Here is a 140,182-nt window from a genome sequence, read left to right as displayed (position 1 = left end):
TTATTGCAAGTATTATTTCTGCTCATTTAAAAAAACAGAAAGCATAACCAGAGTCGGAGCAGTCGGAGCATAACCAGAGTCGGAGCAGTCTTCCACAATAATTGGGTTTGACATATCAGGTTAAATAAAGACTGCTGAGGAGCAAGCATGGCTTGGGCCCATCTCAGAGCTCACCCTTGCAGCAGGATAACCATGAAAGAAATTTTGCACAGTCTAAGGAATAAATTCTCCTTTGTTGATGAAACACTAGGAAACACTGTGAGGAAACCTCCGTTCTTTTCACTGGTAAAAACTTCAGGTGTAGGAAGGGGCCTCTCCAGAGGTACAACCTCCCTGAGCTGTGCTGCTGACCATGCCCATCGTTTTATGACCACAGTATACTCATCTTATAACAGATGTCAATCCAGCAGATTATCTTTGTCATGTGGTGGATCAGGAGATTTGCAACATGGATGCACAGCCGACAAATCTGAAGCAACTGTGTGATGCTATCATGTCAATATGAAACTAAATCTGTGAGGAATGTTTCCAGGTCTTTGTTGAATCTGCGCCACAAAGAATTAAGGCATTTCCGAAGGTGAAAGAAGGTCCAAAACAGTACTGGCAAGGTGTAACTAATGAAGTGGCCAGTGACTGTATTTAGTGTCTAGATGTTTTTTCAGTATTTTATTCACTTAATAGCAGGACAGAATACCACACGACTGTGGCCTTGTGTTATACTCTCTTTGCTACAGTGATGCTGCAGACAAACACAAACATCGTAATCAGACATTTAAGAAGAGCCTCTTGAAGATGAAGGTCTGTGTCTCTTGACCTAAACACATAATCCAGTTAAATCTAATTTATGTTCATCAATGCCCCTCACACTGTAACTTAAAGTAATAAATTGGTTACTGATTAATTACAGAAGTAAATTTGTGAGCATAAAGATGTAAGCCTTGGACCATCGGGATGAAATGTGGTTGGGAAACTTAACAAGCATTGATAAAACTTCATCAGTAGCTCGAGCAACAACTCAAAACCTTCGCTCACCACGGGTGATTAGCAGACTGTGGTTGTACCATGCAGCCTAATAACATGCAGTAAATTGCAGGTTAAAGCAGTCTGCTTACACATTGTTAAACGAGGGAAGGGAACTAATGTGGCTGTCACATTACCCTTTTGTCCCATTTCATCCCAGGACTTGATTAAATGGCTGCTCACTTTCTACAGTACTTAAAACTGATCAGTAGGACCTGAAACTGCAAACATTCAAACATTCAGGCCAAGTAAGAATCAGCTGGTGAACGTATTAATCTTCTACAAGTTTTTGACCAGGAGGTTAAACTCATACAAATTAGCTTCACCCAGGCTCATGAAAACATTTTCCTGCTTACAGATAGCAGATCATTTGTGTCTGTGTTAGGATGGTTTATATTTGAGCTTCTTGTTCACACAGAACATTTTTTCTTACTTGTTTTTAACGATTACCAAAGTCTGTGAATCCCTAAATTGTTCAGTTGTTCTTTTTGCTCCCCCCAAGGTCACTTTCACCATGTGACAAAAACAACACCCCACTGTACACACTCGGGCCACCAGCAACTTTCTAAATCCTCAATAAAAAGCTGACGGGTTGCAATGATGTTCCAAATAACTTATTAAGAAAACAACTAAAGAGACAGAAACTATTATGAAAACTGGTTTGTTTTATATCTCCTAGTTTGAAATGAAGCAATAAAAACATGTATAAAGCATCACAAACTGTAATATTATACAAATAGAATAGAATAGAATAGAATAGAATAGAATTCAACTTTATTGTCATTGCACATGCACAGGTACAGGGCAACGAAATGCAGTTTGCATCCATCCAGAAGTGCTTTAGTGATATAGATATATTACAATATATATTAGTAATAATATAGATATGTAAGTATATTACAGAAATGGGTCTATTATGGTATATTATAATGTACACGGTATGAAGTATGTTGTGAATATTCTATAACTATAAGTCTGTAGTGAGTACAAGCTATGTACAGGCTATGAACAGGATATAAATATGAAAAACTATACAGAATATGACATAAATAACTTTACAGAATCTGGGATATACAGCTATACAGAAATGGGAACTATGCAAGTTGTAAACAGTTGTAGGATTAAAGATTATCGAATGTACAGAATGATTATTTACACAGAGCTATACAGTAGTGCAGTTAAGATAAGTGAGGGTGTAGATAGTTTCTACAGAGGCTATATAAAGTGCTAGTGGTTGTGAGTGGTGGTTCAGTCCATGTTATTATTGTGTTTGAGGGTACAGTTGTCCATTGTGGGTGTGGGTATGTTCAGTCCATGTGTTAACGTGGGTCAGATGTCAGGAGGCAGAGTTCAGGAATCTGACAGCTGTGGGGAAGAAGCTGTTCCGGTACCTGGTGGTCTTAGTCCGGAGGCTCCTGTGGCGCCTCCCAGAGGGCAGGAGGGTGAAGAGTCCATGTGATGGGTGACTGGGGTCTTTGATGATTTTCCCAGCCCTTTTCAGACACCGCTTCCTGTAGATGTCTTTTATTGCAGGAAGTGGTGCTCCGGCGATGCGCTGAGCAGTTTTCACGACCCTCTGCAACGCCTTCCGGTCCGAGGCAGAGCAGTTCCCGTACCAGACTGTTATACAGTTGGTCAGGATGCTCTCGATGGTGCAACGATAGAAGTTCACCAGGATGCCTGAGGACAGGTGGTTCTTCCTCAGAGTCCTCAAGAAGAAGAGGCGCTGGTGAGCCTTCTTGACCAGCTTGGAGCAGTTGGTCGTCCAGGTGAGATCCTTGGAGATGTGGACTCCCAGGAACTTGAAGCTGCTCACACGCTCCACAGCGTCCCCTTAAAGGGCCACAGAACGTGTCATCACTTACCTTGCACCTCTTTGCACTTACCTCTTCAGTGCAGATGTCTTCTCTGCTTCTCTTTGCTGAGGAGGTGAGAACTGAGGTTGAAGGAGAAGCTTCGTGAGAAGAGGGGGAGGATGAGAGAAGGATATACTCACCATGGCCAAAAGAGCTTGCAAAGAAAAGCGTCTGGACTTCTTTAAGTTACTTGAAGACGTTTCACCTCTCATCCGAGAAGCTTCTTCAGTTCTAAGGTCAAATGGTGGAGAGTCCCAGATATAAACCTAGTGGGAGAAACCCCCCACAGAGGGACAAAAGGACCCCCTGATGATCCTCTAATCGCCTGAGCCAAGGTGGGAAACTGGGCGTGGGTCCCAATCAGCCAGAGTTTCGGGTGAGTTCATTGTGAAACCTGGCCCCACCTTATCATGCGAATTCCTGAGGTCAGATGGCCCAGGATGTGAGTGGGCGTTAAGGCGTCTGGGAAGGGATCTCAAAACTGGATTATAGATGGCAGAGAGTTGGTGTCGTAAACCACCGCCTCTGTTCAAAGATGGTCGCTCACAGTGGACATAGATGGCTTCTTTCACTCCTCTTTCAAACCATCTGTCCTCTCTGTCCAAAATGTGAACATTGGCATCCTCGAAAGAGTGTCCTTTATCCTTAAGATGCAGATGGACTGCTGAGTCTTGTCCTGTGGAGGTGGCTCTTCTATGGTGTGCCATGCACTTGTGAAGTGGCTGTTTGGTCTCTCCGATGTCGAGGTCTGAGCATTCCTCGCTGCACTGTACAGCATACACCACATTGTTAAGTTTGTGTCTTGGCATTTTGTCTTTCGGGTGAACCAGTTTCTGTCTGAGCGTGTTGCTGGGTCTGAAATACACCGGGATGTCATGCTTGGAGAAAACTCTCCTGAGTTTCTCTGATACACCGGCTACATAGGGGATGACAATGTTGTTGCGTCTGTCCTTCTTATCCTCCCTCGCTGGTGTCTGATCTTCTTTTCTGTGCCTCTTTGCTGACTTTAAAAACGCCCATTTAGGATAGCTGCAAGTTTTGAGTGCTTCCTTTACATGTGTGTGTTCCTTCTTTTTTCCTTCAGGCTTAGCTTGCCTTCAAGACTTTGAAAAGGTCTTGAAGGCCCCCCAGCGCGCCCCTGGACGCCAAAACAGTGCCAGCAGAGTGAAACTGAAAAATGGTTTGAAACCGAAAAATGGATTGAAACTGGAAAAAAAAGAAATTTGTAAGCGAAAACAAAAAAATTACAGTTTCAATTATTTGTTTTTCACTATCAATTTTTTTCAGTTTCAATACAAGAGTTTTCAGTACATTTATTTCAGTTACAATATTTTTTTTTCGGTTTCATTTCAAGGTGGCATCGTTCTGATCCCATATCTTTGGGCTTACATTGCAGGAGGGAATGTGTAAAAGCACAGAAAAAGTTCTGTACTTTTTATTGTAGATATTAGGAGAAAAACAGGAACGTTTCTGTCATTTTTGTTTCGTTTTTTAAGTTTGAAGATATCATTCTAATACGAGGTGCTTATGTAGTTACTAAATGATTACTGTTTGGTAGTTTTTTATGTTTAATTATGTTAAATGGGAGATTTCCCTAATATCCTTTGCACACAGCTCTGTCTGTGACCACAGAAGCCCCATCGACCTCTTCTGATTGCAAGGGGCAGCCAATCAGAAGAAAGTTGAGCTATAACGGTTTGTTTTAGACAATGGAAGAAATAGAGGGCCACATCAAGGCCAAGAAACATGTAGGGCTTATTTTAAATTACAAATCTTGCAAGGCTATTGCAGTTGAGTTTAATAACACACACCTATATATATATATATATATATATATATATATATATATATATATATATATATATATATATATATATATATATATATATATATATATACAGGGAGTGCAGAATTATTAGGCAAGTTGTATTTTTGAGGAATAATTTTATTATTGAACAACAACCATGTTCTCAATGAACCCAAAAATATCAAAGCTGGATGTTTTTGGAAGTAGTTTTTAGTTTGTTTTTAGTTTTAGCTATTTTAGGGGGATATCTGTGTGTGCAGGTGACTATTACTGTGCATAATTATTAGGCAACTTAACAAAAAACAAATATATACCCATTTCAATTATTTATTTTTACCAGTGACACCAATATAACATCTCCACATTCACAAATATACATTTCTGACATTCAAAAACAAGACAAAAACAAATCAGCGACCAATATAGCCACCTTTCTTTGCAAGGACACTCAAAAGCCTGCCATCCATGGATTCTGTCAGTGTTTTGATCTGTTCACCATCAACATTGCGTGCAGCAGCAACCACAGCCTCCCAGACACTGTTCAGAGAGGTGTACTGTTTTCCCTCCTTGTAAATCTCACATTTGATGATGGACCACAGGTTCTCAATGGGGTCCAGATCAGGTGAACAAGGAGGCCATGTCATTAGTTTTTCTTCTTTTATACCCTTTCTTGCCAGCCACGCTGTGGAGTACTTGGACGCGTGTGATGGAGCATTGTCCTGCATGAAAATCATGTTTTTCTTGAAGGATGCAGACTTCTTCCTGTACCACTGCTTGAAGAAGGTGTCTTCCAGAAACTGGCAGTAGGACTGGGAGTTGAGCTCGACTCCATCCTCAACCCGAAAAGGCCCCACAAGCTCATCTTTGATGATACCAGCCCAAACCAGTACTCCACCTCCACCTTGCTGGCGTCTGAGTCGGACTGGAGCTCTCTGCCCTTTACCAATCCAGCCACGGGCCCGTCCATCTGGCCCATCAAGACTCACTCTCATTTCATCAGTCCATAAAACCTTAGAAAAACCAGTCTTGAGATATTTCTTGGCCCAGTCTTGATGTTTCAGCTTGTGTGTCTTGTTCAGTGGTGGTCGTCTTTCAGCCTTTCTTACCTTGGCCATGTCTCTGAGTATTGCACACCTTGTGCTTTTGGGCACTCCAGTGATGTTGCAGCTCTGAAATATGGCCAAACTGGTGGCAAGTGGCATCTTGGCAGCTGCACGCTTGACTTTTCTCAGTTCATGGGCAGTTATTTTGCGCCTTGGTTTTTCCACACGCTTCTTGCGACCCTGTTGACTATTTTGAATGAAACGCTTGATTGTTCGATGATCACGCTTCAGAAGCTTTGCAATTTTGAGACTTCTGCATCCCTCTGCAAGATATCTCACTATTTTTGACTTTTCTGAGCCTGTCAAGTCCTTCTTTTGACCCATTTTGCCAAAGGAAAGGACGTTGCCTAATAATTATGCACACCTGATATAGGGTGTTGATGTCATTAGACCACACCCCTTCTCATTACAGAAATGCACATCACCTAATATGCTTAATTGGTAGTAGGCTTTCGAGCCTATACAGCTTGGAGTAAGACAACATGCACGAAGAGGATGATGTGGACAAAATACTCATTTGCCTAATAATTCCGCACACACACGTACATAAACAACACATTTTCCAGTTACAATTAGTATTTTATTGGTTCAACAGTGCTGCCAGCGCCTGGCAGATAAATAAACAGTTCTGAGTTGACCTATTTACACCTTGTTCGGAGACAATACAAACAGTCTCTTATAGACATACATAGTGTTCTTTAGTGTATAACATACGTTGGGCTGGTATCTTTGTCCAAGCATACATGTATGGTCCCCCTTGAAAGATGTGGTGAGTGATTCAGTTTGTGTTTGTGGAAAAAAAGCCCTATAAAGTCTTGGTTTGTTTGCTTGTCATGTGTTCTTGTTACATGTGGTAATCATCAGATGGTGCAGCAGTCATATGCAGGGATATAAGCTCTGTGTGTTTTGTGTGTGTCTGCGCAAATACATGATCTGGAATGCACAACCTTTATGTACAGTAGATAATTGAAGCCATCAATATAATAAGAAAAAGTGACATCTGCTGTGTTCAGTAGTCTCAGTTTCACACAAAGCAAAACCGATTTTTATACTTTAAATATAACGTCTGATATTTAATCAAATTAGCCACGTTATGCATACTTGTTTTGCATTGCAGGATTCATTTGCTGGCATATGTCATTTCATTGGCGCTATTATCATGTTTCCATTTTTGTTAAACCTCTCAGTACACTTCTCACTTACAGTACAGCTGCGCACATCTACAGGCATGCTCACATGTATCAGACTCGTCTCATTCACTCTAAGCCACAAACAGAACATCTATACACACACACACACACACGCACACAGTGACCAGTTCATACGTCCATATGTTTACATTATCTCCATCCAGTACTCATATCTGGCGTGATTTTCTTCATTAAAAGTGTTTTAATGTTTCTAAATGCTCTTTCCTCAAGTTCCAAATGTTAAGAGACAAACCTTTCCGAGTTACAAAACAAATCCATTGTTGTGATTTATTTATATACTATTTATAATCATTATTCTTTCATTTCACATTTTCCTGCATCTGCTCTCTATAGCCATGCTGATCTGCATAGGTAGCTCAAACAGGCAAAGTTGATGCTGATGAAAACGGCTTTTTTGTAACGGCTCTAGTTATCCTTGCAAAACACTTGAGGGCAGCAAGGCTGTCACCATTTTCTTTAGTTAACGTTAGCTGAAAAATCTTTTCAAAGCTCCTGTTTTAACAGCACCGACATTTTAAAACACTTTTTAACCACAGTCCATGTTTATCCTGCCTTTCAAGCACATGTCTTTATATGACCTCCACGTCTTCCTTTTCACTTTAGGAGCGATATGTCGTCAGCGAAGTCCCCATGTGGGTGCAGGCAGCGGGCAAAGCGCCACTGGCACACCATGAGACACAGCGGCAGCATGAAGAGAGCGCAGATGCCCGCCATGATGTAGGCGATGGTCATAAGGGTGGACTCGTCCGTCTGGGGGATGTTGTAGCCGCAGTCCTCCAGGTCGACCCCGTGGAACGGACCCTCCACGGAGGCTGTGCGGAACTCATCGTGCACTAAAAAAACAAAAAAAACAAAATAGGATTGTATGTAGTCAAGAAACAGAACAATACTACCTACATTTCTTCTGCCTCCTTCTCTTTTCTCCCATTTTTTCTCTGTCATCCCTCCATCCCCTGCTCCTCACCATGGCAGGTGCTAACAGCAAATCCGATGCGTTTCTTCTCGCGGTCAAACACCACGTAGAAGCCTTCCATGATGACGGCGCCCATCACTGTGCCGGTGCTGGACTGGGACACAGCAAACTTGTAGCAGTCCTCCTGAGCAGAGGCCACGTCTTCCACTGGACGCAAGTATTGCTGCATACAAAAGAAAAGAAAAAAAGTAGAGTCAGACACCCAGCATCAGGCATGCACAGCCCTTGTGTAATCACCATTACTTCATTCTTAAAATACACCATCATGTGAGATTTGCAAATCACTGCATGTTGTTGTTATTTACTCTTTACAAAACATCTCAGCTATTTTGTAACAGCGTTTGAGGACACGGTAAAGAAATTAAAACGATATTGTGCCTTCATGGCTAAAAGCGGGTCACCTGGCTCATTGTTAGGTGGTCGCTAGGCAACATGACGAAGTAATACATCATCCATAATTCAAAATTTTTGGATATAAATTAGATGTCATTGTCATGAAATTAAAACAATGCTATGCTTTTATAAGATGTTAGAGGTGCATAAATATTAAAAATACGGGCAACACCCAGCGCTACCCCTCAGCCTCCCAGTAGATGCACTGATGGTACCAACTACATTCTTGAGTTATCAGATTCAAAAAACATCTTAGTATGTGATATAGATAAAAGCCTTCAGGGGCCTAAGATGTACCTGTCAAGCCTGGTTGCTCAACTCCTGCATGTGTAGGAGGAATTCACAGGCAAAGAGACAGAGAGTTTGTGCATCATGCTCAGATATTGCAATGTCAGAGTGCTAGATGAAGCTGAACGAGAGATAGCAGCGATGTCTCCAGAAATCATGACAATGGTATAAAATGTAGAAAGCATTTTTTTTCTCCTGACATAAACAAAATCAATCTGCAGAAAGAAATGTCCGTGTAGAAAATAGTTCCCAAACCAAAGTGCTCACAACTAGATGGTAGTAACCAGACCGAAAAGCAGCGCACATTTCAGTGCTTTATTTCGGTGCTTTTTTTTCCTGAGATGTCATACACTTCAGATTCTAGCCAATCATTTTACGTTTCCGAGGATAGTAGGCGGGCCCAGGTACGTACGTTCTTTTAGAGCAGAGCTACAGATTAAAAATGCTCAAGGCGAAGCGGTCAAAAGTCTGGCTGTACTTTACAGCAAAAGACACAAACTCAGCAGCCTGCAACAAGTGCTTTAAGGTGATACTGTGATACTGTGCAAAGGAGGTAACACCTCAAATCTGATGAAACACCTGACACATAGAGCTTTTTTTAAAGCCGAGAAATGCACCGTATTTGATAGCTTGCTGCGAGACCTCACATCGAGCACATCTACTGCGGGTGTGGTGCCTGTTATTGGACACGGAGCAACATCCCCCAAGAACCCGAAGAGGAGAGTCCTGGCACCTAGCCCTGCCAGTGTAGCAGAAATGATGATGGATGATGACGGCAGCAGCAGCCGTTCTTCTCTGCGTGAGTAGCTTAATGTTGTCCGTGTGTAATTTACGTTGAGTACGCTAACCATGTTATTACATTAATGCACGTAAGGTGAACTAGCAAACACCGTCGTAGTTACATGCGGCTGTCTTCTTGTTTGATGGCAGATGCTCCCTTCACCCTGGCCAAAAAGGCTAAAATGACCAAAGAAAAAGTGGAAAACAGTTAAACATGAGAGGTTTTTGGACAAAGTTTGTGTTTTCCATTCTTTGAGCACCGGTTCGAGCACCGTTTAAGCACCGTTTAAATCCCTACTTACAACAAGGTTTGTGTTTTGAGTAACTTGGTTACTTTGTTTTATACAGAGACTAGAGAGCTCACTAAAATGCCCGTATCACCCTAATTTCTCATTGCACAGTTTTATTCTTAGAGCCTGTTAGAGTAGCTTTGCATAGTGGGAAATAATCCTTATTTATCTTGTACCGGGCCTTACTGAAGTGCCCTCAGCTGCCTGAAACAAGCTGTTTTAGCTTTATTTAAGTCAACCTCCTTTTCAGTGGCTGCCCCACAAAAGCTGACCGTATGATTTTTTGGCTCATACAGTTTGACTGTACATACACTAACCTCACTAACCGGACTTGTTTAATATGAACATCCTGGCTATAACGCCACACTGGACTAGTAGCAGATATTGTTTGCTGATCAGTACTGAGCTATGACCTAGAATCAATGATGTAATTGCAAAGCTGTCCACTAGAGAGCGATCATATGTTTTCATATTTAAAGGATCTTATTCAGAACAAATAACAATCAGATTACAGAGGCAGATTTTTCCAGCTCAAGTGTTCCTGTATATGCAGTTGTTATAGCAAAGTCATTCACTGTATTATACCTGCTACAGACATTCAAACAGAGGGACACAAAGTAAAATAAATAAGCTTTTAATTTTTCTGACAGTATCAAGGTCACAACCCACTCAGATATTTATTGCAGTGAACTTTTCTTTGACATCTCAAATTCTATTAATCTCGTCACCATCAAGGTCTGTCTGAGCGGCTTCCAATTTATAAAAAAACAACAAAAAAAGGACGTTGAATTACTTTTAAAACCTTTAGAAAATATATTCAAAGGACATTCAAACGTGCTCTTTTCTTTTGTCACGGTTTCTAGTTGTGCTTTCATTCCATGAGGAGTGGTACTGCATATATTGGTGTGTTTGCTCTGACCACAGTTTTTGTACTGTGCAAAGTCCAAATGAAAGTTAAAACTTTTCACTTACTGATGAATACACGGTGTCGAGACCTCATACAGTGTGCGGCATGCTAACTACATTCTTGCATAACTGCGTCTTGCACCAATGACGGAAATGAATAACATTTTTAAATGTAATCTTCTTATCAAAAGATCTTACAAAATAACATTTAATTTCACATCACCTGGAGAGAATTCAAGGTTGAGCAATACAGCTTTATGTCCCTGACCCTTCTAAAACTCCAGCTTTATAAAATTATACTCAGATCCAGAGCGAGACTGCTGTGACTACCTGCGGCAGGATGGAGATTCTGAAGGACTGGTTACGGACTTCGCTCATCAGGTAGAGGGAGATGACGGGGAAGATGTGCCAGGGCGTGGTGCCAGCCTGCCAGCACACCAGCTGCTCCCCGAGCCAGAACCCAGAGGGAAACTGCTCGGTCTGAAAAATCAGGGTCGGAAGGACATTAGTTGGTTCTCATAATCCACTCAGTACAAACCAGACGACCAGGGCGGTGATATAAACGTGATGGTACATTATAGTAGTACTGACTGAGGAGGCAGCTTCAATAGCTTTGACTGCAGCCTGGAACACTTTTCTAGGCAGTCGAAGGTTGGTAGTTCCACTGTCCACAATGCTCTTATCGTAGTTGTACTGTAGAAGACAGTGACACAGTCAGGCATATTTCAAATTTCTTACACATCCTTCATTAGTCTGTTTGTGTTTTTTTTAGCTTTCGTAGGAATCTACTTATCGAGCCTCACCTCTTTACAGTCCATGTTCAGGTCCTGTCCGTTTACCTCAATACGTACGATGATAACCTCATAGTACCACTCCCTGCGGATGGGTGTGTACCAAAGCTCTCCCACATAGAGTGATGGATCCACACCTCCAATGATCTGAAAGCAAGGGGAATAATAGAGTCCAATCCGGCCTAACACATGTGCACTAGTACCTACTCAACCCTGCTTGCCTTTGCTTGGTTTTTAGAGTTGTCCACTTATGCCCTGTCCAATCTGAGTCCATCTGAAAATGTGACGTCAGCAGACTGCATGTCACCAATTGGCTAGTCATTGGCGTCACTCGATGAACCATGAGAGCATCTTCTTCATGAAAATAAACCACCATTTTTGAAACCCGGCAACGAGGGCAATGGTTACATGAAAAACCCCACGTGGTACCTGAATCTGACAAACAGCCATATACTGAGAAGCAGGTATACCATCGCCTCAACGTCCCCCACTGTTGTCTTGTGTTTGTGTTAGATACAAATGAAGTCACAGGAGTTTCGGGCGTGTTGCTATAACGACCCATGAGCATTAGGTGGTGCTCAATTGTAATGGAAAATGACCGAAACCAAGAAGACTCGAGTCGAGTCGAGTCGAGTAGGTACGAGTGGAAAAGAGCTATAAGTGTTTCTCACCATGCTTCCGCCAACTGTAGCGCTGCCCAGGGAGTAGTTTTGTGTGAAGCCTGCACCACACAGCTGGAGAGAGAAGAGGTTGGGGACAGGAGTCTGGCGAACCAAAGAGTCAAAGAAAGGCTCCAATTTCTCATCAGGCTGGAGGGAAACACAGACAAATAAGTCCAGAATAGAACCGGGAATCAGACCATAGCTACAGATTCAATACTATCATGATATAAATGGTATATCTATACAGCAATGATTATAAAGAATAATCATCTACCACACATGACATCATCTGTGTAACCGGACCCTAAAAAAGGAAAGATGCAAAAACTATGTGTTGACTGCACTGTGGTGTTAATGTGTGTGTTCACTGTTTTCTCATTTTAATAGAGTTCAGTATTGTAATTTTTTAGGTAAATGTTTCAATAAAAATGTTAATATTTGGCACCTCTCTGTAAATAATGTTTGGGAGGATGCAATGAAATATATTGCCGGGTCAATATTTTGTCCCGTCCCAACCTGCTTTCAGTTTCTTAAATATCCTCCTCCTGACACATCAGCAGTTCTGCTGTCTAATCACATATTACTTTTCTGCAGATGTCAGTGTGGCAGTTATTATGCCAATAGGTGTAAGTGTGATACAGGATTCAAAGTCCAAGGTCTTTCCTTGGACTTTGAATCCACTTCCATGTTCTGTGGAAATTGTGCATGAAAATATGAACAAGTGAACCTAATTCAGACCACTGTCACAGCCCCAAATAATTACATATTCAAAACCCCCAAACACCTTACTGTCGCGAATAAAATTACTTACTTTTTATTGTATCATAAAGTGGGCATTTATGCCGTATGTAATAAAACTACACTGATCTTTGACATCTGAGTAACAAAATCGAATCACAGGTTTAGGTTTAAATTGAAAGAACCAAACTTTTTTCATCACCAGTTCAATAGTTTCTTGATCTTTTGCTAGATTAGTAGCATCGCTTACCCACATCTGATACTGTGCCGCTTGACAGTTTGGTCACATGCTCTCACTAATTTCCACAAGAGCTAAATATAGATGTATGATGTGATAATAAAATCTATTTTGCATGTCCTCACATTCATTTGTTCTCCTTTATAATTTCATCACATGTCACTTTTAAGTAAGTGTATTAGCAGTCGAGACATAATCTAACTTCTAGCCCTAACTTTAATATGTTAGGCTGCTCTGGATAATGGCATTTGTAAGTGTCTTGTAAAGTTTGAATTGAGATTTTCTTTTCTCATATTTTGGAAAGACAGAGTGATTCTTACCCGGGCTATATCAGCATAGGCAAGCCCCAGGATTCCCTCCCAGTTAGATCCATTGATAAAGAAGCGATCCGACTGTGTGATTGCAGCAATATTGGCGCGCAGCGTGGCGTTGGGTCCATGCGGGACTGAGACTAGGTCGGTGCCCAGCTCTCCTTCCCAGCGTCCCTGTGTGTAGGGAACGTACACACTCCTACCCAGGTCGCGGTACGAGGTGGAGCTGTTAATGAACAATGGGCAGGATTCGTTTTACTCTCCTCCAGCCTTCATAAAATGTTTCCGAACAACTTCTATATCTGACTGAGTCTCTACTCACAGCGATCGATGGTAGTATCTGCGCAGGAAAGGATGAGCAGCCGCCCCGACTGCAAAGTTACTGCTTCCAGTATCCACCAGGATATTCAACTGAATGCAGGAAAGCAGAGAGAGGGATTTATTAAACACATACCACAAGTTTGTAAAACAATATTACGTTTGCTGTCTACAATCGAAAACATCAATATTTTATAGATAGTTTAAGGTCTTACAGGCTGTTTTTGGCAAGTAATTAGCCTCATCTGTAACTGACTTTCATTTTTCACCTCAGGAATTTACTGTACACATCACTGTATTGTTGTAGTGTCCTGTGATGCTTCCTTTTGACCTGAATGTCCTTCTCTGTCCCCTCTCAGTCTCCACTCCAACCCTCCCCTCCTCTCAGGTTGCCCATTCTACTCCCCGTCTCCTCCTCTTCTGTCAGCATCTCTAATGCAAGTATCGTATTTTGCGTAGTCGGTCAAAACAGTTAGTAAAAGTATGAATGGAGCACCGCGGCAGACAGCGAGGAGAAGAGAAATAAGCCACGTCTGCCTCATGTTAATTATGTATAATACTACACGATCATTTACAACTATGCATGACTGTGTACCCCATGTTGCACAGCACCATTTCTGACTGCATTTTATTGATAAATGAGAAATTCAGAGAAAGACCGAGACTTCAGCTGAGAGCAGAGACAGAGTGGCACAGAGAAACCCAAACAGATGAACACACAGGCAGACACTGAACCAACAGCAAGCTGTTCAATAATGGATTGGCTCTTTAAATATCCAGAGAAGTGCTGGAGTCTCAAGGGCCAGCACTGAAAGCCCAGAATAAATCCTGACTGTCTATCTTACCAACACACACACACATATATACACACACAGAGACATACATATGTTCACATCACTGACATCCACCTGTACTTTCCCCAAAAACACGGTCAGCCATATTTCTGTACGCACCCTGTCCTCCTTTCTTGGAAAGAAATTTGCTGACTACACTTTATAGGTCTGAATCTTTCACACACGCATCCTGAGTCACCGAGATGTGCGCGGGGCCACACACACAAGGATCCCAAATGACGAAAGCCACTGCATCCTGACACACTGAGACCTCATGCCTCTCCCTGCACTCTCTCTATCTGTCTTCCTGTCCTCTCTGGCAGAGTGCCTGTCTGTTCCATCCATTATACACCCTTCCCCCTTCACTATGGAGGAGAAATCATTTAGCAGTTACGAGAACAGAATGCAACCTACATTCTGTTTTTGAAAGTTACTGTAAATGGATCAGGGTCATTTCCGCAACATTACTTCTAATAAATAAATGTAAAGTGTCTCCTTCGTGTCTCTATATGTGCTCATTAAAATTCAAGACCATTTGGCCAACGCTGACCAAATGATTCATCTAGTGCTCTGAGTTATAGTGCCACTCTTAATCTCTAACACATACATATCTACATCCAAAGGTTTGTATACTCTATATTTTACTTCTTGAAGTTGGCTCTGAGGATCTCCAGGGGTGTGTGACGGACAGTCAAAACAAAACAAATAAACTTGTTATGAATAATTTTTGTTTTAATAACTACCAAAATGCAATTAAAAATGCATTTTGTAAGCATTATTCACATACACATTATTATTGGCCCGGTAGCAATTCTGACATGACTGTCACCAGGGATGTCACCAGAACACATACCTGTGGTACCTTTCCATACCAAAATTCTGAGAACTTTTTTCAGTACCACAGGTACCGTAGCCAGCATTTGTAATGAATAGGAGAAAAAGTTTTGCTACTTGGATAATTGATACTAAATACTACAATCAGATTAGATACTCATTTGCAACAGTAGCATCTTCCTCTCCTCTAGCTGAGAAACAACTGCAGCTCTGCAGACCAGCACAATGCCCCTCCCCTCACTAGCAGCTGAACGTGTGAACAGCAGCACAACAAACTTTGATGAAGCATCTTAAAGATTATCACCTGTTTTTTTAATGAAGAATTTCAAGACATCAGTAAAGCATATGTTTCTTTAATACTAAAGTACTGAACAATTACCATAAATGTTAACCTGACTGGTGCACGTTAGCCATTTAACTATGAGCCACATAACCCACATTAGTTGTCCAATAACAAGGTTATTATAGTGAACTAAAACTAAACTAGTTAAAAGTAGATCTTAAAACACATTTCAGTCAACTAAAATAAAAATAAAAAGCAAAAAGTAATTTAACTGAAACAATTTTGTGAACTTGTAAAATTAATAAAAATAAAGAATAAAAAATATAGAGGCAGTATCTTAAGTTTTTGTATTTGTTAGTAAAAATGTTCTTACAACTTGCCTGATCAGTCATTGATGGATGAGACTCTGGATGTCTAAAAGACTGAGAAACAACTGCCTTCAAAAGGTTTTGCATTTCTATTGTATACTGTATATACTATATTATAAGACCTACACTGATTTTCCTAAATCTTGCATCTGCCATATGCCCTCCACATTTTAATCATTTTAAAAGATTAAAACTAATTAAACTAGATTAAACATTTTCAAACAATAAAAACTGAAATAAGACAAACCTCTTTGAAAACTGACTGGAAGTAAACAGAATTTTTAAAAAAAATGAGTAAAAATGAAAAAAAAAAAAATCTAATTACTAAATAAAAAATTATAACGATAAAACTCAGCCCTGAAGGTAGGCAGCAAATGTTTTCCCCATCTGTAATACTGTTAATAGACGGTGTTAAGATTACAGGATAACAGCTATTTGTGTTTGAAAGTCTTATGGTTCAAGTCCCTGACTTAAGTTGAGACAAGTCCACTAGCTGCCACAAATATCAGCAATGAAAATATGGTACCAAGTCACCAGAAGGAAATTAACAGGGAATTTTTCCCTTTGTGGCATCCAAAATGATAACACACATATACACTCAACAAAAATATAAACGCAACACCTTTGTTACTGCTCCCATTCTCCATGGGATGGACGTAGAGACCTAAAATTCATTCCAGATACACAATATAACCATCCCTCCCAAACAGTGGTCACAAATCAGTCCAAATGTGTGGTAGTGGGCACATCTGCTATATTGAGATAATCCATCCCACCTCACAGGTGTGCCACATCAGGATGTTGATCTGACATCATGAGTAGTGCACAGGTGTACCTCAGACTGCAAAGCACCTCTTTTTAACTTCAGTGGATATTATACATGGTTATGCTGAGGATATGTCAGCCCATTTCTACTGGAAATGCCTTTTGGTTAAACTTTCAGCAAGGAATTTGCATTTGCACTGTTACATTTTTATAAAGCTTTAATGTACATAAAAACCAGCTTCTTGTTTAAGTGAAAATAAATGGAAGGTTGTCTTTTTGCGCTAGTAATGTTGTGGAGTTGTATTTTGTCTCGCATCAATTATATCGTCGGTTATATCGTTATCGCAAATTTTCAAATATATATCGTGATAAATATTTTTGGCCATATCGCCCTGCTCTAGGCTGTACAGATTAAAAGTTTAAAGTTTTAGCACTGTTTACATTTAGTGCAACCATCTTGGATTGTTGGGGACGTTCCACAAAACATTTACAACTAGGAACGCAAAATCTCTGAATTCCAACCTGTTCGGGATTGCAGCATTAATGATATGTTACTAATGTACCTAAATATGATCTGTGCAGATGTTTCCAAAGAGCTGAAGTTGTGTTTGAGCTAGAGCTGGGCGATATGAGATTTTTACATATCACGATATGTTTTTTTTCATTTCAGGCGATAACGATATCTATCACGATATAAGCCAAATAACTATATTTGTAAGATTTAAATGTGCCGTTGCTCACAAGTAAAATGTGAAATAATCAGCAGCTTGTTTTGATTTAAATATTTATTTCCCATAATAAGTTCAACAGGGTAGATGTACTTAAGGAACATGAGACTTTTTCAGATAAATAAAGGCAAATATTGCAAACTACACAAAAGGCAGCCGCTAAAGCGTTTAAGTTTCAAAATAGAACAAATGAAACAGACTAAATTGTCAATTCCACTTAGAAACAAAATATTAATTCTAAAAATAAATCTTAGTTTGTTTTACAGAAGAACAGACAAAACTGACTAACTTTTGTCAATATCAAATAAACTGAGAACTAAAAGGAAATTCTCAATCTCTCCTTGTTGTATAGCTGAGCTTTTCAAACAGTTTTAACAGTTACTTTAGTCTGACAAAAGCCGAATGATGAATTAGCGCTTCCAGTCAGAGACTGAGGCTACGTCCACACGTACACGGGTATTTTTGAAAACGGAGATTTTCCGTTTTCGTTTTAAAAAATAATCCCGTCCACACATAAAGGCAGAAATGAAGGAAAACGCTGCTATGAACATGCCAAAGCAGCAGGTGGCGCTAGATTCCTAACCATGCAGAAATGTTGGCCAATCAGAAGTCTAGAAGCCTCGGTGGGAAAAAGTAAACAAAGCTGCGGCATAGAAGCAGAACCGAGTCGTATGTGTGGAGGGACAGTAACTGTGTGTATATGTAAGCATTTAAACACTGCAGAGAGTAGAATTAACAGTAACAGTATTGTAGAAATTCATTTCACCGAAACCAGTGTGACGCATGTATTTCCAGACTTGCTTTCGGCACAATTTACAGTGCACGCTACTGTTTTTTGTCAGACTTGAAATAGCCGAAATACCTTCACACTACGGAGCTTCTATGGCTCTTCCGTTCGACAATCTCTCCGGCATTGGAACCATCATCTGTTTTCTCTTCGGTCACGCTCGGTTGATTTTTCTAGTCGGCACACTCATTTCCTCCATTACGCGCTGGCTCCATTACCCGCTGGCTGCTTCCCAAACAAACACACGTGCGGCTTGGCACTTGTGCTGTACGTAACAAGTCACGCGACGTGACGCTGCGGCTGTGATTGGTTCGGCTCTGCGCTGCTTAATTTGGATTGGCTGACCTTTTTTTTAAATTTTTTTTTTTAAGAGGACAAGAGCGGCGAGGTCTATCGCGATAGCTTAATTTCTCTATCGAGTAAAAGTTATATCGCGATACATATCGTTATCGTTCTATCGCCCAGCTCTAGTTTGAGCTTAACAAAGTTCATTCTGTTCTGGATGTAGTTTGTACTTTCCCATCGGACTCATCCATTTGTGCAATAAAAATAATGTTTATATCCAAGCTGCAGACTCCGCCATGATCGTCTGCCAGAGAGTGATTAACTGTATTTGCCAAAAAACAACTGTCGGTATTTAACCGTTAATAGATGACTTATTGGCTTGTAATCTGTTAAACATATGTCAAACATATCTCTTGTGAGTGATGTCTCAATATTCCAAGTATCAACAAGGATTTTCCCACATTTTAATCAAAGTGTGATGACAGTGTTTAGGTTCTTTCCAAATGTTCCCAGACCTGTATATAAAAGATTAAAGCAGCTACTATGAAGTCACCCACTGAGGCTTCATAGCAAGACTTTTCCGTGTGTTTTTCCATCCCAGTGTTTTTAAACCAGAAGGGAAGAGAAAGTGGCGAAAATGATTGTGAAGCTGAAGACACCACACATCCCTGACATACCTTGATAATTTTGGGGGTTAGGGTTAGGGTGACTGTGACAATGACAATAATTTTACAGAATTAACTTAATATTTTACTCATTAAGACATTACACTAGTGACTGAGCCGATAAACTCATCAATGTTTTCTGATGTTGCAGAGCAAGAGAGACAAGGATCCCCACAGACTACACAGCTGGATGCCAAGTTTGCAACCAGAGGAGTCGCCCCCTGGTGACCTCTAAAAACATTGCAGATTTAAAGTAAGCCTTCCCTGGGTTCACTTTTCAGACTCAGAGCTACGTCCACACCACACAGATGAAAAAATCTTTGAGAATTAGAACCTTTATCTATCTTAAAAATTCCTAAAGTTAGTTAAAACACATTTTTATTTCATACCACAGAGAAATAAAGGCAGGAGAAAGAAAAATGGTGGCTACAGTTTTGACGAGCTTTCAACAAAATTGGATTTTGCCCTTAAGTGAATTCATATTGATTATCCTCAGGTCAGGGGCCATCGAGCTGGTAGTTACCAGGGTGACAGTGATTTTTTTTGGCATGATCAGGCTCAAAAGTAAAAAGACACCCTTTTGACTCATAAAGAATTTATGATAGATAACAAACTAGAAGACTGGCTTTTTAGTTAAAGTTATTTATATTACAGAAATGAAAGTAAATAAAAGTGTTCTGTGGGTGGTTACCTCACTGAGCTTCTAACACCTCTAAATTTTGGATGCTCTTTCTTACTTCCACGGCTACATATCAAAGGTCACTGTTTTTGTTTTCTTTCTATTTTTTAGAAGGTTATGTCTGCAACACAAAGATTCAGAAAATGCCAACAAACAGTCTCTGACGCATTCCTCAAATTACAATCAATATATTTTTTTGAAGACAGATTTCCTGCACGGCTTCCTATATTTCACTTAACGTCAGACTTTGGCTTCCTGCGCTGAAAGATTAGAATAATGAATAAATAACAATCACTCCAGCCACCAACACACAGTGTTGCCTGTCAGTGCTGACTGGCCTCTGCTGCCGGGGACTGATCTGCAGCAGACAGATCTCCTTCTCACCCTCTGTCTCTCTCACTGACACAGGAAGAATCAGTGGCAAAGTGACACCTCCGCTTAGCACCTTCGGCCTTCCATCTCCCACACCATCTCATTGCTTTTGTTTCCTGAAAGCTGCCTGTCTGACTTCCACGTCCTCCCTCTGTAACACACACACACTTGTTTCTCCTTCCTCTTCTTCCACTCTCAAACTCCCACTTTCTTCTCTTTGACCCTTGTCCCTCTGTTTATGTTCTTCTGTCCCTGTCACCCCACTCCATCTTTTCCTTTTTCCTCCTTCTCTTTTGGCAGATCCTCTCATTCCATCTCTCCCTCCGTGCTCGCCCTTTGTGTGCCAGCCTGTACACCGCAGCTGCACCCAGCTGGCAGTCCTCACTCTGCAGAATTAATGGTTCCATTATCTGCCCGTATCATTCAGTCCTTTCTCACACTTTCACAGGGATTCACACACGTACTCTAACAAAGACTATATATATGAGCATGTATGCTGACACACTGATGCAACACTAAGGTGACTGTGTAATACAGATAACATCACAGGGTATGTCTTGTGCTAATTGATAACCCTGGATCCAATGATAATTTCAAGCTGGTTTTGCCTGATAGGTCTGAGTACTCTTAAAGAAGGATGTTTTAAGGATAAGATATTGATTTTTTGGGTGTGCCTGGTGTTAATTACATTGATTTTCTTACAGTGGGTGTGTGTTCATTGGTTAAAAAGGTGATGAGATACACACTGAGGAGTCAGGGGACATCAAATCAATTACTCTTTGTGAATGAAACCTCTACCTTTTGCGGAGGAGAACCCACGGCCATCTCCACGTAGTATCCCTGGCCAGACTTCCCACGCAGGTTATCAATCATGTCCACGAAGCTGATACCGCCCGCTGGCGCTCCTCTCCGCCTGCGCGCAGGGCTCCTGCTCGCGGAGGCGGCAGGTGGCAGCGGCGGTGGTTGTTCGCCGCGAGCACCTTGCCGCAGTGGCACGCGGATGGCTAGAGACAGGCCCGAGGAGTTGGGGGCGGTTTGACCGCTGCTGAGCAGACATAAAGTCGTCCATATAAATATACCCGTTAACCAGCGAGGCTGTAACATGTCCATGGTGAAACCGGGTAAAAGTTTTGATTTTGTCGTGTTCAAGCCTGACTTAACGACACTCGCTTCAGTTTGACATCCAGTCCGCAGCAACCCAGGGGGAGAGCTCAGGTGGTGAGGATGCTAAGATGACGGCTAAAAGCATGATGGCAGTTAAACCACAAACACGAAGAGACGAGGTCACTCTGCGTTCACTCCTGTTTTCTTCATGTTAAATGACACGTCGAGGGGGGGATACTCATGCTACAACAACTAGCATGAGTAATAAATCAAATAGCATAAAATAAAAAATAATAATAAATCGCCCTCACAGCTGATCCAGGCAATCCTTGGTGTCACCGACGCGTAAATTACAGTCTGTGCCTCCGTGAGCCAACAAACTGCAGGCCTGCGTAGTTCCGTCCGCGCATCTTCGTGTCAAACGACATTCACCGCTGACAGGCAGGACGGTCGGCAGGCTGCCATAATCCGCATCCTTCCCCCTGCCCGACACGTTCTCTCTGTTCTCCGCCTTCAAGTCTTTCACCTCCTCCTCCTCCTCCATCTACCCCTCTGCATCCATCAGAGCTGCAAGAGCGCGAGCATCACCTCCGTCAAGTTAGCTTACATAGCCACACAATTTCCTCTAATACTTTTCAAAATAAAACAATTTACACCGATTACGCCTGCATAAGCAAAAAAGCATGAAAGGCCCACATTTTTACCCCAATGGGTTCTAAAATTAGACGGCACTGATTATTTGCAGCTCTACACATTGACGGTAACACATCACGTGTCAAACCACTGCAGAAGGCTTGGAGTATACGCCTTTCTTAAAGAGGATTTAACTTAAAACAAGGTTGTTTAAAAGGAACTGCCTGGTTTACAGTACTTTCTTTATAATTCCTTAGTTTTCAGTTTTACAACAGAAAAGGTTACACTTGGTTCCATTTAAATTAAATCGCTCTTGTTTCCTCGACATTTCTTTCTGTATAGCCTGTAATGCTTTCATATCGTCTTTTATTCTGAAGCCGCGGTATTGTAGGTCTCGCAGGTTGTTTGGAAACTGTCCCTAAGAAACATTGCATCCTGGGGAATGTAGTTTTCACCAGTACTCCCTTGCAAATCACGAGTCATCAGTTCCAATATCAGAAACACACCAAACATTCATACAAAACTTCAGGGTGCTGTTTTATTATCTCAGACAACAAACAGATGCATTACAAACGTTGCACACGATTTTATAAATATTGCTATGGAGACGAACTATAACTGCATAGATAACATAACACTATAACTGTATAACTGCGGCGTTAACACTAGACCCTACTATGTCCTTGAAGTGCTTGAATGGTATTATTCACAGTGTTTGTCATAATTCATGTAGACATTGGATTTTATGTTACACTTAATAATAATTACAATTAATGATTATAAGTATCCATTAGGCATTATTTTGTAAAATAGTTACTAAAAATGACAATGAACACAGTGTGAAGTTATCACATAATATTATATAACAGGAGGGTCCTTTTTCATTTAAAACACTTCTTTTGAACCTTGACAGATTGGTGGTCTCATGATGACCCTGCACGGTCCCAGAAGGAGGGGAGATGGAGGCAGGAGGCAGGTGCTAAAAAACTGCTCCCACCTTTCCTCTCCGTGCCTCCCATGGAGTCTTTACTGTGATGAAACAGTTCACACTGCTCCATCATCAGCGGGTCCAGGCCCTCCTGCCCTGAAGATGGAGAAGAAAAATCTTTAGAAAGGTACTGAAGAACATTTAGACCAAATCTGCTGTCTAATAAATATAAATCATTTGCCAAAAGCTTATTTAAATAATGTGGTTGTTCTTATCCAGTTTTAAAACACTGCAGGACTGGTGGGCAAATAAAGCCCCAAACAGGCTGCGTTTTTACAGTCTTTTCCTTAAATAATCCTTCTCCGTACAGTTTCATTAAGTAGGTTGAATTCAAACAGGTATCTACTAGTTAAAATTTCTTTATTCCATGAGCTAAAAAGACTTTAACCACATATAACACTGTTTTAAAAAAATGCAAAAGATACTGACTGGTTGAGGTCTTTGAGTCACAGTTTATTTGTTCTCCAGATTTGTCGATTTGAGATTCTGCTCTGCCCTCTGCTGGACACCACACTGCTAGAGGACTGGGATTACCCGCCCTACATACAAACACACACAAGAAACCATAGTGAGAAAGAGGAGAGGTAAGTGTTCACCTTAACCTCACACACAAATTAAATACATGGCAGGCAAAGGTGTTCATCCCGGACATGTATAACCTGTCATCTATGAACGTCAGTTCTTTGTATACAAAGGTCCGAGATTAGCTATCATCAAGACTTTCGCCTTATCACTATTTAACGGGTGATAAAAGTGATAAAGAAACAGTGTCATCATGTCGTGATTTCTTCTGGTCTATGGTCTAGGGACAGATATGTTTATTAAATTAGGTGAAGTGCAGGGAAAGTGTGACACTCACCAAGCCTGGGGGTCTGTAGTCCTGAAGCCCTTAGCAAATGGGTTGCTTGCAATTTTTAACTGAGTGATCTAAGAGGAGAGGTTAAAATAAATGGCATGAAAAGCAAAGAATCGCTTAATGCACACAAAAAAAATAATCAAAAATCAAACAGATAAAAACATTGTAATGTCATAATTTTTTTTTAGCTTGCATCTTGGTTCACTCAGTTCCGTACCCTGTGGTTTTGATAAGCAGTTACAGCCATGAAGCGTGTCTCAGGGAACGAGAAAGAGCAGAAGTTCTTGTATGCATTCAAGTGGCTGTTCGGCGTTGGATCTACATACACCACATGGAAGCGCGGTTGATAGCGATGCATGGAGTTCAGTATCATCTGGAAGTGGGGGGACATGAGAAAACACAAATAGCTTAGTACTTATTGTTGCACACTGCTATGATCTCTTTTTCTGGCCTTCAAAGTCTGCTCCATTGGAATCTTTTAGCGAAGCTTTGCATGATTCACAATTCAAAATAATCCTTACTACAGCTCCTCAGTTAATGTTCTGTGCGAAAAAGCCCGTTTAGCATCATAGCCCCTCATTTAAGACATTCACTAACATGTCCGTTGTCATCCAGCAGGTTGTTGGTGAGCTTTAGGCTGTCAAAGGACACAGTCTGCTTCATCCACTGGGCTCCACGGGCAGGTGAGTCTGGGTGGAAATGCATCCTGCTTGGGGCTGCGACATCTGCTCTTCCCGCCACTAACCAGGATGAGCTGTGGAATGCATATCTGACACACACACACACACACACACACACACACACACACACACACACACACACACACACAAAAGTGTAAAATGTTCAAAGCAGGACTTACAGAGCATCGATGCTTGCAGAATTGTATTCGTACAAATAACACAACTGTTAAACATCACAAATACACTAAACACAGTTATGCAGGTTGTGTTTCTGACCTGTATCTTTTGCTGTCGACAGGGATAAAATCCATGAGAAGAACATATTCGGCAGAGGGATCCATCCCAGAGATCCGTACCTGGAATGTCGGAAACATCCGCCTGCAAGTTAACAAACAGATTCTAGTGAGAGGTAGTGCAGGAAGACAAATAGGAAACATACAAGATATGATGTTTAGTAGGAGTATGCATAAATGTGAGGATTCTCATCACCTTCCTGCTTTGGTAACAATCATCTCTGTGCCCAGCTGGTCAAACTGCTGCCAAAGTGCCTGCATCTCCAGCTGAACTCTGACCCCACTGATCTGGGGGCACTTTGTGTTCGACAGTGACCCTTCGTCTGCGCAGCAGGGTAGAGACAGATCGCAGCTCTGAGACAGCTGAAGACCTGAGGAGAAGAGAGAATACAATTCTGTTCATATTTGTTGGAACAGATTCTGCCCATGAGCTTTGATGCGATAACTTGGAGTGCGAAACACTTACCATTCATAATTTCAACACCTCTTACTGATAACATAGATGGAGGTGCTATTTTGTTTTTTCCAGTCTTTTCATCCAGATCTAGTCAACACATTCACCCACAGTTTTGCAAAGCAACATGGGACTGAAAAGAACAATTTGTATTCCAGTTTTCAGGTGCTGCAGTAGATGTACATCCAGGTCTGTGGAGTGTCTGGTTGCAGTGAGAAACAAGCTGGTTTTATACACCATGAGGCTCTCACTGGGGACTTCCATGGTGGACTCATCCATTACAATATTCACGGTGCCATTGACACACACTAATCACAGATGCACTCACTTGCCGCCCTGAGAACAGTTAAGGCAAAAATGTGCGCGTGCACACACACATGTAGAACTCTCTGCTCTATTACCTATTGTTTCTTATGGCCTGGAGCAATAAGTGAAGCTCGTCCTAACCAACCTTTAGCACATTAATAACACCCTAATCGGTCCAGTGTTACAGGGTGCAGACAGATGAGGACATCATCGAGCTGCTTTTTATTATTCAGAGTATTTTCTGGGAGCAGATTTTCAACACCTTACTAATTAACGAACCGGTTACTCCTTAACACTGACCAAGGTATACATTTCTGAGGCTGGTTAGAAGCAAGACTCTGGCATGTTTAAACATCATCTCTTGTCAAGGATCCACTGATGAATGTTGTTGTTGTTTTTTTTAGATTTTGGAGAAAGTTCATCTCACAGTGTTGTTGTGCAAATCATCTTGGGTTGCATGATGACCAGACTATAAGAACTCTATGCGTGTGTGTGTGTGTGTGTGTGTGTGTGTGTGTGTGTGTGTGTGTGTGTGTGTGTGTGTGTGTGTGTGTGTGTGTAGCTCAATGGGACAGTGTTGAAGGGATCCAGCCTGGAGGGTAGCAGCACACAGCAGAAAGAATGCTTTTCTCCAATAAAGCACAAGACATAAGTTGTCAATAGACCGGTCACTGTGTGATCAAGTCATTAATCACGGCTTTTGGTGTTCACAAACAGAAATGTCTCATGTGCTATCGTACACCATTCCTAAGTACAACTGATTGTATTAATATTCTTCTCTAGCAGACCTTTCTGATCAATGATGACCTCTTAAAATGCTGTGTGTGTCTGTGTGACATAACCTTAGGGGTTCACTGAGGTCTTAAACACTCTAATGAATCTGAATATGAGCATTGATAACCCTAAAAAAGGCGTAGATGTTCAATGCTACTGTTGGGGAATTCTAGGATGAGGAAAAGTTTTACATATCATATAGGAGAGAAAAATCATTTCAGAGTAGTATAAACAGTCAGATGTTTATTGAGCTGTAATTCATCAAGGCACACTTTTCGTCAGACAAGCGTCATTACACAGGAGTTTGAGCACGTGCAATAATTCACATATGATTGCTACACAAAAAGTTGGGCACAGAATGTGAAGAATAGAGCAATTATGTGCTGAGTATCTACACGTCTGTGTGTTTGGGAGCTTGTGCTTGATCATGTATGCATGAAGTAAGCTGGGGAAGAGAGAGTCCTGCCGTTTAATTCATCAGCAAGGCTAAATTTTAGGGAAGTGGTCTGTTTGTGAAGAAAGAAGGAATCGAGAGAAATTTGGAATGGATCTAGACATGATAGGAAAGGGAGGTTAGTTATAGGAACAGGGTAGGGAGGATTTAGCTCTTGAAGGTTTCGGAAACGATTGCAAAGATTTGCTGGAGCTTTGCCTTGATGTCTTCGGTCAGAGGATGAATCTTCTCCTTCAGGGCAGTAAGGTCTTCAGTTTTGACGTTTTGTGCATGGTCGTAGGCCTGCCTCAGCTGCTCCTTGTATTCTTCAACATAGGGAGCCAACTTTTCCCTTGCTTGTTCCACGTGTGTAGCAACCCTGGCACGAATACTCTCTACAATGGGTGTCAACGCAGCCTTGGTCTCTTCCACATTGGTGCGAATCTTCTCACGCATCTCAGTCATAACGGGCTCCAGCTTTGTCTTCAGTTCTTCCATTTCAGCATTGTGCTTGGCATGGTACTCTCTGACGATGGGCTCGAGCTGGCTGCGGTATTCCGCCATGTGTCTCTCAATGACTTCCCTCAGTTGAGCACGTTTGGGTTCCAGCTCGACTCTCAGGGCCTCAATATCAGTCACAATGCTGTTACGTAAGTCAGCAGTGGCTTCAGAGACTGTGGTAAAGACGCTGTCGGTCACAGGAGAAACGGAAGCCTGCAGAGTCTTGATCTGAGTGTGCAGGCCCTCCAGGCGCTGAGCCAGGGTGGTCCTGAGAGAGAACAGAGATAGGAAAGCAAAGCCATTTTAGTTAAGCTAAGTGTACACACCAAATGTCGACTGCAAAGTGTAAAAACTGACTAAGGCAGGAAGTTAAACGAACCCCTGGCAATGCATGGACCAATTACAAAAAAGTGCGGCTGATGGACAAGAATGAGAATCTTTACTTGAGCTCTTGGTATGGAGTGTCATCAAGCTGGTCCAGGGCTTTGATGGCACCGTCCTTCGCCTGAGTCAGGTAGACATCCACAGCGGACCGGATTTGGTCCAGCTGGGAAGGTGCATCAGCCTGCAGGGAGGCAGCCTGAGAGCCTTTGGCAAGCGAAGAGGGAAAAACTTTTAAAGGGTAAAGTGGACCTGCTAAAGTTCCACCTGCATTTTAAATGATTTCCCTCAGGTTGGAAAGGGTGCGTTCAGTACTCACCGACAGCCAGGAGAAGAGTGAGAGCTAGAGCCACAAATTTCATGGTGATGGTCTAGAGCAGAAAAGCAGTTAATGATTAGGAAAGGAACATCCAACTGAATAGTGGGAATTCATTAATCCAACAGAGCTTGAATCCTGTGCCTAAAGCAGACTCAGTAGTCTTAGAAGTAAGAATGTCTTAACAGCCCAGCACATTGCTGAATTAGCCTGAATGAGTTTGCACTAAATGTATAGCAAGCTATTAAAGGAACTTGTAATCTGAGTAGATTACAGAGGATGATTAAGGAGATCAGACCTAAGCTGCTACATAATCCTGTTTCAGCTTTTGCTGTAAAACACGGTCATAGAATTAGCAGGAGACGCTCTTGGTGGAGAAGCACTGCTGCAAAATTACCTCAGGCTAAAGAGAACAACCCCAAAGTTATATCTAATAAAATAAAAAATACAAAAAGTCAGAATTAAGAATTTTACTTCCAGCAATTTCTTTTTTTTCCCCTTTGTTTATCAACTTAGTTCTAACAAAAAGTTCCCCTACACTTAGTCCTCTCCGGCTTCCAATTCTGTTCTGCGAGTACCGCAAAGTTGCTTCTCTTACCTGGTGGAGTTCTGGACGAGACTGAACAACTTCAGCGGGGGCAGACTTTTTATAGTCCCTTGGTGGGGGACGAGTCCATGTGGAGAAGGGGGAGGGTGGAGGTGTGAGGTCTGTGTGTCTCCGTGGAGGTGGACCTCAGCCCCCTGTTATCTCCATCAGCAGGAGGACTGGGGTGACAGTTCAATGGTCATCTAGTGGGAGGAGATCAGTCTGCACACACGCATCGACGCACACCATTAACACACAAATATACATTATCAGTATCATATGCGTATCGGTGAATCAGTCCTCCCCGTTTACCAGTTTTTTCTTTCTCTCTTTAAAAAAAAAAAAAAAACTCCGTCTGCTTCTTCTGGGACATCTGTCAGCACCTTTTTCTGCTTCACGAGGACTTTTTCTCATTTGTCTTGTGACCAAATTGTTGCAGAAAAACATGAAAGGCTGACAAGAACAAAGTAAAAATGCCAGTTCAGTGTGAAGACTGAGCCAGGAAGATTGTGAAATTAGAAAGGAAGTGCGAATATTATTATGGGTGTAAAGGGTGACACGAGAGGAGAGCTTGATTGGGCTGGTGGGAAGGTGGGAGGGGGGTGAAAATGAGGACAAGGGTTGAAAATATTACCTGGGTAAACACATTTCCCAGCAGTCTCTTGTATTTTTCTACATTTTTCACATTCAGTTCACACCAGGTTCTGTAATGGGGAAAGCCACATCCTTCACAGTCCAACTCCTTTCTAAAAAAGCTGCCAGGGTAAACAGACACGAGTAAACAGAAGACAGTGACTTGATGCAATCAGCTCAGAAATGCAGTCATATTAAATCTAAAGTCATTAAATCACAGGCGGCAACTATACACACGCGTTCACGCACAAGCAATGCCACATAACATGCAACCTAAAAAAATGTAGACTCATTTTAGATAACAAATTCTCTCACTGGTGTGTTTGCGATGATGACTAATGAGGTCAAAGAGTGATGTTTGCTATGCTGTTGTTTGTTGTCCTATCCCCGGTGGACTTTGTCACTGTAGCTTCATGTGATTTTGGGAATAGGAATGAACATAGTGCAAAGATTTGTCTCTAAGTCTGTGCATGAATATGTCTACTGGGAGTACTTTCATATCTTTCGTTTTTATTTGAAAAGAAGTTGCTGTCAAAAGAGATGGGAGCATAATTTTTATATTTCAGTTGTATTTTAGTAGCCCCTCATCGCTCATGTGCTGAAATCTGAATATTGAGATGGTTTCTGTACCTGAGGAAAGTCATAGAGAGACATGTAGAGTCAATTTGAAGAATTTCATTCAAGCACTAGTGAACATCAATAATGCCCTTTTTATGGCCTTTACATCTTAAAAACCTCATAGTACAATATCATCCTAATAGAGCTCTCTGCTCTCAGACTGCAGGTTTACTTGGTCCTAGCATATTTAAAAGTAGAATGGGAGGCAGAGTCTTCAGCTTTCAGGCCTCTCTTCTGTGGAACCAGCTCCCAGTTTGCGTTCAGGAGACAGACACCATCTCTACTTTTAAGATTAGGCTTAAAACATTCATCTTTGATGAAGCATATACTTAGGGCTGGATCAGGTGACTCTGAATCCTCCCTTAGTTACATTATGATAAGCCTAGGCTGCTCGGGGCTTTCATGGATGTACTGAGCGTTTCTTCTTCACTCCCCTTTTCTTCGCTCTTTATGTGTTTATACATGACTACTGCATTCATTCATAGTGATTCATTTCAATTTTAATATCTGGCTCAGTGTGTGTTTTGTCCTATTTTCCTCCCCTAATCCCCAACCAGCAGATGGCTGCACCTTCCTGAGCCTCGTCCTGCTTGAGGTTTCTTCCTGTTAAAAGGGAGTTTTTCCCTCCCACTGTCACCAAGTGTTTGCTCATGAGGCATACGACACACCAATAGGTCACTATTGCTGTGATGTGGCACTATATATAAAAAAGGAATACAATTTAACTGAATTATACTCTGGGCCATATCTGCAGATTTAAAACTTGTGTATTGCTGGGTTGTTAGGTGCAGTGTTGCACAATAAAAGTTCCAGAAGCCTATGTAATCAATGAACGTTTCTTTGAATGCAATCTCTGTGTGATTGCAACATAAGAGCAAGCAACATGTTGCAGGATACTACCCAAAGAATTTACCTAATGGAAGAGTATTATAAAGTCTGCAAAATGAAGACAGTAGAAGGCTTTGACTCTAGACTTTCATGTCAGAATCATTCCTTGTTTCATAAAGTCTTAAAAAATATTAAGGATTTAAAATGATTTTTAAAAACTGGAAACATCGACTTTTCCTCCACAGCTCTGCACACACGTAGAGGTAGAAATATAGAGGATTCAAGTAATCAAATGTTGACTTGATATGTACAGTAGTAGAAAAAAGTGTTTGCACATGGCCTGATGTGAAGCTCAGTGTAGTTTGTGACATTGTGTTTGAGTTTTCTGCCTGAACAAAATTCCAGATTAGTTTTGGTGTATTTTCACAATTAGCAGCAGTTCTATTCATTTAAAAGTCTAAATGTTTTTTCTCCCCACTTTCATTTGTCTTTGCTGTTCATTCTTTGACACCTTGGTGTCTTTTTTCTACCCCCGTGTCTTGAAGTATGCAAGGAGTCAAGCTGAGCCTGGTGACTCGGTGAGGAGTCACCCACGTCTACCACGTTCACAGCTTCTTCTTTTTTAATCACCACCTGCCATTTGTCTGACACCAATTAACAAATGCCAGCAGTCAAGGTGAAACACAAATCACTGGTAAACATCTTGATGGAAGCCTGGAATGCATTAATTATAAAAACACTGCACCAGTGCCAGATTACATCGGTAAGTTGTTTTCCATTTATAAAGCCAAGTATTTTATGCCACTGCAATGTCACAAATTACTGCTTTACTCAGGCTATAGAATAGAATAGAATAGAATAGAATAGAATAGAATAGCCCTTTATTGTCATTGCATATATCCTACATATTTGGAATATATGCAATCTGGCGATGCTGCCTTGAGCTCTGAAGCTGTGAGATGGACTTTCAATGACTTTCTGACAAAAAAAGTCCTCAGTGAAAATAATCGTTTGGTGCAGGCTCCCACTTGATACACCAGCCACATTAAAAGGCAGAACTGGTTGCCACGTTAGGTCACTGGGTTGATTTGGTGACCATATGCTGTCAGACTAATGAAAATGTTTGGGTTCAAACCTGCCCTTTTACTCTTTTTCTTCCCCTCCTCCTGGCTTTCCTGTCTTATCTCTATGCCCTTAATTATTTTAACGCCTGCTAAATTTTAAGTTTGCTCATTTACAATGAAGTGAACAAACTTTTTTTTTTAGTAAGTTTTATTGTAATGTTTGTTAGTGATCTGGCTGTTGGAACCACAGTCACCAAGAATACCATTTTTAATACACTACGCTGTGATGAACTGAAATCTTACAGCACCCACATTGTTTACCCCACTCAAGAAAACACATGTAGATGTCTGTCTTAAGTTTGCCAGTGAACATCTAAATGATTCAGAGAAGGCCTTGGAGAAAGTGCTGTGGTCAGATGAAACCAAGATCAAGTTGTGTGGCATCACTTCTGTGTTTGGAGGGAGAGAAATGCTGAGTATGATGCAGAGAACACCATTCTCTGCATCATTCCCACAGTCAAGCACGGCAGTGGAAACATTATGTGTTTTTCTGCTAAGAGTGTAGGATGACTTTACCTCACTGGGGGGTCATTGACCATTAAAATCTTAGATGACTTTAATCAGCCAGAACACTGAAGATGGGTAATGGATGACCGAAACGTACCACCAAGACAACAAAGGAGTGACTAAAGAAGAAGCATATTAAAGTCACGGAGTGGCTTAGCCAGTCTCTAGACTTCAGTCCTATAGAAAATCTATGGTGGGAGCTGAAGTTTTGAATTACTAAGCAGCAGCTAAGAAACATAAAGGATTTAGAGAGTTTCTGTAAAGAGAAATGGACCAAAATCTGTCTTGAGACGTGTGCAAGGGTTTTTCTGCCAATTACTGAGCCATGCTTTACGTGGAGATCAATTACTTATTTAATTTCAGAGGCATATACATGTATAACTTTTTACGTAAAGTGTTCTTTCTAGATTTTTGGCTGATATTCTGTCTCTCGCAATTAAAATAATTCTACCATAAAAACTGGATAAATATAGTACTTGGACTGTCTTGTCACTTTGCAGTGATCTTGTGGGCTTTTGCCCTGAACCATAAGATTAGAATGTTCTGGATATCAGCTGCTCAGAGCTGCTGAGCAGGAATCTCATCAGAGGAATGACTCTTATCTGGAAGAATAACCTTTGAGACTGCTTGCGTCGCACGACGTTGATTCAGCATCTACACCGAGCAGTCCGTCTACATTACTGCTGTCATAACTGATATCAATAGGACCTCAGGACTCCTCGCTGGTGACTCAGCTGCTGAGGTTGCAGATTGTGTAGCAACACTGAACTCTTCTGATGGAGTAAGAATAATGTTAAAACCAAGCTCAAATGAGCTCATTATAGCTTATTAAAAGCACTGTCAGACAATATACATGCTTAATAAACATAATTTGAACATTCATTATCTGCATATGAGTTCCAAAACAAGCTGATTTTCAATCCTCTGCTGAGATTTCCACGAACGAGGCATATATAAGTGAACTCTTATGCAAACAGAAAGTTCTGATATTATGCTCCTGTCTTTGTCGTCATCATCATTTTGACAAGCGTTTGAGGGGATATAGTAGGTGAGTTATTCTGATTTCCCTATGAGACGTAGATATTTGGGGCAAAAAAAAGAAGAAGTTAGTTTTCAAGTCAGTTTTAATGTATGCCTCATTTCTTCAGAGGACGTTGATAAATATTTCATCATTCAAACCCACCGTCTGATCAGGCACTGGCTGAGGTTCAAAGGTCACGTCACTGTTCCAGCTGCCTCCATGATGGAGCACTGCTCTCTGATCAGCAGGGGAGGTTATCTCAGCTGTAAGCAACAGTGCGGCGCACTCACTGGCTTTGTCAAACACATACACGCCGCTTCAGGTCGGCCATACGCACGTCTGCTTAATTGTCCGTAGGTAGTTTTGCAATGTCACAGCTGCTGAGGCCCCTTTGGTTTTAATACAGATATTTGGCCCAGAGCCCTGCATGGAGAGTGTCACTGTAGGTTGCATCGCCCTGTGGGCTGTACAGCTTGACAGGGCGATGCTGTACAGCAGAAAATCTGCCGTGAACTCGAATAACCTGAGAAGTGCAGCCATGGTGATATACAGTTGAGAACTCTGATTCAACTGTAAGTCTCTACACACACAGACTCTTTCGCTTGACAAATGCTCATGTAATCAGAGAATAACGAGGACACACCAGGGCATCTCCCATGCCAGCCGTTCTGATAGGGAACATTATCTCCCCTGTTTATGAGGCGCTGCAGTTATTTGCTGCTCATAGATAATTAGTACACAATTAGGACCTTTCAGCAGAAAAGGAACATGTGGCTCTTTAAATTCATGGAAAAGTGAAAGCAAAGAGTTTGGTGATGATCTGGACGTCTCGACTTTTACTGGCTCCGCTTACCTGGTGTACATGCACTCGACTGTCATTGCTTTTTTATTTTTTATTTTTCAATACCTACATGGCATTGCAGCCTCACATAAGAAGTGCACATGTGCGTGGGTGTTGAGGTGATCATCGAAGTTTCAAGGCCAGTTTGTGGTCCTCTAGCTGCCATTGCCCAAGATATGGAGGTTATTCACCCTGACGCTAGAACCAAACCACCCACACCAAAGACAAAGCAAACAAACGCTGGAGAAGAAAAGCCATTTCCCCTGAACCCGGGCATTTTTTCTCAATACTCTGGGAGTTTGTTGCGTAATATGTATTGCTGAACACATGTCATTAGAGAGGTGACCGTGTTTTTCTTACTAATGCGATGGGTGGCTTAAGAGCAGGATGACTGAAGCCATAAACTCAAAAGAGCGAAGAAGAATAGGGAGTATTTGGAAACTTGAGAGATAATTGGCACTGTGTTGAGCCAAAGATTTAGAATAATTTAGTCCTTTCAGTGTATTAATACAGCTGCTGTTTATCAGAAAGGGGTCTGGACATTGCTGTGTGCTCTCCCTCCTCTGCCCTCTTGTGGTTAAGACTCTAGGTTATTACGCTAGGATATTTCTGAAGCTTACAATCCTATAATCCTCTGTGCAAATGTTACTTGGTAACAGTGTAAAAAATAAATAAATACTGCGGGAGCTACTTTATTGTAAACAGCAGTCAACAAAGGGCTGAATGGGATAGGTGTCAAGCATCTGATATCACATCCTGGCTCTGGATCTGTAAAAAAGCTTCATTTGGCAACGCCTCTTTGATGGAGTGAGAAGCTCAGAGGACAAAAAGTGCCATTTGACACAGCCACAGGATCCTCACACTTAACTCCCCCTACAATAACGCCTGCAAGCCACATGCCTTGCCCTGCTGTAAAAATAAACTGGCTCCCATTAAAGCAGTTTTAGCACATGTTTGACAATGAGCAGCTCTTTGAATCAGTTGTCACAATGACGTGCTAAAAGGTCGGGAGTTTCTTTCTTGCCACCTGATTTCTTTTTTGGGGGGATTGTCTTTGTTTTGTGACATTAATGTTAACGAACGTCATTCATTAGCAGGGGGAGAGTAGTTTTGTTATTTCCATGTGATTTCCAAAACAGAGAAAGGGTTTCACATCCAGTGTGTGAGAGCCAACAACAGATCCAACTGCTGCCTTGTGACCTTCGACCTAAAAAGGGACATGTTAAAAAAGGGAACTGGGGGATTTAGAATAGATTTTTAAACTTCACCACAGATATGGTAGAAAATTCCATATTACATAAAGATATTTCTCTTCAAAGGTAATATCACATAACTGTATAACATAGCTATTTCAGTCCTAGTTTACTCCTACAATACACAAGAGGAATGAGCGAGAGGAGGATGGATGTGGTAGTCATCCCGGTGTAAGAATTACTAATAAAATGTAGAGCTAGGAAGTTTCAGCTTGGAGCCCCTTTAAAGGTTTGTTCCCTCCAACACACACCTACACCCCAAACCCTTGGAAAATAAAGTAAGGGCAGGTTGAAGCTGTAGAACTATTGGTGCTTTCAGGTGCACTGCAAAATATTGCACATACATAGTACAGAATCTGCTTCTTCGTCTTCTTCTCCTTCTTTTGGCTGGTCCCTTTAGTGGTCACCACAGTGGTTCATCTGCCTCTTTCTCACTCTATCCCTCCATTCTTCCTTTTTGTATCAATCCTCTCGCTGTGTCCTCTTTGTCTACACCCGTCAATCATCTCTGTGGCCTTCCTCTTTTTCCTCTGCCTGAAAACTCTAATAAATCTGTTGGTCTTCCATGGTCTCTTGTGTTCTGGGGGCCTCTGGATGTCTGGAGTTTTGATCTCCTCCATACCTGCTTCACACCCTGGAGGACGGGGCTGTGGCCCCCCCACACTCCCTAGCAGATCGTTACATGGAGAAACCTTTGGAATACAAGCGCGCTGATCCACACAGGTATGCACACGGGTGTTCACTGCTCGTAGACCCAAATTACACCTTTCTTGGCTGCTACTTCGAAGCACATCTGTCCTGCGTGCTGCACAACAACATTGAATATTTAGTATTTACTGCTGTTTACACTTAGCTAGATTAATGCGATGGTGTTGTGTTTAGTATGTTGCTTTGTTTTGTTTTTTTGTCTTTTTTGCTTGTTTTCTATTCTTCTCTCAACAGGTGATCCAGGAGATTTTTATTTTTTTTCTCCCCCCCTTTCTCACTGTCCCTCTCCCCTTCTGTTTTTCCTTTCCTTCCTCTTTCTTTCTCCCTTTCCTATCCCTCACTCATGTCTGTCCCGTCTGTAACATCTGAAAATAAAATATAATAAATAATAAAAACAAAGATCGACCAAATGGACCAATACGGCAATGCCACGATGATCCATTTGGCAAAGTAAATCCATTGGGTATCCTTGTTGGTCTTCAGACAACAATTCTGATGGCAAAAGAACCAAATGGGACAGGCAGAAAAAAAAAAAAAAGAAAACTCTAATAAATCCACTGTCATTCCTCTGCACATATCAAAACCTTCATAGCTTTGGTTCTGTAACTATTTTTCCAAAATGCTCAACCTGAGTCGTCCCTCTGACATACTCATTTCGGATCTGATCCATTATGGTCACTGAGTATCCTCAACTCTATCACCTATAGCTTGGCCTCCTGTGTTTTTGCCAGTACCAGTCTCCAAGAGATACATCATAGCAAGTCTCAAAACCATTTTGCAAACCATACCTTTCATATTAACGTTGTCGTATCATATGAACAGATTTTATTCATATATTTCAGACATTTTATTTTTATTTTGAGTCTATATGCGTAAACTAAAATAAATGACAGTATGCTCACCGTTAACACCTCTGTTAAAGTCTAATTTCACCATGTACTGTAATACACATAAACTGGATATACTGACAATTGCTGAGTTTCCGAGTACATGTGAACGCCTCGAGTGGCTCAGCCAGTCAGATTCAAACGTCTCCAACAGGAAACGAAGGAAGCGTCCTTGGAGATGTTGTTAGGAGTGTAACTTTCGCATCTTTCCCCTGTCTTTGTGCACAATGCCGCCGTCAAAGAACTGACTGCTAAGCGTTGCTTCCACAGAGGTTAATTTAAAGTTGGGAAGGTAAACGGCTCGGCTCTAATCTGCTTTCCAACTACTTAGCTTCCTGAGCTAACGTTACGCTAACGTGGAAATTAGCTGAGATGCTAACGTTAGATTAATTAGATTTATTTCGCTCCTTTTACTCCCCGACCCTAATTGCTGTCCTCAGCAAGGATTATATGTTGATTGTATGCTGACTGTGGCTTTAGCCCAGAAGCCCTTTTCCCCATGCTAAACATTGTTAGTCAGTATACAACAAATATGCGACAAAAGTTAGCTAATGTGTAAATTTTACCCCTTTAGCTAAACGACAACGCAAAACCTGCCGTTTTCAAAAGAGATGTTGATGCAAACGGCGTCGCCATTGTTTTATAATATGTGCGTGAATTATGTTTTGTCTCTGCAGTAACCATGACTGCAGCTGCTCTCGTAGGAGACCAGCTGATCCTCGAAGAGGAATACGATGAGAATTATATACCCTCTGAACAAGGTACCCCAGCATCATTGAACAGCACAGTTGATGAGATTTAAACTGCACTGTGGCTTACTTGTGTTTATTCACACCTAAACGCTGAACTAATATTAGTCCGGAACATGTTGCATTCAGGTTCCATAAACAGAGCTCATGCAGAACTGCAGTGCTTTATGGCTTAAATTCTGGAGATTTCCAAAACTATGCTACATGATGGTGTATACTTTGCATTCAGCTCTTCTTCTTTTCTTCTGATCAGAGATCCAAGAGTATGCAAGAGAGATTGGCATTGACCCCGACAATGAGCCCGAGCTTCTGTGGCTGGCGAGGGAGGGCATCGTCGCCCCTTTGCCTCCTGAGTGGAAGCCTTGGTAAGTAATGGGAAAGCACCCAGGGAGTGGACCTCAAGCACCAGAGATATAAGTCCAGTGGCGGGGGGCGGCTTACTGGGCTTAAGCCCGGGTTGTTTTGTCAGAAGTCTTTTGGGGTGTAATTTTTTCATAGTTAGATGCCTGGCTGACAACTGTATAAAACAAAAACTACACACAATATTCGAAGCACATAGTGCACACTGTGGGAATTTACGACTGTGCGTAAATCCCCCCTAATATTGGTATGATCCGAGCTCAGACACTAAAACGGAGCCAGGCAGACAGAGGAGAACTGAAGTTCGATCAGGTACCAAAGCAAATCATTCGTACTGTACAAATAATGTAAATATGACGGTGTATCACGAAAGATTGATATCAAACTGATCACTTGGCCCATATTACGTTACTTGCTCTTCGAGTGAATCAACAAATGGTGAAATGAAAAGCCGAACAACAACAATGCTGTTTCTTTAGAGACTCTTAGCTTACATGTATGTTTATTTCATATTTTCAGTTGTTACCCTCCACGGCTAAATAAATCGGTTTCAGTAATGCACTGATATACAAGAATGGACATAAGGGGCTTCTTTCAAAGAAAAAACTCTGGTAGTATTTTATATATTATGCTTTGTATGTTGTTCAGTATATTTCTATGCAAAACAAGAGGAACTTCAATACACAGCAGTATATTCACAGTTGAAACCAGATATTTACATACACTTTATGGAAAACACAAGAACATTGTTTTACTGTACAACATCAATTTAGAGTAAACTTGTTTTGTTTTGGATAAATAAATATTGAAATATCTTTTGAATTAGTTAAATGTCAGAATAAAGAGAGACAGAGTTAGCTGTCTATTTTTTATCACTTTCATCAAATTTAGGAGTACATATACACTAAGTTTATTGTTAATTAATAAGAAACTCCAGATGATTCCATTCTGAGCTGAAGAAGCTTCTGATAGGTTAGTAGAGTCCATGTGAGTAAATTGGTGGCACAGCTGTGGATGCATATAAGGCAAAACACAGAGCCTGTTTCTTTAAAATGGGAAAATCAAGAGATGTCAACCAAAACACCAGGAAAAGAACTGTGGAGCTCCATAAGTGTGGCTCAGTTTTGAATACAATTTGGTGCCATTTGCAATTAAGAAATACAGATAGTTTCTCTCTTTACTCTTAAAGTTAACAAATATGTTTTTTATATTTAGCAATCTAAAAAAATAAACATTTAGTCTGATTTGATGTTACAATTAAAGTGTTTTGATCTGAAGAGTATGTAAATATCTGGTTTCAACTGTATATTTGATGATTGTCAGCACAAAGAGGGAGAGAGAGGAACAGAGAGGGAGAGAGAGAATGAGGACAGAACAGAGGTGGAACAAGAGCAGGTGAGACACACATGTTAGTCAAATGGTTGTTTACCAAAAGTATCACCGTATCATAGGTACTCATGTATCTCGTACCTAGTGTTTCTTTTTAGGTTTGTTATTTTTCAAATTCTATATTTATTACGTTATGCAGACTTGTTTGCACAACAAGGCTAAATTATTATATAAACTTTTCTGAATCTAAATAGTGTGCTTTGGTAGAATTAAAAAATAATCGTAGTGCAGGTCTATGATGATTTTTAGTGCTACTATCATCTAGTTCTGATTGTGGTTCTGTCTTGGTTAAGTCCTCAGTAGTCCTGATTTTGAACTGTTGTAGTCCTGTTTTAATTCCGGATCAGTTCTGGGTCTGGTTGAATTGGGGTTTAGTCCTCATGTCTTGATACAGCCCCGACTTTGTTCTGCCTTGCTGCTTAATTAAAAACCTAGTTCAAGGTGTCCTGCATATGTGATATATATTTTTCCCTATATGAAGTCATTCTTTTTTGAACAAAACTCAAAACAGAGCCTATTAATCTTTCAGTCATTTCTAACCCCCCCCCCCCCCCCCCCCCCCCCCACACACACACACACACACACACACAAAAATATATATCCCACATGCATACTACCCTTTTGGGCTAAGCCCCGGGTGTTTCAAATGTCTGGCTCCGCCTCTGTATAAGTCCCCTTTCACGTATGCTCTGGCAAATTCAGGTGTTTTACAAAGTGTTTTCAAGGTGTGGATTACAGTGTAATTTCCAGCTAATTACAAGTGAGGGTCTGTTGTTGACAACTGAATGCCAAAGTGTGTAGCAACCATCTCTTATCAAATTCTCCAGGGAGACGTCAGAGCTATTGACAAAATAATGCCTCTAACCCAGCAACACATGGCTTACAAAGCAGTTATTATTACTTGTAGATAGATGATAGATTAACGTAATAGATTAACATAGCCATCCTTCTAATTCTTGGCTCATGTGTTTTATATAATTTAGCTTCATTATGATGTCCTCAAAGAGTGGTGTTAACTGTAAGAATGGATTCTATGGTTTTTAACTGAATGTATTAACTAAACCTAAATAATTATTAAGACAGTTATAGCATAATAATCATTTGTAATGCTTAATGGACATAAAAATGTAGGAGGTGGGGTTATATGATCCATCCAGCACCACCAGCTTGTCCTCCTACAACAGGTTTGCTTTAGTTGTCCACACTGGTTCATCCCTTCAGTTTGGTAAGTGTTAATGGTGTTGTTGCACAAGGCCATTTTAAATAATTTCAAGAATGTCTGATACCTTCAAAGTAAAATTATAAAGAAATGTGGGGTGACTCAAGACTGAATAGAACAGTGAATGACTCCCGTTTCCTTTCTCCTTACCCACAGCCAGGACGTGACAGGGGACATCTACTACTTCAACTTCTCCACGGGTCAGTCCACCTGGGATCACCCCTGTGACGAGCACTACCGACGCCTGGTGGCCCAGGAGCGTGAGCGAGCTCAGCTCACAGCCACAGCTGGGGGCGCAGGAGCCAAGAAAGACAAGAAAAAGAAGAAAGAAAAGAAGGAGAAGAAAGAGAAGAAGAAGAAGGAACCACTCAAAACTCATGGGGTGAGTGGTTTTATTGATTTATTTTCTTCCTTCTTGTTTTAGACAAAAATTTTATGTTTACTTATCGAGCAACATTGCATCAGAGTATAAGTGGACTGCAAATAAGATGTGTATAGATTGATTAAGTGGTTATAGGGACAAACGTGTATGTATATGTGTGTGTTCGTATTTTCACTACTAAAACTGTAGCCGAACAACAAACTACTGTTTGTTACTGGGTTATTAGGAGGTTTTCTGAGCTCATAAGGGTTAGCCTGTTGATTCTTAAAGTTTGAAATTCACAACTCCAACCTCCATCCATCCAGCTTCTTTCACTTAACCATGCTGGAGCCAATCTCTTCTGCTATAGGGCAAGAGGTGGGCTACACCCTGGAAAGGTTGCAAGTTTGTCACAGGGCTGACAAAGAGAGACAGACAACCATTCATGCTCACATTCACACCTGTGGGCAGCTTAGAATCATCAACTAAACTAACCTACAGACAAAGGCCCCGGCCAGATGGTGGATTTGAACCCAACACCTTCTTGCTGTGAGATTAACCACTGCTCCACCGTCGTGTTGTCAGTGTTGTTGTTGTTGTTGTTTTTTTCAATTAGCCCTTAAAATGCTCAGATTTAGCCCGCCAAGGTCCTTTTATGCACACTTTGCAAAATCAGTTTCTAACATTGTGGACACTTTATCAATGTTTTTATATAGTGTTATGCTGCCTCAGTGTCTTCTGCATCTGCTTCTGCATAATCCCCACTGACTCGGTGTTGTAATCGGGGCTCTCTTGGGGTCCGGGCCATCTGCTGCAGAACTCTGTGTTCTCCCTGTGACTGAGAGAGTTCTTTATGTCACAGGCTGGAATTTTGGACTGCTGCAGAAGGAGTTGTGGAAATGTCTAATTAGTGGTATTACGTTATTAAAATATAAACATCTAAAGAGCCCAAATACATTTTCTTTCTACTGCAATATTAAAAGTAGACTTCCATGTCAGAGAACACGATGCATTCCTAAAAAAGGATTTGTTGAAAAGCGAGAGCTCACATCACCGACTGCGTCTCTTCTCCTACAGGCCCTCAGTTCGTCTCTGGGACCTCTGCAATCTTCGCTTACCAGCCTGGCTCCCCTGCGAGGTCTAGATGCCCCCAGCCAAAGCGCTCTCTCTGGATCTGCCACTGCTCTGCGGGGGTCTCTCGGCAGCTCTGGGGGGTTGGAACCCCTCAAGAAACCCCTACAGGTAAAAGAGCCATCATGCTACGTTATGGATGAAATGTTGTGCTTCTCCCTTTTTATCCCATCTGAATCTCTTCCTTCCATTCATTCTTTTTCAGGCTCCTCGAACCAGTGGAGCAACCAGAATACTCGGCATCCGACAGGAAGAGAGAGTGTCATTTACTTTGCCCGATTTTGACAGCGATGATGACAAAATCTCAGAAAACGAGGTTGGTTTAGCTTCCTGTAGCTCCCAGGAAATACACTTCACGTCCTTCTGTAACCAGCGACTGTTCTTTCCAGCCAAGTCCTCATGATTCAGACAGACTATTGAAGAATCTCCACCTGGATCTGGATGCCCTCGGAGGAAGCCTAAAGTATGAGGTAGACAGGATTACTAGCTTTTTACTACTCTGAGTTATAATTTAGGCACAAATAACTGCATTGACCATTATGCACCTTCTCATTTATAGAAAGTATAATTATGTTTCCTAATTAATGGTTTATCAGTGTCAGTGTTAAAGTTTCCTGTGTAAATGTTTACTGCAGGAAAGTGATGCCACTGGCGCAGCACCAGCTGAGGAGAGGACGGAGCCCGAGTTGCAGGATTTGGGCCTGTCTGGTGACCACAGCCCTGAACCGCAGTCACAACAAGTAAAAGCACACAACAGTGTCCACGCATCATTTCTCTCTTTCTCGCTCTCAACAAGTAAAACCTCTCTGCCACTTCTGCCCTCTTCACCTGTGTGTGTGTCTTTGAACGGCTGTGGTGTGTTGTTTAATGTGCGGCACATTCGAGGTATTATAATGATTGTTGTGTTTCTGTTTTTTAAACCAGAGATTTTGTACAAAGATCAGAATATGTTTGTGAAGAATGGGGGTCTCGGGTACCTTTCCTCTGGTAAAACTGCAGAGTGAGAGATTTAGAAAATACACAAACGCTGCTGTATTTTCAGTGCCTGTTTAACTAGAAGTGTTATTAATGGGTATTGGTGCTATATTATTATAAGTGTTTTTATGATTACAAGAAGGGACTTTTCTTGTTGTCTTGTCTAACTGTGGTCTCTAAACCATATGTTTCTGCTTCTCTTGTGTCTCTTTGACCTTTAAACCTTTCACCTTTGCACTGTGACCCATGTGTATCCCTGCAGCTGCTGTGCTGCTGGGATCTGTCCTACGGGCACGGCTGTTACTGTGTCTTCCTCTTTGTCCTTCTGTCCTCCTACTGCCACTGTTACTGCTTTGCTCTCTAAACAGCAAGAGCATGGGCCATCGCCATCAAAACTCATTCATGAATTTATTTATTTAAGTATATCATTCACAGTATAATTCCTTACCATCACCACTGAGCAGTTGTATTTATATCATGTAATTTAATAAGTCATATAAATAGTTTTTTTTCCTGAAATGTATATATAATACAGACACGGCCAGGTTTGTTAATCGGGCCAAATTAAATTTTAAAAAAGTGTTGAGGGATAAAATGCAATTTACTTACTAATGATGCACAAATTTGTGACACACTTTATTTCTATATTGAAAAACACAATCACCAAAAGGAGCACAGATGGCTTTCAAAGTTGAGAACGCGGGCACATCTTTGTTGCTTGAAGTCTGACAGACCTAATATGTGTGTAGTTTTTATGCCCTAAGCAAATGTGGAAGAGTAGACCAAGGAGAGGTTAGAGAAGGGTCCATAAGTTTTTGGACAGTGACAGATACTTTGTAGCCTTTCCCTAAGGATAGTGCAACAGTTTCTTTTTTTATGGCTTTATTGGATAGGTAAAGTGAAGACTGACAGGAGGGCCACGTTTCGGACTTGAACCCAGGCTGTCGGCTCTCAGCCGTACAGCATATGGTCGCCTGCTCATCCAACTGAGCTAAACGAATATTCTGTAAAATGTTCGGCTAGCAAAAGTAGTCTAGTAGAACAGTGATGTGCTCTGTGGTTCTGAAAAAAATACAAAATTTGAGGATTTCATTTAAGATTTGATGCTTATGTGAAAAAACAAGTTTATAAAGCCACGCTTGGCTTCATGAAGTCAGACTCCTTCTAGTTTAGCTGGATGTTTCAGGAGGTTGAGTTTCCTTTCAAATAAAACCAGTTTTTCCTCACATGCCAAATAAATTAACACAAGTTGAGAAAATTGTCTCATTTCTGCTATGTGCTCCGTGCTCTTGTGCAGCATTTCCCTAGCAACAACTATTGTTGCCATGTGAGGTTAAAATGGACCCAGTAATAATTACATAACCCACTGTGTTAGCCAAATGTCCAGCTGTGATGCCTCTGTCTTCATACTGGACTCGAGTTCTGAGTCTGACTGAGAAGCTGAGGGACACTGTGTGCCCATACCCTGCTCTATCGTCTTTCTTGACTCTAATGGGGACAAAGTGAACATTATGTTGGATTGAGTAAGACTAAACTAGTAATTAAGTCTATTAGCTCATTAAGAAAGTGTTTGCAGAAGTCACAGGGAGCTGAAGGGTCATTTTCTCTTAGATGTCTCTATAACTAGATTTCTTTTCATGACTGGAGGAGTCGCCTCCTGCTGATTTATTTATAAGGAATGCCGGTTTAAGGCACCTTTGCTTCTTTTATATGCACCTTAGTGAATTATGCTGCATGACTGATTTAAATGCTGAAGGGATAAATAAGGAGAAAAACTGTAAATGCAGTTGTATCACTAGCTTCTTTACCTGTAGTAAACTTATTTAGACTTTTTTTTTTTCACCAAATCAAGGCTTGCACCCAAAGTCATAAATTTGGTGTGTTTTGGGGGAGAATAACAGAATTCCCTGTTGATTTGTCAGCGTAAAGGTGTACTGATTCAGTGCTGAAACAAGGAAATCACAGTCATAAAACACACCTGCTCGAACTATCCCCCGTGTTTGTGCTTGTGTTTAAATGTGAGTCCCAGAACCACAATGTTTGTGTCTTTTGTTTGTGCAGACATGCATGTTCTTGTTTGGTGGATTTATTTTTATGTGCTGACTGCCTAACAAGGTGTGGGATGGATGGACCATTCTTCCCATTGTCTTCCACCCAGGATTCTCTGAAGGGTCGCCACAGCCACCTCTCTCCACAGACAGGCAGTGGAAATCATGTCAGTGAGGAAGGGGCTGATGCTGTCACTCCTGATCCTGAACACTCTGCTGAGCACTCAGAAGAGGAGGTAGCAGAGGAGTTAAATGAGGCAGAGGAAGAAGAGCAGCAGGGTAGCACATTAGACAAAGATGAAAAAGGAGCAAAAGAGACAAAAGGAGATGTGGAAGGTAGACAGGAAGATGGAAAAAGCCAAGAGGAGGGGAAAGAGATAGAGGATGCTCAAAGGAAAGCGGCTGGAGAGAACAAGAAAGGGGAAGATGAAAATAATGAGCTAGAGGAAGAGTGCTGTGAAGATAAGGATGAGAACGAAGATGAAGACATAGAGAGGAAAGAAGAGCAGCAAAAAATAGAAGAAGAGGAATGTGAGGATAGTAGCAGTGAAGTCGTGAAGAAGTCCTCCAAAAGTGATCAAGGTGGAGAAAGTCGGGAGGAGGACAGAACTGACAAAGAGAGGGATGAGCTTGAGAGAACTGTAAGTGACGGAGGGCACAGTGAGAGAAAGGAAGAGGAGGTCGAGACCAGTAGCAAAGGAGGGCAGGAGGAGGAGAGCGATAAGGTTTTGGAGAGGTGCTCTCTAAGCCGGAGGAAACTGACAGAGAGTGATGAGGTGTTGGAAAGATGTGTACAGAGCGAAGGAGAAGACACAGAGAGGGGGGGAGTGGAGCTAGAGGAGGACTCAGTTGGCCAGAGAGCATTAGACAGCAAGGAGGAGGAGGAGGAGGAGGAGGTTATAGAGAGGTTTAAAGAGGAAGGCGCTTATGACCAACCAGCCAGTAATGATCGGAAGATGAAAAATGTGACAAAAAATTCTTCCCTTCCTGCAGAGGTAGGGTCCAATGTTGTGCCTCTGTGTTGCCTCTCAGTCTTAGTCTTGCTTGATTTTTGCAAGCAGGTGCATGTAGTAGCTCTCAGGCTCCAACTCCACTGCCTTAGGGGCTGCTACTTGCCCTGCGACTTCCTGTCTGGAAGTCTTCATTCACACACTGAATGATAAATCGGGCAAAAGGTCAATCTATCTGAGCCCCTGAGGATTGGATTGGAGCATTTTCCCATTGACAGTGCAGACTTATTAAGCTGACCTGACCTTAAGTTGCTGGTTTGAGTTTTCTGTTCAGACAGAACTGTCATATCCCACAACCTTGCCCTTCACCTGGAGAGTGTGCTTGCTTTAGTTGCACAATGATTTTGCAGTGTGCCTGCCTGCAGTCTGGCCTTGGTTGTGTTTGCATGTAGGCTGTAGCTTGGAATCACCCTTAGTGTCTTTCTGTGGCTTTGGTAGAGACCGCATGCTTGGATGTCCAGTGTTGCTTGTGGGCAGTTCAGTTGTTTAGACATAGGTTATCAGCGAGAACGTTACATGATCACTGTCTGTACTATTGCAGAATTCTGAAGCCAGTAAGAACATTGAGGAGGCGTCGTCCTCCATAGATAACAAGGTATGCACCCTAACTCATTTACCATTCAACCTACTGTGCTCAAAAAGCCAAAACAACCCCCCCCAAAATCCCCCAAGACTCTTTTAAATATGGCATGGTCATGACCTAAAAACCCGACTCATTTCATCTTAAAAGCCTCTTAAAAGCCTTTATGAGGTGTTACATTTTATTTATTTTAATAACAGGCTATGTGGGGACAATGACACTTTTTTTCTTGTGGTGTTCCACTGATAGGCAGGCTTGGACAAGTTATAATGGTCTAAAGGGTTCAGAAAATAAATGTCTTTTTAGAATTTCAAAATCCAAAAAGCTTCCCTTTCATTTAACTGCATAAATCTCTTTTTATTCTTCCAGTGTAAAAAAAAAAAAGAAGCAAAAATTTGCAGCTGCGACACATCTGATAAATGATTTTTAGATTTCAAACTCTGTCTTTCAGCTGTCGCAGAAGGCTCTGGACATCAACGATCTGTCTGATGCTGTCAGTCCACTGGAAAAAACTGACACAGAGGAGAAGGAGGAGGAGAAAGGAGAAAAGGGGGAAAGGAAAGGAGGAGAGGGCAGCAAGAGGTGCCTTTGGTTTACATATTGGTCCTCAAAAATATCTGCTTTGTTGATTTTATGTGACTTTATCCTCTTAAGAAGTTGCACTTAGCACTCGGTCTATTTTGTTTTTTTAGTAAAGAAACATCTACTTTTTACAACATTTACAGTTTATAAAGAAAGCTTTAGACTTATGCCCTTCTTGCCTATTCATAGAATTATGATGAACAAATACAACACCTTTTAACTCTTTTGCTCTCATTCTTTTATTTTAGCCATGTGCTGGCCAAAGACAGAGACACATCCCCAGTGCATAAAGTTGACCGGCTTGTCCTTCACCAGTCCAGCCTTTCACCGTCACCCTCCATCTCCTCGCATTCAGACCAGGCTGTCACCCCCAGGCAAACGGCCCAGGGCCTCGGCGTACCTCTGGGATTTGAGAGGCCTGAAACTTCCAGGGGCCGACAGGCACGGTTTTTGAGCATCCAAGCTGATGGTGTTAAACGCTCCTTAAAAAAACAAGAGAGGGCTTTGGAAGAAGAGCTGGGAGGGAGAAGCCGGAAAGATGGGGAGAAGAAAGAGAGTGAGAAAGAAGAAGAAGAGGAGAGAAAGAGGCTAGAGAGAGAGGAGAGAAGTAAGAAGGAAAGAGAGGAGATGGAGAGGGAAAGGAGGAAAGCTGACCGAGAGATAGAGGAGGAGAAGGAGCGCATAGCTAAGGAAAAAGAAGAGAGGATTCGTCTGCTCCGGGAAGAGCTGAAAAGAGAAGAGGAGGAGGAGGAGGAGAAACTGAGGGGGGAGACTGAGGAAAGACTGAGGTTGGTAGGAGGTCAAACTCAAAGACAGCACCTTTAAATTTGTTTTTGTACTGTGTTGTTTACTTCCTGCTCTTTATTGTTATTATTTCATGAGGTGTGAATCCGCGAATTGATGAAGCTCCTTTGCTTCCAAAGGTTTTTTTTGTTGTAACTACATACACAAATGCTTCTGAATTTACATGCCTCTCCCTCAGGGCTTTACGGCAGCACCTCCTGTCTAGAAGGAGAGAGGAGGAGACCAGGCTGAACGAGGAGTCTGACAGAATGTTGGAGGAGCTCAGAGAGTCTACGAAGAGGGAGAGGGAGCAGCAGCAACACAAACTCAGGTCAACGCTTAAAACACATCAGCACAGTCGCCCCTAAAGAAGTGAAAAAACACAATCCCTGTATTAACATGAACATCTGCGTCATGTGCAGGGAAGAGAGTGAAGTCCTGTTAAAGGAGGTACGTGTCACTCTAGAGGAAGAGCAAACTGCAGCGCGGGAAAGACTGGAGGCCCAGAAGACACGGGACATCGAGCGACTGAAGGCGGAGTTAGAAGAAGAGCTGGAGACAGAGAAGAAGAGGCTCCAGAGAGAGAGGAAGGAGAAACTGGACTCTCTGAAACAGGAGGTAACTGTTGATGCTGCTGATTTTTTTTTATCCTCAGACAGCTTGTCTTTATAGGGATATTTAGGTCAGATAAATCACAGTGTTCACTGGACTAAAGAGGAGGGGGACCATCCAACTTATTACTAGCACTCAGTTCAAAATCCTGCATCTGTGATGGAATGGAATTAGAGCACCACATGCTCCCATCCAGATTCAGGGAAGGCCTTTCATATTTCAGCAAGACAATGCTAAACCGCATACTGCATCTGTTACTGCAGCATGCTTCATGCTGCAGTAACAATGCTAGCCTTTCACCATCCTGAAACATTTGACACATTATGAAGCAAGTAAGAGAAAGAAGACCCTGGACTGCTGAGCAGCAATGCTCGAACTTTTAAAATAAAATGTTAAGTGACATGTAACGCATGAGGTGAGAGTTCTCTTATTGTGGGGGCTATATTTTGATAGCTGCTTTAATAATTATAGAGGCCACATCCTGTATGTAGTTATGAGAAGGTATCCCTTTAATAGAATCCTATTAAACTAACTGTGTGTCATATACCTGTCTGAAATAAAGTACACATTTGCTTTTATATTGTGATTAATCTTGTCTCCATGTGGGAGATAATTTATTATAGGTGAGGGAACTCAAACCCGGGGCTGTTGGTGACAGGTGACAGGGGCGGATCTAGAGGAGTGGTATGGGGTCGCATGTGCCACCCTAAAATGATCTCTTGCCACCTCTAGTGCCACCCTAGTTTTGCATATGACGGTGTTGTTTATTAAGATAAGATAGCATTAACACTTTGAAGGTGGAATGAAGGTGACTGTTCTTAACACTGTGTGTGCTGCACCTCCGAATTGCAGGACCGGCATGTGATTAAGCTGACATAGCAACAAGCTGGAGCCATGCTGAGTCTCTATTTCAGCTTGTGTTGAAAGTTTGGACTTCAAAGTATACATCAGTTTTTAAATTTTAGTGACAGGCCACTAAATCCAGACTTCTGATTAAAAAACTATATTTTTATATGTATTTATTTATTATACAGGCTATACAGTACATAAAGTAAAAATTCACGTGTTATGTAACTGAAAAGTTTAATTATGTGAGCTACAGAAAATAATTAAGTTATAGACTATATTTATATGAAACATGTGTACACTTACTGCATTTAAATCATGCAGTAAGTGTAACACCTGCATATGTGTTTCAAAAAAGGCTTACATTTTGCCATCCCATTTGATTTCCATGCCACCCTGATGCCACCCTACGAAACTTTCTCTAGATCCGCCCCTGATAGGTGAAAGTTTTTTTCCTATCTTGATTTATTAAGATTGTTATTGCGATTTATAGAAAAGTGATCATACACGTTCTGAAGGAAGCAAATGTATTGTAGCTGCTTTCATGGGAGAAATCAAGATTAAAGTTGGGTTCAGTAAATAGTCAAATATTGTCCTTGTTATGAAGCAATCTGGACTGAAAAACAAACCACTGACTCACACTAGATGCTGGTAGGTTAAACCTGGATGTTTGTTGTCTTGTGTAGTGAAAGGACTCCAGAAGTCAGTTTTGTTGTGACCTAGTCCTTGTAACTCCATTTCTAGTTAGACTTGTCACTCAGGGCAAGAATTCTTGATCACAGTGGTACTAACATACCAACATATTTTATGTCCATGACCTAAAGTCCTAAAGTGTCTGCGTCACCATACAGTTGTAGCTTTGTTTTTTTAGTTTTTGTAAAGACAGAAAAGACAGACATTGCCAGGATCTAAATGGTCTCAGTTTAAACTGCCAAATGATCTTTGTGGCCAGTGGTAGTGTGATATACTAATGTAAACATTAAAACCAACCGATCCATGGGTTTGCTTCGATAGTACACGAACACAACAAACACGGATTAATGATCTGTCTGTGTTTGCACTTTTTTGTGTGTATAAAGGTCAGAAGCACAGAGAGGAGGAGGGAGCTGATGATGAGTCCGCGGCCTGAGCTGCAACTGGCCGAGTACCACCGCGAGGTTAGGGGACACATTTTTATACAGCATTGAATCATCATCTCTGTGAATATGAGCTTAAAGGGCGTGAAGCACTAGTAGCATTAGAATGGGTTATAACTTCTTTTTAAAAAAATTTCCTTCCCCCTTTTCTGCACCGCTGCCCAGCTGACCGATGTGCTCCAGGAAGTGCGAGAGGAAGTGCAGCGGGATCACGAGAGGAAGCTGGAGCAGCTGAGGAACGACCACAGGAGAGAGATGAACAGCATAAGAGAGAAATATCTAGACGAGGTCAGGGAGCGTTTCAGATTTAGTTGTACTGTAGATTCTTATAAACATATAGCCAAACTTTCAAGTAAGAAATGATCTTCAGACTAGAGCCTGGCTGATATTTTTAAGACCGATACCGATTAAAAAAACTGTTGTTTCAGCCGATATTCACCAAACATAACCAGATTTCCACATATCGTTATTTATAAGTGCTTAATAAGATACTGAATGATTTGTTTATGCTCGACCCGACTCTGCTCCTAACATCTGTTTCCAACCAAGCTTTTTGCCAAAAGGAAAGTTGCAGAGTGCCCTCTGGTGGACAAAGTATGCAACATCAACATTCATAACATGGTTGAAGGATGTTTCTCCTTCCTTTGTACATAAATGTCATAAATGACATTTTTGATATGTCAGCAAATGGCTAATATCAGTCCGATTGGCATATCAGCATTTCAGACTGCTCTAAAGAGGCAGTTTATTTCTACTCTTGGCTCCAAATGATATTAGTAAGTGCAGATTTCCTTAATCTGGCCAGCTCAGGCATAGAAGACTGACTCACCTGCTGTTTCCATCTTCTGTTTAAGAGGAGTCGGTCAGATTCAGTCAGGTAGAACTTTAAGAGGAGCTAAATAACTTACTCTAGGAGAGGCTGTGAAAAAAACAATCTGGAAATGCGTATAACAGGTCTGAATCTAGGAAAAGAGAGACTGAGCTGTTAAAACAACACCACACATGCTTTGGACTTTAAAGTAAAGAATAGCTTTTCTCACACGGTGTCACGTTTGTGTTTAATTTTAAACAGTGGACTAGTATCACAAGCTTTTGCCTCAAGGCTTTTTTTGTAAACAAGCAGGATACTTACTATCAGTCACGTCATTGTGTCTGTGTCCTAGGAGACGGCTCAGAGGGAGCGCTTGCTGTCCACTCTGCAGGAGGACAGAGAGCGATTGCAGGCCTCACATGCTGTCCAGCTGGAGAAGCTCCGCTTACAGCTGGATGCACAGATACAAAAGACTGAGCTGGCACACTCACGCAAGGTAAGTCAGGACAGACACACGAATGCTAACTCTGAGGTGGGGTTTACATAATATTTGCTAAGCTGTGCCAAGGAAGGGTAAAGGTTAGCCTTTTCTAAAAGGAAGTCATCTTATCTCTTTGTGTAGGAGTCAGAGCTGCAGGATTTGGGGGATCAGCTGGAGCTGAGAGCCAAAGAGCTGAAGAGCCAGGAGGCCATGCTGCAGACCAAGGTCCGTTTTAAACAATATGTGCTCTGTTAAGAGGTATCTGAACCACATGGACTAATCAATTTCTGTCTCCTATCAGGCAGCAGATCTGAAGAGGAGGAGGAAGCTGCTTGGACAAGAGGAGCAGGAAGTGGACCGACAGATAGAGGTGTGAAGCCATGCTCTCTCCTAATGAACAGATTTTATTCACTTGCTTTGCGATCTGCCAACTTTCCTTTTTTCCTCCGTCAGGCCTTACCTCGGCTGATCCAGGAAAGAGACCGGCTGAGAGAGGAACTCGAGAGGATGAGAGAAGAGACAGCCCAAGCCAGAGAACTCATCAACAGAGCCAGGGAGGAGAGGAGTGAGGCCAAGGAGAAGGAGGAGAGGCTTAGGGAGGAGTTGGACCGAGCCAGGGAAGAGAGCAGGAGAGCCAGGGAGGACAAGGAGCACCTGGAGACCAAGGTGGCATTGCTGCAGGAGAGATGTGACCACCTCAGCCACAGAGTCAGGTAGAGGCTTCCTACACTAATAGCTTTCAAAATAAAAGCTCTGATTGGTACTCATAGATTTGCCTCAGTATTAAATGACAGAATGACTGTCGCCTTGCATATGTAGAATTGTCTTGTTTTGTATTTGTTTAGCTTTTTTAATGGCTTTAAATATGATTCCATGTGAAAAGTCTGCTGTCGTTTTCTCAGTGAGCTGGAACGAGGTGAAGGGGCGAGCGCGTCCGCGGAACAAGAGCAGGACAGAAAGAAGGCGGCAGAGAAGACGCCGCCGCCCTCCAGTGACAGAAGAGACACATCACTACATGTAGATGACCTGGAGGAGCCGCCTCTTTCCCCTGTACCTGACAGCAACAGCAGCATGGATGAGTAAGGGGAGCACACACACAGTACCAATCACAGAATAAACAGTTATAAATTTTCAGGATTAGGGGTTTGTTTATGGTTTGGTACTTTCCAGCATTTTGTTCTTATCATTTTGTCAATCTAAAAAAATAGCCGAATCCTAAAAATTGAAAAACCTTTGAGGTAGACTACTCCTAATAAGATGACAGATGCTGTGAAAGCAGAGCTCCTCCCGGATCTGACATTACAGATTTGGGTTTTTTTCATTGTTACCACTCTTATGCACTTGTTGTTTATGTCCTCAGTACTAAATCAGCTAAAACTGACTACCGTAACAACCCCCTCTGCTACTTAACTAACAAGACCAATACCAGAAGTTTAAGTGACTTGATGTTGTACTGATTAAAACTCTTCCTTTCATTGTTTTGAAGCGTGCATGTTTCTAGTTCTAATGTTTGTATGATAGAAATATCAAAACATTTGAGTTTTTGGTGCGTGTCTACCTTCAACACTTCCCATCCCCACACCTCTAACGTGTCCAGATTCCGGCGGTACATCTCCTCACATGGCGCTTCCATCCAGAAGACCAAACTCTTCCTGGAGAGAGAGAGCAGCCGGCTGATGAAGAGGCAGGCGGCCCTGCAGGCCCACCCCGCTCAGGGAAGAGCGACCGAAGAGACGATGATAAACCTTGAGCAGGTAAGGGGGAGCCTTACGTGTTAAACCTCAATCGGATTTTTTTTTTAAACAAGATGGGAATTTCCCCTCCCTTTGTCAGGAGGCCAACAGTGTGGCGGAGCTGGAGCGGACGGTTCAGAGAGGAAACAGTCTCCTGCGGAGGAAAGAGGAGCAGCTTCTGCAGCTAGAGAACTCTATAGCCAAAGAGGTCAGGAGGTCATCAGCATGTATTTGTGCTCTTCTGTGAGCTTGTTTAAAGTCTCACTTGGAATGAGCTTGTGTAATCAGTGTAGAAGGTTATATTGACCAAGTAAAATTGATGAAAAGCTATAAAAATAAGCAGAACATTTAGCAGCATGGTACCTTTCTGCCACTCAACACTTTATATGCAAGGATGAAATGTGTCTCAGTGGATTGGAAATATAACCTGGATTAGATTTAAGGTGTAGCAGAAGGGAATTCACACTTTTAATGGAATGTCGTGATGACTGTAACGCCCTGGTGCTTTTTCCACGTAGCCGCTGTTTGAGGATTTGTCTCGGCTCGCCGGAGGAAGGAAGGTAACCTTTGATGTGAGTGAGTCAGACCTCAGCAGCACCGTGGAACCGCCATATGGGACAGGTAATGCATGCTCGCCAGACAATGAACAGGATTTTCACATTTCAGTCTAAATCCAACAAACAAGCCCTTGCTAAGCAAAAGAAGATGGATGGAAGTAACATGTTCCCCTGTAGCTATGGGCTGAGAGTAAAGCCCCTTTCAAAGTATACTGAATTAGCAGATCTAAGGTAACCTATACCATACTTTGATTTATGATTGGGGACTATAAGTGTCCCTTTGATTTGTGTGTCAGAGCCAATGTTTCTGTATATAAACTTCACAAATCAGCTGTTAATAGACAATCATTTTGGCTCTAGTGCGTCCCCAGAGAGCCGCTCCTACCAGTTTGAAGAACTCACCTGTTGTATTTTCTCTTACCTCTGCAAATCTACACTCTCCTCCTCCCTCTCTCTTCAGGTGATATTCCCACCGTTCCAGCCAAAGTCCAGGAATTAGCAGAGTCACTGCAGCAGATCTCAGGCCAGCTCAACACCGTCCTGGGTGCCTTGGGTTCGCTGACCCAGCAGCAGAGCACCACACCTTACGCAGCTTTCCCTCCACCTCATCCTCACTCCACTCTAGCTCCTACCTCCTCCTCATCAGCTCCTGTCATTGCTCAGATGTACAACCTGGGAACCAGTTCCTTAGCCTCGCCTCCTCCTCTGGAGAGGCCCTCAGAGCCACCGTGGAGCTGGGCGACTCAGAGCGGCCCTGCAGCCCCCCCACTCTTCAGCACGCCCATCAGCAGTGAGCTGAGGGCATCCAGGGACACCCTCAACAGCCGCTGGAGCCAGATATTCCCTGGTATGTTGTTGGATTAGTGGTGCACCAACAACAGCACTCGTTGGGGGGAAAAAAACAAAAAAAACCAAAGTTGTACAAATTGTGTCATTGTTCTCTTGTCCAGGAGCAGCTGTTGCCCCGCTCGGTTCCAGCACAACAAGACCCTCCACGGCTTACTCATCATACACTCCTCTGAAGTACTGCAACCTACAATACACCTTTAATCAAGCCTGTGTAGCAGATTCCACACAAACGCTGTTTTAAGTGTACTTACGGTAACTCCTGTGTGTGTCTCAGTGAACACAGCCGGGCGCTTCACTCCACACCGAGATCAGCTGAGATGGACGGCCAAAGGCTGCAGGGGCTGATAGACGGCAACAAGAGGTGGCTGGAAATGCGCAAGAAAGACACCAGCATGTATCCTTCCATCACTCTAACACACAGTCCATCCTCTAGTTCTCCTTTATTTCATATAACTTCCTTTTTAAAATTTTTACTTTGCAAACATCTCTAGTCTAAGTTCACCTTGGGTTGTACCTGCCATCTTTAACTCCACCGTTCAGACCGCTGTTCACCCGCTATCAGGCTCCCTCCTCAAAGAGCGGGCTGGTCCAGCTGGGCCTGGATGACAACAATCAGATCAGAGTCTATCATTACTGACAACATGATGCACGGCCTCCCTCTACCGAGACCGTTACCGAGGACTTTGTATTACTGACTGTGACACGTCTGCATCGTGATGTTTACATTCCTTCTTCTTCTTTTAAAATTAAATATGTCGGTTCAGAAAATTTTCAGGGATCGTTCAGCCTCCTCTGCTCTTCCCAGAGGAAGAGATCACTCTAGAGGACATGGCTGTTCATTCAGGGAGGTTACATATCTGAGAGGGCTGAGGACTTTTATCCTCCAACACTAGAAACTACTTTTATTTTTTCAGGCAAACAAATTCAGGGTTAGAGGTCCATGCCAGAACTTATCCACTCTGTGTTTTAAAGCTGTAGTTCACTTGTGTCGGGTTGGGTTTTCCTAATAAGTATAAGACAATCACAGAGAAGTGTCCTGTGCGATTTCTCTATTGCTGAAACCTTTCCTTCCACAACACGGCCTGATGGAGGTTAACCGTTTATGTAATGCACTTTTTAACAGAGACTGAATTTCCTGTTGTTTTTGTAAAGACAGTGAAGCCAATCCACTTTGAAAAATGTTTAATGTCCAGTCTCCTGGTGTTTGCATATCAGTAATAGTGAGCTGTCGACTAGTTGTGCCTGTTACATATTTGTGTAAATATTGTATTTTTCTATGAAATATTTTAATAAAACATTTTTAATGTGCGAATGATTTCCAGTGGAAAAACTTGTGGTTAAATTGTGAGCTGCTCTTTTTCCAATGCTCTAAATTGGGCTCAGTAATTAAGCCAGGTTACTTCTGAATGGCTGCCCCTCTCAAACAGAAGATCCAAACAGCAGGTGGGTGGAGCTGTTGTGCCCGAGATGATCTTATCAAAGCCAGGTATTGGAAAAATAGACCACACTTCAGAAAAGACCTTTATTATTGAGTATCCTTTCACTGCAATGCCTGACAATAAAATTCATTTTTTGTAGAGTGCAAAAATACCTTTAAGAGTCACACTTAAGGGCAGTTACAAGTAAATACAATCATGTCTTCATGGATATTCCCTCAAGGAGGAGGACGGCTAGCTTGCAGATCTGACCAATCAGAACACAGTATTGTGACTACTATGATTAGAACATTGAAGGCCACAGACTGGACAGGATTCATCTTCCCACAATTATTTTTGAAAACACGCACGCACGCACACACCTGTACAAACACACACAGCATATAAACAGTAATTAAAATACATTGCTGACTTCCAGGCCAAATGTAATGCAGACAATATAAAATAAGTTAAAGTGGACGAGTTTCGTGTCAAGCGAGAATGCACACCGTTAATCGTCAGCAGTAAACGGTGCTCACAACAGTTACATCGATGATGGCAGCGAGAGGACGAAACACTTCAGCATCGCTCGACGACGTTCCGGCTTCTATTGGCACATTAGTGTCCACGCAGGTAGAGGGAGGGGCCTGTTGCTCCTCCCCGACTCTCCACGAGGCAGAGAGGTGCTCATCGACAGCCCAGAAACAGGCTACTGGCTGTGCTTTTTGAAAAAGATGGAGGGGATGCAAACAGACAGGGTGATAAGGCAGAGAGAAAGAGCAGAGCTCTTCGCAGATCTGGCAAATCTAGAAGACGTAGATTTTGTCTCTCTGGACGGTGTCGAGGTCGTCGTCCATGGTCAGGAGGACCTGAGGGGGAGCAGAGGTAATATTGGATATTAAGGTTTTAACGCCTCATTCTAGACCAACTGCATATCCTGCATGTTTAAACAAACTTAAACATGACTCATAATACCAAGAAGGATCCAAACATAGCGATGGAGGACAGGAAATGCCAAATGTCGTGGTCGTCAAAGAATGATAGCAGGATGCAGTCCCTGTTGTGCTCACGAGACTCAGCTGGAGTTTTCTGTACCAGAGGAGAGAAACAAGTAATCCAAGTGTCTTTTCACATGAGCCCAAATCTCATAGGTTTGTGTGTGTGTGTGTGTGGCTAACCTGCCAGGTGCTGAGACCCTGGAAGAAGAAATACAGCGCAAAGCCCCACACAACCGCCGTGAAGAGAATACACACCAGCGCCAGACACTTGATTCTCTCACCGCTCCGCAGCTGGGCACAAACAGAAAACTGTGAGCTCCAAAGGTCCCAAACATGTCTGCTACTTTCTCCTGGTGCTTCTCACATGCGCAGAGTTACTAAACACACAAACCTTCATGATGATATAAAAGGCAAAGTAGAGCAACAGGTTACAGATGGCGATGGCCAACAGGTACGAGGCAAAGTCGTTGGGTCTCTGTATGAGGCCGTAGGCAGCCCTGCAGAGAGATAGCGAGATACACATCACCTGCCTCCTCCGCACTCTGCTGATTTAAATGAGCTGAAAACATAGTTTGTTTTACTCACAGAGACCAGTTGACTATGTTCCCCATCACAAGCAGAACCATGCGGTCCTGAAAGACATACACCGGCGGAAAAATGATTAAAAAGCAGGTCATCAGGACTCACCGATGCCTTTTATTGCTCTCTGCAACTACCGGTCGTTAAGATAAGATAATAATTGAGTTACCAGGTAAAGGCAGAAGGACCTGCTACCTTATGCAATACACTGATACTGGATTTTCTGGCCGTTACTCACAATGTACATCGGCCCGCTGCACTGCCTGATGCAGTCTGTGTAGATGACGTAAACTATCCTACGCATGATCCCAGCGTCTGATACGTGAACACACAGAGAGGAAGGAGAGAGAACAACAAGGATTATAAGCTGCTTTATTTTATTAGAATATCCCGATAAGTGGATTTAAATGTTAGTTACTCTGATTTGCTAGCTTATGTGAGACACACGCTCACACGACAGCCTTAATATAATCCTGGACTACTTTAGTTGCAGTCAGTTATTAGTCTAACGTGACTCATTTTAAGCCAGTAAAGCCCACTGGACTGAGTTTGCTTTCTTTCTGTGATCTTACTGAGCCTCCATCGACCCATATAGTAGAGCTGTGTGCTGAGCAGCAGCGTGGCCAGAATGTGGATCACAGAGAAAACAATCCAGAAGGCTGTGTTGTCTCTCCCAAATACCTGAGAGGAAAAAAAGCACAGCACAATGATTATTAAGAAATCCGTGTTTTTAGACCATAAAGCATAACTCAGGTTTTGTATTGTGTGTGTGCGTACTTACCACTCCCAGCACAGAAAAGAAGATGACAGCGGCGAGGCAGGCGTAAGCGGTGTAAGCGCTCGCGTTGATGTCCGGGTGTCTCTTCTGATAGAGCTTCAGCATACACAGTCCAGCAATCATGTACATGAAGGAGGTGTCTGCAGGGAGGAGAACAACTCAAATGTACCGCATGCAACTTGAACTTTTTTCAGCCCAGGACTCAAAGTAAACAGACAGAGAGACAAAAAAATAATGCATTCACAAATTTTACAGCCAGCAGAAACTCAAGAAACTGGCTGAAGCAGTAAAAATGTAACCGCACAAAGAACTGATGCAGACTAAAGCCAGGAAACCTCATCTTCCTTTGAAGTGACAGCTGCTTAAAGCCAAAACTCTCTTCAGACTACTGATCCTGACAAAGGTAAAAACAACTGTAACCATGTCGAGTCTGAGTAAGGACACAATCGTTCTTACCAAACTGGAAGTTGGTGTAGTTGGGACAGACGTGGTAGCAGGCACTGAGCAAACCCTCCATCATCAGAGCAGTTCCCATGGCATAGAAGAGGCCAAAGTGCTTTGGGATACCGCACTCCTGAAGGAGGAAGAGACAACCTGATAACTAAACTACCGCTGTCAATCATCATCATCATCATCTAAATCTTTAAAAACACATCTTCATGACAAATGACTACACGTTTGTCAGTGTGCGTGTGCCTCACCAGCGCGTTGACGTCATGCCGCTCCAGAGCACGATTTTGGGCGAGGTCTCTCTTGAGGACGATGAGGAGAAAGAGGAGCCCCAGCATCACGTAACCAAGGTTACTGAGGATGTTGTTGAAAGCGCTGTGTGGAATTAGTTAATCGTTACTTTACGCGGGTTAGCTGATGACGTTGGACATGTTAACACACTGTGCTCGACTGCAAACCTTAGAGCTCCGAGCGGGTGGGCGCACAGGAAGTTGTAGTAGCAGATGTCCTGGTTTCCTGTAACATTGACAACCTGTGGAGAACAGAGATGCACACGTCGTATTAGCGAGCTGACGGCTTATCGGAATCTTTTTTTTAAAAAAAAGTGTCGCCATGCTTTATAAAATCATTGTTACCGTTTGATAGGTGATGACCAGCTGGACGACTGGCAGGGCGTAAAACACAGCAATCGTAGCAATGTTCCTGAAGAGGGTACAATTATTACTTTCAGCCACTCACAACCATCAGATCTGCAGCACTTCATTAATAATCAGTAATTTTTTTAATGTTTCATATAATGTCAAACTATGGCTTGGTTAATTCACTGTGAATTGATTTGGCTTAGATATAAAAGAATATCATGTTTCTTATCATGGGTGCAACAAGAGAACTCACCAGAAGTAGATTTGGTACTTCTTGCTGAGGATCCTCTTGTCTTTGCGGGCCAAGTCCGCCACGTACAGAAATTTCTGTAAGAGGAAGAAGAGAAGACTTTATTACTTTGATTACTTTATTAAAGTCTGGATGAAGAAAGCATTAACCTCGCCTAATTAATGTTCAAACTCTTTACTGCTGACAAGTTTTTTAAATTTGTGACTCTGGTTTAGAGGTTTAATATAACGAAGGAACACATTATTAAATTGTCTCTGTGCACTTGTTTCATTTGAGCTCAGTATGAGAATATCTGCTGCCCTGCTCTTCGTTTTACACTGTGTGTGCGCATGTGTGTGAGCTCAGAGCTGGCTTTTATGGAAGGGAATGCTGCTTGATGGTTTTGCTAAACCAGAAAGACCATGAGAAAATTTTGTCATTGGTCAGTGAGAAAAATACTTATGAGCCCCTGAAACGAGACCCAGGAAGTGGTTACAGGAAGATGTGATAGATTGTCTGAAGCAGTTAGAACAAGACAATGCTAAGTGTCATTTTCTCTTAAACTTCAGAGGGATACCTTCTACGGAATATGGTCTAAATGGACAGACTATGTTAAGCATATGAGGTGTGATTTTGTGTATGATGTTACAACCCTGAGTTCTACGTAAACCTACCTGCCCTGCTGCCTCCTAACCCTAGTTTTGTTTGTTTGTTTGTTTGTTTGTTGTTGTTTTTTTTCTTCTTTTCTTTTCCTGTCTTCTTTATTTTTCAATTATAAGTTAAAATGTGACAGCAAAGAAAATGTAAAAAGGCAAACTACTGTTATGTTCAACAGCTGTCCCAATAAAAGAGATAATAATAATAAAAATTAAAAAAAGAACAAGACAATGCTACTGACCGGACTTCATACCACAGGCTATACCCAGGAGAAGCTACACCAAGTCTGTATGGTTTACTGAAGAGACATAAACAGGAGGTAGCTCTAAGACCAATTGTCTGTATGATCAACTCGGTCACCTATAACATCTCAAAGTTTCTGGCTTCGACCCTCAACCCGCTGAACACCACATCCAGAACAGCTTGGATTTTGTTGAGAAGGTGAGAGATGGCATTATGGAGGCAGATGAAACAAAGGTCTTGTACGATGTTACATCTGTCTTTACTGAAGCAGTGAAGGTCGTTTGTAAGAGATTACAGGATGGTTCAGTACCAAGTCACTGGTTCAAGTACGTGGGTGACATCTGGGTGAAAATCAAATGTCAGTATTCAAGGTTTGACTCTCATCATCCACTGGAGCATAAATTCTGTGTCATCAGGACGCTACAACACAGCGCAAACTCCACCCCCACAGACAGCAGCCAGGGAAGCAAAAGAACATCATACCAAGAAGGCCCTGAGTAAATGTGGTTATCCCAACTGGACATTTGTCAAAGCTGGGAAGGCACCTTTCTGTAGCTTTCAAACCCCAAAACACACTGCGCTAAAAGTTGGTCCACACCAAGGATCGGGTCCCTCGGGACAAACGGAGTAATGTAGCATACGCTGTTAAGTGCCAGGAGGATTGCTGTGATTTATACATCGGGGGGGGGGGGAACCAAACAACCTCTGGCGAAGCAGATGGCGCAACACAGGAGAGCTACCTCCTGGACTCTGTCCACTGGCCTGTAGGTGTGAATAGACTGCACTCTTTCAATGATGAGGACACATCTTGGACAGGGAGGAAGGCTGGTTTTGAGCGCGGAGTCAAAGAGGCCATTTACGTGAAAAAGGAAAGACCATCTCTGAATCGAGGAGGGGGCCTAAGGGTGCATCTTTCACCATCTTACAATGCTGCGATTGCAGCCATTCCCCAACTCTCTGTGAATGGTACTCATGGCAACTGATCAACAGCCACTGATCATAAACCATTGATCAGTGGCTGTTGATTTGTGAATGACAAATTGCATATTAATGATCAAGAAACTGACCTCACAGCACATTGTTCATTCAGTGGGGCTGGTTTCAGTCATTGTGCATAGGTACTGTTTATAAGGTTGGGGAAACCGAAGAAGTCACCTGGATGAGTGACAATACATTTCTCCCCCTGAAAACGCCAGATGATCCAGATGAACAAAACCAAGTTTTTAGGATGCTGCTCGAGTTTTAAAGACCCGGCTGGGGTTTAAACTCTCAGAGATGTAGCGAAACTTGGCAAATACTTGACACAAATGGAAATGAGAATGTTTGTTATCAAAGAAAAAAAAAAGTTATGCCTCCAGTTTCCAGTTTGGCTCACCATCTCCACAGATGAATCCAGCAATCTGTTAGTGACCAAACAGATCAGATGGATGTTTTTGTTCTAGTACCCTGAGGTACTAGAGGTGAGGACTACTTTGCACATTCACAGATCTTTTCATTCTAAATAAGCCAGATGTGCAGAAAGCCACATCTGTGCCATTCTGAGGCAGGAAAAATGATTTTCACGTACCTTTGTGCGAACAATGTTCTTGTCGGAGTGTATGTCATCCAGTGTGTCATAGTCATCCTCCTCAATGGAGCTCAAAGACTCCTGCCTGCTCCGTGCGACACTTTCCAGCGATCGCTCTGATTGGAGGAGGGAAGAGCAAAAGAGAGTCATTCTGTCTAGAGGAGGCACAACGTGAGCAGGCAGACCGACGACTGGATTTAAGGGAGTTGCAGGCTGATGCAAAAAGGTGATCCAACACATCACACCTTTCAAAAATGATCTTCAATTTTCAAAATGATTAAATAGATGACCAGAATGATTTTTTTTTTGGTCAGATGATCTTTGCGCTGATGAGATCACCGTCGCTGTTCATTTGAGTGCCATCAGTGGAGAGAAGTGGCCACTTTCCCGGCCTCTTAACTCCACTGATATTTGATTGACATGGTGGCTGATTGGTTTGGGGTGCTGATTCGGCTAGTTATATGGTAGCGTGTCACCGATGCGGATGGCTATGTAGTGAAGGTGATTGAGGATTGGTCGACGTTTGAAAGGCTCCTGTCCTAATGAACAAAGACACACAGAAAACCAGTGAGGGTGTGGAGCTGCTAAGAATCCATGTTCAAGCCGCTCTGCAGAGTGGGCCAAAAAAACAAGAAAGAGGGAAAAAAGGACGAGTGAGTCTCTGTTTGCTCATACCCATGTATCCATAGTTGTTGTCAGTTGAAGTGGCGCTGTCGGTAATGGCCTCTGAACTCATTGTGCTGCCGTTGTCGGCTGAGGAGGAGATGACTCTTCGTTCATTGGCAATCAAACAATGACATCACAAAGACTAAATGTTTGTTTTTTTAAATACTCACCAAATGAGCCATATTCATTTGGTGAGGCTGGAGTTTTTCCTGTAAAGACACAAACTTTTAAAAATCCAAGAAAGGATACACGCTCCCAAATGCTCACATGCACAAACAAGCGGCACTACGATCAACGTTTAGTTAGTATCCTAACACTGCACAATGATCACTGTGTTAGTCAGGAAAACAGGGAGGTGAGGCGGACGTAAACACGTGAAGGAATCCAGTGAAAAAATGCAATTCCTTAAATTCTTTTCTGGCTGGGGGCAAAAAAAAGTTATTAATCTCCAAAAGTGTGAAAGCTGAGAAATGAGATGCAGTGAAGAGGATTATTTCAAAACTAGTGGTTTAAAATCAAACAGTGGCAGCAACTACTGCAGTGGATAGATACAGATACACACTGGGAGGCAGCCAGCAGCCAAAAAAAGCACATCAGCAGCGCTTGCATTCATCTTAGCGCCTTCATGCTTTTAATGGGAGTGCTGCTGAAAATATGCTCACGTGTTTCTTTAGCTCAAAGCCATGAAGCTGTGAGGACTACAAAAGGATAACACTGTTACAAACACAGGCAAAAGAAGCTAACAAAGACCCATGTGAGTGCATATCTGTATCTCTGTAAAGCCAGAAAAGCCTCAGAACAGAGCCACGTTTATGTCCATGAAGCCCTGCAGCCGAAAACGTCTCTTTCTCTTCTTTGTAGGGTAAAGTATGGAAGCTACTGCATGCAGAGCATCTGCAGACAAGCAACACAGACTGAGAGAGGGCAACGAGTGCACAAGGGGAGTAACTGTGTCTGTATACCGTCGCTGTTCTTCCCGAGCAGAGAGGCTGAATGGCAGGGGGGAGAGAAAGATACACGTTCAGTACACGCTTAAACATTCAGCTCTGAGATAAAAGAGTGGCAAACAGCTGTGGGACTGCATGATCAGTCCAGTTTAGGATCACATTTACTCTGGTATTTAATTAACAGAACAGAACAAGCTTGCTGGTTTGTGGTCAGTGCACACTGCTCCTAATGGGCCGGTCCATCAGAGCTAGTTGCTGGGTTACCTGTCTCAGCAGGTGACATGTCGGCAGGATTCAGAAACACATTTCTCCTCTTGTTCAGTCTGCAGAAATAGAGAGGGGGAAAAATGCAAATGAACACAATTTGTATTCAGTGCAGTGTCATTCCTGCAGTGCAGATCTACTCTGACAATATGACGTCCGACCTCGTGGGTTGAAACGTGGGCTGGAGAGGGACTAATTGATGTACAGGAGGTTGGAAATTAGTTGTTGTTTTTCCAACCAAAGTGCAAAACTTTCTGTCATTTTCAGGCAGCTACAAGTTGCCGTCTGCCTGCGTCTTTTTGTTGCGGTGCAGATTTGCAAAGACGGTTGTTTTGTTGCCACCCTGGCTTTTCTATTCTGTGTTTCGGGTGAAGACTTTGATTAAAAGTTGCATCTTCCTCACAGGGTTTTGCAGATGTGTACAACATAATTCCTGATTCCCTGCTCTGCTTTCACTTCAGTGAAATTCAACAGCCAAAAAAAATAAATGCATGACAGCTAACGGTTAAGCCATTTCTGACGTTTACTGTTCAGCTCTTTTCAATTAATCAGCTATTCCTTCTGCCCACCTGCAGCTTTTTAAAAAGCTCCTGCATATGCTGTTGAGTTTTGAGGTCCGTTTGGAAGGGCACACCCTAAAGCACGTACTTCCTTCTACTCCGAAAACAAGCCAGAAAAAAAGGGAGACACAATAAAAACAGAAAAAAAGATGCAGGCCTGATATTTCCTACAGGTGTGAAATCAGTTTATTTATATATGCATATGCTTTACTTTTTCTGGGTTTTGAGTATAACATAATCAAGCTTCATGCAATAGTGGAAGACAAAGATGCAGAGATGGCTTTTCTAAGTGAAGAACATTCCAACACGACCGCCGCAACTGGAAACTCTTTTGTACAAGTAGCAGATAAACAAAGCAAATGATGACTTTGCTGCAGAGGCAATTTCAAAACCTTACCGTGCACGCTCTAGACAGACACAGAGCAAGGTCAGGAGGTAGAATGAGAAGAAGATCCCCAAACAGAACAGCATTCCCATCACGTACGCCTCCACTGCACGGGAGGACATATTAACTGTAAGCTAATTTGCATAGTAAGACACAACATTCTGTATCTGCTGCCAAAAAAACCAAATCTAAACAACACAAGCAGAGAAATCTCTGCTTCTTTTAGCACATGCTAACCCTCAGCGCTTCACATATGTAGCCATGTGACTTACAGTTGATTGCGGGTGAGACCATCACATCGAGGGCCTTGCTGCGATTGCCGGCGTCAATCAGCTGATCGGGTCTCAGAGGGTAGAAGCGCAGCGGGCCGCCGCATGCCTCGTCCTCAGTTTTTACCACCACCACCACGTAGAAACTGTTGCTGGGGAAATCTTTCCTCTAGATAAAGGCAGAAACACCTACATTCAAATCTACACCAGGATTTATCGCAACCGGTTCCAATAAGCTCTGAATTTCTGCGGGACACTACCTGCACGGTGATGGCACCTTTTTTTGTCATAGTCTGGTACATCCCAATGAAGGCCACGTTGTTGTCAAGGTCATAAATGGGGCACTGAATGGAGACAGTGAGAGAGGGAGAAAAAAAACTGAATTAGATGTGAAAAAAGAAAGATTCAGATGGATTGTTTCAGAAGTAAATAAGAAAACATTTTTGAACAGCAAGAAATCAGCTGTGGTATCCACTGTGATGCCCTCATGTGGTCCCAGAGTGCTACTGCACACTGACCACTGAGGCTGAGGGAGGGGCCTCTTGAGGGCTGCTGCAGCACAGCTGAATGTGTGCTCTGGATAACTGTACCTGGATGTCCTGGATGGACATGACAGAACAGGGGAAAGTCATGTCCGAGTTGACCTTGACGATCACAGTATCCACCCCGTCTTGGAAGACATACTTGAAATACTGAGAGAAAAGGAGAGGGAAAGAAGAGGACAACAGTCAGCGAGGCAGTTTTCAGAAAGATCGACTTGAGGATGGCGTTTTAATTGCTGACAGCACAATAAACCATTAAACCAATACGTCACCCCACGGGCCATTTGCACAATTTGATAAGTGATATGTTACTGAGAGCCTCCCACTCCAGGTTCTCAAAAGGTTTTATCCAGTTCAGTTGTAGCCCTCGACTGCAGAGCACCTCACGCATACAAATGAGCTGACCTGATAGCTTACAAGCACAGACTGGGAGAACGAAGCAAAGCTGATGCAGAAAGCAGACTGTCTTAAAAGAGGTCAGAGACTGACAACGTCTTCATCAAGTGTCAAAAGAAAGTCATGGAGTCATTTGCCACAAGCTGATCTCCGTTTTCAAATAACATACAGTCGTGTGAAAAGTAAGGTTTTCACAGGATTGGCAGTTTTGAGCATAACTCAGTGCACCCATACTGCTGCTATGGGAATGAAGAGTGTAAGGAGGAGCCAGGTGCTGATAATCAAACACACTTGATTGCTCGGTCATCAGCAAGTGTGAGCACCTCTGCAAAAGCAGAAGTTTTGGCAATTTGCTGCTCAGGAGCATTCACAGGTAAGTTAACAATATGTCACCATCTTCTCAGGAGTGGAAATGCCAGAAAATTCACCCCAAGGTCAGACCGTGCAAAGCTTAAAGAAACTGCAAAAAACCCAACAGCGACATCTCAGACGCTACAAGCCGCAGTTAAATGTTAAAGTTCATAACAGGACAATTAGAAAAAACTCAAACTGGAACAATGTCCTTTGAACAGACGAGACTAAAGTGTAGATGCTTATCCATAACGCACAGCAACACGTTTGGCGCTAACCAAGCTTATCAGAACAAACATCTCAGACCAACCCTGAAGCACGGTGGTGGAGGGGTGATGGGTTGGGTTTGTTTTGCAACCACAGAACCTGGGCTCCATGCAGTCATTGAGTTGACCACAAACCCCTCTGTTTACAAAAGTATTCGTGATTCAAATGTCAGGATACCAGCGTGAGAGCTAAAGCTTGGTCCAAACTGGGTCACGCAATAGGACAACAACCCCAATCATAGCAGCAAATCTAGAACAGAATAAACAGCTAAAAAAAAAAAGAAAAGAAACAAGGTGTTGCAATGTCCAGACCTCAACCTGACTGAAAATGTGAAGGAACCTGGAGAGAGCTCTGCATAAATCAGCAACAAACTCACTCCATGACAATACTGATAAAGTCATACAGAAAAGAATTACTTCAAGTTATTGCTTCCAAAAGCCAACTGTAAGCTACTGAATGACAAGTTTTACTTCATTCTTTTACATAGGACTGTATAGATGAGGTGTAGGCAACCTTTCTGATGACGAGTGCCATTTAAAATTTCCTCAGAGGTCAGTGTGCCATTTGATTGCATTAGCAATAAATGTAATAACGCTCTATATTAACAGTTACACAATATATAGAACCACTTTATAGAATTATATCTGTTCGCAGATGTTGGGAGCTATCAGCGAATAGTTATCAGCTATTTTGAAAAAAAAAAAAAAAAAAAAGACTTTTTATCCATAACAAGAACTGTACAACAGAAAATGCAAATGCTATTTATGGTCTCCTCACAACAATGGTAAGAAAAATAAACTAAGCCATTATGGTATGTCTGTTAATACAGAGACACACATGTTGATGTGATCTCTGGTCTCCCACTCAGAGACACAGGTCTCCGAGTGTCCAGCATTCAGACGGCTGCCTGAGGACACTCATGTGAGAGAAGATCTGTTCACACAGATATGTAGAGCCAAATACTGTCAATAAGGCCTCTGCAATGTTCTGAAGACAGTTAAACTTGTCAGGTAGTGATGTCCAGCAGGTGAATATGCAAGCTGCATGAACACGCACAGCTGTGGATTCCAGCTGCTTCGATGTTATATGTATGATTTCTATACATTTTACATCAGATAAAAACCTTTGGTTGTAAGCTTCAGATAATTATTTATTAAAAGATAGACATTTTAAATGAGAATAAGAAAGTATTTCCTTGTGCCCCCCTTTCCCTGTTAATGCCCTACCTGGCCCCCTGGCAAAACTTTGCTAGATCCGCCCCTGCACAGTTACCAGCTGTCAGCGTAAAAAAGGATCCTGGGGTTATTTGTCTCTCAGAAACAGTTCAGAACTTCCCTTCAACTCATTCATGTCACCTAAAAGGTAAACCTGTTTCTCCATCACCTGTTCAGCTCTGATGATTCAATAAGGACATCTCCTGGTTTCATCTTCATGTTTCCCTCTCACCACATATCCAAACCGATATCATGACCAGCAGCTTAACAGCTGTGGCTCCAGCAAACACCAGCTGATACTAGAAATTAATATTAAATAAATTCTAACAACAGCTGATCAAGCTTAAACGTGCTGCTGTTGTTTAGCGCAACATTCGGCGGTTTCCTCTTTCTGGCGCAAAGTGGGCGATAAACAAACAAGAGAGAAAAGCTGATCAGCTGATCATTGATCAGTTTCATGATTGAAGTAGAAACAGGAGAGGGAGGGGGAGAGGATGAGAGAAGAAGAGGCAGCTGTGCAGCAAAGACACAGAATATCTCCAGCTTTGTGTCTTTTCCATTCTAGCTAAAGTCCGGGACAAACTGTTCCTTTTCACCTCAACACGAAACGAGTAATAATTTCTCTGAATGCGGGACGATTCCGTCTTTTTACGGGACGGTTGGCAACTCTACTAACTAACCTTATGAATAAAATAAAGTTCACTATCAGTAACATCAAAGCACCCACCCAGCTGTATATAAACTCCGTCATGCTAGCTAGTACGCAGTACGAATTATTGTAACTGACTGTAAAAAGTCAGCACAACGAAAATAAACTCCACCTAAACTTGGTTTATATCTGACCCAGATAGACTGCAGGTCATAACTTCTTACCTGAAGTTCAGTTCACCTGATGCTCGGACCAGTGGCCACCTCGGCTCTCTCCTCCTCCTGCCTCCCCTTTCTCTCATCCACCTGCTGGCCTCCACCACTTGCTAATGTTACTGAATCTGAGGAAGCACTGCCACAGCCACCACCAAACAACTGAGTTATTTTTACACACCGACCAGCATCTGGCCAATCCACCACCTTTCATTGTTTATACCGTTACAAAGAGAAAAAAAAAAAAAAAGCGAATGCCCAGTATGCCCGATGGCCAGTCCAGCTATGTTCGTGCCATCAGTTAACCCAGTTGGCACACGTGCCTAGGGTTGCAGACCCCTGGTATAGATGATTATAGATCCATACAGCCACAGACAAGGAAAAGAGGGCGAAACAAAGAGGCAAGCAACTACAACAAAATATGTTCATTTTTTTGGTTATTTGGTTGGTTTTCAGAGCTAAATCTCAGTAAAGGAAAGTTTTAATATTAATACAGGGAGTGCAGAATTATTAGGCAAGTTGTATTTTTGAGGAATAATTTTATTATTGAACAACAACCATGTTCTCAATGAACCCAAAAAACTCATTAATATCAAAGCTGAATGTTTTTGGAAGTAGTTTTTAGTTTGTTTTTAGTTTTAGTTATTTTAGGGGGATATCTGTGTGTGCAGGTGACTATTACTGTGCATAATTATTAGGCAACTTAACAAAAAACAAATTTATACCCATTTCAATTACTTATTTTTACCAGTGAAACCAATATAACATCTCCACATTCACAAATATACATTTCTGACATTCAAAAACAAAACAAAAACAAATCAGCGACCAATATAGCCACCTTTCTTTGCAAGGACACTCAAAAGCCTGCCATCCATGGATTCTGTCAGTGTTTTGATCTGTTCACCATCAACATTGCGTGCAGCAGCAACCACAGCCTCCCAGACACTGTTCAGAGAGGTGTACTGTTTTCCCTCCTTGTAAATCTCACATTTGATGATGGACCACAGGTTCTCAATGGGGTTCAGATCAGGTGAACAAGGAGGCCATGTCATTAGTTTTTCTTCTTTTATACCCTTTCTTGCCAGCCACGCTGTGGAGTACTTGGACGCGTGTGATGGAGCATTGTCCTGCATGAAAATCATGTTTTTCTTGAAGGATGCAGCCTTCTTCCTGTACCACTGCTTGAAGAAGGTGTCTTCCAGAAACTGGCAGTAGGACTGGGAGTTGAGCTTGACTCCATCCTCAACCCGAAAAGGCCCCACAAGCTCATCTTTGATGATACCAGCCCAAACCAGTACTCCACCTCCACCTTGCTGGCGTCTGAGTCGGACTGGAGCTCTCTGCCCTTTACCAATCCAGCCACGGGCCCATCCATCTGGCCCATCAAGACTCACTCTCATTTCATCAGTCCATAAAACCTTAGAAAAACCAGTCTTGAGATATTTCTTGGCCCAGTCTTGACGTTTCAGCTTGTGTGTCTTGTTCAGTGGTGGTCGTCTTTCAGCCTTTCTTACCTTGGCCATGTCTCTGAGTATTGCACACCTTGTGCTTTTGGGCACTCCAGTGATGTTGCAGCTCTGAAATATGGCCAAACTGGTGGCAAGTGGCATCTTGGCAGCTGCACGCTTGACTTTTCTCAGTTCATGGGCAGTTATTTTGCGCCTTGGTTTTTCCACACGCTTCTTGCGACCCTGTTGACTATTTTGAATGAAACGCTTGATTGTTCGATGATCACGCTTCAGAAGCTTTGCAATTTTGAGACTGCTGCATCCCCCTGCAAGATATCTCACTGTTTTTGACTTTTCTGAGCCTGTCAAGTCCTTCTTTTGACCCATTTTGCCAAAGGAAAGGACGTTGCCTAATAATTATGCACACCTGATATAGGGTGTTGATGTCATTAGACCACACCCCTTCTCATTACAGAGATGCACATCACCTAATATGCTTAATTGGTAGTAGGCTTTCGAGCCTATACAGCTTGGAGTGAGACAACATGCATGAAGAGGATGATGTGGACAAAATACTCATTTGCCTAATAATTCTGCACTCCCTGTAGAGTCTGGAACCTTTAGAGAAACTGTGAGGTTTATTTGCAGTGGTTATTTTCTTTCTTTGCAGCCACCATCATGCAGGAAGCCTAAGCTGTAGGCCAGAGGTAAACTACATGCTCAGCAACATAGTTTGCTTTTTAGAAACACATGCGCATACAAAATGAAAGCATTATTTAGCTTTAACATAAGTGTGTATTTGGGTTAAATAAACAACCCATGCTCCCAGTAATTGTCACATAAAGGCTTGTGAAACAGGTTGTTCTGTTTGCTGCAGTATAGACTACTCCAGTCAGACTGCATTATTATGCCTGACTAAATAGTATAATATCTGAACATCTTTGTTGTTGACTGTCTGAAGACGTTACGTGGCTCAAACTGGAAATGAGAAGGTTATGTTCTTAAAAGGTGTCCATTAACTACACATGGATGTGAGGTAAAACTGAGTTTAAAGCCCTGCAATCCACACAAATCTACACACCCCGCACATCCAAAACAAAAACCTAACACGATCCAATGAAAGTGTCATCAAAGGCCAAAAAGAAAGCAAAACTTTGTTTAAATGATTGGATGTGCAGAAAACAGAGCTTACTCAAGAAAAAGATTTTTTTAATGTAATATAACTACACAAAATCAGAAATTCCCTGCATTCATAACATCCTCTTTCACATGTATACTTTCAGCTGGCTTCCTGCACATTTCTTGTCATGAGTCCCTCCCCCACCCACAAACTCCCCCATCTGTGGTGCACATTTCTTTGACTCAACACAGTTATGTAAAGAAGGAGCCTACTGTCACACAGAGCTATGGTACCAGGCAGTTTACCTGAGGTTGGGATGGTGATGCAGTGAAGCTGAATTTCTTGTTTGTTCTGTAATCAAGTTAAACAAAACGTGTCATTCAAATAACACAGGCTGATGTACAGTGCAATAAGATGGGAATTCAGGCAGGTACCACGTACTGTGTTTGATTTATTACATAACAGATAACACTCACTGCAGGGTGAAACTTTCAACACGGCTCACTCTGAGCTGGTAGTTTGTACCCTGACTGGACAGGGTAGACACGTCCACAAAGAAGTACTGGGTCTCCGAGGCGGCCCGGGTTGGAGGTTGGCACAGTGTCCTGCCCACATCGTAGTAAGGGTACTTCCTCTGATAGCTGATGAAAAAGGAACAAAGGAAAAAAAAAAAAAAAGGAGGGGACAACAAAGATCAAGTTTCCCATAACCTCTCATACATTCATTCCTTCCTTCTTGTATATTCTCTAATATTATAAGAACGAAGCAAATCAGGTGGGTTTTTTTGTTTGACAGTTACACAATCTGACAAGTTGAAACATAAACGTAATTTTTCCTTTAAAAGTGGTTGAATGCAAACCTCACAATGACATTAGCTCCCCATCTCTGCACTGGTGGTTCACAAAGGAGGAAGTGAGAGTCCAAAGTTCATTAGTGAGCTGCTAAAAACGTGGCCTGACCATGAGACCAACAAAGCAATGACTGACAGCGGGGTGATTCTGGTGTTGCAAAACCTTCCAGTGCAAGAGAGGAACACATCACAAATGGACTGTTGGCCAATGGCAAATAAACTCCAGAACTAGGAACCTTTTATCACGTTGCACACAATGAAGTAAGGTTACAGGAGCCGTTTGACTTGGAGACAATCCCAAGCACATTACAGGCAGTGGTTTTTGCCGTTTCCTCCGTACAAAACTTGTCAAATGACCGTCACACTTCTGAAAAGAATTACTGATTGCAGACTGAACTGCCTCGTCACCTTTCTCCACTACATCTGCTTTTACAGCTAAACCCCGTGACCTGTAGTTATATTCGTTTACTGTCCAAGTAGCCCGACACTCCTTAAAAAGAACCTTGGAACACATGTTCAAATAAAATGTGCCTACGTGGCGTTTAGGAAGAGGACATCCTTATTAGCCTTTGCTTACATTTAATCCATCTGTAATCACAAACAATAGTCTATGTTCACAAACCTGATAAAGCTACCAGCACCAAAACAACAACAGGTTTTTAGGGTGAATGTTGATGTTTGGGGACTAAAAAAAAAATTATTGAATGTCGATATACTGGCTGTTATTGTTTATTTTTAATACTACTTTATGTTATCTTTGTTCTATTGAAAACAGAAAAACTTAGGAAGATACCTCACACTATAATAATCAAAGTTGAGGAAACAGCTTGACCTCACACCATTATCTTCACAGCTGTGATGCTACATGTGGAAAGTGCAGTTTGAGCCTGAGATGACACCGTTCTTAAATTACGCCCAAGTACCTTTTTTCAGGACATCCTGAAATATGGTTATATCTGTGATAGGTCACTACATTAGTGAGGCCCAAGAAAAGCAATGCTGCGATGAGAAGCCGGGAAACATCTTGTATAATTATGTCATATTTAACTACACGCCCTAATGTAAGAAGTCCCAAATGATGTGCTGAGCCCTACTAATGCACCTCTAGGCAAGCCCAAATTTGAAATGTGATATTTTCTTTGGCAGCCCCACATCACTGCTGCAGTGTAAAAATGGCACAAAGAATTGTAACTGAATATATTCGAGCTCTAAGGGCTCTCATTTTCCAAACAGGGGCATTTTCTGAAAACCTCTGCCAAGTCTGCTCACATAGCTGATGGATGGTTGGCAGTTTGGAGCTTGACATAACAAAAGCCCTGAATGTCTGCAAAGAGGATAAGACATGCTGTGTACTTAAAGAAAGGAAAGTGAAAAAAAAAAAACAATTGTTAGTTGCATCTATCATGAAAGCTCCTGGGGTTACGGCTTCAACTGGACTAGGGCTGTCAACATGAACCTGCTGGGAAATGTTTGCCAATGAAAACCTGGTTCCACAAGCTAAATACACTCATTTTATCTCATCTGGGGAGAAACACTGATTTAAGATGATTTGGTAGAAGGTTTTGGATAAGGTGAAGTAACTAATGTAGACATTATTAAGAAAAAAGAAAAGGAAACATTTGCTGGGTCCAGAAAAACACAAAAAAGCTGGCATGTCATACCACACATATTCTGTTTTGTATCTCATCTTTCTTCTATGTCACTTGCACATAAATGAATAGGACTTAAAAATTGCCATGGGCACAGTAAGTTTAACTACTGCTGGCTTTACTGTAGACTAGACAATTGACTCCACACCTCACTAAGCATAATGCATACTGGTGTTTCAATTTCAATTTCAACTCTGTAACACATAGATCTTTTAAAATGCTTTGACGCTAACTTAGAGGATTTAAAATAACAGTGAGTGGCCATCTCTGGTTACATACAAAGAAGGGAAGCTTAATATGCAATTAGACAAAAACGTGAAGTTAAAGGAGTTAAGGGATGGACCAAATTACAGACCACATCAGTTTTTATTTTAAATTACTTGATTTTTGTAAGAAAAAACATTAACATATATACATCACACGTACGTGTGATGTATATATGTTATGTATGTAAACGGTGGGGGGTACTCACAGGCCTCTGAGAATGAGGGGGACTTGAAAAGACAGGACGCCTTGCTTCTGTCGCACTACAAACAAGATTGGGCTCTCCGACTTGTTGGATAACACGTCCACAGACACACGCACTCCCTCAGTCTGAAAGTCAAGAGAGGGAAAAGGAGAAAGGACTGATAATAATCTTTAAGTGGTGAAAAAACGAACCGACAAGTCTGAGGAGGCGAACTCACCTTATTCCGAGAGATGGTGTGATTAAACGCGTAAATGGTCTGGTTTTCACTCGTAACCATGTCATTATAGTTGGCATCAAACTCCGCATCTTTCTGGACGATGGTTTTGATCTCCCCCACCTCAATGCCGCAAGCTAACCGAATCGCACATAACCAGAGCAGGGCAGCCAATCCTGGTCGGATCCAACGGGGAGCAGGTCCACAGCTGTTTTTATGTCGTGATTTCCAGGAGCTTCTTAACACCATTTTGCCTGACACCGTCTTCCTACAACTGGGAAACGATATCTTAAGTTACTCTAGGGTGGAGAGACAACGCTATAAAATAACTCCACCCCATTCAGCAACAATAACAAGGACAGCAGGCAGGCTAGCTCAACTATGCCCCTTCAGACAATAACAGCAGGTGCTAAATGAAAGCTAGTGACACAGTGAAGTGTTTACATTTGCTATAAACTTGCGCGTCGTCCTGTCGGCATCCGTAACGAAGTAGACGCTGTCAGTCATGCGCCCAGTGCCAAGTTTCAACACAACAAAACCAGCGACACTCAATTCTTCTATATGAAACCCTGAAATCTGACAGCTCGCTGACTCGCCGTGTTAGCATTAGCACTGCTGGTTAGGCAGCTTCATGTTTTCATGTCGGACTTCGGTTCTGTCGTCGAAAACAAAAGCCTTCCTGTAAAACTGCGAACGGCTGTCACTATCGGGTTTCGTAGGACCGCTGCATTGTGCAAGAAATTTTGGTCCAGCGGGGGGAAGAGATTCAGTGTGAAAATCTGTGCCGTTAGCGCCCACCCTCCCTGCACGCTTAGACAGTAAACAAACCGACGCACGACGTAATGACGACACTTCCTGGACCCTCAGCAGTCAAATATCTGGGTCTGCATGTTTGCTGTATGTGGGGTTGGCCTTATGTGTGAGTTTCCTATATAGTGACTTGAAACCAGGCATAACGACAACAACAACAACGATAATAATAATAATAATAATACAAAACTGGTAAAGTATTAACCAGGTCAATTTGAAAGAAGCTGGAATACATCAGGAAAATACTAAATCACGAGGTATGAACTACACTCCCTTATTTTTTCATGTAATATGTTTTTATTACAGCTAATCTTGATGAAGAGGACATTTCAAGGTATTTCAGTGGTTACTGTCCCAAGGACTTGGATCTATTTTATGTATATACCAAGGCAAAAATGTGTTACTATGTATGCATATGTTGGATCATAGGATCCTCACGCAAACCAAGCTGTTGGATTCAAATTTTACTCCTTTCCTTGACTTCCATTGTCTTCTGCAGCCAGCAGTCTGTCTAAATAACAGAATGCACACCAAAAAAAAACTGTTGTGTGTAGGCGAAGATGAATAGAACCAGCACATATAAAACTTTTAGTCACACATTATTTTGCTGATAAATTACATTATTGTTGATCAATCAATACATATGGAATTAGACTCACCATGAACTGCTAGATATACACGTCAACAAATGAATAATTATAATATATTATTATCCAAAAACAACAACAGTACTAATAAAAGTAAGAATACCGTCATGTTACATGATCATTGTGAAACATATCATTACACATTAGGACATTTACGTTTGCAGCTATAAATATAGTTGAAAATGCGGCCTGTGCACTGTTAAGCTACTTAAGTAGCTTTTAGTTATAGTTTAAGTAAAACTACAAAATACTGTACCCCAGGCACTTATACAACTCATGGTCATTGGTGCACTGGAGGATAGGAGAAGAAGTGGGGTAGACAGGTCGCCAGTCTATCACAGGGCTGACACAAAAAAGCAATCATTCACACCTCATTTACGCCTACGGTCAATTTAAAATCAACACTTGGGGAGGAGGGGAGGAAGCTGGGCATTGTGACTGCACACAGAAATGCCCCAGCCAGTCAGCGGCTGTGAACTCAGGATAGTGCTAACAACTGCACCACCACACCACCCACATATTCATTAATTCACTCCTCAAGAAACCAGCAAGTGCTCTTTTTGTTACCCAGAGCACTCCCTGGCGCCTTTAACATGCGCCACTTCCTACATTAAAATACAAGTCAGCTGCACATTACAAAACTTTCCTTTAGAAATGCATTACACACGATCATTTAGAAATGCACATGACGAAACTTATTTGCAATGAGTTATCTAATTCCAAACAACAAGTCTGCTTTCTCTCTGCGGTCTGGGAGCCACAGGGCACCTTCCTGTTTTGGACCAGCCTGGATGCAGGAACTCTTTTCCACCATGAAGGGGTGCTGTCTACAGTCTGGTGAGAGAGCCTATGGACCAGAGAATAAAATTAACTGCAACGAGCTTTGAAATGTTTCCTTTCGTTTTACTTAGATTATCCTTATGTTAAATTAGCTCTATGAGTGGATTCAGGTAATGCATCTTTCTATAAATGGTGTGAGTGACCCCGCTTATTTATCTTTTTATTCTTTCGCATACATACATTTAGTTTTGCATAATTATTATTATGTCACTGTGCAGGTATCACTGCACGCTTGTGGTGGGGACACAGTGATTATGTTTTCGTATGAGTGCAGGCTAGTCACCACGGAAGTACAGCTAATCGCTGATTTAATGATTCTGTGTTCATTAAGAGATCTTATCAAAGCCTCCTCAGAAGGTCAGGGCCATTTATCAGCATTATAAAGACACCTACATCTCTGGGGGAAGTTAAAGGTTTGCTTGTTTTTTTGTTGTTTAAGTACACGTTTTTAGTAATTTATCGAAGACAAAAACAAAAAAACAAAAACAAAAAACCCCCAGCCAAAATAGCTAATACAGTGCCTGTGGACGACCGCCATAATGGCTGTAATTTTTCTATTTGGGATCTCTTCATGGCATTCAGCTGTTAGAAACTGTAGTCATATTTTTGTGAAACATACTCATATCAGATGTATATTTGTATTGCAGTGGAATAACAAAGCGACCGTTGTTCTCGTCCGCCATTGTAAGGGTAAAGCGGCGTACACCTTTAAACACTTTAAAAACCGTCTGCTCATACAGAACGCAGCACTTTGCAAGGAATCACTGAATCATGGGAACCGGAGTGATAATGCGCACTTCTTTGTCACCAGGGCAACCACAATACGTTTCTCTGGATGAAGTCATTTGTTACGCCGCTCGTTACTATGGTTACAACCTAGAGAGGGCGCTGCGGAAGAGCTTTCTACGTAAAATGACGCAGGGCGGGGGCGTGCCCGCGATGCGCGCTGCGCACGGCTGCTTGTTGTTCCCGCAGAGAGGCGAGAAGATGGCGGCCGTGTCAAGCGGAGGTGCTGCTGGGTCCGCAGCGGCCGGGATTACGCACTCTGCCCGACCGACCCACGCAGGCATGGGCTCCCAGAACCGAGCCCAGCCATCCTCCGGGATCAGCCACTCCGGTCGTACCAGCACAGCCACTGGGTGCATCACAAATCCTGGCCACACTTCGGTCCCCAGGCCACCCCCAGCCCGAGTGGGCCACTACGAAATCGAGCGGACCATCGGGAAGGGAAATTTCGCGGTTGTTAAACTGGCCACACACATCATTACTAAAGCAAAGGTAAGACAATTGATGTCCGAGTATCAGAGGTGAACAATTATAAGTTGTCATTGATTTATTCTGAGCCTTTTCGGCTGCTTTAGTAGAATGACGGTGGGGCCTTCAGGCTCGGGAGACAGCAGCGGCCAGCCCGCTATGGTGACACCGCTGCTCGGTGTAGCGGAGGTCCGCTCGACACGGGACACCACCGTTAGCTACTGGATCCAGATTTATTTATCACAACGTAAATAATAGCTCGCATCTATCCACTTGTAGTGCTTTTTCTGAAAGCTTAAAAGGCCCGAGGTTAATGTGTAGCAAAGCGCAAAGGACAGAGAGAAGGGTATCGACGAAGATAAAAAAGATGAGTCGATTTTCTAGTAGCTAGCTTAGCTTGATGGCTAATTACCCGGTTAGTACAACTTAGATACCTCTGAGAAAGATGCCAGTCCGTCAAGGATGAAAGAAAAGTTTGGGCAATTGTTTTTGTTAAGTTAACCGTGAACTTCCAAACTTGATAGGTTTGTGTTTGGCCCAAGATTTAATATCCCTCTTAGGAATTCCCCAATAAAGTACCATCGAAACTTTGTCACACTATATTATAGGAAAGCTAAAGACTGTGGGCTTTAAAATAAACTTAACTGTTTAAAGAATTGGGTGAACAAGCTACTTAACATGTACCGTTTCGCGTAAAGATACGTTCGTACACCTTAACCAGTTTGTTGGAACATTTTCAGCTGTACATATCAGATTTTGTAGTACTAGATATCAGGTTTAATAGCTAGATGACAGCGCGTTGAGTCCTCGTGGACAGGAAAATATTGACATTGGCCAAAAAAATGAAAGTGTTTTCAGAATGGTCACTATACAGTTTTAAGTGGAACATAAACGCGTTTGCATGGTGTGTGCGACAGTTTGAAATATACTGAACGATTGGCATAGTTAATGGCAGATGCTACTGTCAGAAAATTAATGAAACACAAAATCATCCTTCATGAGTAGATGCCTTTCAGCCTTACACTGAAGTTGGCCGCAACTCAGTGCTTTAAAAAAATCTTATTGTTTGCGACACGTTTGGGGGCATTACAAAGAAAAGGCAGCACTCACAAATTCTGAGTATTGTTTTGAAGTTTTGCTGACCTATCGCGTGCGGTGCCTGAGTTTTTGTAAGGCTTTATTTGTCTTTGAGCAGTCTGTTGCCACTGGGTTATCAGCTGTGTTGGTAATGTAACCTTAAAAAGTGCCAAACAAATCAGAAGGCCTTTGCTGGCATATTTGACAACAGATGCGTCATTGAGGTCTCTTCTAATACTAACTGTGATTTGCAGCAGATTAGTATAGCAGCGTTAAAAATCCTTCCTTAGGTTATCGGGAGTATTGGGATCAGTAGTGATCGATGTGCAGGTGAACACTCAGGGCTTCGATTACTGAAAGCGGTGCCTGCAATATATGATGAAGAGCCTTTTATTGAGATGATATAAATAGAGGTATGTCAAAGCTGCCAAGTGTGTAGCTTTACCTTGGTGTTTTTGTTGACATACACACAGACGAGTAGACACGGGGCATTTGGATGCTTTGCGTCACATAGAGACTGAACCCTCCATTTAGTTTCATGACAAAATACACAAGGGTCGGTGAGCCGTGGAGATGTTTTTAATCCTGGGGATGTTGCTCGAAAGACTACCTGTGTGTGTGTTTGACTATGATATGTAGAGGCCAGAATTTATGGGAGATGTTGTTAGTTTCCTCCAATAACAATACAATGTCTATTGTTTTCACTTGTATTGATGTGTGTCTGTCTGAGCCTGAGAGATGACAATCACTGAGAGAATGAAATAAGCCCTGTTTTCTGTCTGTTGATGGTTGGTCGCAGTAACCTCATAATTTCCACCAACAATCGCAGGTAGGGCTGGGTATCGTCACTGATTTCTAGAATCGATTCAATTCCGATTCACAAGGTCCCAAATCGATTCGATCCACGATTCGATTTAATTCGATTCGATTTAAATCTGGGAAATTTTGACAGTCAGAAGTATAATTCAGATCAGAACATTTACATATTTTTGTATCTATAAAAAGGAAGCTGACACTCGCAAGACTTTATCCAAGGTGTGAGCATCACAGCAGATGCCTTTGTGTCAAAGTAGCTGAGGATAAAACGCAGAAAAACATGAAGGTTTTCCTGGCCTGGGATTTTATAAAAATATTCTGCAGTACATCAAAAACGAAAGAAAACCATTAATTAATGAACATTACCTCTGACGTTACAGCGGTTTTATTAGACACACGGCTAAGCATTTTGCATTTTGAATAATATTAAAAAGTTTAAATTTGTTCAGTATTGAACAGCAGAAATGAGGTTTTCTTTTCGGAAGAATGTAAAAGGGAAAAAAACAGCGGCCGACAGCACTGTAAACAACAGTAGACTTGTGCGTAACAAGCAAGCGAATAATGAAGAAAGCGAAACTGTTCGAGAGAGAGGGGGGGGGGGGGGGGAGAGGGAGAGAGAGAGAGAGAGAGCTGCGCATCGCAATGGAAGCAAAACAGTAAAAGAGTGAATTCATGACGATGTTTATGTGAAGCGTTTGGATCTTCTTTTGCTGCTGGTTCGATCAATATTGTTTGGAGAGAGATCAAACTAACAGCTTTAGAATCAGCGCATAAAGGGCGTGAACACAAAGCGCGGACCCGGATCAGCGAGCTGTCGGCTTTCAGCCCCGACTGTGAGAAAGGCGACATCTAACTGATTCTGATCCGCGGGTTGCGCTGTGTGTTTAAGTCTATGTGCAGAATCCCTGTACCTGCTCTCATTTACTGTTTGGTGGTTCTTGAAATTTTGTGAGATGTCACCAGAGATTCTGGCATTTCGGACAAAATAAATTTATATTAAAAAATCGATTCAGGATTTTAATGAATCGATTTTACGTTATCCAAGCCAGAATCGATTTTAATCGATGAATCGATTATAAAAACCCACCCCTAATCGCAGGGGTTTCAGCGTCCCCACTTGGCTTACGGATATCAGAAGAGTAGCAGCGTGCTTTAACGTGCCCGTAGTTATCATGAATATGGATATGGTAATCAGCCATCAGATGAAATGCGCACGGGTAGCTTTGTTTCATGGCCCAGGTTCTATAACGATCTGAAGAGAAATGCTGACTAGTCATAAACAGCCTAACAACTCCCCCCGTTCTCAGATGGAGCTGCGTGATATCCTGCAGTGCAGTCACACAGAAGAGGACCTGGATATTTATACTCTGTGGCTCACAAGCACAGAAAGGGATGGTCCCTTTTCGAAGCCTCATTTCCCCCTCTGATGTTTTATAAAATCTGAGCAATTCGATGGGCAATTAGTTCAGAGTTTAATTTCCCAATAGCACTTCAACTTGGGTTTTTGCCGTGCACATTTGTGGAAATCTGGGGCTTTTGGCTTACATGCTTAGTAAAACGGAGGCAGTCACACAGCACAGACCTTGAGAAGCAAACAATTGGTGTGGTGCACCTTGATGTCGTAATAGTGAAAGTTCATTTCACCCAGACAAGATCAGTTTGTGAGGTGGAAGTCAAAACAAGAGAGTTGTTACACTCACGCAGTTTGTGTCACATGTTGCTGCTAGCATTGTGGATAAATGTTGGCTTTACTGCTCAGGGTATCCACAAACATCCTTGCTAGCCGTGGCTCATTAATAAAACCTATTAGTCCTCTCTGATACTGTGACACTGTAAACTACCCATTGTAGACTAAATCTGTTACTCATAGTTCTGTGAATTTTGGGGACTAAGTAAACTGTGACCCATCATTGAGTTTTGCTTTTATTTTTAAATTCTTTTCAACTATAGCAACAATAAGAGCCATTTGATTTTCCCTTATTTACAAAAATATCCAATGTGCCTTCATCTAATAGAAATAATAATAATGAATATGTAAACATTTAAACTAGCAAGCAGGATATACTCATGTAGTTAGGTATAATAGGCATTAACTAATGCCTAATTAACGTGTATTAAGATGTAACTAATTAAAACAATTCTTTGGTCAGTCATTTTATAAAATATAATTAACACTGTACTTGTTTGATTGCTTGGCCTTGAACATTGCTCCTCAAACTTTTCTCAAGCAACGCATGACTCGATAATCGAATAATGTAAAAGCTAATTCATCAATTATTTGAAAGCTTTTACCTCAAATAAATATGAGAAATTTTATTTGAAATGCTACATCTGTTCATTTAATCTTGGTCACTGTTTTCCCACGGACATTTCGGAGAGTGTCAGGCGAATTAAGTTTTAGTGTTTTCGGACTTTATACTGTCTCATATGTAGCACATAGTAGATTTAGTCCACACTAGATGTGCTCTTGCTACAGCGCTGTTTGGTTTAGGTGAGGTTGGTGCCTGATTGGAGCATACATAGGACAGGACCGGGGACACCCACAGGCTTGCTGCGGATACACCTGGTAGCTACCGATGTGTTCTCACTTAGGTTTGATAAGACACAGGAGCTAGCAAGTAAAGCAGGGCGATATGGCCAAAAATATTTATCTCGATATATATTTGAAAATTTGCGATAACGATATAACTGATGATATAATTGATACGAGACAAAATACAACTCCACAACATTACTAGCGCAAAAAGACAACCTTCCATTTATTTTCACTTAAACAAGAAGCTGGTTTTTATGTACATTAAAGCTTTATAAAAATGTAACAGTGCAAATGCAAATTCCTTGCTGAAAGTTTAACCAAAAGGCATTTCCAGTAGAAATGGGCTGACATATCCTGAGCATAACCATGTATAATATCCACTGAAGTTAAAAAGAGGTGCTTTGCAACATTAAACTGCAGTGTGCAGTACGTATTTTTCGGACCATAAGGTGCACGGGATTATAAGGCACATTAAGCGAAACAAAGCAGTCAGATAAATCAAACTTTATTAAACTCATTCTTCTTGCTTCCTCCACTTCTGTACCATTGATTCATTAATGTTGAATTCTCTGGCAGCTGCTCTATTCCCATGTTGTTGCAGTACATTAATGACTAACCTGGTATTGTGGATGGATTATCTCAGTTGTTCTCCTGACTGAAGTTTGGTCCGTTTACAGCATCCTGCCATGCGATTGCATTTGTCTCTAACTATCCGGAACCTTAACGTTAACTTTTATAAGTGGAAACGTGTTAGTGTTCATCCTCCAGCTTCACTGTTTATGTTATGCTAACATAGCTGTGTCGCTAGCGATCACGTAGCACATCATTATATACCAGCTAGCCTAACTTCAGTAACCCTACAAACGTCACTGCTGTTTAGTTTCCTGTCTTCATTTATGTTGGAAGTGATAGCAGAGCTGTACGTTTGAATTTTTTCAGAAATCTCTCAGTCAGAACATGCTATATCATGCTTAGGAAACTAGCGAGCTAACTTCCGCTAGCTTGCTGCTAACTTCTAACTCCGTTAAATGTAATAACTTTTGTTTTCATGGATGCCTGGAAGTTAAACTTCATAGTTACACCTGGTAAAGCAGCAATGCTGATCGTTTTATTAAAGATGAAAGAATTTAGACAGTTTTTAACTCTCAGTGATGCTGCAGTGTTCGTTTGACCTGAAGCATACGGAGTTTAGGACCCAGATTACTCCCAGATTTAAGAGCATCTTAGTCCGACAAATACGACAATAACGACGACCGCTTGCATGTTCTGCAAAAAAATGTGCTTTGTCGTGTATCTGACAGACAAACACCAAACCAGTTCCACATCACTGAAGTTGCACCATTTTTACAAACCAATTCTGGTTCATCTGTTTCACTCAACAATCGGCCATGTGCGTATGAAAACAAAGGCACTGCGCATGCGCGTTTTACTCATATTCTATCGCGATATTTCATTTTCCTATCGTTGCCTAACATTATACCGGTATTACCGTGAACGGTATAATATGGCCCAGCCCTACTAGCAAGTCAAAGAGAGTTTTAGGTTAGACTTTCTGATCTTGTTTATTCTGATACTAAAACAACATTTAATAAGCAGTTAATACGCGTTTATTCTCAAATGAAAGAATGAAGATCCAAACCAGAAGGGGGTCTAACTTTGATATTGGGTCCACATCAAGAGTTTACAACTGGCATATCAAATGATATGAGATAATTCCGTGTTACAGTAAACACAGTACAGGAAACAGCCGGAGCACTGCAGGTTGAGCTGATTTGAAAAGACATTTCCAGTTGCAGAGCTTACAAAGTACTGCAGTGTTGATTCTGTTTTAACAACCCCACACTGTAGGTGATTTAGGTGACGGTGACTGATGTTTTTAAGCTTTTGTTCTCCAATAGAATCCATCCCTATCTCTGCACGGCCATCTTTGTGATGCACTGTTGTCATTATCAGTCGCTCCACACCTAAAGGAGTCACCTTAATGTCATTTGTTCAATTATTTATATTTCTGAAGAATCACTTATTCAGATTCCTCCAAAATTACCACCAGCTTTCCTTCCCATGTTAGCAATACACACTCACTGAAACGCAAAGTGTTTTGAAAGAGCACTTGCTGAAATGTAAAGAATACATAGACACGCACACTCGTTTTAAAGTGTGATCTAAGAAAGTAGTAAGATCACAACTTTAAATTGCTTTCTATTAGAGCAGGGCGATATGACCAAAAATATTTATCACGATATACATTTGAAAATTTGCGATAACGATATAACTGACGATATAATTGACACGAGACAAGATACTTTACAACTCCACAACTTTATTAGTGCAAAAAAAAAAAAAAAAAAAAATCAACGTATTTTCACTTAAACAAGCAGCTGTTTTTTATGTGCATTAAAGTTATATAAAAAGTTAACATTGTAAATGCAAATTCCTTGCTGACAGTTTAACCAAAAGGCATTTCCAGTGGAAATTGGCCAACATATCCTCAGCATAACCATGTATAATATCCACAAAACTTAAAAAGAGGTTATACACACACAATACCGTAATACTATGCTGAAGCACAGTACGTATCACTCCGCGAGGCTCCTGCCTACGGGATTTGTAGCTTAGCAAAGTTGTACTAAAACATTTGAGTGTTTTTCGAGCGTCGTGTACAACATAAAATCGTTTCGAGGTCAGTAAACACAACCAGAATTCATACGTAAGGCACACGGGATTATAAGGGGCACTGTCGATTTTCAGAAAAATCGAATGATTGATTTTAAGTGTGCTGTATTTTCCAAAAAACACAGTAATAACGACGGCCCGCTAGCATGCGCCACCAAAATAGTGCTTTGTTGTGTATCTGACGGACGAAAGCTAAACCAGTTCCACATCACTGAAGTTGCAGCATTTTTACAAACCAATTCTGGTTCATCGGTTTCATTCAACGATCTGCTTTCGCCTTTCTCATTCTCTGTCGCCGGCACCCTTTTTCTGCCATGTGCGTATGAAAACAAAGGCACTGCGCATGCGCGTTTTACCCATATTCTATCGCAATATTTCATTTTCCTATCGTTGCCCAACATTATACCGGTATTACCGTGAACGGTATGATATGGCCCCGCCCTACTTTCTATGTCAAACTGACAAACTAAAACAAATATGTTTAATTTGTAGATATTTGTAAACAAAATGTCATGTCATTAAAATCTTGAATACATTTTATAAAAAAGATTCCAAAGAGTGATTTAGGATTTATATAGACACGATGAAAAACAAATGCATATGTTGCTTGTATATCATAGAGATGGACAATTTTCCTGTTAGCTTAGGACATAAGGGTGCAGGCTTTGAGGTGGTCACCTTGTGTTTACAGTGCAGACCGCTTTAACAGGTGGCAAATTTGCACATCCTTTTTGCATATCCTTTTAACAGTGCCCGTCAGATGTTTTATGGAATTGACTGTTTATGCACATTTAATTAATTAGAATCAGTGAAACGTTTCATCTTTGCTACTACAGTGTCTTTGGTCCTTGCTGGTTTCTAGGTAAGAGGTCATCGCTAATAATTTATTGATGTGCGACCCAAGGACATATGATGAACTCGGAGTGCAGAATGCAGCACCAAATAGTGTCCGTTTTATCTGCATGACAAACCTTTATTTATTTGAATTGTAAACATGGTTATTGCAAATCACCGATCACAACAAAAACCTCCAGTCTTAGTCTGTGTGATGCTTTAACAGGCAGGTTGCTGGTTAAATTTGATTTGAATGTTATATGCGTGTGTGTAGCATCATGATGAAGGAGGTGTGATCAGTGGTCTTGTTTGATCTGGTTAAAAATAAAGTCGAGTTGGGCTTTTTCTGCAGCGGGTTGAGTTGTAGGCACAGGAAGCCGGCAGTTAAAAATCACAACTCTGTGCCGTCATCATCCAAAGTGCTGCTTGTTGTCAGCGGCGACTGTGTGTTGTAGGGCTGCTCAATTAATCGAATTTTAATCACGATTACGATCTGGGCTTTCAACGATCATTAAAAATGACTGAGCCGATTATTAGCCCCTCCCTCATTTATCCGCGACACCTTAAAGGCCGGTCCGTGAAAATATTGTCGGGCATAAACCGGTCCGTGGCGCAAAAAAGGGTGGAGACCGCTGATTAAGAGGACCCGAGGGAAGCTCGGAAAGCTATAGTTATTTGGAGAGGAGAGTGACTGCCGTTGGTTGAAAAGAGTTTAAAAAAAAAAAACTTCAGTGGTGTTGCACACTATTTTATATTATTTTTTTAAAGTCATTGTTAACCCTTTAAAGCCGGTCAGAGCAGCATGCTCCGTTTTGCGTAACTATTTTTAAATCCCTGTAGAACCTGAACCGTGTAAGCTAGCGCAATAATTTGTTTTGCATATGAAACCGGAGGAGTTGTACTTACATCTTATGCCATCAGCTTGTCCTCGGTCACGGTTTCGTTCCACATATAGCTTTGCAAAAATTGCATAAAAAGCGCTTGCAGGAACAAAAACATAATATTCCAGAAACACGCTTTGCCGTTCCTATCAGCTGTTCGTAACACTTCCCACAGTGAAATGATGCACATGCTGTTTTCTTTGCAAATTTGCATCATAGGATTGTTTTTTGTTTTTCCTGCAGTATATAAAAATTGCTGTATCTCCAAAATAAAACTATGAAGACACTCAAAATAAATTTCCTGTGGTGGGAAACTATTTTTTGCAACTTTATTGTATTTAAAGTTTTGAGGGATAAACCTCTTAAACTTCTCCAAGTAGAAATATATGTAAACAAAACAAAAGCGATTTTCAATTTTTTTTGTAGTTTATTGCACTTTTTTGCAATTTATGTAATTACTATGCACTTAATGCATACATATTATTAAAATATGGGCTATAACAGTTGTATTGATGTATAGCAACTTGAAATGCTCCCACAAATGGCACTACAGCATGTAAAAAAATAATATAAGCTCTGGTGGACTTGGTTCTATAGTAGGTCTTAAAGGGTTAAATAAATATCGTCAAATAATCGTGACCTCAATTTCAGTGAAAATAATCGTGATTATCATTTTTGCCATAATCGAGCAGCCCTAGTGTGTTGCCAAGGCTCCTAGTTGGAGAAAGGTCGCTTCATTGAAGTCTTAACTGGTTTCCATGGTTTCAGTCGTGATGATGGTGGTTCCAGACCCCAACCACCAATTTTGAATGCGAGTGATTTACCATTGGCTATGGTCTTTGTCTGCCATGAACAAAGTGCGCTTCTATTATCAGACGGACTGGGTCCTTGGTTTCTTTGTCATTGAAATAACTGCAAAGTGTCATGATAGGTACACGGTGCTGTGTGGCACACCCTGACCTGTGTGTTTCTTAGGGAAGCAGGCCTTTCCCCATGTCCTTCTGTCCTTTTTCCTGTGTTGTCCCCCTTTTCCTCCCCTGTGCTCTTGGTAAGAAACAAGCAAGAGGAAGGGGGCCGACAGGATGGCAAGCGTTAGGTAACAGGCCTAATGTACTGTGTAACAATTTCACTCACTCCCTCAGTACACTCACACACAGCTCTCAAAGATACAGCAATCCTTCTCGCTTTCTCACAGACACACATACACATGCCCGAATGTGATTTCATTTGGGTGAGTAATACGACAAAGGCTACGTTTCTGCCTGACTTATTTTCCTGCCCTGTAGTTGTCTTCTCCCGCGTCTCAGTGAATCTGCAGCTTCAAAAGAGGAAGAACACGCACCAGAATGTGTGTGACTGTGCGGCACACGTTTGAGGGCACTCGAGGCTTCGTCAATACGATCACATTGTGTTCCTGTCGAATTATAAAATCAGCTACGGCTCTGCCTCAGAGTGCATGCAAAGTCCCTGTTCTGTAGCCTCTTACCTGTATGATGGATAAAGCTCTCACACACAGGGCTTGTAGTTGGCACTGGTCCTAGTAGAAGAAAGGCTACTGCATTTAGTTGTACTGGTTTCTATATCAGTGGAACCATCAGCTCAACATCAGGCATTATCAGGAGAAATGTGTGTTGTTTCTCCAAGGACAAGTCTAACGGTTGTGTGCAGACAAACCCAAGGAGAAATTTTGCTTCATGTTACATGTGTGAATACAGTTTATGGAGTGTTTTTGGAGCAAAGGGAGAACTACTAACTTCCAGTTACTGGTTGCACTTTGGAAATGGGTGAACGACTCAGTAACATACTTTCAGAACTTAGCAGGAAGTAAATGGTAAATGGCCTGTATTTGTATAGCGCTTTATTAGTCCCTAAGGACCCCAAAGCATTTTACACATCCAGTCATCCACCCATTCACACACACATTCACACACTGGTGATGGCAAGCTACATTGTAGCCACCTGGGGCGCACTGACAGAGGCGAAGCTGCCGGACACTGGCGCCAATGGGCCCTCTAACCACCACAAGTAGGCAACGGGTGAAGTGTCTTGCCCAAGGACACAACGACCGAGCCTGTCAGAGCCGGGGCTCGAACCGGCAACCTTCTGATTACAAGGCGACCTCCCAACTCTTGAGCCACGATCGCCCAGTGATTACTCCTTTACTCCCTTTTTTGCTTTGATGGTCACAGATTTGCATAGGTTTGTGTCTTTGCATAGATGGTCTAAGTAAATGCCAGGAGGCAGCTTCTAGAGCTGAAAAATAAAGCCGATGCAAAAATGCCAAAAACTTGAGTTCCCCAGGTGTTGCTTGAAGTCAGCTCCAAAGGTCTGTCACTGTAGACTCCAGTCTTATAATGCCCAAGTTTACATCATTAAAAAGCATATGCACAGTTACTATTCAACACCAAAAATTACTATTGGATTAGATGCTCATTTGCAGTGGTTTTGATGCCATCAGTGCCATCTTTGCCTCTTCCACTTGAGACACAAGTTCACACAGTAGCATTACACACAGACCCACTCCTCACTAGCAGCTGAACTAAGTGAAGTTCACAACACTTTTATAGAATATATGAGATGTCAATAAGGCTCTCATTTCACCAGCATCGAAGCATTTAACAGCTATCAGAATCTGCTTTACTGGCCAAGTATGTGTCCAAATACAGGAAATTGGGCTCTGTTTTGTTTTCTTGTTCTCAATATAAACAGACAGTAAAGACAGTAACATGTTTAGCGTATTTATATGTGCAGTGCTGCAGAGAGCAATGATGTTAAATAAAGGATGGATAACTGGTTACTATATTTGCAGTAAATACATGGGAAGTTCACAGTATGTTCAACATGCACAATGGTGTACACATGCTAAAGTTAGCTTTTCACTATCAATCACCCACACTAACTGTCTGTTAAGTTATCATTAAGGTAGCAGCTAGTGGGTTTAGGTCGTAAAAAAACACCCACGTTAGTTTTGGGAGCTATGCAGCAAACATTATTAATCCCACCCTTGTGAAAAGTTAATAGCATAATTTAACAGGACAGTACAATTACTTGCATGTAATTGGTGTTACATTTCTTCCAGTAATTAGCAGTTTTCTGTGCCTTGGCCAGCATATGTGTCTTTGCATGGCACCTGTTCAGTTTTTGACTGCAGTCTTAGTAAGTATGTTGCTGGTTAAATTTGATTTGAATGTTATATAGATGTGTCTGTATGTTTGTAGCATCCTGATGAAGGACGTGTTGTCTCCACTTTTAATGCTAAAGAAAGATTGTTGTTGAGGCTTCAAAATGTGGAGTCCAAAGCCACCGGGGATGGCATGGTCGTTACCTCCATCTTTTGTGCTGTCTATGGTAATCAGGCACATTGAAAACTGCGTTTAGCTGAGCATGCCACAAAAGACTTGCTGCTCTGGACTATTCAAGTCTACTGTGTAGGTGTTGCAAGTAGCAGTTATAGTCATAGAATGCTGATGCAAAACTATGACGGGTCAAATTAAATTGGATATTAATTTAATAATAATATTTTTTAAGACATTAAAAAAAAGAAGCTGATAGTGGCCACTTACTCTGAACATTGCCAATCCCCAAGCTGATCGTTCATTCGAACAGGCCTAATGCAGACTGATGCTGTTTCAGGTGGCGTCTCCTTGTAAAGTATGCATTAATTCCAATTTCTACTTCTGATATAAAAATGTCATTAATAAAAATCGAATAAAATAGTTATTAAGCTTCGGAGGAGTGGTTCTTGTGATGTCTGTGTTCATCAAAGCTCAGTGGTGAATGCTACTCACGATGAGGTATTTCTATCCCACAGAGTTTAGTCACCATAAAATGCCTGCTTTGCTATTTAAGAAGGGGAAAAAGCTGCCAAATTGGCAGATGAATGTGATGTCCAGTTTTTTTCTCTGCGCTGTAGCATGTCCCCTTTCTTGTACTTTCAGCTCAACACACTCAGCTGAGTCATTTCGACACATTTACTCATACAAGTGCACAACACACCAGTAAAACACCTCTGAAAGGCATTGTGCTGCTGACTCATTGTGCCTGTAACATCACTGTGCGTGCTCATGCCTAGCACAGCCAGAGCAACGCCATTTGTGCTGACCTGACGTGGCCTCATGGTGCGTGATGTCTTTGTGACATAAGCATGCAAGACTCAGACTCAGTTTTATAGTGTTTATATTTGAAAATATGAGATTTAACAGCAAACATTGGATGGCAGGTTATCAGTTGAGCTGGGGTTTTTGTGTGCATGTGAGTTAAAACGCCTTCACATGCTGATGTGGGTTAAGCCTGAGCATTATTCCCTCTGTGGGTGTCGTAATCTGTGCCTGCTGTCGATGAATGTTAACCTCATACAGTTTAACACCACACCATGTTGTGTGTGTGTGTGTGTGTGTGTGTGTGTGTGTGTGTGTGTGTGTGTGTGTGTGTGTGTGTGTGTGTGTGTGTGTGTGTGTGTGTGTGTGTGTGTGTGTGTGTGTGTGTGTGTGTGTGAGAACACAGATGAGCACACAAGATGCACTTTCCCAGGCTTCCCACTGTAGACATTACATAAACCAAGTTCTGCTTTTTAGAATCATAGTTGAGTCATGCATGGATGTTTTCAAGTTCAAGTCCTAAAGGATCCTGAAAGCTACGCGAACAGGCATCACAGAGCATAGCTCGTCATTCATGTTATCTGTAGGTTCTCTATAGATATGTTGTCAGGTATTTCCCTGCACTCTCTGTTTTGTTTTTTTTTAACAGAAGATGATGCCGAAAACATGCTTGAGGGCAATTTAAAAATGGTGTCATCAAACAGTTTTTCCAGTAGAGATGCTCTGACTGGCTTGCTTGTAAACCCCTCAGCGCTGTCCAGACACATTCGTGTTAGCTTAATTGGCAATTCTGAATAGTTTGTGGTTGTCTTGTTGATAAAGTGCTTGAAGTGTGGAGAATAAGAACAGTATGAATGTATGGTTAAATGTGGCGTGTAGTCTAAAGTGCTTTGCGTGGTCAGCAAGACTGTTTCAATTTACTGTAGCAGAATACACTTCTTGGCTGAGCAGACGTCGGTGTGGAAGTCAAGCAGTCTTGAGACTAGCACATTAGCACCAGAGAGAACAATGGAGAACCGAAGCCAAATGCCACCTACACCTCAGCCGCACCAAGCCGAAAACTGACAAGGGCGAGAGACCGCCTGAGATCCGCAGACAAAGGCATTTACAGGCAACCATTAATAGAAGGTTAATAAAAGCTTCCACAGTTTCACCCGCGGAAACCTTTTACGACTTTTACTTCCTCAAAGATAGACCTTGTTGACCAAAGGCATGCGAGGTTAGTGTTTCTGTCGATTGCACTGTTTGTTTCAATTCAATATAGATACATTGATTGTGTTTATGGTCGCTCATGTCAGTTAATGCCGGGATAAAAAATAGGCTGCAGGAATCCAGTGTTATTTAAAATCCAGGATAACTTCAGACAATTTTAGTCTCTTCAGAGTTGTTCTGATGGGTTGCACACTTGGAAAATGTTGCGAAGTGATGCCCAGTTCCTCTCACCTCAACACAGCTGTCCAGTCCCAGTGTAAAGTGGGTTTAAAATGCCATATTGATCGTTTTTGGCAGCTTACAGATAATGCCCATCTGTGATGCACACTATCTAGTGTGATCAGGGCATGAATCCAGCCTAAATGCAGTTATCTTCAGTGTCTTGGGCAAAAATGTTGACTTGATGGTATTTTCAAGAATCACAGTGAGGGTGTTTTCCGTAACTTGGAAAAAGCTGATTTATGGTTTTCTGTGTACACAGTTTCTTAGAAATGAGCAGCATGACAGAGATCGTGGCCCATAGTAGATGTACAGTAATACACAAGATAAGACAGTGTAATGTTTTTCCATAAATAGTGCATTGCTGAAAATGAAGGCATTTTTACTGTAACTGCTAACCAATGACAATGAGATTTCCCCGCCACACAACAGCAACCACAAACACGTGTGCATGAGGGCAGGCATGTTTCACAGCAAAGATGGAGTACAAGAAATGCGCTGTGGTCTTTAAATTGTTGTTGCAGCAGTGTTTACTTCAGTCCTTCTTGTGTCTGTGTTGGTGTCCACTGTGTTTATGCAGGGAGACATTTAAGAGTCACTGTGTCATTAACTTGCGTATAAGCTCCTAACAAGCTCCCAATAATCTCAGTCCTGCTGTCCTCTATACGGTAGCAGAGTCGTTGTTGTACAACTGAAACCGCCAATAAAGGAGAGTGATAAGATTTGGATGTACTTTACATCTTAGCTTATTACTGAGTTTCTTATAACGGAATTATGATGTTTAACCTTTCCTGAGCTGCATGTTACAAGTTCATTTAACAGTGGACGCAGTGAAATAACTAAAATGAAATAAAATCAAAAGCTTAGTTTTTTGTATCTACATGAGCACCAACTTTTATTTACTGTTGTTATTAGTTGGGAACAGTTACTTTGAAACGCACATCCTAAAATATTTGGGTATAGAAAGTACTCTTCCTCCAGCTCTGAGTCATGAATGGTGCTTTACACTAAATACTAAAGGAGCCATTTCTTGAACACTTCGTGGTTACACTGTTGTGTTCTCCGAAACTTGTCTGTGTCTGTGTGTAGTAACGGGTCCAGACTCCTCTTCTGGGCATCAGCTGCTCGGACATGGTGCTGTGTTGAGGTCACTGTCTTGTGATCAGAAGGGCTATATGACACTTCGTCTCATTGCAGCTGGCCTCCCAGGAGAGCGTGCGTGTGTCTGTGTGTGTGTCTTCCTGTGTGTATGTGAGAGAGAGAGAGAGAGAGAGAGCGCAGGTATTTTGGCAGAAATAGCCATGGAAATTGGATCAAAGCAGATGAAAATCCCAAAACTGCTTCGGTACACAAACTCTAGTGAAGGTTGAAACTGAACTTTACAGACATGCACTTGTCGCATGCTTGGCAGTGGAGTCGAGCTTAGAGCTAACCTCACCTCAGGGCAAGTTGGTTAACCTGTTAACACAATAAAATGAACATACTCTACTCTACTACTCTACTAGCTGTGGTAATCTCAAGCAATGAAAGCTGCTCAAGGGAAAATTCAGGAAACTAATATTTAAGAAAACGGGGAATTAAAAAAGGACAGCTCTTCGTTATCACCTCTCTGCAATGAACCTCATCCACCAGACAAGATGGGGAAAAAGCACGTCTTACAGCAGCTAAAAACAAACAACAACAGAAAGTAACTGAATTTTTGGTATGAAAACCAGATCTCATGCACCCTGTGCTTAACTCCGTACCCCATGAAAGCTCACTAGGAGTAACCCTTGAATCTCTTTTCTCATCTGATCAGTTTTTGTGTCATTTCAGACCTGCTTATAGAACAAAATGACTCTGTGTGCATCAGAGGTTAGTGAGGGAGGTCTTTACCTATACAGCTACCCTTGGAAAACCCCAGAAACAATTGTAATGGTTGCCAAACCATGTGTTTATTGATATATACTGAGGTCTCAGAACTAAGGGTACAGCAGCAGTCATCAGATGTCTTTATGGGATAAAGAGTTAAACCATGTTGCAGCCATGTCTTACTTCCTGCAAGGACACATTCAGTTTTTATACTCTTAAGATATTACTAACCGAATAACTGGAAAAAGTCTCCTGTCATGGGCCGGATTTTGTCTGTGCTGAGAGAGAGAGACAAGGCTCCAGAGCGGGACCAATATGATCTGGAGTTTTCTGTCAAACGTGACTAAATGTTTTCTTTTGCTTCACTAGTACAAATGACATTTAGCAGACGCGTGTATGTGTGTCTAACATTATACATTTGTTTTTTTCCGCCCGCTAACATTCTCTATAGAGTTGTTCTCTCTCTGCCTCTGTGTATCTGCCACCAATATTTCTCTTCACTTAATACTAAATATTCAGTGCAAGGCATGTGTGAAACCGCACCCTTTACTCATTCCTCACAACCTTAAAACATGTTATAACTGCCTCTGGACCTGAAAGGCTTAAGGGGACTGGGATTGCTGTATGCTGGACCTACGCAGAGCTTTGCAGGCTGGTCTGTGGGCTACTTCTCATGTGTGTTCGTGCTGTTGTTGTTCCTATCAGGGAGAAGACTGAAGTCATAATGAGGGGGCTCCACTGCAGCCACTCTCAGTGCTTCCCATGATGCTTTTTGAAACTTTGATTATTTTTTGTATTTCTTGCTCATTGTGGTAAGCTCCAGTCACTCCCTTCCCGTCCAAATCCACTTCGCAATCGGCATTCTGTACATGATACGGTAGTCGGGCTACATGCTGCTGGGTTTTATGGAGGACAGCATGCAAGCAAATCTGCATAGGTTGCTTTCCTCAAACCCTTCACCGTGCACAGCCAAATGCCTGTGCAAACAGACACGAATGTGTTATCATGAATTCCGTCTCAGCCAAGATCAACATCATGGTTGGAGGTAACTGGTATCTTTGCTCTGTCCTTGGAAACGTATCTTGATCCAGCATCTCACTTCAAGCCAGATCCTACCGTATAAAGGAGAAAAATGACTGTGTGTCTTTAGGAAAGAATGGCTTTTCCTTTGTTAGTTTTTTTGTGGCTGAGATATTTATTTTGATGTCCCATATGCTACTACTGGAAAAAGAACAAGTTAAATTTACAGGATGCCTTAGTGTGTATGAGAACATGGAGAAAAGGGAATACTTCAAATTTATTTTTGTGGTGCCAAAAAATGAATAATCTTCCTCTCTTCCTCTTTTTTGGGGTATGTCATTGTTGTATAATTGTACTTGCTGCCCTGTTTCCACCTTTTCACAAGGTCTCGCTGCCCCCCAAAGTGATAATAATTGTGCTCATTCTCGTGTGATCCAGATGTCCTGTTGATACCGTCCAGAAGATGCAGAGGGGAGCAGTTACGTCAACAAGGCTTGACGATGGCCAGTTCTAACAATAGATTTCCAGGGCTTAAAATACCTCGTAGACTCACACGTTCCAAACAGATGCTTACATACATGAGAGGGGGGGTGATTTTTGTTTCAGTCTTGTTTTGATGCTCTGTAAAATTATCTATTTAAACTAAACAAACATGGTCAATCAGGCTGGATAAGTCAACTGTTTTCATTTAATTAGGAATTTTGTTTTTCAAGCTTCTTTTATTTTTATTTAACCAATTTAAGATACTCTTAGTATATCTCGCGACTATTAGAACTGAAATAGCAGTTGTGTATGTGGGGCTCAGTGCTGTTATCAAATAAAGTGTGATTTTAAAAAAAACAACACCAACTCTGCCCACCTGACACGTTGTTTTTGTAAGTTGCCAAATTTAGTGAACACATGAACTCTACCAAGTGCCAATGTTTGTCACAGTTTGTACAATACCTTTGAAAGGAAAGTTCACACACCAATGCACCATATAAGCTGGATGAATGCCACACTTGCTGCCCTGTGCTCTCTCAGGAGCCCCTACGTCCGCTCTTCCTCACTTCCCCTTCCTGTCTGCTCCAGGAAGTTGGCCTTGCCAGGCTTCAGGTGGCCTCATCTTCATGGCTAAAAGGAGTACTCGAAATAGTACTTCACAGAATTTGACAAATGAGTTGGTGTGTGAGTGTGTGTCTGAGTGTGTGTGTGTGTGTGTGTGATCACAGCATAGTTTTCATGTACTCTGTCCACACTTGTCTAGCAGAAGCAGAAGCTGTGTTTTGGGGCATCCCCATTAGCTTTGCTTGATTAAGTCATTAAAGTCATCTACCCACTCCTAAGTGGCGGAGCAAAGCTCCTGTCACAAATTATCACAGTCCGCATTGCCGGAGCTATTGTCGAGGGGCTCAGCAGTTACGCAAGCATTACGCTTGCAGTCGAAGGTCACGGTGTGGGTCACGTTATCCAAATAAGCTGGAAATCAGGAATAACACAGTCTGACAGCACGCTTGCCGACCAATCACCTCAAGAAGTGTCGGTGTCCCCTGTTAGTTTTCATTTTTAGTTGTCTTTAAGTTATTTTTTTAAATGGGTAAAGTCTCCTGGGCTGCATGCCCTTAGTCCCTTTGTTGGTAATTTACTTGGCTTGTTACTGTTCTTTGATTATTGTGTCATCACAGCAATATTGTTAAGACACTGTGACTGTGCCCTAGATGTGTTGTCTGTAATTTAGGTGTCGGCAAAATACCGTTGTCATGAGTGCTTTAGAGACATAAGAGCTGACAAACATATTGTATGTTTTAAAACGCATTCTCTCCTCCTCTGCTAACCGTTATTGTTTCTGCTTTTTTTCTCTGTCTTCTGTACTCCGTGTTTCTTTTTTTAAACTCACCCTCTTCACCACTTCGCCATCTCTCTTTCTCCCATCATTCATCTCCTTCCATCTCTTTTTTTCTCGCGTCTCTGTCTCCAGGTGGCTATAAAAATAGTGGATAAGACCCAGCTGGACGAGGAGAACCTGAAAAAGATCTTCAGAGAGGTGCAAATCATGAAGTTGCTGAAGCACCCCCACATCATCCGCCTCTACCAGGTACACAGTCACTCTCACCCACAGAGCCTTTTAACACATCTCTGCTCACTTCTTCCACCCGGGACCTGTGGCCAAATGTGAGCAAATAGATGATTGAAGTGTAGAAGAATCCAGATGTTACCAGACATTGTTTTCTGGGGGTGTTGACAGTTCAATTATAAAATGTACCTGAAAAAGTCTCAAAAGTATTGGAGGGTGTGGGGGGAAGTGGGGGGGCAGTACAACTACAACCTTCTGCCCAAAACCTCACTCTAGTGAGACTCGGTGATAGAAATTTAGAGGTGAGAGTTTTGTTTGTTTTCATACTTTTCCAAGTGTATGAGGATTGTAACACCCTACCAGTGTCCCAGCACCTGATCTGAAATAGCCCCCAGCAATTTGAAGGCACGCTTTTTTATCACGTTACCATAAATTTTAACAATCTGATCCTCACACACGCATAGGTTGATCAGTACACTTAAGTACATGGCTGTTTTTGTTCTATTTACATCTTTCTTGTTTGTATGCCAAACCGTGCTTAGTCATTCAGTTATGTAACGCATGAACTGCCCATGACTAGATGTTGGCCTGTGAGAGGGTCTGCAGGTCCTGGTTTTTATCATTTGTTTATATCTTTAGGTGATGGAGACGGAGAGGATGATCTATTTGGTAACAGAGTACGCTAGCGGTGGAGAGATATTCGGTAAGGGAGTCCCCCACTGTCACCTTATAATGTAGATTCTCTGTCGTTGACTTTCTCTTACTTTGATTTTTAAATGTGTCAACATACATAAAACAAAATTGTAATCTAATTACAGAGTGCATCCAGGTCCTGTAAAAGTTATAGATAAACACAGACTGAAACGTTTTGTGTTAAATTCAGGAACTTTTTCCACACACAGTACCGCTGCTTTCACGACTGCACTGTGATCACGTAATGCAGCTGTAGCATTTGGGCTCTGCTACTTTGGAACTCCAAGCTGAATTTAAATGCTGATCTAAGTGGGCTGATATCAGCTATGAATAACTGTGTTATTAAGTAAAATCTTTCTTTTTTTAATAACTTCTTTAAGCTTTTCTCTTTTTTAATATATGTGTAAAAACAGCTAATGGGGAGTAGAAGCATTATCTAACAGTTGAAACTTAATGTGGGGGAAAAAACAAAACTGAAATTCAATGTGTTCAGAGGGGAAAGAGGTTCAGTTTAGTGCTTCACTGCCAGAAAGTCTGATGAAAAAGGTAATGGTGATTAAAAGGGGCCTTTGCTAGCTAGTCTCAGACGTGGGAAGATGCAAGTTTAAGACTAATTGTGTATTTTACTAAACAATGTTAAGTCAGTGTTTGGAAATGCAGATAAATCAAAATAACATTGAAGACCATTAAGGACAACATCGAGATTTTTCTCTTTAATAAACACAAGTTTCTTAACGTCAGTCAAAAGCTTTTATTTTACTTTAATGTTCATGTTGAATGTAAATCAATGTGTTTGATGTGTTTCCAATGTAGCTTTGGTATTAAATGTCCTTTAAAGTGGAATTAAAAAGGTTTTAGAGTCTAATTTATTTAAATCTGCAGACTCTCTGTAATTAAAATGAAAGTTTTTCCTGTAAAAATGAAATGAAATTCCCTCTCTGTGCTTTAAAATCCCAGATCCCACCAAAGCTGTACACTTTAATGTTCACCTGGCCAGTCTTGGGAATTAATTTAAGGACATTTGTAGCACAGGATCTTGTACATGAACAGGTAGACAGTAGAAACACTGTGTTCCCTTCCTAAATCCAGCAATTGTGTTTTGTTTGGATGTACAGACCACCTGGTGGCTCACGGACGAATGGCAGAAAAAGATGCCAGGAAGAAGTTCAAGCAGATCGTGGCAGCGGTTCATTTCTGTCACTGCCGCAGCATTGTCCACAGAGACCTGAAGGCAGAGAATCTGCTACTGGACCACAACCTCAACATCAAAATCGCAGGTGTGTGCGCGCACGTGTGTGTTTGCACTGAAGAGCGAATGGGTGGGTAGGTTAAATTTAGTGGTGGATGTGGATGCAGGCAAGTGTCAGCATGTACTTAGGGAGCATTTTTCTGTTTTGAACAAAATGTTTACTCTGTCAAGGCAACTGGTGAGATTAAATCAACCTCTTGTCTGCCCTGTCAGATTTTGGTTTCAGCAACATGTTTTCTCGAGGCCAGCTATTGAAGACATGGTGTGGCAGCCCTCCCTATGCTGCTCCTGAACTATTTGAGGGAAAGGAGTATGACGGTCCCAAAGTAGATATATGGGTGAGTCGACTTTTAGGTACGCAGAAGGCCCTGCTGGGCTCAAACGTGGGGTGTGGCTAGCTGACTTGAATGTTCCAGGTACGGCTGAATTGAAAAGAAAAAGAAAAACACAGACGACCACATTTCTTAAATAATACACAGAGCTCTGGAAAAAATTAATAAATGAATGGTTTTCAAATTGTTCAAAGTGATGTGCTCACAGCTGTTTTCCCTCTCCTCTGTGTAGAGCTTAGGTGTGGTGTTATACGTGCTGGTGTGCGGCGCCCTGCCCTTTGATGGCAGCACTCTACAAAATTTGCGGGCACGTGTCCTCAGTGGAAAGTTCCGCATCCCTTTCTTCATGTCCACAGGTGGGACTGCAGTCAACTCTTATTCTTCTCCATGTTTTTAATCAGACAAAACAAATTTACCTTTGTTCCGCGTGACGTACTCGGTAAAGACTTTTAACAGCTGCCGCTGAAGTCCAAGCCTGGCCAGCTTTTGATTTTCAAAAGTTTCTTTTGGAAAAAGCATTTTATGTTGTATGAGAGGAAAGAATAAAATTGGACTAACAGAAACTAAATTAATAAATTAATAATTATCTCTTTTTTTTGAACAATGCAAATCATTTTAGCCTTTTCTGATCGTTTGTCACCACATGAAAGATTTAGGCTTATTAGTTAAATATTTGAACTATTATACTCTGATATAAATGCATATCATGTATGCTTATGTGTTGTTACAGACTGTGAGTACTTAATTAGACACATGTTAGTACTGGAGCCCAGCAGACGGTTGACCATGGAGCAGATCTGTAAGAACAAGTGGATGAGACAGGGGGACCCAGACCCAGATTTTGACCGGGTGAGACCTTTTTAAAAGAATTTCACAAAGTCATTCTTTCTGTTCTTCGTGTGTGTGTGTGTGTGTGTGTGTGTGTGCGCGCGCTTTTTTCTGTTACAGTTTCAGTATAATATGTTGATTTGGCAAAACTCTTGCCAGAAAGCAGAGTTTTTGCAAAAATGACTCACCCCATCATTTAGTGGCTACTCTGTGTTACATGAATAACATATTTAATTTGCCAGATAATTTGGTTGCACTAAAGATGATTGAAAGCTGAATGAGAATGAACCCCAGAGTTATTAAATATTATGTTAAATATAGTTACTGTCAGGCACCAGTTAAGCTTAACAGCTAGCCTTGAACTAGCCCTCTTTAATCCCTTTGCAAGGAATCATTCATTTAAAGTTACTTTGCATCATTAGGAACTGAATATGCACATTATCTAAAAATGTTAAACTCATTTATAAAAGTTAAATTTATAGTTCAGCTTTAGATAATGGTTTAACAACATGAAAGAACGTACTTTTTATAAACATTTATAAACATTTATGTCTTTAACTTTGGTAATGGTTAATAAGTAGTTTGTGGTTCATCAAATAAGCCTTTTTATGGATGGTTATAAAAGTGTCACTGGTCTTTGCAACACCTGTTTTTAAGAGATTATACAGATGAGGACAGAATTACTGGCTCCCCTTATTTTGCACACAGAATTAAAGTTATTTCATAAAAACCAAAAACTACCAGGCTCAGAATTATTGTGCACTTACAATAATAATATTAGCGATGACCCAGACTCAGTTTTGCTGCTGACTACACAAGGTTTTCTTTCTGAATCTTCACATATCCTTCCTTCTTTATGATTCCTTCCATCTTGATGAGATTCCCTATTACAGACCAACTGGAGCATCCCCACAGTATAATACTCCCACCATTGTGTTTCACTATGGGGGGAGTAAACGCCCATCTCTATGGGATAAAAGCTCTAGCTTCATGTCATCTGACCAAAGGACCAATCTCCAGCATCCATCCATCCATTCACTTCCGGAGTACCCAGAGGGAATCCATGCAAACACGGGGAGAACATGCAGACTCCACACAGAAAGACCCCAGCCTGATGGTGGAATTGAACTCAGGACGTTCTTGCTGCAACAATGCTAACCACCGTGCTGCCCAATGCGGAATATTTCTCTGTGTTGTCTTTAGCATACTTCAGTCTGACTTCAAGGTGTCTCTAAACAGAAATCAAGTTTTTCTTGATCTGCAAACCAGTTCATTCATTATGTTCAGGATTCTAGAGATTTTCTTGTTTAAGACTACAATTCCAGTCTTGGATAAGCCATTCACGAGTTTCTTTGGCTTCCTACCTCCGCCAGGCTCGTTCTGTACTGTGTGGCTGTCGATACTTCTCACTCCAGTTCTTGACACTTGGAAACTCTGTGATACATTTGAATATCCATCTCCTGCTTTGTGAGCGTCATCGGTTCTTTTTCTCAAGTCTAAACTGATTTCCTTTGTTTTCGACATGATACTTTCTCACTGACAGCTCAAACTGTCACTGAAGTTTTTATACTGTGTGTAAATGGGAAAATAACACTCATTTTAACTTTACAAAATGTCATCATGGCAGTGGTTTATGCTCTAGCTCAATAAAATGGTCAGTTTTTAGGGGTGGCTAATAATATAGACCTCGGTTATTTTCTAAAAATAGAAATAATTGATCATTTCTAAAGAAAACTATGATTTTTTTTTTGTTGGTTTTTTTTTTAAAGAAAGCCTTTGGAAACATATAGGCAAAAACTAATTTTGTCCTCACCTGTACGTTTGTAAATCACAAGACTGTGAACCTGAAAGCTGTAGTTTATATTCCAGTACTCACCTTTTGGTTTTGGTTTCACTGTCTGTTTGCTTTCACTTGCTGTTAGGTTAGGTTGCGTTCAGGGACCAAATCTACTTGGTTATTTTAGGGGGGAAAACCCACTGGGTTAAGATATACTGATCTTTTGACTTAATGTCAGTATCTGTAGCTGAGCATATGAGGAGGAGTAATGAAAACATGATCACAAACCACAGTGATCGTTAAAAATTCATACTATAATGGATATGTAGTGTTATGGGTGTGGATGTAATCAGAATGCAATTATCATCTCTTTTCAGCTGTAATTACACATAAAATAGTTCACACTTCATTAAATCTTGACTTGTTTAACACAAGCTAATGACATAAATCAACTTAAGTTTTGGCCTCACTAATAAATTGTGAATGCTTTGATCATTATTGTTGTTTAATAGCAGCAATTATTTGCAGTCTGTAAAGCGTTGCCATGTTTTTCCACTCCCTTCCAGTTAATAGCGGAGTGTGAGCAGGTGAAGACGGAGAGAGAGATGGAGCTCATCAACGAGCAAGTGCTCATGGCCATGTGTGAGATGGGCCTGGACCGAGAGCGCACACTTCAGGTGGCGAAAAGTTTCATCTCTACCTTTTTGTTTATTTGTCAAAATAAATAGCACAGCTTATGAATGTCTTGCCTTTTCTTCTTCAGTCTCTACAAACAGATGCATATGATCACTACAGTGCCATCTACAGTCTGCTGGCTGACCGCCTCAAGAAACACAAGACCCTGCGTGTTGCTCAACCCACACTGCGCCCCATTAGCTATCCTCTAAATGCTGTACAGGTGACTCATTACATCAGTGTAGTTTTCTGCAGATTCTGTGTATACAAAATTGTCTTTATATCAACAGATTTTAGGAATAAATTTTAAGCGAGGCACTTGAGCTGTAGATGTAGTAAAGGCGCCTCCTCCATCAGTATATCTTACTGTAGTCCTGGTGTCTGTCCGCTGAATGGTTTTAACCCATATCTGCCAATCACTCTGGGCTAAGAAGATTGTTATCAAATTAGCGCAACCCTTATGACCTCTCTATGTGTGTGTGTGTGTTTGTGTGTCCCAGCAGACAGACCCACAAGGTAATCCTGTTAGCATAACCGTTCCCCACGTCCAACTCATCAATCCAGAGAACCAGATTGTTGAGGTGAGTTAGCAGTGGAGTCAAGTGGTTGCATCAGCCTGGGAGTAGGTGCGCAGCAGCTTGAAAAGCAAGCTAGAACTAGCTAATTTCTTCATAAACTGCAACAGTGTATATAGTATGATGAGAAATAAGGGGAGTCTCTTTAGACTCTTCAACTGTGTTTTGATTTCAGTTAGTCAGTGCTATGTAGTAAAAATGTGTTCTGTTTTAATAGAAAACACTTATGCATGTTTATATAAACATGGAATGCATTTAAAATGTGAACTTTGTCTTTATTAAGTAACAAATGCACACAAGCATGCAGCACACAGTACCAAAGATCACTTCTGATTACCAAACACTGGCTGTGTGTTTATCTATCGTTCAGCCTGACGGCAGCATGGCTCTGGACAGCGATGAAGGGGAGGAGCCATCTCCTGAGGCCATGGCTCGCTACCTTTCAATGAGGCGGCACACTGTGGGGGTACCAGACCAAAGGTTAGGCATGAACTGACACTGTTTTCACTCACATTATTAGGTATTTGTCTAAAATAGTGCAGCACAATTGCATTCTGATTTGTTGACTGTCAGCTATTTATAGATGAGGTAATATATTTTAGGGTGTGCACATGTGGGTTATTTCAAGCAAATCTAAGTAAGAATGAGGAGCATTAAAGCATAAGTAATTATATTAGCTGCTTTCTCACTAATCTTAAACAATCATCGACTCATTTTATGTCATTTTCTCCGTTTCCCTAACAGGACAGAGATGCAGGAAGATCTCCAGAAGCTGCCACCTGGTTTCCCTCGTGGTGCGCTGCCCCAGCCCCCTTTCATCCCTCTTGCCCCCACTATGGGTCAAATGCACACTCTTATGCCCACACAGAGCCTGCAGCCCACACAGCAGCTGGAATACAAGGTACAGTAAGCTGGGTTAGACCGGATTTCACTTGGTAGCCATCAGCTTACTTTATTTATTTTCCTACTTAATCTGACTTCCTGTGCCTGCTGATCCTCCAGGAGCAATCATTGTTGCAGCCGCCTACCCTCCAACTGCTCAACGGCATGGGGCCTCTGGGTCGAAGAGCTTCCGACGGCGGGGCCAACATTCAGCTACACGCTCAGCTCTTGAAAAGGCCCCGAGGGCCCTCGCCACTTGTCACCAGCCCGGTGAGGATCTGGATTTCTGAATGTAGTCCACCTTGTATGTCGTCCTCCTATGTGCTGAACAGGCGTTGACCAGTAAACTCTTTGCTTCTCTTAGCATCCTATCCCTGCAGTAGCTCCGGTGGATGAGGAGGGTTCAGACGGAGAGCCAGATCAAGAGGCAGTACAGAGGTAACCCACGGTGACGGTTTTTGGTGAAGGGGAATACCGTACAGAGGTGCTGTCTAAATGAGAATCTGTGGAAGTCTCATAACCTGTGACGACAAGTACAAGTACTGAGATCTGGGTCGGCCAAGATATTGAAGTCTAAAGTTTATAGAGGAGGTTTTATAACCAGGTAACTGAATAAAACAAAGTGTAAAAAACCCACATGAATATAGTCATGTAATGACAATTTTATGTTTGACTTAGTTTTTAAAAATAATGTGGAAAAACATTGACATTAGTCTGGGGTAATGATGGGCGCTGGGTTCTTTTATGGAGCTGTTGAGTCTAGGTGAGCTCTTCCCAGCCGATCCTCTTCAGACAGCACCTTCTGTAGACCTCGCTGGTGTCCTGGGTTGCTGGGAGTGAGTGCCTCTGGCTGCTCTGCTTTTTTCCCCCCCCCAACGGGAGGTGGCCACTCTGCTGCGGTGCTTATCCCATCTTTTCTCTCTCCATTGCGCAAGTGCCTTCTGCCACAGTCCTAAACTGAATCTGCCACCAGACACAGTGCCTCCTATCACTCATACTCTTTGGCCAAGAGCTTTTCTTTCTCTCTCTCATTTCAGTAAGTGCCAAATTATCCTCTGGACCTTTTCACTCTTTCTCACACAGCTTTGCTAACTCTGAAGCTTGCAAAACCAATGAATACTAAATGGCAACCAGTCCAATCCTAAAATTGGAAGGCTGGGGCGTTGCGGGACACCCATAAGCTATAACATCCATCGACCGGTGTAATTTTTTTGTTTACTGTTTTTTGATTGGCTAAGATGATATTAATCATGGCACCTATTGGCAGAAGTGGAAAGGGGTGGGCCTTCCCTCCCCATCTCCATTAGCCAATGAGGACAGAGAGCTGACCAGCGCTGCTTCCTGTCTCCCACCCTCACCCCCGTCCTCCCCCCCTCCCTGCGGCCCAGGTACCTGGCGAACCGCTCCAAGCGGCACACGACGCACACGCTCATGAGCACATCGCATGGCGAGCCCTCGGCAGAGTCACAGCGGCCCCAAGGCCCCCGTCAGAGGGTGGGCTGGGTCCCCGACACACACACCCGGTGAGGGGACACACCCACTCCGAGCTCTCTATGCACAGACACACACAAACACTGAGACCCATTAAATGAATGGAAAGTTAAGCCCAATTCTTTCTCACACACTGTCACACACACATTCTCATCACTTGCAAACACATCACAAACAACACAAAGGATGTGATCCATACCCACCAATGGAGAGTGATGGTAGAGATGGAGTTTCTGACACAGGGCGCAAATGCTGTATCTTCACATCACCAGTAAACCAGGATTTAGTAGAACTCTTTCATTTTCACAAACCTGGGGGAAGACAGAGATTTTACCAGATGTTTTTTTTTTTGGGTTTTTTTTGGAGGTTTTTGGAGGGTTTTTTTGGAGGTATGAACAACATCTCAGAGCTAAATCACTACATTTGTACATTTTCTCTGCAATAGCAGCCATATTTTACTGTTGTCATGCTGGCAGTTTTAACTGTTGTCCCTTATAGGTGTCATTATCCTCCCCCTCAGCTCAGCAAAACTGAGTGTACTTCTGTATTGTCTAAGCTCTGTACAGAAAAATAACTATATCAGTGTTCAGCTGAAGAGGGGACTTACTGTCATGCACCAATCAGCCACAACATTAAACCCCCACCTCCCAATAGGGTAGGGCTTCCTTCTGCAGGGAAAACAACAGGTCAGCATCTTGGATTATTCTTTGTGCTCCTTGAGCTTCCTTGAGTGTGTTGTCCTTCTTAGGGAGTACCATTGTAACACTGGGTATGTGTGTGGTCTGTTTAGGTGGTTTGGGTGTATGAGATTAAAACCCACTGTAGAAATAAAAACAAATCATCCTAGTAAGATGTTTAATTCCCTTCACCTGTCAGAGGTTTTGATGCTGTGGCTGATTGGTGTATATATATCATCAGTGTTGACCTTAGATAACCTGGCATGAAGATCATCTAATGTAACCAGGCTTACATGGCATGATTTACAGGAAAGGTGAAATTTCGAGGTTTCCTTTGACACATAAGTTCGGGCTCCTTACGCTTTTTACACACTGGACTACGCCTCCATGACAACACCTGAATATGACCATGTTGTGCAGGTTTAAAGTGCTCACATGTCTGTTTCTGTGTCTTATCTCTGTCTGTATGGCTGAATGCGTGTGTCTAATGGTGTACCTATGGTATCTGTCGTGTTACGTCTCGTGTATATGTGTGTGCGTGCACGTGTGTATTTGTGTACACACTTGTCTGTGTCTGCTCCCCATGGCCCCCTTTTCAGATCCAGCTATAAGGACTGTAACACCCTTCATCTGCCCATGGAGCGCTTCTCTCCTGTCAGACGGTTCTCTGACGGGGCTGCCACCATTCAGGCCTTCAAGGCTCACCTAGAGAACAGCAGCCTCATTAAGCAACTCAAGCAGGTACATCACCTTACTTGTACACTTTTAGAGCCATTAACTTGTTTACATCCTTATATTTGTGCGGGAGTTAAAAATATATGGCTTACTTTTACTTTTTAACCAGTTAGAAAACAATCACATTCAAAGATTAAGGATTTTCAGTGAAACCGTATCACTGTTCTTGCTTGGCTAAACAAATCACTGTTTTCCCCTTAGGGTTGATATTATATATATCTATATATCTATATCTCTATATTGTATGCAAAACATGGTTCCCAGAGCAACAGTGCAGAACAGGAAATAGTTTGCAGTCGCTCTGATGCAAGTTTGAATCGCTGGCGAGTACAAACAGATCCCTGACACTGTAAATATGTGCTTTGTTAGCAGTGGAGGACTCTGATGCGATGCATTCAGTCAGATAGTCTTGGCAAGTCATCCATGGGATCTGAACACTGTTGTGACTCCTTGTTGGGAGGACTGTTACTGCACTTATGCTAACTTAATTTCAGTAATCATCAAACCTGAAGTCTGACATTTGCTTCACATCACCTGTCTGTTCTTGCTTCATGTTTTTGGATGGCCCCCCCCCCCCCCCCCCCCCACACACACACACACACACACACACACACACACACACACACACACACACACACAGAGTAGCACAACAATAGACTATCACAATCAAGCAAGACTCATTTAAAAAACACACACACATATCTTTTTTTAACTTGAATTTCTTGTAACATCTGCCTTTTTGCTTTTATGTGCATCACATGGCCAAATCTGTTTGACATGTTTGCACAGGCTGCTGTGATAATGTGCAACAGCTTCATTTTATTGTTTGGTCTTCACACCACTAAGTGTGCGGGGATTCCTGTTAGCCAACTAAAGGTTTTTCTTAAAAGAAAAACAATGTTGGATCCACTGCATCAGCTTTTCTTAAAATGAGACCAAACTGAATCTCTGACCTGACAAAACCCACAACTTTTCTTGAGATGTCGCATCATTTTCAGCAATCCCACAATGAGATTACCTCACCCACTAGGAGGCGTAGGTGGGGAAAGAGATAATGATCAGAATCGGTGGGCGCTTCATGTTGAGCATTCAGGATTAATATTGCTTAGAATAGAGGCACATACATGACCTATGCCTGGGAAAGCACCCGTAAAACTAGATTACAGTAAATTACATCTCTCTTCGTTGGTCATAAAAGCTGAAACTGAAAAAGCTGGTGTTATCAGGAGGTTGTACTTAAGAAACACTTGGAAAATGTGGTATTTTTGCAACACAATTAATCTTATTAGCTAAATGTGATTGGTATCATTAAACACAGGGTGATCTTAATTATATGAGCACACCTGTGGCAAACAAATCTGAGGTGAAACTGTTGAATGGTTTGGATTTTTGGATTTTTGTTCTAATTACTGGCAAGACTGGTAATTGTTCAAACCTGAGAGCGTGTAGAGTGTGGATACTTGTAATTTTGTGCCTTGTTAGCATGTGTATTAAACACCCTGGGTGCGCGTCTGTGTTTCCAATAGGAGTGTGAGCAGCTCCAGAAAATGTATGCTATCCAGCAGGATGAGAAACTCCTGGAGCACACCCAGCAGCAGCATATCCTGTACCAGCAAGAGCAACAAATCCTCCACCAGCAAATCCAGGTATGTGAAGCTAATGATATGAAGCACTGTGTCTTCACATCAACTTGGGCCACGTTATGAAACTCTTAAGTGGACCTGTTGTGCTCATGTTTAATATGAGCATCCGCCACTGTATTATTATTGTATTCTACTAATTTACTCAGAAAAGGGAGAATTATGTTTTGATTATTGCTGCAATGAGACCTGGGCGTACTGCACTCAATTACTGATGCTCCTGGAAACAAAAGTTGCTTATCTTGTTGAAGGAGAAACACATGTGAGATGAAACTTTATTGATCTGGATCACCTTAGACTTGGCTGCAGTGCATTGTAGCTTCATTTTACTTAATGTGTTTTTTTTGGAGGCATGAGAAGTGTACATGCGTGTTATGCTTTGTCATGTTATGTAGTCTGCCCTGTGAGCCATAATCTGGTTATTTGTCTTTACTTGCAGGGTCTGTCTTTAGGCCATGGAGAAAGCCAGCCCAGTCACCTAACCCACCAGCTTCAGAGGTACACACACACACACACACACACACACACACACACACACACACACACACACACACACATTACTCATCAGCTATTGAACGGTGAACAATGAACCTGATACCGTGGTGCAGCACTATCGACTGAAGTGTTACATCACTGTCGTATCTCTCTCTTCTCCTCTCCTACTCTGTCCTGTCCTCCCTCAGGTTGCGTATCCAGCCCTCTAGCCCTCCGCCAACACAGCCCAGCAACCACCTCTTCAGACAGCCCAATCAGAGTTCTCCGCCTGGCTCTGCAGGAATAATGCAAGGGCACGGTTAGTAATACTACCGCCGGAGTGCTTAAATGCTTTAGTAGGTGATGTGACTGTACAGAAATGCAGTGATTAAACTGTAAATATAAAACTAACTGGCTTATTCACAGCTCGCTATATATTTATTAGAACATCTATTTTAACATAGAAAGAAAAACCTAATGATCAGCATATTGCATTTCTGATTCAACACATGGTAGTTTGCATCCCAGTGTGCGTAGACTTCAACAAGTAATTATTCTGACTCACTAAAAGATCCAGATCTTCCACATACATTGACATCATTTGTTTTATCCAGATAAAACAAACAATCTCATTCGGAATCTTTAAGTCACTTTGCACTCAAAGCTACGTGGCTAGACACAGTGAAATATTGTTCATGTAGTCTCTGTGCATGAGTGTGATGTTGATCTTAACATATTATACTGCAGGGGTGGGCAACTCCAGCCCTCGAGGGCCGGTGTCCTTCAGGTTTTAGATGTGCCCTTGATCCAACACAGCTGATTCAAATGGCTAAATGACCTCCTCAAGAGGAGGAGAAGTTCTCCAGAGTGTTGGTAACGAACTAATCATGTGACTCAGGTGTGTTGACCCAGGGTGATATATAAAACCTGCAGGACACCAGCCCTCGAAGCCTGGAGTTGCCCACCTGGAGTTATAGTGTGTTAATTTAAACTTGTAATTGCAATCAAAGTATGAATATCTGCACAATACAAACTGATTTCCAATTCTCAGTTCCATGCATTTAACTCGTGACACGACCTGAACAAATAGTGTACAATTTTAATATGGTGTCCGATTGTAAACACTCGTTCGTCAGTATTAATGTAACAGTAAGAGAAAGTTTCCTAATTACATTAAATCTATGCCTGCCTTCAGTGGACACAAGAAGACTTTAGATGCTACAGAGGTCAAATGTTAAATGTTATAGTCACAATTCATACTTTATAAGTTAATTAAAATACGGTTTGGGTTTTGCTGTGCAGCTAAAGAGCAGATATTTAATTTAAAAACAAAGCTCTTTATTCATTTCTGGCTTTTGTTCTCTGTACAATAGCACTGCCATGTTCGTTTGTGTGTTCTGAATAATGCAGTAGAAAGCATATAGCTTATGCTGACTCAATGAAAATGTTTCCTCAGGGACAGCAGGTGAGTAAACACCTCAGTCGTCAAGAACAAAATAACATGTGATTAGCGTGATAGGTTAACAGCTGTTTTTATTTTCTCGTTGTGTCATTTGCAGTTTCCAGCTGAAAAGTCTTAAGAGAATTTATTTATTCTATTTAGTTGTATTTTTTATTTTTGGAAATTTTTGCTCAGCTTAAATTTATAAAAAATTTTGATGATTTTGCTCTCATCATTTTCCCCTTCTCTCTCTCTCGTTCTCTTTCAGGTCAATCATCAGTGCAGTACCAACATGGCGCTCCAGCCATGTACCAGGGCCAGAGTGGCAGCCCGCCTCCCACGGGCCTTCCTCGAGTGTCTCTGCAAACCAATCCGCAAGCAGCATCTGCCCGCCCCACTGTCCCATTGGCACAGGGTGTACCTCAACAACAGCAGGTGACTGCAAAGAGCCAATCAAATGTGGGGTTTTTTGTCTTCTGAGGAATTCCCTCTAATTCAAAGGTGTCAAACATGAGGCCCAGGGGCCATAATTGGCCTGACAAAGACTTCAGTCCGGCCCACTGGATGGCATTGTAAAATGTAAAGGAGTGCACCAGTGCCATTCATACTATACCAAAGTAGCTGGGTAACAGTTAAACTGTTAAATGACAGAAACACTGTTTTATAACTGCAGGAATGTCTGAGCAGTGAGCTACCAGAACATTTTCACTAATCTGACACGTTTATTATACAGAAAAACTGAGACGTGCTGTTAAAAATTGCAATTCTGCTTCAACTGGTTTGACCCACTTAAGGTCAAAGTGGGTTGAACATGGCCCACGATGTAAAGAGTTTGGAATCCCTCCTATAACCGAATCAAACATAATATCTGACTTTTTTTAAAATTTTGCTGTCACGAGCTAGAATGTATTTAATTAGTCGTGAAGCGATGCCGCAGTCACTAACGAACACCATCCTTTGTTGTGCAGGTGACCATTCAGGTGCAGGAGGTGGAGCTGGGAGGTGGGGCACAGAGGCAGAGCAACTTTCTGTCCACGCCAGGCGGACACAGAGTCCTCGGGAAGCAGCTCAGCGCAGACAACGCCGAGTCGCACAGGTGACGCTCGCATCATGTCACCACAACCCCCCCCCCTCCCCTGATGGTCGCCAGCAATGGACTGTTTCTGTGTCCTCCTCTTTGCCTTTTAGTTAGATTGCATGAACTCACCACTCTCCCTCTCTCACATTCATTGCATTGTTTTTTTGTTTTGTTTTTTTCTCACTGTATGCTTCTCATTTTTTTGTTTTTGTTGTGTTTTCATTGCTTCCATATTAAATGATTTTTCTACAACTGTATTTTGAAAACTCGTTGCTCTGGACATTGTTCGTAAAAGAGCAGACGTAAGAATTATAACTTTGTTTGAAATGTGTTTAAAATGACTGTAAATCCCTCATCGTCTGTGCTGAGTGGACAGCAACAACAAACTCTCCAGCTCAGTGTATCTGGGTGAGTTTCTGCATGTAAACAGAGCATCAACTCGAGTAGGAGGTCAGTCAAACCTGTGACCACCACCCCTGACTTCATTATCCCATAACTGCCCCTTGTAGCCAGGACTACCTTCACTGAGTGAGCATGTTACAATCTTGAAGTTGCAATCTTTATTAAAAAGCATCCTTTGGAAATATGTTACACCTCTCAGTGAATACTTGAACCTGGAGCAGCGTGTGATGTGTGTTCTAGGCTGTCTCTGTGGATCTTTAGCAGATTGGTGGACGTTAGGTGATGTGTTTGCTGTGTATACAGAGGATTGGGAGTACATTGTTGTTAGACAGCAGGTAGGTAATTACTGTGTGTGTTCCCTCCTGTTTAGCCGCAGCCTTGGCCGCTTCACATCGGGCTACGACCAGGCCCAGTTCAATCCCCACCTCTACTCTGGCGACGCTGCCTCCCGAGGCGCCTCAGGCGTGGTGGGGTCCTACAGCCCCTACCTGCAGGGAGCCTCCCTTAAAGTTCCCGGCCTGGAGGGTTACCAGACCGGGGCGGTGGGGACCAACAACTACGGAGCCCCTTCCACACTACAGCAGGCTCTCCTCTCCCCGACTCCTTTGGACTACCGCCCCCCTCAGCAGCACGTCACTCCCACCCTGCAGGGCCTCCTGTCTCCCCGCCACTCTTTAACAGGACACGCCGATCCCAGACTGCCCCCACAGGACCTGGCTGCCCTGCTGAAAAGGCAGAGCCCCCGGCCATGTCCGGCACCCCCGACACCATCCAGCGGTGCGCCACAAGAGTATGGAGATATGCTGCTTCTCCGCCAGCTAGGCCCAGGAGAAAGCTTGGAACCACAGGCACCTCAGGGTGCCTCTGGAGGGCAACACTACCACCACCTCCTTCAGATCAGACCCCCGGAGGTCCAGCAACAGCAGCAGGCACCGTGCCCCAGCTTACCTCACTCAGAGAGCATGGAGGAGGACGAGGTACCGGCTAGCTACCATCACCCACACGAAGGCCTTCTTGCCAAGACAGGAGAAGGACATGAGCTCCTGGGGCCTCCCCGAGGAGGCACCCCACCCTACACCTCCCCTACACACAGGCATGGTGGCTACATAAGAACTGGCACAGGTAACAGAGGTGAGACCTTAGCCCAATTTCAATGCTTTCTCCAAAGATCTGGAATCCAGTGTCTGTCTTAACTGGAATATTTTTTTCCCGCCTTTAAATTCATGTTCTTTTCCTGTATGTTAAAGCCACGAGGTAAACCTGTACAAATATGTCCTTTTCAGAGTCTGAGCATGTGGAGTGCAGGCCTCAAGGACAGGCCATGGAAGTGCCTGATCATAATGGTGTGGGCTACTCGCGAGGCCCCCAGGGGGAGGTTTACAGATCCAGAGGACAGCTGCAGCGCCACCACACCATCCAGACTTGTGATGATGCTTATGTGAGTCAAACACTGCTGCTATGGTTACACACTACATTGATCACTAAGTGTGGGTTCTAGTAGGTTTTTGGGGGTGTTTTTGTTGTTGTTGGGGCTTCTTTTTTTTTTACATTTACATCAGCTTCCAACTAGGTAAAATAAAAACAATTCAGTGTTAAATTCCATCCTGTTGTTTTGGTGGGTCATGGAAAAGGGCTGGCAGAAACAATCACATTTGTATGTCATTTTAATATTGGCTCGATGTCCTTTTGGAGGATATGGGATCTTAGCTCACTTTCTCTGCCAGTGCAGTGCTGGAGAACACCCACTTAGCAGAACGAAGAAAGCGTATGTTTGTTTGTATGACTAAATGAACTAAGAGGGTATCAACACACTGCAAGGATGCTCACAACATCCAAATTCTGACTCACTGTTTCCGCTAGAAGCCGTTTATTAAACACGATTCATTTTTCCTGCCTCTAAACTGTCGTTTGCTTCCTGTTCCAGGATCAGGCAGACCCCATGTCTGGGATGAGCTTGCTGGCTGGGAAGGCGCTAAGCTCCGCTCGCATGTCGGACATTCTCAGCCAGACATCGCTGACAGGAAGCCAGCAGCTACACCAGCGGGAAGAATCGGGTCAGTATGAGACCTGTAGTTACCCCAAAAACAGTATTCTCTGTTTCCTCATCAGTTAAAGATTTGTGTTTCCCATGCAGTGTGCGACGTTGAAGGGGAGCTCCATGCGGCAGCCTGCTATCCCTCCTCCTGCACCAGTGACATGCTCCTTAGCTACAAGCCCCCTGACCTGCAGTACAGCATGGAGCAGGCTGGGGTCTAGCACAGGTACACACAGTGAATGTGAAGTCAACCTTAAAGTCTGTGTGAAGCCTCAAACATCACTTCTTTAATCTTAAATACTTGATAACAACTGATGTAGATTTTGGTATATCAGCAGCAAAATGATTGAGGACATTGTTTCTTGTTTCCCTCTGTCTTCCTGCAGGAAGCGGTGTATCCTGTGTCCATCGGTCCATATCAGCCATCCTGAGTTGTGTTGACTTGAGTTGTGCAGCATCACGCCAAACCATCGTCGTCTGCCCAAGCAGGGGTGCTTCTGTGTCCATCTGTCTGTCTCCATCTGTCCCCTGGGAGGGCAGTTTGCGCGAGAGAGGGTGTGGGTGTATGTGGTGGGTGGGTGTAGACATTAGAGGGGTGAGGGTCTCAGGTGGAGCCTCGGGGTTCAAAGGTCAAAGTGCCAGCATTTTCTGCACAGACATCCAGCATTCATTCCCGCAGGTCGTCTCCTCTTCGCAGCTCCCGCCGTGGGTAGACTGGGGCTCCGCTTTTCCCTTTTTCATCTCGACCCCACCCGCCTTTCCCCTCTTCCCCCCTATCTACAAATCTGGCCCGCCCAGCTCACCCCACACCCACCTTGTAGCCGCCTGACCCAAACCTCCCCTTTTCTCTGTCGGCATACTTCATTATGTGCCTCACTGGCCGATGCATCGATACAGTAATACTTGCAAGAACGTCGAGTTCAGCGACACAAAGAAACGTCCACACTGCTGCCACAAACCCAAAGTATTCACATTAGGTGCGACTGCGTGTGTGTGTGTTTGTGTGTGTGAATGAATGAGAGGGGTGAGCCGAGGGTGTCTATGAATTTCAGTCTGCTCCTCCCCTCTCCCCTCTCCTCCTGCTGTCCTGCAGCAGATCATTCCAGAGCGGGCTGAAACCTCAGCGGTGGCCGCCCCCTCACCCGGCCAGGCGGCGGGCGTTTTGGGTCAGGCTCCCAAATGGGCAACAAAAGCGCTCTATCCAAAGATGGAGCTCAGTGACATCGCACAGGACAAACCAGCTCTAATTGTTTTGTTATTTTTCTGGCTTCATTTCTTCTATTGTTTTACTTTTTGTTTCTTTTTTTAAATTTTATTTTATTTTAAAATTCATTTTTACAGCTAATGTCCACGTTGGCATTATGTTCGATATTGTTACTCTTATTGTTATTACTGTTTTTCTGTAAAAGAAGTTTTACTATGATGATTGTTATCATTATTATTATTATTATTATTATTATTATTAAAGGAAACGGTTCTGTGTTACAAGGAATACAAACTTTGTTCTTTGACTTAAGTAATTCAGCACTTTCGGTTCCAGCTTTCCTCCGTCAGCTTCCACCCTTCATCGCGGTTCCTCGCTCTCTGCCATACTGTCAGCTTGGTTTTCAATCCAGCCTCCCAATCCCCTCCAACCTCTAAACTTTCCCCACTTTGTGTTCCCCCCCCCTCCTCCCCCCACGTCAGTGACAGTGTATTGCATTGTGGGTAGTTTTACCAGACATTTTGCTCCTTTCCTTGTACAGTGATGCCATGTATAGAACGCTATTGCAAATTTCTGTATCTAAACTTTAGTTTGTTCTGTTTTTGTTTTTAGATGATGTTGGGGAGGCTTTATTTTTCTTCTTTTTTTAAAAAGTATATTGGTATTGTTTATCATTTGTATTTGTATTTTTTTTTTGATGTCTTGAGAAAAAATGTTTTCTTCTTGTTTTATGAATCTTGAGATTTCTAGCCAAAAGAGGACAGAGAGAAGAGAGACGGTGCTCTTCCTGCGTCGTTAAAAAAAGCGATTGTTCTTATTTGTTTTAATGTTATTATGATATCGAGACACTTGAATAAGAGGAGAGTAATTATTTTGTGTTGCTTTTTAAAGTATCATTTCAATCGATGTTGTTGTGACTGTCATTCTCGTTGATGTTGGGGGGCCTGTTTTCTGTTAACGGGCTAGTTGTGGCAGGCTTTACAGGGTCAGGCTTTCGGGCTTTTGTCTGGGTTGGTTCGGGTGCTACTTGACTTGATGCTCTTAAAGGAAAAACAAAACAAACTACAAAAAAGACAAAAAAATGAGGGAATATCTTGTAAAATAGCTGACATATCATCCAAAAAAGAAACATCACAAGTGTGGTCACGGACAAACCCACTTCTATTTCTCCCTCTTGCTGCCCTACCTACCAGTCTGCTGTGATCCTCCCCGCCATCTTTTACTATGTCGGCTTCTGATCAGACGGCGCCTTACAGACTTGGCCCCCTCCTCCCAGGCTAACAATGTTACCACCAAGGAGGACACTGCAGCTGCGGCTCACCCCCCACACGTTCCCCTCTTTTGGATTCATTTGTGATTTTGTTTCACTCTAACCCCGGGTGGAGGTGATGGCTGCATGAACAGTTTGGATACACCTGGACATCCCTCCGAACTGTAAAAGGGAAAATGTATAAGGAGGTAACCATAGGAATGAATTATTTGGATTCTCCAAAAAAAAGGAAAGGTGTGGTCAGAGCTGAGCTGGGAGGGTACGCCCACCTTTACGCTAGTCTCCCAAGGTGCGTGCCCTGCAGCACACTGGGGACCACAGCAGAGGACTGCACCTCCCTTTTCTTCCTCTTTGTTTTTCAAATTTGGTTTGTTCTGTATCTATCCTCTCATAAATCAATACTCAATATTGGGCCAGCAAGTGGACTGCGGCGCAAAACAATCGAGCTCCACTTGTGTGCTTGTACAAGGGAGACGCCGCAGAACATTGCTGCGCTGGTCTCCATATTGTACGCTATATACGCCCGAGAACTGTAGGTGGTGTCATGCAGCGCTTGCGCTTTCCATTTGCAGCATGTCACTTTCTGTTTACTGACATTCGCTTTTATTCAGGCCCGCGGTTCCTTCTTAGCAGTTGTATCTCTAAAACAAAGTGTACACACAGATGTGAACAGGGAAGCTGATGTGCATGCTGTTCCTTCCAAACCGTGTTTTAATTGGACAGAAGACAACCTTCCAATCTAACTCGAGAGTTTCCTCCAGATCTCAGTCGTTCCTCTTTCAGATCTGACCTCCTGTTATTTTTGTTTTTTTCCTCATTGTTTACACCAAGCCAAAATCAAGAACTGAAGGGGAAAGGATTGAGTATGGAAAAGGGAAATAATGGGGATGGAAGATGCATCTCTCGTCCCATTGGCTGGACAAGAGACGCAACTCCAGAAGTTCCTCTTGTTGTTTGCGTTGTGTCCAGTTCCAGAGCTGTATGTAAAGGTCGAGGGGGAGCACACTGGAATGGAAAGCACAGCACTGAGCTGAATCGCACACATCTGCCTGATCAGAATGATCTTTCCTCTTTTTTGTTTTATTTTAATTTGTGTATCAACTCTTCCATCCCTGACTTCCATCTTCTCTCTCCATCCCAGCAAGCCAGCTCTCTGCTCCACTCCTGTTTCTTAGGTTCATTTTGTTTTCTATTGGTTCTTTTTTTGTCTACTTTTTTGTTGTTTTTATTTTTCTTTTTTGTTGAGTACAAAAATACTAAAGTGCAACAACAATGATTAAAAAGAATATCAACCAAACTGAGATGAATAAATAAATATATATAAATAAAGAAATAATTTAAAAAGGTTGACCAGTGTGTCTTTGTTGTACCTGCTCGCACGAAACTTGTGAATCAAGTGAAATTTCTTGTGCCCGAATTACAACATCGTGACTGTAGGGTCAAGAGTGATTTGGCCAAACGTTGACATGACCAGACAAGGTTTGAAGACACTCTAGTGTAGGCTGCACACTCAGTTTCTTCCTACTAATATTTTTCATGCACTACATAGTTCTTGTTCCTCAAGGACATCCCTGTTACTCCTCACAGCTTGATGCCGCCATTGTGCTTCACTGTAGGGAGGGCATTAGCAGAGCAGTGCAGTTTGGCTCTAGCACAAAGTAGACTGTCTATTTTTATCCAAGAGAGGCCTACTCCTCCATATGCAGCTGATTAAGTGTAACTGAGACAGCCATCTTCACCACTGTGTCTTTGGGCTGCTGAGGGCTGAAGCTGTGTCAAAGGGACGATGGGGTTCTTGGTCTCCTCCCTTACCAAGGCCTTAATTGCAAAAGCTACTCAACCCTATTAAGAGATCTGCTAGTTCCAAATTTCTGTCAGTTTTGTCAGTTGTTGAAGGGATTTCAGTGAGACCGTGGAACAAGACTTTTGATTGACCTCAATTGAAACTGGTATTCCACACACACACTATTTAGAGTGGTGGGATGCTGCTGACCTCAACTGAGGATTTAGTCAAGTGGTGGAAAGAACACTTTGAGGACCTCCTCAATCCTATAGTCACGCCTTCTATCATTAAAGCAGAGTCTGGGGAGGAAGGGGATGACTCACCCATCACTGATGTGGTTACTGCACAGTGGCAGGGCCCCTGGGTTGGTCTTGGAATACCGGACCAGTTCTTTATCCTCTCAAGAATATTTGAGGGTGTGTGGGAGTTTGTCCAGCAAGTCTACATGTGTTTCTGTGGACCTGGACAAGTTATTTGACTAGGTCCCTCAGGGTATAATGGGGGGGGGGAGTTGCTTTGACAGACTGATAGGGGCGGCGTCCGCAATAATGTGGATGCTGAACTGATATGTTATATTGAAACGAGAGCTGAGCATAAAAACAAAACTGTCAAAATACCAGTCGGTCTACGTTCCTGTCATCACCTATGGTCATGAGCTCTGGGTGAGTTTGCAGATACAAGCAGCAGAAATTAATTTCCTTCGAAGAGTGGCCGGGGTTTCAGCTTAGAGTCATTCAAGAGGGACTCAGAATAGAGTTGATGTTCTTCCACATCGAACTCCACTAATATATCTCATGGATGCCTCCTAGGTGAGGCATTCTGGGCATATCTTACTGAGAGGAGGCCCCAGACCCAGGACTGGAGAGATTATATCTCTCAACTGGCTTGGCTTGTTATTCCAGCTGGATGAGATGGCTGGGGTGAGGAAAGTGTGGGCTTCTCTGCTCAGACTTCTACCCCCATGATCCAAACCTAGATAAGCGTCAGAGAATCAATGGTTGGATGGAATCTTGCAGAAGTCCATGGAACTGACTTGTAAGTCCTCAGCATTTATTTTTAAACAGCTGTCTTTACGGACTACATCAAATGCCAGTTTACCAAACGAGAATGCCAATCAAATTGTCAGCTCAAGAACTAATTACCTGAATAATAACTAAAGCAAACAGGATTAGATATTTGAGTGATGACACTATAAGATCTTCAAGTTATTCCAATACTGAAATATGTGCAATAAGACATCCTGCCTTCAGTTTGACAACGGCTCATTTGAAGTCTTGGAAATTGCTAATGATGTCATATCACTGCAGCCTGGAAATAAACAGAAACCTACAGGTTTCAAGAGAGAAGCAAATACATAAGACAAAGCGCAAAAATCGTCACTTTGACAGGTAATGCAGATCAGACTTGTTGTAGGTGTGTCTGTTTGATTATGCTTGTGAAGTAACCGAGCACATTCCTTTTATTAATGGCGTCCAGGTGAATGGTGCGTTTCACTAAGCAGTCTTGTCAGCTGGGTGAGTGTAGAAGTGTGTTGACACGGTTTACACAGCTGTCTGTACACACTGAAACGTTCTGTTTATATTACTAATAATAATAATGGATTGCATTTATATAGCGCTTTTCAGGACCCCCCAAACCCCTTTACAATACCACTATTCATTCACATTCACACACTGGTGGAAGCAAGCTAAAGTTGTAGCCACAGCTGCCCTGGGGCAGACTGACAGAAGCGAGGCTGCCATATTGCGCCATCGGCCCCTCTGGCCATCACCAGTAGGCGGTAGGTGAAGCGTCTTGGCCAAGGACACAATGACCGAGGCTGTCCGAGCCGGGAACCTTCTGATTACAAGACAAACACCCAACTCTTGAGCCACGATAGTCCTAAACTCTAAATGTTTCCTAACCTCTAAATGTTTCCTAACCCTCTACTATGCAATCACACAGATGACTGAACTGGAGAAAAGAGCACACAGAGAGGCGTTTCCACTGAATGAATAACAGCTGCACAATTAAATCAGTGACTTCTTTACTGAGAATTAGGCTGCTGTACCCTTAAGATGAATAAGTTCTCATTATAAGTCACAGGTTGATGACACAATGGAAACATAGCCCCCTACTGTATGAGCTTGTTTCTTTTGTCTGCCTTCTGGCTGCAGTGCTCTGCATGCTGCTGCTCTGATCTGTGCAGCTGCACTGCAGAGGCTTTTCAGTCGGTGGTATCCGAGCGCTGACTTGTCATGTGTCTGTGTTTGTAGAACATGGGTTCACTTTAACATGCCTAATGATGGAACTGGGTGATGGATGACAGGAAATGATGTGTTAATCCCTAGGAACTGACAGTTTTCTGGCTTTACTCGACGCTGCATCCTTGTCTCCTCCCCCATACCATCACTTTCTCTTTCTTCCCTCATGACTCTGTGCCCGCTCTCTTCTTCCTTACTACGCTTCTCTCTCTACATCATTCTTCTTTCTCCTATTCTCCCACCCTCCCCTCCCTTCTGCTCTCCTCTCCTCCGAGTGGCGACACTGTGACTGCCTGCGTCAGCCAGCCTTTGCCAGCTAGTGAAAGCTGCTACTGGAGGTTGCCGTATCCTGCAGAGATCCCTGTGTGTGTGTGTGTGTGTGTGTGTGCGTGTATGTGTGTAAGTGTATGAGTGCACGCAGATGGGAAAGCAACTGAGTCAGGGAGGGCTGCCTCTCATCTCTCCGCTGTCATCGCCATCCTTTCCTCTCCGCCTCCTCTGCTGCCATGGAGCTCCAGCAGGCTGAATCGCAGCAGCATCTGCAGAAAGGGCTGAGGTAATACTGTGTGTTATAGAGGACTTTTGCTGTGTATTTAAGCGCACACAGCTGCACTGCATGCAGCCTAAGAGAGTGCATAATGTGTGTGTGCATGTGTGTAGACCTGCACTGTAATATATAGCATCTTGCTGGCGATCAGATTCCTACGCTTGTCAGTGCAAAGCATCTCTTCCACCTGGCTGCAAACATCTGTACGATGCTATCTTGCGCATATATGAGCCCAGCTAAGAATTTTCTTGGTTGTCCTCATACATGTTGGATTGTGTGTGTGTTTCTTAGGTGCCTCAGTTCCTGCTCTCCTCCAGGTTTCTCCCACAGATCACATGACCTATACAGCAGGAAAGCAAACACTAGATATTCCTCCTTCTCTGCTATTGCGTGTACTGATCCCAGCCGCCTGTCAGTGTTTTGCATTGTAGTGATGGGGTACATGGTACATACCCTATATTTGACAAGATACTAAAGAATGATGGGCCTGTCAGTGCCTGTGTAGAGACTGCATTGCATTCAAAGTTTCCCGTCAACTGCTTTATATATACATATATATTAAACCTACAGTGAAGCTTTGCACAACATGTTGCCCACCTTACCCACAATGCAATTTGACCATCAAGAGCTGGGTGGTATTCTTGTAGGTCCTACTGAATCCTTGAGCTGTTAGTCTTAAGAAGAGACAAGGAGCAGGGCCACAGACTGGAGAGACACTGCTGGAGGCAATAATCAGACTTCTGACAGCTCCCTCTAGAGGCACAAAAGGCTACCTACAATTTTCATACATATTTACTGGAGTTTTTCCTTAAAGCTGTTTTAAAAAAATAAATTTATTTATTCTCATTCACATGAGAATGAAAATGTCAGGCTTAGAACAACAGTATATTAAACTATAAACCTATGCTCACTGGTACACGGTCCAGGTGAGGTTGGACTGATCCGGTGTAAAAAAGTAAAAAAGTGGATTTGTGCACTAGAGGGGGCATCATATCTCCTGCCTCCTGAACTCTGTCACTCTAGCCGAAAGTGCGAACTGTGTTGTGTTCTACGTGTGAGAAATCCAGCTGTGAACAATGTAACAGCTTGATTCCAGTGACAGTGGAGTTGATGAGTGAGAACATCTGCCTTATTCAAATGTTGAATTTGCATCACAAAAACCATATCCCTGCCTTTTCTTGAACTGGCCTCATTTGCTCTTGTAGAACCAAACTGATCTGCATAGATGGAGGTTGCGATTCATTTGGGATGATCTTTCAGCACTGTGCTACCATATTATGTTTCGCATTAATAACAATGCGCAGCAAGTTCTTGATTTAAAAAATATATGTGATTTCTTGTCTCTGCAGGTAGATGTGCGAGTGTGTGTAGTGCTCTGTTGGGCCATTATGGAGTGTGTGTGTCTGGGAAGGTGGACGTCGGGCTCGGCCGTCGTGTTCCTTCACACACTGGCCCTGTCCTGGACAGGTAAGAAACATGGCAGCTTCAGTCCTGATTATATCTGTCGTACTAATTATGATCTTGACTCCAGTTTAGTCATAGCTGACAGGTGTCATTGATATACAGACTTTATATAAAAGATGGAAGCTATAACTGGGATATCATATTTGATCACGTGGTTTCAAAAGACCAAGATGACGATGATGAAAATAAATAAATAAATAAATAAAGTAGACCGGCAGCACAATCATTGGTGGTTAGCACTGTTGCCTCACAGCAAGAAGATTTTGTGTTTGAATCTACCAGCCTGCAAAGTTCTTTCACATGGAGTCATGTGACGAGGATGGATGGTTGGATGGATGAATGAACCATAATATATTAGTGCTACTCTTGTACCTATAGGTGCAATTGAGCCCATTCCTAAAATTGACGGATGGCACGGGGGAGGTGTGACGCTGCAGGAGAATGTGACACACCGGTTCAACTGCCATTCAGATGGCTGGGACCCCCACGCCCCTCCCATGCTGACCTGGTATTTGAACGGCGAGCAGCAGAGGGATCCATCGCCAAACCGTGGCCGTCTAGTCATGACATCACAAGAGGATTCTGAGGTGATGAGACCGGGGTCCAATCACAACAGCACCTTCTCTTTGAGGGCCAGAAAGTGGGACAGGGAACTGGTGTGTGTCGCATCAAACCCCAGGACAGGCGAGAGCTACAACGCCACGGTCACGCTCAATGTACAGTGTGAGTATGTGGGCCCATGTGTCTTCACCTGATGCATTTGACGAAATGCTGAATTTCTCTTTCTCTGTGTCTCAGTCCAGCCAGAAATCCTCAGGGTGAATGCCCACTATAGTGAAACCTCAGACCCCGGACTCTCCCTGGTCCTCTTCGCCTTGGTGCGGTCAAATCCACCTGCCACGATCACCTTTGTTGACCAGTCCGGCCAGTTGGTGGCCAATACCTCTGACTTCCTCATTCTGGACTCACGAAGCTACCCCTGGCTGACCAATCACACGCTGAGAGTCACGCTCAGCAGTCTATCAGGAAATGTCTCGCTGAATGCCAGCAACAGCGTGGGAACGGCGCAAAGCAACCTCACACTGGCAGGTGAGACAAATCTACCATGACTTCAGAAACTACATGTGATGATAATACAGTCATCAGGACCTCTACAGCACATCTCTTGGCCTTAGTTTACTGTTTACCATGCAAATATGAGATCACTAAAAGAAAAAGTGAAAAAAAACCCAACATGTGGAATTATTCCTTTAAACTCTCCACTTTCTGTCTCCAGAGTTCCTGCAGTCTCGTGTGGAGGTGCCCATGCTGGGAATCGTGACCGGAGGAGCCATGGCCTTTATGGCTCTGCTCATCCTCAGCCTGATAGTTCTCTGCCTCATGCAAAAAAACAAGAGCAAGTCTATTGGTGAGACTCAAGTGTGCATGCATGCAGTGAAGAAACAAGCTGGAAAATTTGATTGCAGCATGTATTCTTAAGGTATTCTTCAGCAGACTAACACACATCCCCGTTTGATGTTACAGAGGATACAGTGGAGATTGTGATGACCAAGAAGAGGTAAGCAAGGAGGGCAGACTTGTGATGTTACAGCACAAATAAAGTGGAAATCTCAGCAGTCATTGCCATTATTCTTTCTAAATCTTCAACGTTTGATTGACACCACACCGACACCATCTCTGTATTCCAGCACATCCATATTTCACATCTCCCTTAATAATTTCCACCTCAGCGCATTAGCGGACTGAAAACACTGCTGAAAGCATTTCTCTGCTCTTAAGAATACTTTATGTGCATCCTACAGATCAATACCATCTCTAATCCAAGTTTGATATCTTCCACACAGCGAGTCAGCCAATCTGAAGCCGGATAAAACTGATAAGACCCTCATCCCCAGAGAGAACATGTCCCTGCCTTCAAACATGCAGCTCAACGACCTCAGCACTTTAAAGAAAGGTACATTTACCACAGTTTAACCGCAGCACAGAATCTGACCGTACAAACAGTTTAACAATAAATCACTCACTTATATCTTTGAGTGTCCGATAATCAGGTGCAAAAACCTTTTGACGGAAGAAGCAGGACAACGTTATCTGACAATCTTGGTGTAAAATGTGTTCTCTTTTTTGCTCACAGTTAGAGAAAGGATTACAACCAGACTTTACTTCTGAGATGTGTCTATTGAAACCTGTTTCTCTGGGTTTCCAGTCAGTCTGGTTCTTCGCCAGAACAATCACCTGCTTATCTGTCAGTAAAGCAAACAGAAGGTCAAGAAAAACGTTAGTGAATCAATATCTTTACCTAGACTTATCTGTCTTAACTTTTTTTGTTTTGTTTTTATCTAGAGTGCGCACACACACAGAGATGCAAATTTAATTGAATTCTTTGTAAGTTATTTTTCGGTTTGGCAAGTTATTTTGATTATTTTATTTTATTATTTATTATTTATGTCGTGTGGTAGCTAAACCTAGCTTAGCTTAACATAAATTTAGCTTAGCATACACTGTGATTGTTTAGGAAGTACTGCAGCACATCAGCCCCCTCCAAGAAATGCATTGTTACATGTTGGGTTTTTACAGACTGCTTTTAATAGGTTAAATAAATAGTTGATAGTATGTTAATTTGTAAGCTTCAATGGAATGTTTTAGCATTTTAGCCATTTTACTTGTATTTCTGATTCCGTTTAGCCTGTTAGCTACAGCAAGTATCTAGCTGGGTGTGACAGTTGTATCAGTTTCTATCCATCCTTCTAACCACTTCCTGGAGCCTATCCCAAATGTTACTGTAATGTTACTGTAATGTGAATACACTTTAACTTGATTTTAAAAATCTCACCACAGCTTCCCCACCAAAAAAAAGGATAACATCTTACATACTACTGCATCCTCCATCTTTCCTGTATCACTTTTTGTAGCCCGAGAGGCCGCCCAGCAGAACAGTGTGGGAGAGGAGAAGAAAGAGGAAGAGGAGGAGGAAGATCTATCTTTAGCCTATGCTGCCAGAGGTCAGGGAAATACTCCTGATCCTGTTGAGTTTTTTCTCCACTTTTTAAAATACTTTAACACAAGTTTTTGTATCAAGGAACATTAGCGTTCTTTCTTTCCCCCCTAATGTTTCCAGGTTTTGCCAGATATCCGATGGTGGGCTACATCTATAAGGTGAACAGCACAAGCAGCGAGGAGATCTGGCTCTGACGTCCCTGAATGTAACACACATACTGTACATGCATGCTACTTAAAAACAGTACAGCCATCCCGAAGGAAACCCAGAGCAACTGCCACTCAACCAACAACTCAGGCTGGACTGACACGAACAGGATCCAGGATCTTGTTGGTGGAGTTTAACACCATTCTGCTGACCGCATCGACATGATCACAAGTTTCATAACCACACAAGGAAACTGTCTGTGTGTTTGTTACCAAGTGCTCGGTATTTACACTGCTGACATGTTGTCTCAACAGTATGAACTGCAAATGAAGCGCTCATCCTACAGTTTGTTTCGACATGATCTCCTGTAAACATGCTCATAATGTCCCTCCTCTGTGTTGCATTACTGGAATGCATTAAATGTTCTATGCTAACACTGATACCTGAATAAAATGGTGCATAATTATAGAATACGTATTTGGTCATGGAAATGTTAAGATGCAATGTACTGTATATTTGTATGCATATGTATATGTGTATAAAAGAAGATGTCTAATAAAGATAATATGGAGACTGTGTGGAGGCAAAAGCTGGAAAATGCTGTGGTTGCAATCAATACTCACCAGGGGGCGCTGCAGAGCGGTTTACGATGAGAGTCGTGTGTTGTTGGCATAGTTCTAGCAATAAGTGTTGTGTGATGGAGAAGGCACTGTTGCATTTGGGGGAAACGTAATTGGGTACTCTATAGCTGTAGCAGGTGCAGGAGAAGAATAATCTAGCTCTTTAGGTTTAACTGTGTGTGTGTGCCAGGTGTTACCTCTGGGTCACAGGTTCCTGTGGCTTTTCATCAAACAGGAAGTCGAGTTGTGTTGTGGGAGCATCTATTTGCTTTCTCTCTGTTTTTCTTCTGCTCTGTACAGTAAATGCAGTCTGTCACACACATAGTGGGAAAAGAAAACATTCACAACACACGGGGGAATTAAAATATTCATCTGAACACACACGCTTGTGTTTGTGCCTTCGTTTTACCAGATGGAGCTGCTCACCACCACCGGCACGAACATATCCCAGAGCAAGCGTACACCAAGCAGCAATTACTGTCAACAGGCTGATCAGTCATTCCCATAAGGCGGAATTTTCTTCTCTGGTTGTTGTTCATGTGTTTTGTAAGATGTGAAAGCTGCCATGACAAAAAAATCACGTGGGTGGGGGAAAAAAAGAGTTTCGATACCCACAACATTTTAATCTTATTACATATACAACAAACATGAAGTTTAATGATCAAACAGGAAATGAGTGAACAGTTCAGTGAGGCTTTAGTGTTGAAACTGCACAAACTGATTTTTGTTGTGACAAGTTCAAAATACTCGACTGCAACTTAAAATGTTGCTTGTGTTGGTGAGAGTGTAATAAACATTATTAGCTAAGTGCATCTGAACATGTCAAAGTCACAGTCAGGCTCCTCCAGATGTAGGAATCAACAAAGCCTGCTGAGACAGAAGATAAACCAATCACATTCACTTCCGTTTCATGCACATGCACAGAGAGACTGAGACACTCTGACAGACAGAGACTGGATGCTCGGTGGCTGAGACCCACAGTTCTTCATTTTGTGGTCAGTGCTTTTATTTAAAAGTTGAAATTATGTTGTGTTGATATTAAGTGTTGATATTGTTATTTCATTTAGAATGAATAATGTGTAAAGCTTGAATTTTAGGAATAAAACAAATTAAACCTGGTTTCAGAGTTTGTATTGTTGGCTAACTAAAATGATTTCCTCATAATAGCACCCTAAATGTTGTATTTCATCATCTATTATCTGTCTCTGTAAGTCCAATAAATGGTTGACATGAAGTAGAAAATGGCGTACTTCCTGTTGCTCTGTAGTACGCTCGCTCTTACTTGCAGGGAACTGAACTGTTTCCTTCTATCAGCAGCAGAACTCACAGGAACAATGAAGAATCACTTTGCTTTGGCCTCCTGTTTGCTGCTGCTTTGGACCTTCACAGGTAGGCCTGCCACACCATTTTATCCCACACCAACATAAGATAAGATAAGACTTGGGACTTTATTAGTCCCACACGTGGGAAATTTGTTTCATGTTGACATGAAATGAAAATCAATGTAGAAATCATAATTCAGTGATAAGCATTTAATGTTGACTTTGAATGTTTCAGAGTTGGATGTTTTTTTTTTTTAATTAACAGTGAATGTTTTCATTTTTCTCCCCACATTTGTCTTGCAGTGTTTGTCAGCTGTCAGGACAAAAAAGATGGTAAGAAGATTAATTGAATCTTTAGATGGGGCTATGTAGTATTATAGCAAATATGTGGTAATTTACAAATAGCAGTTAAGTAACAGAAGCTGCTGCATATCTAAACAGGCTTGCACTTTTTTTAATATTTCTGTTTTCTCAAGGCCCAGTTGAGTTAAAGGTGAAAGAGGTCGCCGATGGAATTGAGCTGACTTGTAGTGATCAATCAGATGTTACATCAAATACTAAAACTGATATTAAGACAAAAAGTCTTCATTTGCCATACAGAGATAACAGCACAGGAGAATACAAATGTGGAGAAAATGATCTAATCTATGTGAAATTCCGCAGTAAGTTCTGTAGGAAAACTTGTTTTCATAATATGAAAAGAAAATGCTTAATTTTTTTATATTGTTTGTACACTTTTATCACTTACCTTTCAACTGTAATGTTGAGGAAAAAAATGTCAGCACCTGTATTCATACACAATGTGTGTTTGTGTGTGTGTTTCTCCAGCCTGTGACAGCTGTGTAGAAGTTGATACACCTTCCTTAATAAGCATGGTCGTAGGAAATGTGGTGGCTACCATTGTGGTAGGAGTGGGTGTCTATCTCATCGCTTCTCAGACCTCTCAGACTCGAACCGGCCCTGTCGTCTCTAACAAGAAGAGTAAAAGTAAAGACTATTTATCCATCTAAATAATATTTGTTTAGTTATGTGAAAACAAAGTTTTATTATGGAATACTTAAAATAACTAAAATAACAGATGGCACATTCCATGGGTATATTGAATAACTGGTACAGTTATTAGGTTTAACAAACAGGAGCAACATAGACTGACTCCAAAATTACTTAAAAAAAAAAAGGTTGTATACAGAAGTGTATGATAATGATAATATGATGATTTTCATATTATTATTTTTTAATTACAAATCAAATGTTTTGTGTTTTCACAGGAAACATCACTGTGAAAACATATTTATTATTTAAAGTAATTAACAAATATATATAACTGCAGGTATATTATTGCCTGCCATAGTGTTTAAAGAAGTATGAAAACACTGAATGATATACTACATGAAATAACTACTTTGCGAATTACTATCTATGAATTACTTTATAAATATACTGTTTTTGAGTGGGACAAAATTTGATATTGTACTTATATCATGAAACTTGCAACTAACAGTTATATTGACTGTCCTTTTTTGATCATTTTGCAGGATTTGGTTATTGTTTCTTTAGAACATTCATGAACAGTGGGAGTAAATCTGTTTTCCTTTGCAATAAATTTTGAATTATCCCTAAATAATTTTTGGATTCTCCAGGAGAAATAATTTTCACTTCCATGTTTTACCAGTTTTTCTTTTTTACTTTCCACATAAAACTAAGTTTTAAAACGAGTCGTTGCTGTAGTTTTGACACACTTTCCTAAATCTTTACCATTATTTTTTTTTCCAATGTAGCGTCGTCTTCTCTAATTATTTGCAAGAATCATTTCTTTTAGGTGATGTTGTGTTGATCTTTTAATCAGTTCACATAATCTTGGTCATATTCATCCAGTAGGTAGAAGACAATGGGCATAAGAAAATCAGTTATAATTAATGACTCAAAATCAAATCAAAAAGAGTTAAAAATCATAATCCCTTAAATAACGACTACAAACACTTAAAAAATGTTATTATTATTATTATTACCAGTATTACCGATAATAAAAACACTCAGCAACCGATTCCGATTAGGCTTTGCTTTTGCAAAAATGTTATTTCATGTGTCCTCAGGCTCCGACAGACAGCATCTAGTTTCTGAAACCAGAGGACCGACCAATGACCACTATCAGGTAAGCTGAAACCTGAAAGTGACAATAACACTAAAAAAGAAAACAACAAATGACTTGTTTTCTCCAACAGCCTCTGAGGAGAGGTGGCCAGAAAGATACATATGATGAACTCGTCCACAGAAGATAAATGGAAGGAAGCTCACTGGTGTCCTTAGCTGGAAGCTTGAGAGTCCTCATAGATCCAACATCTGCTGGAGGGGAAAGTCTGGTACCTGTTTTCAGAAGTTACATCTAGCTAAGCTGTTCCCCATCCCCAATGCAGGGCTTTATTTTCAACATGCCTGTAAGATGATGCTTTAAAATCACTGTAATATAATATCAGAAATTATAATAACCTGGGTAGTATTGGAATAGCTATATTATACTTATTGATTATTAAGAAAAAAAAATTGACTGTCATGTTGCCCAATGAAAACTCAGTGAATAAAATTAGCTACGCTGTCTTGTCATGCTATCGTGAGTGGTGAAAATCTCTCAAGCTACTTTTCTTTGTACAGTTCTGAAGTAATTGCAAGATTAAGATTAGGATTAATATGCTGTATTGTAGTAGCATTGTGTCAATAATGCATTTATGATACGATCAGAAATGTCAATGTAATTGCTCTTTTTGTATGCTTTTGACTACAGTTAGAGAAGTTCTTGCCACATCCACGCACTTGTTGTTTATAGTTTGTAGTTTATCTCATTTGGCAAAAAAAAGACATCACTCAATAAAAAATGTGACAGAATAATTTGACTAATGGTATCACTGTTATTAATTGTATTTTTTTTTTTAAATTTCCAAATCAAAAATCTAGAGCTCATACAGCTGTAGAAAGCATATATTCAGATAAATACTTGTAAATGTTAAAAATACGTACAGAGATTTATAAAATAAACAAAGCACTGTTAGATGTTAAACCAGTTGTTTGTGGATTTTATTTCAGTGACAATTTTTTAAGCCTAAACAGACCTATTTTATTGTATGTTTTTAAGTATGCTGCATGCACCAGTGCTACATGCCAAATCAATTATAATTTTAAAAATGTGCAGGCATCACAAAACACTAACTTAACGATATTACGAATCACAAAAGCACTAAAAAAAAGCAGCACTAAATGAAAACAAATGGTGTTATATTTCATTGAGATAAAAACAAATTAACATTAAAAAGGAGCACCTCATTTTTGACTGCATGACATCCTTAAAGTCTTGTTCTCAGTCAAAATCTTCTATGCGTTACACGCACTGGGAATTTCATAATTTGAAGTGTTTTTTTCCAAAACTATTCCCCGTTCCTGGGAGAGGAACTCCCAGCTCATCTGAGAAGTTTGAGTATGTCAGCTTTGATAGATCAGTTTAAGAACCATATAGCTAATGAAATAATTATTTTCTAACCCATTACCTTATGATATATTTAACGTCATTCTTGAAAACATGATACCACTTGCTACTGAGAGATTACACAATAACTGTGCCTTTATAAGGCCACAGAGTGGATGACAAGAGCGAAGCTGTTAAAATAATGAAACAATAGCAACTAGCCCAGCACAGACGTTTTAGTATTTATCCAGTGATAGTCCACTTTTCAAATTATTTCAGACAAATATATAACGATTCCAGCAAGACAACAAAATACAACAAAATGAGCAGAAACTGAGTTCTCTATATTATTACTATTATTTATGCTATTCTCATTATTATTATTAGCAACAGTAGTAGTAGTATTTTCAGTAGCAGAGATCAAATCACACTTTTGATAGAATAGAATAGAATAGAATTCAACTTTATTGTAATTGCACATGTCACAAGTACAAGGCAACGAAATGCAGTTTGCATCCATCCAGAAAGTGCTTTAGCCACAATATAGATATATTACAAAATATATATTAGCAATAATATAGATATATAGATATATTACAGAAATGGGTCTGTTATAGGTATGAGGGTACAAAATATGGGTCTATTATGGGTATTTTACAATGTACACGGTATGAAGGTATGTTATGAATATGCTGTAACTATAAGTATGTACAGGCTGTAGTGAGTGTACAAGCTATGTACAGGCTATGACCAGGATATAAATATGAAAACTATACAGAAATATGAACTATGCAAATTATAAACAGTTGTAAACAGTTGTAGAATTATAGTTATCATATTGTACAGAATGATTGTCTATACAACATTTACAGTAGTGCAGTTAAGATAAGTGAAATATGTGGATAACCTCTACAGAGGCTATATAAAGTGCTAGAGGTTGGGAGTGGTGGTTGATTCCATGTTATTATTGTGTGTATGAGGGTACAGTTGTCCATTTGTTTGTTTTTGTCCATTGTGTTGTGTTCAGTTATAGGTGGTTGTGGGTGTGTTTATGTTCAGTCCACGAGTTTAATGTGGGTAGGATGTCAGGAGGCATCATATTGTATGTTATGCTTTGTTTACAATCCCCCCCCCCCCATCCCCCAACGAGTCACATTTATGTAAGGATGACTTATAAATTGCTATAATCAAATATAAAACTGTTCCTCTAAAATACTTTATGAATTAATAAAATAAACTTGAGTTGAAAAGCTTGAGTACCACAGAGGTAGACTTGCTAGTTGGAGAGCCTCTTTCTTCACAACCTGAGTGTCTAGATATGATAGTGGCAGTGCTGCTATAACAAAAAGCCCTTAACGTTGCTGTCATGCTACTTTTGCTTGTTGAAAAGACTTCTTATATTCATGTAATAATAAACTACTCTGAATGTGAAAAAATATGTATGTTCTCACTCCTTCTTCCTCTCTCTGTAAATGTGCATGTAACAAGCAATGAAATGGAAGTGCCAAAAACCAGTTAACAAGGCAGTCTCCAAACACAAGTCAAACCCCACACTCATATTAAAATATACAACTTAGTGTTAAAGCTGATATCTGTAATATATCATATAATACGTGCTTTTGGGGATTTTGTTAAGCTGTATAGTTATGGGCGTGACTGCTTAGGTTGACTGTTGTGCAGACACTGAGATCTGTCTCCTGACCTATACTAATTTGAGTCACTGCACCTACTTTGGCTGTTGGAGCCTTATTCAGAATCAGAATCAGAATCAGAATCAGAATACTTTATTGATCCCTGGGGGAAATTATTTTTTGTTACAGTGCTCCATTATAAACCAACATTAAGACAAGACAGACAATACGCTAACTAAGAATAGTACAATATATACATATATATACATACATACATACATACATAAGTCACTCATAAATAAATAGCTGGAAAAGAAACATGTGTAGTTGTAGCAGCAAACAGTGTGTTAAGTGGATGCGTTGTACAGGGAGATGGCCACAGGCAGGAAAGATTTCCTGTGTCGTTCAGTGGTGCTTTTCGGTAATCTCAGTCTCTCACTGAACGAGCTCCTGTGACTGACCAGCATGTCATGGAGTGGGTGGGAGGTGTTATCCAACATTGTCTTTATCTTGGACAGCATCCGCCTCTCCGACACCACCTTGAGGGAGTCCAGCTCCATCCCCACAACATTGCTGGCCTTACGGATCAGTTTATTGAGTCTGTTGGCATCTGCTGCCCTCAGCCTGCTCCCCCAGCATGCAACAGCATAGAGGATCGCACTGGCCACAACAGACTCATAGAAAATCCTCAGCATTTTCTGGCAGATGCTGAAGGACCTCAGTCGCCTCAAAAAATAGAGACGACTCTGGCCCTTCCTGTAAAGTGCTGTGGTGTTTTTAGCCCAGTCCAGTTTATTGTCAATGTGTACTCCAAGGTATTTATAGTCCTCCACAATGTCAACACTGACCCCCTGGACTGAAACAGGGGTCAAGTGTTTCCTGGTCTTCCTGAAGTCCACGATCAGTTCCTTGGTCTTTGCCACGTTGAGCTGCAGATGATTCTGCTCACACCACGTGACAAAGGAGTCGACCACAGCCCGGTACTCTGTCTCATCATCCCTGCTGATGCATCCAACCACCGCAGAGTCATCAGAAAACTTCTGAAGATGGCAGGTCTCTGTGCAGTGGCTGAAGTCTGTGGTGTAGAGGGTGAAGAGGAAGGGGGAGAGGACAGTCCCCTGTGGTGCCCCTGTGTTGCTAATCACCTTGTCAGACACACACTGTGGGAGACGTACATATTGTGGTCTTCCTGTCAGGTAATCAACAATCCAGGACACCAGAGAAGCATCCACCTGCATCGCTGCTAACTTATCACCCAGGAGGGTCGGCCTGATGGTGTTGAAAGCACTGGAAAAGTCAAAAAACATGACCCTCACAGTGCTCGCCGGCTGGTCCAGATGGGTGTAGACACGATTGAGCAGGTAGATGATGGCGTCCTCAGTTCCGAGATGAGGCTGATAAGCGAACTGAAGGGGATCCAGATGTGGTCTTACTATGGGTCGCAGCTGGTCCAGAATGAGCCTTTCCAGGGTCTTCATGATGTGAGAGGTCAGTGCCACAGGCCTGTAATCCTGGGGGCCACTGGGACGTGGCGTCTTTGGTACAGGGACGAGGCATGATGTCTTCCACATCACCGGGACCCTCTGCAGACTCAGACTCAGCATAAACAGTTTATGAAAGACTCCACAGAGCTGGGGGGCACAGGTCTTGAGGACAAGGGGACTCACTCCGTCTGGTCCAGCAGACTTGCCTGAGTGAAGTCTCCTCATTTGCATCTCAACCTGGTATTGAGTGAAGGTGATGGGTGGGGGAGGGGTGTCAGGACTCTCACAGGAGGCAACATGTGAAGAGAGAGGCTGGCACAGTGGTGTGGCTCTGGATTCCAGGCTGACTGCAGGTGAGGTTGTGGGGGTGGGAGCAGACACTGTGGTGTCGAATCTATTGAAAAACAGATTCAACTCGTCGGCTCTATTCTCACCTCCTTCAGCTCCCCTGCTGTTGGTTGGCCTGAATCCAGTGATGGTCTTCATGCCCCTCCACACCTCTCTCATGCTGTTCTGCTGGAGTTTCCACTCCAGCTTCCTCCTGTAATTGTCCTTAGCCTCTCTGATCTTGTCCTTTAGTAACACCTGGACCTTCCTCACCTCCTCTTTGTTGCCCCCTCTGAAAGCCCTCTTCTTGTTGTTGAGGAGGGCTTTGATGTCCTTAGTCACCCACGGCTTGTTATTTGGGTAACAATGAACAGTCTGACCTGGAACAATGGAGTCGGTGCAGAAAGTTATGTAGTCTGTGATACACTCAGTAAGCCCATTGATGTCCTCGGCGTGAGGCTCACAGTGTTTCCCAGTCGGTCACCTCGAAATAGCCCTGTAGTTCTGCTAAGGCCTCCTCTGACCACCTCCTAACAGTCCTGGTGGTCACAGGTTCCCTCCTCACAATTGGCACATAGCGGGGGGTGAGGTGAATCAGGTTATGATCTGACCAACCAAGTGGGGGGAGGGAGGAGGAGCTGTATGCATCCTTGACGTTAGCATACAGTAAGTCTAAAGTTTTCTCTCCCCTGGTGGGACAGTCCACATATTGTTTGAATGTTGTTAGTGTATTGTCCAGTGATACATGGTTGAAGTCACCCGAGATCACAATAAAGGCACTCGGGTGCTGAGTCTGTAGCCGAGCTATGGCAGAGTGGATAGTGTCACATGCAGCTGTGGGGTTAGCAGAGGGGGGAACATAAACAGCCACCAAGATGACGTGAGAGAATTCCCTGGGTAAATAATACGGCCTGAGTCCAACAGCACACAGTTCAGTGTCCGGGCAACAAATCCTTTCTTTGACTGTTATGTTGGCAGGGTTACACCACCGGTTGTTAACTAAAACAGCAAGCCCACCTCCTTTCCGCTTACCGCTAGCGATGCTGTCCCTGTCCGCCCGAACAGTGTGGAAGCCTTCCACGGAAGCATTCTCATCGGGAATGTCCTGGTGCAGCCGTGATTCGGTGAAACACATCAGGCTACACTCTCGGTATTCCCTCTGACGCCGTACCAGTGCTGAGAGCTCGTCGATTTTAATTGCCAACGATAGCATTATTATTTCACAAAAAGCCCATCTAAGAGGTTGACATTTGTGCTCTGGTGAGTGAAATGCTAGAACACTGTTAGGTAAAGGTGCCTGTTTTGTGCACAGTTTAAAGATGCAGCTTGGTAAGCAAACTTACTAGCATTAGCCCGTCACCCTTTCTTCTAACTGTGGTTACCAATATAGTTGCATCCAAACACTGGATGGATATGGAGTCCAGAAACCAATACGTGATGCTATGATGTCAATCCTAAATGCTAAGAGGTCTAGCAATACCTACACATGAAACTTTCTGTGGTATCAAATGGTAAAAGGTCTCTAATAAGTACCAACACATGCAATTTTACTTTTGCAGCCTTGCCATTTCAACATATTTAAACGTAAGAAAGAGAAATGTTGTTAATCTTTGTTTAAATAATTAACACAGCAGTCATGCTTTTAATGAATGAAACCTTTGATATATTAACCCAAGAGAAAACAGTGACTGGTAAAAATGAGCCCTATCTCAACCAGCTACAACAGCCCACTGCCTCTGCACAGATTCACAAGTGCTGTGTGATACTGCAACCTTTGGTATCAATCCGATGCCAAGTAAATTAAGAGCAGTATTGCCAATACTTTTAACCTATAAAGGGAGCTTATGTAGGTTAGAGGAGTGTGTCATGATACATGAGCTGAATCATCGTACATTTTAACTCCCCACAACAATTAGTTAACACAGTTTCCGACTTCTAACAGATGTTCTTTAAGAGACCTGGAATGTAACTGTGCCTGTCTTTAAAGGACTTTGGGCCAGCTTCTGTTGTTTACATATACTATGGGCTATAAATTGACATGACGAAATTTTTTCATGAAACAAACAAAAAACAATAAAAAAAAAAACTGAACACAGTTAGGTTAGGTTAATTGGTGATTCTAAATTGCCCTTAGATGTGAATAAATCGCTGTCTGTCTGTGTTAGCCCTGCGATACACTGGCGACCTGTCCAGGGTGTACCCCGCCTCTCACCCTAAAAAAGCTGAAATAAGCTCAACCCCCCCCCGATTGCATAAATATCAATCTGATACTGATACCAGTGTTGGTATCAGTATTTAGATGAATATTATTTAGATCTGCCCACCTCTACAATTCACCAAATAAGTAATTAGCAATTCAGATTACTTAATTAAATTAATGATAACACTAAAATACTCAATTACAAGTACAGGGCCTTGGAGGGAACACTAAGCAAGAATGGTCACTTAGTTGCATTATTTATGACTATTTTTTATATATTATTGTACATTTTAATAGCTAATACATTTGTATGGAATGTTTAGTTAGATAGTTTAATTAATTGCATTTTATATACTTTAAATGTTTTAGATTAAATTAAATCTACTCTCTGGATAGCTTGTAATGAAAGGTGTGGCATAAATGTATTGGAGTAAAAAGCAGACATACGTGAAAATATACTGACTATTAGTAAAGAATAATAGTTGAATAAACGTACCACTGTTAATGATCATCATACAACATAAAAAATAATGGCAATAATTAGTCATACTTTAACCTTAGTCAAAAGGTTCACATTGATTTTGAGATGCATAAAATCAGTAAAAAAAATTTTTACTGAAGAGAAAGTTACACAACAAGAGCAAAGAGAAAAGCAGAGAGAAAGGTTAAAAAAACTGAAAGATTAAAATAGTAACAAAGTGTTGCAGGAAACACAAAAGTTAAGGAGGAGAGAAACTCAGAGGCGTCCCCATGTCAGATAATCTAAAAGCTTAACGTCTTTGCAGCTCATCTTCTTCCTCACTCTGCTGTGACAAAGCTACAAACTACTGTTTTCTACCGGAGCCGGAGAAGAGATCAAACAATGGAGCTTTAAGCAGCTCGGCTCTGAAACACAAACCTGATCTACACACACACACACACACACACACACACACACACACACACACACACACACACACACACAAAACCAACTTCTGACTCAGGGCATGTTCACACACCTTCGAGCACATGCACGCTCTCATCCAACATGAACGTGTGTGCTCGTGCACACTAACAGATGAGCAGATGTAGGTCTGTGTGTGGGAGCGGTTTGACTCAACAAAGAGAGAAGAACACACCACCACCCCCCTCCTATTTTCTTTGCTTCTTTCTCTCACAAATATACAGAAGATGTAAATGAAGATAACTGAGCAGTAAGTGTGGGTGTGTTTCCACTAAACACTGCTCTTCTGAGATGCTTACAGTGTAACAGATTTATCAATCATTAATAATCTGCACGGAGACGAAACATTACATTGTGTTTCCTTCTTTTGTTTCCACCAGTACAGCTGTGCTCCGTCACTGCTGGGAAAAAAAAATCACACAGAACCCAAAACATGACATGATGTGATATTTCCACTGTGTCTTTAACACTATCAAAAATATGTTTATGCATTGAGAAATGTTTCAGAGATATTTCCAGAGACAGTGATGTATACAACTGTCACAGCAGAAACGAAGGCATACTGGTGATGAGTGTGTGATGGGGGCTGGGGTGCTACGGATATGAGCTGTGGCTTTGAGGCAGCTTCATGAATCGGTTACAGTTCTATCTGCTGAACCATCCCAGTACTGTTTTCAACCATGAACAAAGACATACATGAGAGCAGTGTTCACTGTGGTTTATTATATTAATGACGCACGTTGTCCATTACAGTAACAAAAAGGTTATCACATTATAATGTAATGAAGAAAGAAGCAAAGAAGTAAGCCTCAAAGGTCTGTGCATGCAGCATGTTACATATCTGATGCTCTTTTTACATGTCAGAGCCCAAAATGCTGCATATACTCAATTTATATATGTACAAGACATGCAAGTCTATTTTAACTGATATGATTTTATCGCTCTAAATTACAGCACATTCTGCCAATGTTTAGATTAAAAGATCAGAATACTCAAATACCCCGTAAACACATATATTTGGCTATCCACATTATCAGGCACACTTCTACAGACTGATGTGATCTAATGTACTTACCCAAGTATTCAGTATTAAATTTATTTGCTGCTGTGCACCCTCACCACTAACCAAACAACATTAAAAACTTCATCACGGTAGCAAAACAATATATTTAAAAGCAAAACATGAATATTACAGTCATCGTGTAAGCAAACTTGCAGTGCTGTATAGCATTTGTGTGTATACCTAATAAACTGTACAATGAGTGCAAAAAAAATTGTGATTTCTTTAACTTTGCCTCCAACAACGTCTTTATTTTTCATTAGCCTGACACCTGTTTTTTTATGCCTCACAACATTGAAATATGATATTTAAATCAGTCTACAGTATCAGTTTGAAGATTTTGTTATTTGATATACCCCTAACAGTCCTTTTAGATAAGTGTATGTACTGTATGTACTTCATGGTAGCATCTTTGCAAATGAGTATAT

The 140,182-nt window shown here is 41.9% G+C and overlaps 8 protein-coding genes and 1 long non-coding RNA gene across 17 annotated transcripts; 5 read left to right on the top strand and 4 right to left on the bottom strand.

Moving 5' to 3' along the window:
* Positions 1-6,344: 6,344 nt before the first annotated feature.
* On the bottom strand, positions 6,345-21,960 carry bace1 (beta-secretase 1). Its single transcript, XM_026192099.1, has 9 exons — positions 21,083-21,960; positions 13,690-13,778; positions 13,377-13,593; positions 12,090-12,227; positions 11,431-11,565; positions 11,219-11,320; positions 10,958-11,107; positions 7,962-8,133; positions 6,345-7,830 (listed from the first exon to the last, which is right to left on the bottom strand). The coding sequence occupies exons 1-9, from the start codon at positions 21,392-21,394 to the stop codon at positions 7,592-7,594; spliced, it is 1,554 nt and encodes a 517-aa protein (XP_026047884.1). The 5' UTR covers positions 21,395-21,960; the 3' UTR covers positions 6,345-7,591.
* A 356-nt stretch (positions 21,961-22,316) lies between these two features.
* Positions 22,317-26,515, bottom strand: LOC113036061 (T-box transcription factor TBX1-A-like). The gene is made up of 8 exons (XM_026192100.1): positions 25,305-26,515; positions 25,035-25,209; positions 24,822-24,923; positions 24,463-24,634; positions 24,083-24,238; positions 23,869-23,936; positions 23,439-23,548; positions 22,317-23,105 (listed from the first exon to the last, which is right to left on the bottom strand). The coding sequence occupies exons 1-8, from the start codon at positions 25,336-25,338 to the stop codon at positions 22,945-22,947; spliced, it is 978 nt and encodes a 325-aa protein (XP_026047885.1). The 5' UTR covers positions 25,339-26,515; the 3' UTR covers positions 22,317-22,944.
* LOC113036064 (uncharacterized) lies at positions 23,534-25,131 on the top strand. 2 transcript variants are annotated; one of them, XR_003274418.1, is made up of 4 exons: positions 23,534-23,593; positions 24,481-24,548; positions 24,844-24,954; positions 25,070-25,131. It is a non-coding gene; the product is annotated as an uncharacterized LOC113036064 (long non-coding RNA). The 2 variants fall into 2 exon arrangements; XR_003274417.1 differs by lacking the exon at positions 23,534-23,593 and having other exon boundaries at positions 24,176-24,548.
* Positions 26,516-26,600: 85 nt separating the features above from the next.
* On the bottom strand, positions 26,601-28,695 carry apoa1b (apolipoprotein A-Ib). The gene is given in 5 exon segments (XM_026192101.1): positions 26,601-27,574; positions 27,750-27,894; positions 28,007-28,058; positions 28,602-28,667; positions 28,669-28,695. Coding segments are annotated over 5 exon segments (876 nt in total). The 5' UTR covers positions 28,681-28,695; the 3' UTR covers positions 26,601-26,973.
* An 8,427-nt stretch (positions 28,696-37,122) lies between these two features.
* cep164 (centrosomal protein 164) lies at positions 37,123-56,659 on the top strand. Its single transcript, XM_026191435.1, has 28 exons — positions 37,123-37,301; positions 37,687-37,770; positions 38,012-38,123; positions 40,883-41,108; positions 42,165-42,329; positions 42,424-42,534; positions 42,608-42,688; positions 42,854-42,958; positions 45,352-46,236; positions 46,793-46,846; positions 47,283-47,413; positions 47,662-48,201; positions 48,396-48,527; positions 48,619-48,814; positions 50,734-50,811; positions 50,956-51,078; positions 51,954-52,097; positions 52,224-52,307; positions 52,384-52,452; positions 52,536-52,795; positions 52,985-53,161; positions 53,680-53,836; positions 53,916-54,023; positions 54,334-54,436; positions 54,833-55,219; positions 55,323-55,395; positions 55,496-55,615; positions 55,762-56,659. Exons 2-28 carry the CDS (start codon positions 37,692-37,694, stop codon positions 55,856-55,858), a joined length of 4,797 nt encoding a protein of 1,598 aa, XP_026047220.1. The 5' UTR covers positions 37,123-37,301; positions 37,687-37,691; the 3' UTR covers positions 55,859-56,659.
* A 70-nt stretch (positions 56,660-56,729) lies between these two features.
* On the bottom strand, positions 56,730-76,107 carry sidt2 (SID1 transmembrane family, member 2). 5 transcript variants are annotated; one of them, XM_026191436.1, is made up of 27 exons: positions 75,698-76,107; positions 75,257-75,527; positions 75,043-75,164; positions 72,548-72,712; positions 72,377-72,422; positions 66,460-66,561; positions 66,130-66,213; positions 65,873-66,038; positions 65,613-65,706; positions 64,656-64,714; positions 64,407-64,433; positions 63,615-63,653; positions 63,454-63,531; positions 62,779-62,894; positions 60,336-60,409; positions 60,077-60,143; positions 59,900-59,973; positions 59,693-59,816; positions 59,448-59,565; positions 58,995-59,131; positions 58,786-58,894; positions 58,452-58,528; positions 58,220-58,266; positions 58,026-58,131; positions 57,815-57,925; positions 57,612-57,725; positions 56,730-57,505 (listed from the first exon to the last, which is right to left on the bottom strand). In XM_026191436.1, exons 2-27 carry the CDS (start codon positions 75,500-75,502, stop codon positions 57,443-57,445), a joined length of 2,565 nt encoding a protein of 854 aa, XP_026047221.1. In that variant the 5' UTR covers positions 75,503-75,527; positions 75,698-76,107; the 3' UTR covers positions 56,730-57,442. The 5 variants fall into 5 exon arrangements, with proteins under 5 accessions (XP_026047221.1, XP_026047225.1, XP_026047222.1 ...); XM_026191440.1 differs by lacking the exon at positions 75,698-76,107 and adding an exon at positions 63,255-63,317; XM_026191437.1 differs by lacking the exon at positions 64,407-64,433.
* A 2,373-nt stretch (positions 76,108-78,480) lies between these two features.
* On the top strand, positions 78,481-116,895 carry sik3 (SIK family kinase 3). 3 transcript variants are annotated; one of them, XM_026191504.1, is made up of 26 exons: positions 78,481-78,828; positions 97,978-98,094; positions 98,713-98,776; positions 99,882-100,043; positions 100,229-100,353; positions 100,580-100,703; positions 101,078-101,196; positions 103,519-103,629; positions 103,716-103,850; positions 104,131-104,208; positions 104,573-104,682; positions 104,947-105,103; positions 105,205-105,354; positions 105,449-105,522; positions 106,473-106,607; positions 107,852-107,993; positions 109,514-109,633; positions 110,067-110,125; positions 110,311-110,420; positions 111,811-111,977; positions 112,511-112,638; positions 113,393-114,153; positions 114,306-114,460; positions 114,947-115,076; positions 115,157-115,283; positions 115,444-116,895. In XM_026191504.1, exons 1-25 carry the CDS (start codon positions 78,490-78,492, stop codon positions 115,276-115,278), a joined length of 3,894 nt encoding a protein of 1,297 aa, XP_026047289.1. In that variant the 5' UTR covers positions 78,481-78,489; the 3' UTR covers positions 115,279-115,283; positions 115,444-116,895. The 3 variants fall into 3 exon arrangements, with proteins under 3 accessions (XP_026047289.1, XP_026047288.1, XP_026047290.1); XM_026191503.1 differs by having other exon boundaries at positions 104,128-104,208; XM_026191505.1 differs by lacking the exon at positions 106,473-106,607 and having other exon boundaries at positions 104,128-104,208.
* Positions 116,896-121,575: 4,680 nt separating this feature from the next.
* On the top strand, positions 121,576-127,705 carry tmem25 (transmembrane protein 25). The gene is made up of 9 exons (XM_026192417.1): positions 121,576-122,113; positions 123,454-123,571; positions 123,947-124,291; positions 124,367-124,657; positions 124,845-124,976; positions 125,093-125,126; positions 125,413-125,522; positions 126,481-126,570; positions 126,687-127,705. The coding sequence occupies exons 2-9, from the start codon at positions 123,493-123,495 to the stop codon at positions 126,758-126,760; spliced, it is 1,155 nt and encodes a 384-aa protein (XP_026048202.1). The 5' UTR covers positions 121,576-122,113; positions 123,454-123,492; the 3' UTR covers positions 126,761-127,705.
* Positions 127,706-128,231: 526 nt separating this feature from the next.
* On the top strand, positions 128,232-131,538 carry LOC113036372 (T-cell surface glycoprotein CD3 gamma chain). 2 transcript variants are annotated; one of them, XM_026192693.1, is made up of 7 exons: positions 128,232-128,328; positions 128,651-128,722; positions 128,959-128,988; positions 129,132-129,317; positions 129,484-129,642; positions 130,749-130,807; positions 130,878-131,538. In XM_026192693.1, exons 2-7 carry the CDS (start codon positions 128,668-128,670, stop codon positions 130,932-130,934), a joined length of 546 nt encoding a protein of 181 aa, XP_026048478.1. In that variant the 5' UTR covers positions 128,232-128,328; positions 128,651-128,667; the 3' UTR covers positions 130,935-131,538. The 2 variants fall into 2 exon arrangements, with proteins under 2 accessions (XP_026048478.1, XP_026048479.1); XM_026192694.1 differs by having other exon boundaries at positions 128,648-128,722.
* The last annotated feature ends 8,644 nt before the right edge of the window (positions 131,539-140,182 follow it).

Source organism: Astatotilapia calliptera, chromosome 14 (genome assembly GCF_900246225.1).
Source record: "Astatotilapia calliptera chromosome 14, fAstCal1.2, whole genome shotgun sequence".
NCBI lineage: Eukaryota > Metazoa > Chordata > Actinopteri > Cichliformes > Cichlidae > Astatotilapia > Astatotilapia calliptera.
This window is presented reverse-complemented; position numbering and strand designations above follow the sequence as displayed.

Bases quoted from the DNA above. Each gene is read 5' to 3' on its own strand.
- bace1 (XM_026192099.1), bottom strand. From the start codon at position 21,394: ATGGACATGTTACAGCCTCGCTGGTTAACGGGTATATTTATATGGACG. The intron at 13,594-13,689 runs GTGAGTAGAGAC...GTTCATTAACAG, and splicing joins AGATACTACCATCGATCGCT to CTCCACCTCGTACCGCGACC. The intron at 11,108-11,218 runs GTCAGTACTACT...CTGATTTTTCAG, and splicing joins CTATTGAAGCTGCCTCCTCA to ACCGAGCAGTTTCCCTCTGG.
- LOC113036061 (XM_026192100.1), bottom strand. From the start codon at position 25,338: ATGTTATCAGTAAGAGGTGTTGAAATTATGAATG. The intron at 24,635-24,821 runs GTCAGAAACACA...TGTGTGTGTCAG, and splicing joins GTCGACAGCAAAAGATACAG to ATATGCATTCCACAGCTCAT. The intron at 23,106-23,438 runs GTCAGTATCTTT...CTCCATCTTCAG, and splicing joins TGACTCAAAGACCTCAACCA to GGCAGGAGGGCCTGGACCCG.
- cep164 (XM_026191435.1), top strand. From the start codon at position 37,692: ATGACTGCAGCTGCTCTCGTAGGAGACCAGCTGATCCTCGAAGAGGAA. The intron at 53,162-53,679 runs GTAAGGGGAGCA...TAACGTGTCCAG, and splicing joins AGCAACAGCAGCATGGATGA to ATTCCGGCGGTACATCTCCT. The intron at 55,220-55,322 runs GTATGTTGTTGG...TCTCTTGTCCAG, and splicing joins CTGGAGCCAGATATTCCCTG to GAGCAGCTGTTGCCCCGCTC.
- sidt2 (XM_026191440.1), bottom strand. From the start codon at position 75,502: ATGGTGTTAAGAAGCTCCTGGAAATCACGACATAAAAACAGCTGTGGA. The intron at 58,529-58,785 runs GTAAGATCACAG...TTCACGTATCAG, and splicing joins TATGGGTCGATGGAGGCTCA to ACGCTGGGATCATGCGTAGG. The intron at 58,132-58,219 runs GTGAGTAAAACA...ATCTCTCTGCAG, and splicing joins AACATAGTCAACTGGTCTCT to GGCTGCCTACGGCCTCATAC.
- sik3 (XM_026191503.1), top strand. From the start codon at position 78,490: ATGCGCGCTGCGCACGGCTGCTTGTTGTTCCCGCAGAGAGGCGAGAAG. The intron at 106,608-107,851 runs GTGAGGGGACAC...CCCCCTTTTCAG, and splicing joins GTCCCCGACACACACACCCG to ATCCAGCTATAAGGACTGTA. The intron at 114,154-114,305 runs GTGAGACCTTAG...TGTCCTTTTCAG, and splicing joins AACTGGCACAGGTAACAGAG to AGTCTGAGCATGTGGAGTGC.
- tmem25 (XM_026192417.1), top strand. From the start codon at position 123,493: ATGGAGTGTGTGTGTCTGGGAAGGTGGACGTCGGGCTCGGCCGTCGTG. The intron at 124,658-124,844 runs GTGAGACAAATC...TTCTGTCTCCAG, and splicing joins AAGCAACCTCACACTGGCAG to AGTTCCTGCAGTCTCGTGTG. The intron at 125,523-126,480 runs GTACATTTACCA...CACTTTTTGTAG, and splicing joins CCTCAGCACTTTAAAGAAAG to CCCGAGAGGCCGCCCAGCAG.
- LOC113036372 (XM_026192693.1), top strand. From the start codon at position 128,668: ATGAAGAATCACTTTGCTTTGGCCTCCTGTTTGCTGCTGCTTTGGACC. The intron at 129,318-129,483 runs GTAAGTTCTGTA...GTGTTTCTCCAG, and splicing joins AATCTATGTGAAATTCCGCA to CCTGTGACAGCTGTGTAGAA. The intron at 129,643-130,748 runs GTAAAGACTATT...ATGTGTCCTCAG, and splicing joins CTCTAACAAGAAGAGTAAAA to GCTCCGACAGACAGCATCTA.